This window comes from Melanerpes formicivorus, unplaced genomic scaffold, assembly GCF_026170545.1.
Source record: "Melanerpes formicivorus ecotype bairdi unplaced genomic scaffold, bMelFor1.0.p_v2 SCAF_40, whole genome shotgun sequence".
NCBI lineage: Eukaryota > Metazoa > Chordata > Aves > Piciformes > Picidae > Melanerpes > Melanerpes formicivorus.
The window spans coordinates 5,284,211-5,406,979 of record NW_027142392.1 but is presented as its reverse complement, the minus strand read 5'-3'; the positions used below and the strand labels follow the sequence as shown (position 1 = coordinate 5,406,979).

The following is a 122,769-nucleotide window of genomic DNA, read 5'->3' as shown; positions in this document are numbered from 1 at the left end:
AGAAGGACTACTTCTGCAGCAGAGGAAAGCACTTGCTTTCTGACCCAGCCTAATGATGTTCATTGTAGCCATTTACCTGCTAGAGCAGAAAGAGTTGGATTCTGACTTGTAAGCAGCAAGTGGAACTAGCAGCTCTCCTAAAGAGCAAAACTCAGGAAACACCACTACGCTTCCCTGAACAGTCAGATCAGCTTTATTTGATTTCTTTTTGCTTGTTTGTTTTTAACAAATACCTGAAATGGCATTTTTCCACTGACATCTTTGTTCCAAGATGTGTCCAGGTCTCTCTAAAGGTGAAGCTGCTTTACAGCCTTTCTGATCAGACAGGAGAATTCACAGTGAGTATTTTGGGAGAAGAGTGAAACTCCAAACACCCCTTTTTAGGATTACCATGAGGAAAACATGCCATACCTTGGATAGTTAACTTAGTAGCCAGCACAGAATAGCTAAGAATTAAACAGAAGGAAATAAAACCATCTGGTTTTCCATAACTGTTTGTAAGACCCAAGCAAGGCACATGCTGGCCTCACGCCTTGAATGCAGAAACTTGACCCAAAACTTCTCTTCTTTTTTTTTTTTTTTTAGGTGGCTTTTGCAACTGCTCAGCCAAAAATAAACAGAGAAAGCATTGTAACTTGAGCAGGTGGGTCCAAAGGACCTGCCCCAGGACAGCAGTGTGCCCAGGTGGCCAAGAAGGCCAATGGCATCCTGGCCTACATTATGAATATTGTGGCCAGCAGGAGCAGGGAGATCATTGTGCCCCTGCACTCTGCATGTTAGGCTGCACCTTGAGTACTGTGTCCAGTTCTGGGCCCCTCAGTTTAAGAAGGACATTGAGTTGCTTGAACATGTCCTGAGAAAGGCAACAAGGCTGGTGAGAGGCCTTGAGCACAAGCCCTATGAGGAGAGGCTGAGGGAGCTGAGATTGTTTAGCGTGGAGAAGAGGAGGCTCAGGGGTGACCTCATTGCCAGGAAGGGGTTGGTCTCTTCTCCCAGGCAACCAGCACCAGAACAAGAGGACGCAGTCTCAAGCTGCACCAGGGGAAGTTTAGGCTCGAGGTGTGGAGAAAGTTCCTCACAGAGAGAGTCATTCATCATTGGAATGTGCTGCCTGGGGAGGTGGTGGAGTCACCATCCCTCAAGGTATTCAAGAGGGGACTGGACGTGGCACTTGGTGCCATAGTCTAGTCATGGGTCTGTGTTTATAGACTGGACTTGATGATCCTTGAGGTCTCTTCCAACCTTGGTGATACTGTGACACTGTGGCCTTTCAGTAAATGCCAGCAGCAGCAATGCTGCATACTTCAACACTTTCAGCCTGTCATCACCAGTGCCCCTCCCACACGAACATGGAGCTTACTTGCTGGAAGCACCATTACACACTGCATTAACACCTTTATTTGAAGCCTTGATGTCATTCTGAGGCATTGTTCTCTCATGTCTCTCATTCTTAACAGAATGTCTGAGGTTTAAATGGTCTTTTCCCCCACCCCAAACCCCGAGAGCAGCTTTCCAAACAGCTCGTTTGGGTACCAAGTAAGCTCACCTCACCCAAAATCCAATAAATGACTTTATTAAATATATTCTTTTTCCTCTAAAATATAAATATTCACTATACTCTTACAAAGGTGGAGTAGGGCTATATTTCATTTCTCTATCCCTTCCAAATATGAATCAGTCCAAAATCTCAAAATGAAGAAATAACATCTGTAATTATTGGGATTTTTTTTTCCCCTCTTTTCTATAAATATATATAATAGGCATTTTCTTTGCAAACAGTTTAGTTTGTTCAGTTATACTTCATATAGTATGGAGCACCTTAGGTTACATATTGTGTCACTGAATTGTTGGCACTAACATAGGAATTTTGTAATATATACAATGCACGCAGCTGTTAGGTGGAACATTCCAGTGATTTGTGAGTGTTACAGGAAGGAGGAAACGGTGCAGTATGGTTTTTACATATGCATTGAGCCTACCCCACAGTCTGCACGTTTTCACTTGAACCTCTGGAACTTACATAGGAGCCTGCCTCCGAATTTCTACAGTTGTACTTTGGAACAACAGTAAGAATGTCCTGGAGCGCTGCTTGGAAACTTGACCCAAGTGTTGACGGAGCGACGTGCTGCGAGTTCATCCTCAGGCACTCGGTCCCCCAGCGTACCGACTGCTCTCAGCCTCTCAGAAGAGGTGCTTCTATCAGAGGAGGTTCTTCTAGAAGCTTCCAAGCCAAGAGAGACCCAGGTAACCGCCACAGAAAGTTATGTGAACAGCAGTGGTGGCTACATGAGAAAAGTCTGTTTGGAAATTGCTAGCAGTAAGTCATGTAACATTTTCTCTCCGACCTCGTGGCTTTACAGGAGGGATTAATTTTTAAGTGCGAGTACCATGACAGTAAAAGAAAGTTCACAGCTACTTCACAGGCTTGCTTTTGACTGGTGAGAGGTGCTGGGAGTGGAGCTGCTCTTCCAAATGACGATAATCTGTTGCTCTTCAATGATTTTTTTTCTGTGTTTGTGAATTCAGCCCATCATCTTTATTTTTAATTAGTTTTGATGATTTAAGATAGCTCTAGAAACCAACACGGACTAATTGCTATGCTGTGAATAAACAGCATCACTTAGACTTAACTCTCTTAGCTTAAAAACAAGGAACCAAACTGTGGGATTAATGTTCCTCTCTGCCACTCCAAGGATGCTAAGTTGAAACTTTTAGGTGCTTTCTCAAGAAAAAGAAGTGTTGTGGTATGACAAGCAAACTTCTACCAGCTTTGGATTTATTGATTCCTGTACAGTTCCTGTCCTTCAAAGTGTGAATTTAGGGCAAAACTCTAAAAGCAAACAAAACCCCACCCCTATATGAAGCAGTTCTGTTTGCAAAGCAAGAGCAACATAAATGCCATCCCTGTTCTGCTGCTTTCTGTTGCCACCCAACTGCATTAAGCCGGTTGGGTAGTGCAGGGCAGGTGTATGGTCTCTGACAATGAAGGTCAGCGTTCCTGCCTGCTGTCCTCCTGTGCCCCATGTAACCACAAACAAGACTGAAACTCAGTGATGTGAATGTTTTGACTTAAAACAGTAAACTGTGGTGCAAAGTGGGACTTAGAAATGGCTATGGAGGTGAATGTCCTGCGTTTCTCCAGCAGGGAACAAAGCTGGCCCTACTAAGTCATGGTCATAGAAGCAGTTCCTTTCACAGTAAGGCTTTTCTGGCAGTGCAGCTCATGCTCCTGCCCCAGCACATTTCCTCACTCTTGTGAAGGTCCTTGAATAACTTTTCTGATCTCATCTAGAAAAAGGGGAAGAATAAAAAATTAAACAAAACAACCCCAACAAGTCTTCCCTATATCTGCTCTAGGAAGAGCATGCAGCCAGCCTGGGCAGAGCTGAAGGGGTGGCACATTAGGGGTAGGAGTACAGGGAGCTCGGAATGGTTTCCTGTTGGAAAACTGCCGTGAAAATGTGCTGGCAGAAGCTTACTCATACTTCAGCCTGGATTTGGGTAACTTCTACCTGAGCTGGGGATCCCAGGTAGCTGAGACTCATTAAGCTAGTCCAGGAAGTCCCTATAAAAAACCCCCTCCATTAAAAAGGACACTCCTACCTCTGTCCCACTGACAGCTGGCTCTCAATAAATGACTGTGGCTTGTCTTGCTTTGGGTCCATTGCTAGGAATGTACAGAGGGTGTCTTTATCATTTAATCTGAAAGTGCCCCTTGGCAACAACCCTCCAGCTGGTTCCTGGCCACAGCTGCATTGCTTTAGAACATCCAAGTCAAAGGTGCATGTTTGCACACCCTTCTGGCTATCCAAGCAACAGACTCTGACAGCACTCAGATGAAAGGTCTTCCTGGAAGTGGTGCACACGTTAGACCAGCAAAAATATGGGTGGCAGGGCAGTTTTGTTTGGAGAACTTGTACTCAACCAACCTTGAGCTGGCATCACAACCAACACCCACTCCTGTCTGCTTAGCCCTTATTCTATATAAACAAGTACGCTGCAATAGGCACAATGTATGTTTCTGGAACATTTACATGGATGGTACTACAGGCTTTTACAGTCTTACATGGGATTAAAAAACCCCATTATTTACAGTGAAATCCACCATCTTTCTTGTCATGCCCCTTCTTTAGCTGACCAAAATGCAACCTGAGCCTTGGAAGACTGCAGAAATGACCAAGGCCCAGTACTGAACGCCCAGGATGGTGTGTGCTGCTAGCTGGTCTGGGTTGCTGCTGTTGACTGTACTTCAGATGAGCAAGGTCGCTCCATCTTGCTTTGAAAAACAGAGGTACCCTACTTATGCCACCAAGCCAAGTCTTGTAATCTTTGCTGAGAGGAAGGAATGAATGATGAACACAATTGGTTTTGGACAGGAATGAAGGTCCAGTTGCTGAAAGAAATCAAGAATTATTAGATTAGAATCAGCTCAAATAAGCAATCATTGATGTGGTACTTGTTTTGCCCAGGCTTCTATCAATATCTACCCTTTATTACAATACAGTCTTTCTTCTGCTCAGAGCTACAAATACAAATAAGCATCTTGAGAGCAGATGAGATCCTGGTACTTCTGGGCTTGCATCCACCTGGGTAAGGAGCAGCAAACTGAGTCATATGCTGTAAGCAGTTTAAGAGGTTCAACTCTTCCACCTTTTCAGGCTGTTTCTGACCAGCAGTGGTGGTAAGAATGCTGTGACCAATATTCAATGCTTCTGCTGTTGGTCATAGCCAAAGCCAGGATACTGCACCTTCAAATGATGCTGCACAGTTGCTCCTCTGTTCAGTGTGACTGAACTGAGACACTTTTTTCTATAGTCACAGTCATAGTCACAGTTCAGATGATCTCACTACATGCTTGATAAGCGTGACAGACTTGTCATTGTGGACAGCAGGTTGAACAGTAGGTTCACATCAAAACAAACCAGATTTGCCTTTCCACCAGTCATGTATCAACTTTATTAAGAGCTAGTAACAAATTCCCTTCTGAAAGCCTGCCAATAAGCAGTTCATGGAGCATATGTTATCAAAGGTGGTGTGAAGAATTAAGCACCCAACATGTTTGGGAACTGCTGGAAAAAATTGTCAGGAACAATCATCTTTAGGTACATAATTCATGGTATCTAAACTGCTCACAGGAATAGCACCTTATTTTTAGGCATTATGAGAGCTAACTTAGAGGTCTAAGCAGACAGTTTGCAGTACATCTCTAGTCTTCTATTTTTTTTTCATCAACTACATGTTCAAAATGTCTAAACCATAAGTTATTGTCATAACATAAAGTCCCTATGTGAATAGTGGAATTAATAATATCTCCTCCTTAAGCTGTTCCACATGCAGTCATTTTATAAAGTGAAATGGGTATATACCACATTCTAACATCTGGCTCTTTAGAGATACAATTTATTCTTAAATATAAGAAATCTTTCATCTCTTTGCATGGACTTAAAATTGTATCTCTCTTTTGCACTTTATGTCCTCCTACAGTCAGGTTGCCATGCTGCACTAGAAAGCACGGTGTCCAAAGAGTGGTACTGCTGCTAGACCAGCTGTTACTAGAACAGAAAAGAGTATTTCAGTTGGAAGGGACCTACAATGATCACCTAGGCCAACTCCCACTAGTGCTTCTCCATCCCCACAGCCTGAAAGACCACCGCAGAGATTAGTAATATGCATCCCTTTGCTAAAACACAGTACTTACAATTTCTCCATCCTTTCCTCCAAAGTCTAAATAAAGCATCCTGATCCCATCATCAGAGGACATTTTGAGTTTTTCATAGGGGTATTGTGCAATTGTCTTGGAGAAGGCACCATCTTTCGCTTCAGTGGTAAGAGAGAATCCATGCTCGTAGTGGATGGTCAAACGGCACTCCTGGCTTTTGTATGTGCAAGCTGAGGGAGGAGACAAAATCTGCTCTGTAACCTTCTTAAAAGCAACAAATTCCATTTGGCCACTGCCATCTGCATTTTACATTTCATCTCAACACTAGCTGTCAGAAACTACCCTTCCCTACAACAGGGCTAACCATGCTGAGTAGAGTAGAATAGATCAGGTTGGAAGAGACCTTTGAGATCATCGAGTCAAACCTATCATCCAACACCATCTAATCAACTAAACCATGGCACCAAGCACCCCATCCAGTCTTCCTAAACACCTCCAGTGATGGTGACTCCACCACCTCCCTGGGCAGCACATTCCAATGGCCAATCACTCCTTCTGTGAAGAACTTCTTCCTAACATCCAGCCTAAACCTCCCCTGGTACAGCTTGAGACTGCGTCTTCTTGTTCTGGTGCTGGTTGCCTGGGAGAGGAGACCAACCTGCATCTGGCTACAACCTCCCTTCAGGTAGTTGTAGAGAGCAGTAAGGTCTCTGAGCATCCTCCAAGCTGAGCAACCCCAGCTCCCTCAGCCTCTCCTCACAGGGCTTGTGCTCCAAACCTGCAGATTTGGACAAACAACAGAAAGCTCTCTGTTGTGCAAGGCCCAAGCCAGGTTGGTTTGTTAGGTATGGTGTAAACACACAGGCTAAAATTGTTCTCAGCAGCAGCAGCACTGATGTCAGTCCTTTCACTTGTTTGCTGCATTCTACATCTGACACAAAAAAAGTCTTCTGAGGTTTAAGAAAGCTCAGGCTGGCATTTCCTCCTTCCACAGCTTGACAGCAAAGGCCCAGCTACTCTTCTTCTTATGTCTGGCAGACATAGCCAAAAGTCAGTAAACACAGAGCTCAATGCACAAGAAAATGAGAAGCTGCAGAGGGTTTCCCTGAAGTACTTTGACAAAGATGAAGACACTCCCGAGTCCTCATTAGTGTCATGGTAAATTGAAAAGGGGCCCATGTAATTGTATCTAATAGCTACTGCAGCAGAAGTCTCCATCTTCCACTCAGCTCAGAAACATAGGCCATGATCCAAATTAAACAATGAACACTTTACTTCCCTATGACCAACTCTGCTGAGAGAGTCTGTGGCACTGGGATGAAAACACTGCATAGAAGGGGCTGAAGTCCTCCTCTTGCTTTTGGAAACAAAGCCATCCATGTCACTGGATTGAGAAGATGGACAGGCCCTGGAGGTGGTTCCTATAGAACACTCTGGTTTGTTTCCATGTCAGAGGCCTTCACAAAGCAGCCTGAGCTCTTTGCAAGGGATGGGGTCTGGCAGCCTATGAGCAGGCATCCCTATGTTCAGCAGCACGTTGCTGTACCTGGTGGCTTTGTGAACTCAGCGTCCCCCCTTTTTCAAGGAGGATAATTTGTGCTTTGCTTCCTGCTCTCACATTTTTAGGCAACAAGTGGACATTATGTCCAATTTTAACAGCCCTTTCAACTGTGGGGCTAATGGGGGAAGGACTCCTATATTCTAGGGACATTCAAGAGAAAGGCACAGCCTTGAAGCCCCACAGCCAGTACAGGCTGGCTGAACAGGGCATCACTCTGGAGCAATTCCAGTCGATAGTGCACATACAGAAGTGCTGAGAAGTGACAACCTAATGTTCAGGGAGGCAAATGACTAGCCATTAAAATGTAGACTAGTTTGTATTTTTTAACTCCTCTCAAGTGTGCAGGACTGGGTGAATAAATGACTGTTTCATGCAGTTGAATGTGCCAGTCCTCCTCTGCCTCCCCTCCTCTGCAGGAGAAGGTCCTGCCAGGCTCTCGGGAGTCTCCCAAATCTCAGACAAATGCCCTTTTCTGTGAGTTACTGGAAAAAGCTCTGCCAATTGCTCCTTCATGACACATGTGCTGTATTGCTGACTGCAGACTTGTAGACACAATGTTTTGTCTGCAAAAAAAATAAATTACAATAAATTCACTCACGTTCCAAAACCAAGACCAAAAGTCAGGAGAATAACAGTGACGGTCACTGGGCATAAGTATCACACCAGCTGGGTCAGGCTCAGAAACCAAGGGGGCATTATTTTAAGCACACAGAACCCTAGCTATGTGTGCTTTTTCAAACGAATCACCACTAGGAGGAGGAGCTTGAGCTACCCATGAGTGTCACAAAGAGGTGTGGAGCCGGTGCCGCGGATGTTACTCACATGTGGTGATTTCTGTGATGAGCTCCGCAGAATTGTGGCAGCCCTGCACTATGCTCCTCGTCCACAGTGAGAGGTCTCGGCTGGTCTCTGTCCTGAAGAGATGGGTTTCAATCCCTTGCCGTGTGCCAGTACGGGTGGCAAAAGACAAATCCATCCCCGACTGCGGTGAGCCTTTTCCTGGGCCAGAATGGACCAGCCTGCAATTGGATTTCAGAAGGGGTCAGTGGATTACAATGCTGACACAGCACACTGCGCCAAAATCCCTTCCCGATCACTGCTCTGTTCCATACACGCCTCAACACGTGGTTGGGAGCGCAAGAACTCATATATCCTCTGTAGCTGAGCCTACGGCGGCACTCAGAAAAGTGAGGGTCTGAGGCGGTGAGTACAGAAAAAACTGACCATGCAGGTGATGATGAAGACAATTGCACAAAACACCTATTTGAATGAGGACCTAATTGTGGCCTTCCAGTATCTGAAGGGGGCTACAAGAAGGCTGGGGAGGGACTTCTCAGAATCTCAGGTAGTGATAGGACTAGGGGGAATGGAATGAAGCTGGAGGTGGGGAGATTCAGGCTGGATGTGAGGAGGAAGTTCTTCCCCATGAGAGTGGTGAAGCCCTGGAATGGGTTGTCCAGGGAGGTGGTTGGGGTGCTGTCCCTGGAGGTGTTTAAGACCAGGCTGGATGAGGCTCTGGCCAGCCTGATCTAGTGTGGGGTGTCCCTGCCCATGGCAGGGGGGTTGGAACTGGATGATCCTTGTGGTCCCTTCCAACCCTGACTGACACTATGATACTATGAAATCGCTGACTGGACTCTGATGATGGGGTTTGGTCCGTACATACAAGTGATCACTGAGTTGAGGCAGCTGAATCCAGCTTTCGCTGTCAAGTGGCATTTGCCATAAAGCCTAAACATCTGCAGACAAGCTCAACAATCAGAGCTGTTGGAGAAAAGTTCTCTAAAAGACACAGATGCTAAAGTACTGCCTTGTGCATACTTTTTCCCATAAAGAACCAATAAAATGCAAGATGTTGCACCTATTATTTGTAATCTCAAGTTCTCTCACATTTTGCTGCAATTAAGTTGTTTGGGGCTTTTTTTTTTTTGCCTGGCACCAACAGCTGATCTCCTGTGATCACAAAAGCTTTGTTCATCTGGGCAAACTGTAATTGCAGGGAATATTTTTGAGTGACAAAATCAGCACCTTGTAATACTTAATTCTTCTTTAAAATTGCCCTTTTGGGTTCTTAGGGTTTGTTTTTTTTCCCCCTGCAGAAGTGTGGACAGTGAATACAGAATTCATTCAGAGATATGACACTAATTCAGCTGAAAAAGAATAATCCACAGGAGCTCAACACTCTTTGAGATCCAGAGATTAGCCCTCAGAGAGAGTCACAGATTGACATTCTTCTGAAAAGCTTATTTCTGTCTTCTGTCTCCTGTTTCCCTTTCCATAAGTCTTCATATAAGACTACAAAGTATGTAGCGTGGTAGCAGAATACTTGTGCTGAAGGATAAAACTTTAGATGATACTAATCATCTACTGATCATCCACCCTGAAATTATTATTGTACCTCTGGAAGAATAGTTGCCTGTTAGCTGATGCTGCAAGAAGTACACCATCCAAGAGAGAGGTTTTAACAGGAAAAAGAAAGCAGAAAGGAAAGAAAAAGCAAAGCTTGAGCTTTTCAGTTACTGAAATACTAACCATAGAGCATCTGAAATTTTCCCCAATTCCCTGGCAGTCAACGCTGACATTTGGGATGCAAACTGTGCTGAACAGAGGTGTCCCTCTTTCCTACCTGCTAGAACTTTTGTAAGATTTGTTCAGGCTCAGCTTCATGGTAACTTTCTTTGGATTTGATCACCTGTCTTAATTTCCTGGTCCCAGGAAGAGAGATGCAGAGGATCCAGACTGGACCTGCCATGTACCTGGGGAGGGAATTCTCATCCAAAGATACACCTCTACCCTCCCCACATGTTTTTGTCTCTAGAAGGGCTGTGCTAACACCCTGCTCAGTTTTGATACTCAAGGCCTTCTAACAGCACCCCAGGCAGACTTTGCAGTGGGAGAGTCAGCAGCAAAAAAACAGCTCAAAAAACTTTAGTTCACTTTCATCTGACATCAGGAACTGCAAACTTTGAGGCAAAGCTACATCTTGATAATTAAGGTAGAAGACCAGGAACTGAAATCTCTGGTGCCTTTTGTTGTTCTCTGTCCCCAGCCAGTCACACCAGGTGCAGGCACAGCCACAGCTCCCATGCTGCTTCTGCCAGCAAGGGCGACTGTGGGAATGCAGCCTGGAAAGCCGCATCAAGTTTGTCATTTAAAATCAAACTATTCCAGTTTTTCCCTGGATCATCCCTGTTCCTCTGCACAGCACTTGCCAGCTGTGCTGAAAATTGTTCTCCAATAGTTGTGCTACTGTATGTGTGATAGACAATCCCAATCTTTTATTTCCTTTCAAATCCACTCCCTCGCTCCCCTACATCTTCGTGCTTTATCCATTGCAGGTTTTTCAGCATATGGATGGAATGAAGATGTATTTGACAAATGAAAGTATGTGGACACATCCATCATCGATACTGTTCCTTGCCTGCCTCCTCATTCATATTATCCCCTCATCATTAAAAACTCAGTCTCACTATTGAAAAATCCTTTTCTACAACTGCTGATCATGCTTTGGAAAACCATGCAGTTAAACGTGAGCTAGACAAATAGCAGGGAAACGTTTGATGGTACTTCTGCACCTGCTGTCAGCACTGATGGATTTAGGTACAGGTCAAAGAATTCCCACATTTTAACAAAGTGAGCTGTTTCATTTCAATATAACATATTTTATCCTAAAGACCATAACAATACCTTACAAGGCAAAAGAAATAGTCTTGGAAACTTGGTAGAAAGCTTCCTCTCACCCCCATATCCCATCTCTCCAGTCACAGCAGAGGCTGTGTGCATGGTGCATGCTGCACCACAGAGTCAAAAAGACATCCTAGGGCCAGCTCTGGTAATGTCCATCTGCAGACCCTGAAGGTTACTGGGGTACATAGAGGCTTCTGAGATGTCTGAGTGCACAGAGCCCAAGCACCTTCCCCAGAGCAGCCAGAGCCACAAGAGGGCAGGAGAAGGTCGGTCACTTTCAGGTCTGTTTGCACAATGCACAGGTAGCAGGCAATGGCTGTAAAATGCAACTTTTTGCTTGCTCCCGAGAGCCAGAGAGATACTTCTTACCTTCTCTAATTTCTTTCTTGTCTCTCTATGTCTTGGAGACCTTTTTAGCATTATGCTTTTCAAGTGTGTGTTAAGGAGATAGGTATGGTCCACCAGGAAGTGCTAGGTGGGGCGCACCAGGACATGCTTCTCATCATAATGCTATGAAAAGTGTTTCAATCATTTACTGAAACAGCAAAATCTAATGGCCTCTCCAAACACAACAGTGTAAAGAGTGCTGACACTCAAAGCAAGCATTCAACTGCTCATTTTTTATCTAAGAGGCCATGATACAAATGCCATCAACAGTCCTGCAGTTCTGCCCAGTAGAAAGCCACTATCCTCTGACCTTCCTTATGTTTAAATTTCTACTTAGCCTGACTTAGCATCTGAAACCTGCTCTGGAATAGCTGTACTCTTTTGAAACCTATGCACAGGCCCTCATTCATCTGAGCTCTGCATGGACCACCATCACTCTCCTGGGCAGATGAGTGGAGAACTTGCACAGCTTGCATAGCACCTTCCTTGGGGTGCTCGGGGACCCGATGCTCTCTGCCTGCCCCTCTGCCCACTTGCACAGACGACTAATTGCTGCCCAAACTCCTCTCCCAGTTTGCCATGGCATTAACTACCAAACTGCTCGAATACTTTCTGATTGCAGACCTCAGCTTTACAAAAAAGCTGCTTACCTGGTCTTTAATCAGTGTCCAACACGGGCTGCTGTTGTGCTTTTTTTCCTTTCATTTCATATCTGGCTACGATAGATAACGCAATTTGATTGCAAACATTTAAGATGTAATTACTGAAGCCCCATTCCCATGCTGGAGGGAGGCACTGTTATTCAGGCATAAGGAAACACTGAAACAGAGATTATGACAAAAAGGTCCTTGGAGTCAGGGCTACGAGCCAGCTGCTGTGTCTCCTGGTGCAAAGATTTAAAGGAGCAACTTAAATCTCCAGATCTCTGTTTTATTTGGGCTATTACTTATATTCCATGCAATGCTGCAGAAAGCTGGGAAAGGCAGCCTGGAAAATATTTTTAGGTTTTAATAACATCATAGGTTGAAGGCAAACTTATCAACAAACAGAAAGGACATGTTGAAATCCTGCTGTTGAAATTCTGTAAGAAGACTGTAACCCTTCTGCCATTTTCCCGTTTTCTCTGCTCATGATGTCTTGGGTAGATTAAGCATGACTCTGTACAGTATCTGGCACTGAAGTTTTCCAGTTTCAGCAGCTTTTCAAATATGCATTAGCTAAGCAAAAATGTTTTTCCAAGGACTCATAAAAATCTGAAAGATGGGAGCAGCCAAGATTATAACATGTGGTCTGCAAACTTTCCAGGTGAAAAGTTCTAAATTGCACTGATCAATGCACAGGAGGGATTAAAAAATCTGTCACGAGGAGAGCAAGCACTGACTGAGCAAGAACACAGCAGTCAATACCAACAGCCAGCCCTGTGTATTCTTTTGGTCTCACTGTACACACTGTGACAGATCATAAAAGCAGGCTCCTGCAAGGTTTTAATCAAAACAATCCAAAGCAGTAGGTGTAACAATTTGGGGAATCTGTCGATTTGTGTAACCTGCTCACCTTGGGGATTCATGTACTTAGGTTCTGACTCCATTCTGAATGCCAGGTTCTGTCTACCTGCTGTCTTTTCCCCTGAGTCTTAAATTCACACCAATACTAAGTAAGAAATCACAGACATAGGGTTGGAATGGTTCTCTGTAGGACAGCCAGTGAACCCCCTTTCCCACAGCAGGGCTAGCCGTGCTGATGCACTCCGGAGAGTCACAGTGTCACTGTTCATTCAAAGTCCCCAGTGCCAAGGACTGTACACCTTTCCTAGAGAATCTACTCCAGGACCTCACCCATACACCAGGTTCTTCCCCAGATCTACCCTTAGCCTTTCCTGCTACACATGCTGCCAACTATATCCTGTTACACCCGGGGGGGGATCTGAAGAGCATGCCTCTGCCCCTCCTTGTGTGTCTCATTTTCATACCTAAAGACTATTAACGTGTTTTCCATGGACTTGCCTGGATTACACAGCTATGGTTTGTGGAGTATTCCCCTGCACAGAGTGTTTTGTTAGTTCTTACATTTGCATTGCTTTTTTCTTGACCTTCCACATTTAGCTGGTATCTGTTTGGAAGTGCAATGCCTCACGTGATAGTGGTGTATCACCTGAGGCTTTTTCCTCCCTCTCAAAAACATAACCTGTAGCTTTAAGCAATGCCCAGATGCCACACTGCCCAGATGGTTCTTGGCACTGTGACTATTTTGTCAGCCATTTTCCAGCACTGCTGTTTATTGCCCAGCACTGAACTTTGCACTTACCCTTTCTGAGCTGCATTCTGTCTTTCTCACAGACTGCTTTCCCAGTTTGTAAAAACCCTTCAGCAGCCTGCTACCTATGCTGAGCACCTTCTCATTCCCCTCTAGGCTCAAGGCTGATGCTCCTTCACTCACATGGCAATCCCATCAGAGAGATGAATATCACCTCCCAAGATGAGCCACTCTGCTGTCAAATCTGAACTTCTGAGAGACAGTAATGAAGTATCACGGAATTAATGAAAAATTAATTAAGTGATTGAAGTATCCTCCAAGACAAGGACTTAAAATTGTTTGATCTGGTTAACTGGTGGTCACTGGTGACAGAGGCTGGTGACACCCACCTGAGGGCTGTCTTGGCACATGATGATGTGTGTGGCAAGGGGCAGGGCACACCACGGAATCTGTGCTCACTTTAAGGATGACTTGGGTTCATGTACAAATGACACCCCTAACACTTTCCAGCTCCAACAGGTTACGGAGGCTGGGGTCAGAGTGGCTGGAGAGTGGCCAGGCAGAAAGGGACCTGGGGGTACTGGTTGATAGTAGGCTGAACATGAGGTAGCTGTGTGCCCAGGTGGCCAAGAGGGCCAATGGCATCCTTGTCAGGAGCAGTGTGGCCAGCAGGAGCAGGGAAGTCATTGTGCCCCTGTTCTCAGCACTGGTTAGGCCGCACCTTGAGTACTGTGTCCAGTTCTGGGCCCCTCAGTTTAGGAAAGATGTTGAGTTGCTGGAACGTGTCCAGAGAAGGGCAACAAAGTTGGTGAGGGGTTTGGAGCACAAGCCCTATGAGAAAAGGCTGAGGGAGCTGGGGTTGCTTAGCCTGGAGAAGAGGAGGCTCAGGGGAGACCTTATTGCTCTCTACAACTACCTGAAGGGAGGTTGTAGACAGATACGAGCTGGTCTCTTCTCCCAGCAACCAGCACCAGAACAAGAGGACACAGTATCAAGCTGTGCCAGGGGAGGTTTAGGCTGGATGTTAGGAAGAAGTTCTTCACCAAAAGAGTTATTGGCCATTGGAATGGGCTGCCCAGGGAGGTGGTGGAGTCACCATCACTGGAGGCATTTAAGAGGAGACTGGATGAGGCGCTTGGTGCCATGGTTTAGGTGATAAGAAGGTGTTAGGTGATAGATTGGACTTGATGATCTCAAAGATCTTTTCCAACCTGGTTAATTCTATTCTATTCTATTCTATTCTATTCTATTCTATTCTATTCTATTCTATTCTATTCTATTCTATTCTATTCATTGGGAATTGTCACCTGGAATTGCCAGCATTCAGTGACTCACCAGGCAGCAGGCTGCAAGCTGCAGGGCTCAGGGCTTTCCGCTCCCAGTAAGGTATCAAAGGTTGTGTCAGAAGCTGGCTTCCCAGGAGTCTGAAAGCTCCATCCTGGGTAAGCAGACTGGGACAAACCAACCATCAGTGTAATTTGCTGAGTTTGATTTTAATTTATTATTTTTTTAAATATAATGATTTAGCAGCAAAACCTCAGTTCATCTGAGGAGAGAACTAAGAGACCGAGAACAAAAATTAACTAATGAGACTGCAGTAAGAGCCTCACTGCTCTTGGCCATGTGCAACCAGCCTTTCTGCACAAGAACTCATTGAAAATGGCATAATAGAGGCCTGTAGCAAGACCAAAACAATGGAACAGCAGCTCTTTCTCAAGCCCTTTGACCATACTGGCAGAGAAACGTGATTAAGATTCACATCAAGAAGCACAGACACTTTCCACTGTATAAAGACAACCACAGGAAAGCTCTCTTTTAATTAGTATTGATGGATACCTTCAAAATAATGTAGATGATTATTTCCAAACTAGATTCAAGAATGTGTCTTCCAAGCTCACCACTCTAAGCTAAAAAAAAAGCTAGGAATTCATTTGCTGGAGCTGGAATAATAGAAGCCATGCTGAAATTGCCTACACGATGCATGATTGTTCAAAAGCCCCAAACTGGTGGTGCAGAACTAGAAAATCCAACTCAAGGCAACAATTTCACTTTCTCCTGCCTAGAAGAGCAGTCAAAAAGCTGAGTTTCTGCCAATCCCCCAGGTCATGCATACTGAGATAGAAATCTCAGGAGACTGAGCTCTTGGCTTTTTCAGCACTCCTGTCTCTGGATCTGGACCAAATGGCCACATCCATAATCCTTCTGGTATGCTTCTGGTCATCAGCCTCAGCCAGAACTTGAAATGGAGAGAAGAGAGGAGATAAGCTAAGCACATCAGCTCACTGAAGAAGAATCTGCTTCTCAATTCAAACCATGATGTTTCAAGTATGACAGATAGCTATGCACCAGCTACACCTGCTCCCAGCTGCCTTAGCCATTTCTACCATCTTGAAATGACCATAATAAAAAATCACAGGTACCTGGTGGCTAGTAGGGGGTAGGTATGCAGAGGGCTGAACCAAGCTTCCTTCATCCGCGGCATGCTCTCGTATATTAGAAGGTCTTTCTCCGTCAAGACCACTAGCACTGGCTTCCAGTGCTTCTCATTGTCTCCTGGCACCTGAAAAAGAGCAGTTTTAGTGAACCAAGTGACAAAGCTACCATTGTGCAATGATGATAAGAACAAGTAAAAGCCTGGACAAGATAATAGCCTTCCCCTCCATAAATGCAGTAGTGGAAGACCACTGAGACGGAGCTGGCTGTTATTTAGCTGTGGTGTACAAGAAAGGACCTTAAATATGTATTTATAATGTGCACCATTCATGTGGAGCTGGCACATTTACCTGAGTGCTGGACACTGCTGCTGCAGTTTCTGTTTTCACAGATTAAAAAAGCTGCAGCATGGTCACTACTAAAGAAGAGTGTCAAGTAATAAAAAAATAGTAGGTTTTTCCTTAGCAGTTCAGAGAAGGGCAAAGAGGCCGGTGAGAGGCCTCAAACACAAGCCCTATGAGAGGAGGCTGAGGGAGCTGGGGTTGTTTAACCTGGAGAAGAGGAGGCTCAGGGGTGACCTCATTGCCCTCTACAACTACCTGAAAGGTGGTTGTAGCCAGGAAGGGGTTGGTCTCTTCTCCTAGGCAACCAGCACCAGAACAAGGGGACACAGTCTCAAGCTGCGCCAGGGGAGGTTTAGACTCAAGGTGAGGAGAAAGTTCTTCACTGAGCGAGTTGTTTGTCATTGGAATGTGCTGCCCAGGGAGGTGGTTGAGTCATCGTCCCTGGAGGTGTTCAAGAGGAGATTGGATGTGGCACTTGGTGCCACGGTCTAGTCATGAGGTCTGTGTTGATAGGTTGGACTCAATGATTCTCGAGGTCTCTTCCAACCTTAGTTATACTGTAATACTGTGATACATTTTCATTGCTTCTTTCTCCTTCACACTGTTCTTCCAGTTTTACAAGTCCATTGGTATACAGAGATCAAACCCTAAACAAGGAATAGATATGAAGCACTAACTCACTGACGGATCTGCATCCACATTTCAAACCCATTTGCAGAAGATGTCTAAAGGCTGAGGCATCAGAGCCCTTGAATGGCTGCAGAATCCAGATTTGGAAATACATTTTGCAGGTTAGATGTGTCACTCCACACAACTAAACAATTACTGTTATGGAAACCAAGTATGCATCCTGGCTTTCATTTATTTGACTCTGGTAGTATAGAAGTGTCTTAAAAGAGATGGGAATAGGAAAGGCTCTTGGATTCAAGTGAAAATGAAGCTCTTCTCTTTCACAGACATATTCCTAATTTTTCTTTTGGTGCACATAAAGAAAAAGAAATCCCATGATGCTGTAACACTCACAGCCATGCTTTCAAGCCCAAGCATTTTGGCTCTGTACTAAAGGGAATGAAATAGATTCTGAGATTCACTAGAGAATGTGGCTGTCTAGATGACTCCCCCCCCTTAAAACCTTCTCTGCAAAAGAGAAACAGTTGTCTACACTATTTTCTTGGTTGATGCCAACCTATCTGCCATGGCCATCTGTACCATTTAAAAAGCATCAAAGACTGACCAGGTTAGGAGGGAGGGGAACAGCTGAAAGAGCGATTCAGATCCTAAAGTATGTTGTGCCTGATGGATTCAGATTTGAGAACTACATTGGAAACATTCATATTTGATATGAAGACAGAGTCCCATGGATTTCTAGACTTTTAAGGACTGTAAAGCTTGTTTTAAGACAGCTTTGCACCAGAACAATGCTCAAAGCAGATTTTAAACTAAGGTTTTTGGCTGGCATAAGTTTAAAGAGGCATTTTTCCTTCTGAATTACACTTTTCCAATAATACTGATATTCTTGTGTGCAGCATTATCTGCTCATCAGTTGTTCATGGGTGTTAATCAACTTAAATTCATCTTCTGACTTTCTTCAGCAGTTTCAGTACTTATTTACCATTTTCTTGTGACGACAGCCTCCAGAAATGCAACCTTTCATTTTCAAGAGAAGCCACATAATTAACACACTATTCAGTCACTTCAGAAAGCAGAATCCAGATTTCTCATGGGCCCAGGTACCACAGAAATATGCAGATGGGCAAAAAGCATCCTCAGCTTCTTAATATCACTCATTAACTACAGGTAACACCTCAGTTCCTACTGTGGGAATATAGACATCAATGTTACAGTTAATGCTACCATTTCCTTTTGGAGCACCTGCCTGTGTTCTCTAACTAGAAATATTTGTTAACATACTTTTTGAAGAAAAAGGCAACTAAACATAACATCTGTCATCAGATGAAGAAGCAAGATGTTGAGATCCATAATCTAGAGGAGTAAGCAGGGAGTTTACTGGGCTATTACTTCTTACTTTCCTAAACTGTGACCACATGCAAGATTATGGGAGGCTTCTCACAGCTCTTCTGCACAACCATCCTGCCTGGGCAGCGTTTTCAGCACAAGCTTTGTTGTTAGGTAGTTGGTCAGTCAGCTGCAACTCCAGAAAGTCTGGGAAGCGCTGTTCTCTGTAAAGTAACCACAAGTAAAGGGTATGACATTTATTTTGCCAGCTGGTCCCACAACTGTTTACTAGAGAGCCATAAACATGGGGAGGCAGAATATCCACTGTGGATTCTGCAGTTGCCACTGGCAGAGTGAAGCCCACAGCTTTGTCTCAGTCCTTCCCAATGACAGGATGACTACAGAGAAGATGTGGGCCAGTCATAAGGTATTGAAGACTTCTTCTGAAGACTGTCTCTTCTTGTGGGATACTATCTCTTCTTGTAGGGGGTATAGTGGGAAGAGGAGAGGGGAGAATGACGTTTGCCTGCATTCTTCTAGGAAGCCCTCCCAAGAGGAGAGGCTGGGCAAATACACCCACTTTAAACTGTGTTTTTTAAACCTTGCCTGGACCATGGCTGTCTCATCGCTATGGAATGCTGGTGTAAGCAACGTTGCTGCTATTTCAGACCTGGAGAAGGATTTGTGTGCCTGAAAGCTTCTCTGTTTGTCATTGGGTTTTTCTTCCCCAACTCTAACAACTGATGTAATAAAAGATACTGCCTTTCCTTAAGAACCTTGAACTGCATTACTGTTTCCTGATTTTGTTGAGTTTTGACTCAGGCTGTAACAGCTGATGCTGTGCTGTTCAGCAGTCAGTTGGCACTTCTGGAAGGTGTCACAGAGAACACACTGTCCCATAAATGTTAATAGCAAATTCTACAAAGAAAGAAGAGAGGCTGTGATACACCATTAGCCTCCAGGGCACATTCAAGAACAAAGCAGCATGGGAAATTAATCCAGATCAAGCAAGTGTCATACCAAGTACAACAGCAAATTACAAAGCAAAAGCAAGAAAAAATAAAAGCTGCTTATGGACAATTAAGTGAAGGAATTGCTCAAGTTTTAAAGGCTTTAAGGTCTGACATATCCTAAAATTAGCATGAAATACTTCTGTAAGAGTAAATATAAGTATCATCTGCAATACATTCGAGAGGCACCATTGTAGAGGATGGTTAGGGCCAGATTCTTAGCCAGAATTCTGCCACCTGCTCTACAGTTTCTTCACTCCATTCCCACTTGCACCCCTACAATTCAAAGTGCATTGATGTGTGTTGCAGACAGATAGGAAATATATCCACGCTAAAAACATTTTCAAGCCTAATGCTTTTTCATAATCTAAAATGTTAGGTCAAAACTAGATGAACTAGAAAAACAAATCAGTATTCCACAAGCCTCCCACCACAAATAAAATGAATCAGCAAATGTTTTGCTTGTCTTCTGGGCACTGGGTAGGTAACTCTAAGCAACAGGTACCAGTGCCCCCACTCCATGCTCTGCTAATCTCAGCTGAGGTCACTGCTTATATTCCCTGGTGAAATTCCACTTCAAATCAATGAAGCTGTAAATGCTTACACCAGAAGCGCACTTGTTGGTTTCTTTCATTCCTGAACTCCCTGTGCCATTAAATAAAAGCCTTCAAGTATAAATCTGATATGGGAGAACATACTCTAACAGAAATTCAGAAGGCAGTGAAGCATCCTTTTTGCTACTCACAAACCTCTTTGCTCCTCACATACCTCATGAAGCGCAAACCCCTTTTTCCCAGACACACCTCCCTGCTTTACCTTTCTAAGTTCAGAAGTTATTTCATGTATGGCAGAGATAGAACCTAATTTTTTGTGTATAACCATGTGATGGCTGGGCGTGGAATGACACCAGAGGAAGCCTGTGTTCCTGTCCGGCTCAGCCACAGGCTTCTTCTGCAAAGTCAGTCTAAATGGTCTGTGTTTCTGTTTGGACACTGTGGTCTATGATAAGGTGGCAACTACTGCTGTAACACAGCATGAGCAGATGTAAAAGTGAAGGTGGACAAAAAGTATGGAAGGATGGCTGCAGTATTTCAGCATCTACATGGAGGCTTTATCCAACAGCCTTTGGCTGACCCAAGAACAAAAGCGTGTCAGTGCAGAAAGCAGAGAGCTCACACAGCATTAGGACACACCGGACCACATAGCACAAAGGGCGCACATGAGCTCTGGCTGCTTCTGGGTGCCTTTGCAGTAGTGGAACTGCATTGCTCTGGGTTTTGCTTTAGGGCCAGATTTGCAGTCTGAAAGACTCTGCAACTATCACTGTAGCAAGTTCAACCACTACCTGCAGGACTGCTCCTGCTGCTTTTCTGGAAACAGCTCCTGCACTTAAGGCCACTGCTTGCAACTTACCCTTAAAGAGTAACTCCTGATACACAGCAAACAATATTTCAAAGAGGAGACAGTTTGCTTTTCATGCAGGCAATGGGGACCCTTGGCCACATTAATGAGCATCACAGCTTCCAAATCTTTAATAGTTTTCACACATAGTTGTCATGAAGACAATGGGCACCTCAGTGGAGACAAATCTTTACAAACAGTTTGGCCCTTTGGTCTTTCATCAGCCAGGTCTCCTTTTCGTACATTTTTGCCTTTGAATTTCAGTTACTTATCTACTTCAGGCTGCCAGGAATGGATGAAAGACTACCTTTAATCCATGAGGCTCACAGATAATTAAATTAGAGGCTTTGGTCTACTCTGGAAAGCTGTTTTATATTTTCATTAACTCAAAAGGGACACTTCAATTACATTCCCTGTTTAGTAAACAAAATACATCTTGCCAGTGCACTCCACTGCAGCAAGTAACCAAAATGTGGCCTTTCACTGTGAAGGTAGCAAGTTCAAAAATACAATAAGTGGTTTAACTCTCTCTTCCATCACCCTCTCCTAAATCCCAGAGGCACAGTGTCCATTCACAGAGAGCACAGAAGAAACCAGGAAAGTTTTCAGGAACTTCTTCTTGTCACTTTCCCTTCTCCCTCAATTAAAATCTCTCCACAGTGACAAGAGCCAGTTTTGACACGGGCCAGAATATGTTCTGCTACATACTCCTTGCCTTTTCATTGTCTTTTGATGAAGAGCTATGTCCATGTTCGGAATAAATTGGATTCATTTACAGAAATCTACTTGTCAGCTCCTGAAAATAACAGCTGGGACTGAAAAGGATTTTTGCAAGACGAACATCAGTGATGCAGAAATACATCATGCAAACCCCAGCAGATGCAACAATGCTGGTATTTCTGTGAGCTCATTTGACAGGAGGCAATTTGCAATGCAGGAGTGGGTGTAAGTGACAGCTGTAGGCAGGGGATATCAACACCTCCCAAGCCACACACCAATGAGATGTGTTTTGCTGCTAAACTTTGCAGTTCTAAAACAGGAAATAATGTACACATTGTTTATGGGGGAAAGAAAAAGATAATGAAAACATGTCTGGTTTTGTTCTTCTCTCTTTCACCTCAGAGATGGCTCAAAGGTGGCTTGTGCCATTATCAGATCTGGATTACGGACAGGCACAAAAAGATTCCCCAAAGGGCACAACATTGCCTCCTTTGAGCAATGAGCAAGCAGTGCACACTCTTGGTGGTGGTGGTGGTGCTGCTGCTGAGCCACCAGAGACATGCAGGTCAGGTAGGAACCACAGCAAGGACCTGGACCATGCTGATCCAATTCTTGCGCTATCCCAAGCAGAGCCCAGGCAGATGTAGTTAGAGGGGCAGTGCTGAGTATGGACAGGACACAAATTCTCAAGACAGGTCTGTTCAAGTCTGAATTCCTTCTAAACATCCTTTAAGATAGCAAGACACCTGACAACTTTTGTCAAAAGTCACAGAGTTGATCACATCAGCTTGGCAGTATGCTCACATCGATGTCCTGACTCTGGACTAGTGGTATCTTCAGCTCTGGCTAATATCCAAATACCTCCAAATGTCAAGACAAGCACTTCAGTCCTCTGTGCTAATCCCCACATGAACAGCAGGTGACCTCAGTCCTTTCTACAGCCAAACAAGAATGCTCAACCCCAGCTTTATAACAGAGCTTTGCTCCAGAGCTCAATGATGTCAACTGGAACTTTTCTAGAAACTCTCTAGCTTTTGGAAGAGGCCCTTGGGAAACAAGGCTGAAGAGCTGCATGTCTCCCATGCTACAGAGAAGGTAAGAGTCAAGTTCTTCTCAGAGGTGCACAGTGAGAAGATGGGATTCAATATGCACGATTGAAATAAGGGAATTTCTTATTTGATACTCAGAGAAATTTTCTCACCATGTCATGATGGTCAAGTGCCAGAGCAGGCTCTGAAATGTCTACCCATTGAGATACTCACAACATAACTATGCAAGGCCCTAAGCAAGCTGGTCTAGTTGGCTCTGCTTACAGCAAGGATATTGAACTACAGGAACTCACTTCCAGCCTGTATTAGTCTGTGAGCCTAAGAAACACTGTAAAGAATTAAAAACTAATTCCAGATTTGGATTAGAAAGTCATTCTTTAGGTTGCCCCTGGGCTGAAGTTTGGTCCATGAGCTATTTTGCACATTGTGGACTGCCACAGAAGAGAAGGGATTACACCTGTGAGTTGTTTTGAGTTAGAAGGAAGGCAGTAGACAGGGAGCTTTGAAAGCTCTACCAGGTCTCCTGTGCAACTGCTCAAGAACAGATGGTGTTAATCAGTGGAGGAGAAAACCAGTTTCCCCCAGGTATGAATGTTCCAGGACATCAAAAGCAACCACTGTCCTCTGCTATGCCCTGCAGAATGCTACGTACTGGAGTTTTGCTGTGAGCTGAGCTTTCTGTTCAAGCCAAAGTGAAGTATTTTATGAGAGAGTTCATCATTATCAGTGGGGCATAATGGTAACTGTAGAGGAGCACAATCAATATAAACACACCATAGTTTCAACTCACTGTCCTAAAGAGACTATAAATTACAAATGAATCTGACTTCAGCTGACAAAGTGGGTACCACATTAGGATAAATGAGCTACAATACCCATAACCTCAAAAGATACACACATCTCATCTTTCATTCAGTGGAAGTGATTCCCAATCATCAGCTTAAGAATGCTTGTCAACAGTGCCCAATCAAACATGAATGCTGGAGGTGGAGTTTTGATCTGAAAGCAGCTTGCAGTTTTTAATGATGGCTTAAACATGTAAAATGCCATTTGAAATTATTATGGTGTCTGTTTGGTGAAGGACAGGTAATCATCATCAATGTCTACAATAGAACTAGAGTGACTAAAATGTGTCCCAGAAGATATTCTGTGCCTTTCTCTATGGTATTGTCTTTCCTAACATTCAGCCTCAGAAATAATAGTCCATCATGACTGGTGCCTTTTGAAGACTGACAGATTTGACTACTTTACTCAAGGGTCATTACAAATCACAAGGGCTGTAAAAAAAAATAGTAGGACAGCAACACAGAGAGAACAAGATGTTTCTTTGTCATTGCTAGTCTTTATGTTGTCCTAAGGACAGCCTTTGCATCTTTTCAGTTTATTGTGTCACTGATCAATATGCAGTAATACTGATGGACTGCAATGCAACTAATTGGAACTAATCATGAAGTTGGTGAGGGGTTTGAAACACAAGCCCTATGAGGAGAGACTGAGGGAGCTGGGGTTGCTTAGCCTGGAGAAGAGGAGACTCAGGGGTGACCTTATTGCTCTCTACAACTACCTGAAGGGAGGTTGTAGACAGGCGGAGGTTGGTCTCTTCTCCCAGGCAGCCAGCACAAGAACAAGAGGACACAGTCTCAGGCTGCACCAGGAAGGTTTAAGCTGGATGTTAAGAAGAAGTTCTATACAGAGAGAGTGATTGCCCATTGGAATGGGCTGCCTGGGGAGGTGGTGGAGTCACCATCACTGGAGGTGTTCAGGAGGAGACTTGATGGGGTGCTTGGTGCCATGATTTAGTTGATTAGGTGGGTTGGATTGGTTGATGGGTTGGACACGATGATCTTGAAGGTCTCTTCCAACCTGGTTTATTCTATGTATTCTAATCACCTCAAATAATGAGTGAACTCACTACCTGCCTGGCACAGAAATGTCTTGCCTTCAAAGCACAGATAAAACCTATACATTATGCTTCATCAACTGGCATTTTGAACGTGTTGAGAAATACTTGTGAGCCTTCTTCACCCCTGGCCCTGGCAGGGAGGTTGGAGTAGATGATCTTTAAGGTCCCTTCCCACCTGAGCCGTTCTAGGATTGTATGATTCTTGAAAAAGCAAAAATACAAGTAGAATCCTTAGTAATTTTGCTTAATGTGGGGGGAAAAATAGAAGGCAGAGTAGCCACAGGTTTCTGAAAAGTTTGGCAATAATTAGAATAAACCAAACCAGGTTGGAAGAGACCTTCCAGATCATCGTGTCCAACCCATCAACCAATCCAACCCACCTAAACAACTAACCTATGGGGGCGACGGAGATTAGAATCAATACGGCTGACCAATATGATTGAGTGTTGTTCCTTTATTGTTCCAGTGTTGCAGGCCTGTGGGGCAGGCCTGTAGTGCAGGTATAGCACAGTAAAGTGTAGAAGAAGAAAAGACAGGAAAGGCAGAAGTGTGTAGCAAGGGAACTTCTACAACTTATATAAACTGGGAGTGCGTTGTTGGCATGGTTTCATTGGTTCCCATCGCACTATTACAGATTATTGGTCCAACTACTAACGACATGCAAGGTTTGTTGATGCAGGTGCACGTCCTGTTGTCCCAAGATAACTTTCCATGTTTATAGCTACCAGTGCCTTGTTTTAGTTACATGCTGCAGGCACAGCACTGTGTTGCTACACTGCTAGCTGGCTCTGCATTTATGCTGAGCATGGCCTACCACCATGTCAGGCTCTAGGCCTGCACTGCCAGATTGCTCACACTGCTTGTCGCTGGCATTGCCACACTAACCCATGGCACCAAGCACCCCATCAAGTCTCCTCCTGAACACCTCCAATGACGGCGACTCCACCACCTCCCCGGGCAGCCCATTCCAATGGGCAATCACTCTTTCTGTATAGAACTTCTTCCTAACATCCAATTAATTACAGTTTGGAATCCAAGCCTACTTACTTAGATGCCTAAGTAAAGATTTAGGCCAAAAAGTTCCTGTCTTTTTTGATTATTATTATTTATTTCTTACTTGGTTATCATTTTCAAAGACATTAAATTGTTTGAGACCACATCTTTACTGAAATGGATAGAAACAGAAAGACTGGAGGTCCACCAACACAATGAGAGACCTCCAGAAGCTAGCTAAGATACTCAAGGAATATACCTGTTATCTTGCCCTAGAAACTCAGCTTAACTCCAAGAGACCTCTGCCCATGAAACAGATTTCCAGTTTGCTACACTTTTGACAGTGGTATGGAGAGTTGGAAGAAGACCATCCAGCAGCTTTTCATGGAGGATCTCAGTATTAGTGAACTAGGGTGCCAGTAAAGCTATTCTGTTTAATATCCAACTAATTTTCTTTCCATCCTTAATCAGGACAAAGTTGAATTTTAAAATCTTTGCCCTTTCAGAAAGCTCTGTTTGATTTGGGATTTATTATTTTTCTAAGGAATGACTACAGAAGACAAATCAGATCTAACGAGAAAGTGCTACCTGGCTCACTGAAAAGCTGAAAATACCCTTCTTCTGTCTTCCAAGAAGGCTTAAACCAGCCACTGGTTCAGAAATGTGAATGCTTAGACTCATAGAAAGAGAGGTGAAGATGAGTGGAAAAATCAACTCATTTGGCCTCTGCTCAAGAAAGGATGGGCTTTGCTTCCAAGATTTGTCTAGTCTGCTCTGTAAAAACTTCCCTGACAGAAATCCTCAGGTACTCTACTGTAGTCCTTGGCCAATGTCACCATTAGGCAATCGTTCCCCATGCTGGTGCATGTGCCACTGTGATCCTGAGAATAATATGTGGGCAGGTACCATTACACACTTCAGTATTCAGTTGGAATACTAAGGTTGGAAGGGACCTCAAAGATCATCAAGTCCAACCTGTCACCACAGACCTCCTGACTAGAGTGGGGAGGACACCACTGCCCACTGCAGGCTTGAACTCACAACCTTCCCATTAAAGGTCTTGTGTGCTACCAACTGAGCCACCTGAGCGGCAACTTGGGAGACTCATAGGAAAGCCAAATTTGGTCTTTCAGTTAATTGTCTTTTTAACATGGTATTACTCTAACCCTGCCTAAGTAATTTCAGGAGAGTGATATTGTGGTAGTTTCAGACTGTGCCTGGAAGATTTTCCACAGATTTTGAGCAGAAAGTAAAATGAGGGAATGAGTAAGCAGGAAGAATGCAGGAGACAAAGCTGAGAGATAGAAGAGCACTGCAGTTTGGTCCTGTGATTTGCTGGATAGCTGTCACCATGACCTAACTGGTACGTGAAGAAATGCACACACCTCCCTAACATTACAAAAATAACCGACAAGGCAGCTTTAATTTGAAATCAGTACTATCAACTCTAGCTGCCCAAAGCGCCTTTGAGGACTTCAAGTAGGGCTTGAAAATCAGTCTGACATTTGTTTGATATTTAAAATACATTTTTAATTCTTGCTAATCCATCAAGCCTTTGTGCTTCGCTTAAACTCCACAGTTTCTACCTTTTATCTACGGCTAGGAACCTACAATAGAAAATGAGAGTTAAGCTTTCATAAACCCTCTTTATTTCAGAAGATGGTAGTAGAAGAAATATCCCTAAAGTAAAACTATTCAAGCTATGAGATTTGCACCTATGGCAAGGATGTGAGCTGCCACTGATGATGACAGTCTGGGGGAGGTGGGGTTGTTCCGCCTGGAGAAGAGAAATCTCCAGGGAGACCTAATAGTGGCCTTCCAGTACCTGAAGAGAGCCTACAAGAAGGATGGAGAGAGACTGTTTACAATGGTCTGTAGTGATAGGATGAGGGGCAAGGGCTTCAAGCTAGAGAAGAGTAGATTTAGATTGGATGTTAGGAACAAATTTTTTACCATGAGGGTAGTGGAACACTGGAACAGGTTGCTCAGGGAGGTGGTTGAGGCCCCACGCCTGGAGATATTCAAGATGAGGCTTGACAAGGCTCTGGGTAGCCTGATCTAGTTGAGGATGCCCCTGCTGACTGCAGGGGAGGTTAGACTATATGACCCTTGGCAGACCCTTCCAACCCAGACCATTCTATAATTCTCAAGAGGCACTACTTTCCCAGACATGATACTGCTTATATTACAAGATAGGATAAGATCACAGTCCAAGGATTTATGGGAACAACTTAATTAATCTGCTATCTACAACAAAAATATAGCAAACATTGAAGGGCATGTGTTAATAGAAACTATGAATATTCAACAGAGCCAGATGAGGAAGACAAATGCAAAGAACCCTTGGCTGTTATCTGTGCTGAGCTTTAAATTAAGCCACACAGGAGAAGAGGATTTAGTGCTGTGCCATGTTATTTCATCTAGATTACTTAAAGTTACACAATAAGGGTCATCAATCTACAGCTCCAAATCCTACAAATATCAGCAAATTACATGATATAAGCTATGCAATTTTGAAAGCTAATGCTTTTTATCTGGTTTTAATTCTCAGTGTCTCATAGTTTGGTCATAATCACATTTAAGAATTCATGGGACAATTCTACCAGGAAATGAACATTCCTCTAGAAAAGAAAATTTGGAGGAATAATTTTCAAAGCTGGTATAAACAGATTGCCTGCTACAGGTTATATCACTGACTCAATGATGGGAAATTAAGGTTTCAGGTTTACGAATTATCCATTAAGCACATAGTTTAATGAATTTAATGAATCCCTGGTGATGGCATTATACTTTTACATCTGTTAACAAACACAGCACATCCAAAGAGAAATTATTTTTGGTGCAAGACATACATGATCTCATGAACCATCTCATTTCATCAATAGAGGACTCTCTCCTGGTGTGGTTCATAAATCATCCAGCCAACAAGTACTAGCCACTCACAGTAAATGGCTGAGGGCAATATGGACATCATAGAGCTGCTATTGCTTCTGAAGCTACAAGAAAGTAAAAACCCCAAGAGCACAAACATATATTTTACCCAAGTGACTACATCTAATTCTACCCTTGGTATTAGGAATTTAGTTGCACTGAAGTCACTGGGAAGTTGTACAAATTATTTCTTGCAGTTTTATTCTGACTGTGAAGATAAATACTTGTCTTCTTGTTTAGATGTCTTTTGCAGTTGTACTGATCTAAACCTTTTACTAGTAAAAATTGTGAAGTAATTCACTTCACAGTATCACAGAATCACAGTATCACCAAGGTTGGAAGAGACCTCAAAGGTCATCAAGTCCAACCTGTCACCACAGACCTCATGACTAGACCATGGCACCAAGTGCCACGCCCAATCCCCTGTTGAGCCCCTCCAGGGACGATGACTCCACCACCTCCCTGGGCAGCACATTCCAATGACGAACAACTCGCTCGGTGAAGAACTTTCTCCTCACCTCGAGCCTAAACTTCCCCTGGTGCAGCTTGAGACTGTGTTCTCTTGTTCTAGTGCTGGTTGCCTGAGAGAAGAGACCAACCCCTTCCTGGCTACAACCACCTTTCAGGTAGTTGTAGAGGGCAATGAGCCTGAGCCTCCTCTTCTCCAGGCTAAACAATCCCAGCTCCCTCAGCCTCTCCTCATAGGGCTTGTGCTCAAGGCCTCTCCCCAGCCTTGTTGCCCTTCTCTGGACACATTCAAGTGTCTCAACGTCCTTCTTAAACTGAGGGGCCCAGAACTGGACACTTGAGTAACACCAACACTGAACTGCAAAAAAGAAAATTGGAAACCCTGTACTTCAGTAGGCAGTAGGCAAATATTCATATAACCATTTGAAAAGTATAGGAAGTGGGACAGGATTTCATAGCAGTGATTTCACACTTTGACACCCAAATTTCTAAATTTTGTTAATAGCACGTCCTCATTGGCTTGTTCATTTCCTTAGCTGTATGGAAAACAGTCAAGCACAATTAACTGTTTGTCAGAAAACAATCTATTCATTAACACCATTCTGTGCGAATGAGCTGAACGGCATGTTCTCTGCTTGCCAAAAAGCTTCCATTTCTGCTCGTACTTCTGCTCTGAACTAAACATAGCTACAGATACACTGCTTGACATAACTGACCGAGGCGACAGAAAACCAAACCACTGCTGCTGTGTCTTCAGAACCAGCAGCCAGGAAGGCTTTTTCTAAATCGAGGTAGAGGATCAGCAGGGCTTCACCTCTGCGTCTTGTAAATTTCTTTACAGAAAGACAATTGATTAAACTGGGCAGAAATAGATTAAATCCCAAATAAGATGTTTATATCTGTGGCAGGACTTTAAAGAGAACAGACAGTGAGAATGGAGAGTAAGCTATTGTGTTTTCATAGGACCTGACTTCCAATTGTATTCATATCCATTCAGTTCTACTGACGTCAATGGATTTGCTCCTAAATTATGCCAGATGGAAATGGGGGCAGCTATTAGCACACTTTCATGCATATAAGCAGCACCCCTTTAAAAACACTATTTATTCAAAAGCATGTCCTCAGACCACATGGATCCTCAGGTTACCCAGATAACATCAGAGGAAGGGACAATCAGTGGTGAAGAATGCCAGGGTCAAACTACAGAGTGATAGAAGATGAAGGAAAAGAGGAGACCTGGAGCAAGCTTCCTTCGCTGCTATCTACACCCCCTTCAGTGCCACTGCCTCCTGGGCACTAAACTGATAACCTCTGGGGCTGACATATGACAACATGGGGGCTAATCACTTTCCTAGTAGAAGAGCAGTCTGTGATCTGTGTTACCCCCAAGACAGGTATTCTTATATTTCACTTTTTAGTAAAGCAGCTTGAAATGCTACTGCTGCTTCCTAAACTTTGAAGAACCCCTTTGCAGGTCCATGCTGAGCTCTAGGTGCATAACCATTACCTGTTAGTGGCTGGCTCTGCATAACTGTTTTACTGAGTTGTTCACTTGCTTGGATGTAATCCTATAACCACAACTCATTCCTTCTACTTGTGCTTGCAAACATACAGGCAGATGTTTCAAGTTATTTGAAGGGGTTAAAGACTGAGTTTGTATTTGACAGTGTCCAGGCTAATGGAAACTGACGATGTGCGTGACCTTCATGAGTGCAAACAGCTCCTCTGTCAAATCTGAAGTGAAAGAACACAGAGAAGCTAAAATTCCTCTCTTTGGGGTCTCCTTGCAGCTGTGAAGACAATCCTAGAGCGTTATGAAAGACTTAAGAGAAGGCTAGACTTACTGTTTTCAATAAGGGAATTTTTCAACACCATCCAGCCCACTCAATGATTTGTACACCTGTCTGTGCACAACAGCATCTGCAGCTCATCGGTGACTGCTCTTTCCACTGTCATCTTCCCACAAGCTCTCATAGCTCAGCTTCATCTCCTAGTCTCTTCCAGTGCTGTCTCACTCCTTCCTTCTCCCAGGCTCTGTCTGTCTTTCTGCACTTATCCCTTAGGCTTATGTACTACAAGAACAAAAATTCCAGCAGAGACACAACATTGGATGTGTGGTTCCACGTTCCCCTTTCTTCTACCTTACCTATTTGCAGGGTCTGTTCCTATTGGTACTGTTTACGCTGTGATCCCTCTCACACTGTGGCATTTCAGGTTCGGCTACTCCCTAGGCCCTATTACACTAACATAATAATTACTATGTTATTAAACCACCAGAGTCAGTGCTATCGGTGCTGCTCTCTTCCCTCATTGCAAATGCTTGCAACAACAAAGCAAGAACACAACAGTAAGTCAGCTTACCCTCTCCAGTCAGCTTTCCCAGAAAACCCACAAAGCCTCAAGACAAAATATCACATTAAAGGCTCCCTCACTAACTTGTGCAGCTGTGTAACACCCCTCCGTGCTGCTTCTCTTTGCAATACCTCCAGCTTCATCCATCTCTTCCAGTTGCCTTTGCTTGCAGTTTTGGGCATGCAGATTTAAACCTCTGTTTTGAAATTTTAGGACTGCAAATGTTAATGCATCCTTTAACCCTGTGATTCAGGGATCCAAAGAACACATCAATAATAAGCGTTTTAAAATGGAATGAACACATGTGTGGGTTTAAACCTGAAGTTTTAATGTACTGCCCTCCTGAAGGGCCCTGCAGAAAGCCTCGTGGGATGCGATGAGGCCAGAGTCAACACCATAAACCAGTTCTTTTCACAATTATGTACAAGCTTTTTATTGCATAAACAAGTCAGTAAGATTCTATTTCCATAGCAGGCTTCCCCTCAAAGGGAGCTTTTCAAGCCATTTCTACAGACATCACTGACATTTCCAGGCTGAAGCACACAAAATCAGCTATATCCAAACAATGCACTGGCAGCCTGCTCTGGCCAATGTCTGCAACTCTCTTCAGCACAAGATCAACAGGTGACTATTTGCACAGCAGCATGTTCTCAGCAGAATGTAGAATTAAAAATAATAAAAATAAAACCCCAACCCACAATAACCCAGTATGTTCACACTGTTTCAGGAATCTTCACTGTGGTTAACAGTCGGTGTCTAATAATTAAAACCCAGGTGCATCCTTCCACGAGGTCTACAGTTATCCTATGAGCACCTGAATCTCAGGGAATCCAAATAACATTTTAGAACTTAAGTAAATCTATTTGTCTTCAACAGACTCCTCCAGAGTCTCCTTCTGAAGTACACTCAAAGAAACAGCCACTTTGGCTCCAGAGCCCCTTTGGTACCCTGACTATTGAACAGGTGCACTGCACAAGCCAATACATCCTTCCAAAGCAGGGGCTGGAAATCCCTGAACTTAAAATACTCCAAACATTCCAAGGTATCCATCTAGATCTCTGAGATGATCCTCAACAGCTTTGCAGCTGGAGCTGTTAAGAATGGGTGTGCTTTTTGCTGAAGTTGCTGGCAAGATGGTTTAGCTTTTGTAACAGCATGCCATCTAAGTACTACCACTGTTTTAGCAACTTCTGACTCTTCTGATCCCTATCTCCAGTAAGTTTAACTTCTCTCATTTGTTATACTTCTGACTCTACTGCTACTGTCTGATTTTCCTGGTGGGGGGGGAAAGAAAGACTAATCTGTTAAAAGAGAAAAACACTTAACATCGCTACTAGTCCAGAAGAAAATATGACTTCATAGCAGATTTCAGCAAGAACAGCTCTAAAACGGACTGCAGAGTTTTCCATGGATCTTATTGTGTGATTATTACTACAGATGGAAGGTGTACCACTTCCCTGTGAAACTGCTTGTTGTTTCTGAGTGCTGGACTAGTGATGAAAAAAAATCCAATGTCATTCCAACAGGTTCTGCCATGAGGTCAGGTGCGATACAACAGTGTCTAATTTCTCTACCTCTGTGGTTTGTCTGACAGGATAAGACTCCAATGCCTCATGCAAACATGAGGCCACTTCACACACACCCTCTCCAGGCCTTGGTAACACTGTGTCCCAGTTTGAGGCAGATCCTCCCTTGCCTCCCACTGAGGCAGAAAAATTATGAGACTCACACAAACAGATTGCAGAAGTGATGGAAAGTTTAAATGGAAAAGCATTTGAGTGTTTTACAGAAAGGTACAACCACAGTGACAAAAGAGATCCCAAAGCATAGAGAGTCCCTCACAGAATACCTGGAAACCTCCCAGCATTTCCCTTCTCCCTATCTGAAGGTACACCCAAAACCTTCAAGGCTCTTTCTTCCCCCCCCTCCACTGTTAGGCTAATCTCAGCTGGCCAGATCTGAGATTGCCTTTCACCCTTCCTCTTCTGGCATCTTAGGCCTAGCCCTAAGAGGCCCTGAGGTATCTCCCCTTCCATTACCAGATAGGGAGCATCTCCCATGGTAGCAGCGAGGGAAGAAAGAGGAAGTGTGAGACCTCACAGATGGATTTATAGGGAGCAGGACATTATGGGCATGAAATACACAGCTTCCTGTGTCCACCCACTGGGTTGGACATCTGGGGCACCAGAGGTGCACCCTGTATGGCAGCAGCAGGAGGCACCCAGCCCAAACTGCCACACACTGCATGTATGGTGAACTCAATCAGGAACAATGCAAGAGTGGGGCAGTTTCTCATGCATCTAGAGAAATTTGCTGTTCAATTCTGTTGTGAATTCTTCTACTCACTGACACCCTTCTCATCCTGTCCCTTTCAGGATCTTTTTCCTATCTTGCATCCAATGTTTAACATGAACAGCAAGGACTGCACCTCTATGAACACCATTTTCCCATTTGTTTCACTGTTTGTAGCAGTAAGTCCTTCAGCCTTATTGTTCAGTGTTCATTGCACAAAGAGGAGGACGTAAAACTGTGTGACCTGTAGAAGGCACTTTTATTCTATCTCCGTTTCTCTGTCCCCTGCAGCTGGATGTTTAGGGCTTACGATAAAAATGGAAATGTTGCTTTCTTATGGAGTCATTGTGTAACTCTTCCTTCCTTTCCTATAATCCTTCAAGTGAGGAAAACTGCCAGGAGAAGCATATTGTGCACGTTAGGATTTTTGTGCCTCTCTCCGCGGGGATGATGAGCAAAATACTGTCTCTCTCTAGAATTACAGTTGTAAAATGAGATCAAAATTTGGCCCTTTGAGGGAAGTGTTACTTTTGGAAATGATCAGAAACAGCTGCTTTCAAAACCAGTGATGCTGGCTCTTTGTGGCAATTCAACAGCTGGCCTTCAGAATTTTACTTGTGAGGACAAGAGAACTTTTCTGAAGTTTTGCTAAATAAGGTATCTGCTAATCAAACAAAAAAATACAGCAATGCTCAAAATTTGTTGCAAGGCCATGCTAATCATTAAGAGAGAATCTCTGACAAGGTTAAATCTAGCGTTATTCAACGCTTGTTCCCCAAAGTAAGTTCCCTTTTGGTAGTAAAATCATTATCTTACTGTTCAAACATTCAGGCTTTCCTCTCTATTTCACAGTCCATAAAGCACCTTCATAGTGTTGAGATTTTTTTCTTTTCTTCTGACAGAAGATGGTTTGTTTTTCCTTCTTTGATTAAATCCTACATCCCACAAGCAGCAGACCTGTGACACTGCTCTACTGTTTCTCATTGTCTCCTTCTATTAAGATGCCAGCACTGTACATCTTCCCTGCAGCCTCGGCGTGGTTTCGCTACGTGCCTGGCATTAGCGCTGTCAGGTCTGAGGTTAATGTGTACACCGTACAACTCATTAGCTGCACATTACTTCTGGAGCCAAAAATCAACATGATTGATCCAACAATATGTTTGGGCTTGGGACCGAGACTCAGATGAGGCCTCACCAAAAGCAAAGGTCAGGATCTTGGCACAAATGTTGCTGCGCACGGAGAAAGCTTTTCTCCCAAACTATTCATCAGGGAAGGTACAAATGACAAGTAATATGGGCCTCATTAAAAACGAGAAGAGGAAACCCCTTGGAGAGGACAGAGAGGCTCCCTCACTACAAATTTTTTTCCCAGTCCTTTCCTAAAGCTTGTATTTGTGGTACAGTAAAGGCAATCAGTAGTTGTAGGGCTTAGGGGTTTAAGAAACCCATTAGACTAATTATCATGATGCGCCCTATCCATTACCATCCGGATAAGCAGAGCAGATAACTTTACAAGCAGAAATAAATCTTCAGAACTAAAGGATCTGGGGGAAGGGAATAAAAGGAATTTATTATTTTTTTTAAAATCAGCACCATTCTTTCTTTTAGTTATAACTCCAGTGTCAGAACATTTCCTGTCTTAAAGTAACTAAAACAGACACTAGTTTAAGAGTGGGAGAGAGCAGAGGAACAATACAAGAAAACTTTTAAATCATGGATTTGTTTCAAGTACAGTTCTTATGAGGATTTCACTTGTAACTCACACCCAGGCGCTGAAATCAATACTTCAAATGTGCTATTTTACATATGGTATCACAACATTCTTTCTTCCTCAGTAACCAAGGGTGTCGAAAACGCTATTGATACAACAATTAGGACTTACAAGAAATACTCCCCTGCAGTCTCCAGAGTTGCTGTGTTGCAATATAATTGTCTAATGGTATGTTTTTGGAATGGCTGTCACGGTACTATGGGTATAATGTTATTGTTATAGTATATGATAATAAGGTAAAAGGCTGGCATTAATGGCCTTAGGCCCTATCACACAAAAAGAGGTTGAAGATTAAAATTGGACTCAATTTGTGGAGTCTGCATTTAGTAACTGTCTTGCCACACTGAAAATTCTAACACACAGAACTTTTCCCTCTCTACTGCTTTTCTGGGTTTTTAAAAGAAATTCTACTCTTCTTCTTCTTCTTTCCACCACAGAACAGAGTTTCTTCTCAAGGTATTTACAGAAAGCCTGTTTATTTTGCTCTGTTAACAGTTGTTTGACAAAACAGGATATAAGGCCTATATTGCTTCTGCTTGTACCAGCAGCAATAATCTGCTCTTCCACAACACCCTTCAAACGTTAGCCAGCTCATCAGTCCTAAAAACTACTTGTGGGTAGAAAGAAATGCACCTGACTGCAAGCTGAGTGGGTGAGCAGGAAGGGGTAACTCTATGTGAAAAGACAAAAACCCAAATGTTGTCTAATTTAGAATTAGTGCATTTTTTACTAGGAATGTCTCTACTTTTGCCAGCAGCAGTTTTCTGTGGGGATCAGCTGAAGATCCAGGAGGAAGAAGGGCTACAAGGTAGAAAGAAGAGAGATTTTTATGAACTGTTCTGCTGTTTTCTAATCTATTTATTCATGCCATTAATCAAAAAGCTGAAATAGGAGTATTATGCTAGGGGAAAAAAACAAACCAGTGACTGGGGTGAGAGGAATTCCTAGTGGGCAGAGCCTGAAGGTCAATGTGCCCCTAATGGGCCCCTCTACTCTCCTGAAGGTGGTTTCTAATTCCACTAGACAAAATCAGCAAAAGAAAACAAGATAACAGAGCAGAGAAAATGCAGTTTGACAAGAACTTAATGTTTGGAAAAACTGGAATTTTCTAAGACAGACAAAATCTTCCTTTTGAAACTTCTTACATGTAGACAGTAAGCAGAAAAACGCAAACAAACAAGCAGCCACAGGGCAAGGGTTCAGCTCTTGCAAAACATTGTCTTTTTCAGTGCCCATCATGCTGTAGCAATGTGTAATCAGGGTAGATCAGCTCAGGATTATGGGGATAAATCTATTTGTCCCATGCAGCTAAAGCGATATCTAGGAGCTGGAGGACAAGATGGGTGTCCCCAATGCTGCTCAAGTCAGTGTAGTTGATGGGGGAGATGCTCAGACTTTCCAACTGCCCACTTTGCTGGGTTTGCCCCATAGTATTGCCTTAATACCAGCTTCCCCAGCCTGGGTAGCACATGCATCTCTCCACAGTGTCTCCAAATGCCCAAGATAAGCTCCACAACTTCCCCAACCAACATGCTGGTCTGCTTTCTCACATCCTTCATTCCACATTCAGGTAAGCATAGGCAGTCCCCTTTCTCACACTGTGAATGCTGATGTCCCATTTGGATCAGCAGAGTGAGGAAGAAACACAAGTGGGTAACAGGAGACCAGTTGTGTGGTGACTAAGTGCTTAAAATAATTAGGAAGGGCATGCTTTGTTCCCCACTGATGGCAGGGCTGGATATGGGTTCAAGAGAAGTCTCTGCTGCCCTATGTGACACATGTTGTACTAAAGAGAGGCTCTCAGTATACTTAAAACACATTTGAAAACCAAGAAGCAGCACTGTCTCAAATTCTTTTCCTGTCTTTCTTGCAATATTTGATGTCAAAGGATGAGAGAAAAAGGCCTTTAACCTGCTTCTGAAGGAAGAGGATCAAAGCCTTCCTTCACATCATACCTGGATCTTTCCTGCTTTTTTTCCACAACTGAACTTGACAGCAAGTATGTTCAAACACGAGCTTTCAAACCTGTGAAGTCCCAAAAAGTGAGCTGACACAGGATGTGAGTGTGGAGAGGGTGACCTCATGGGCAGATCTAACTGCAGCTGCCAAAGTGAAAGACAGAGATGTCCATTATCTTGAAAATTTAGCGAGATGTAGGAATAAATCTCTCATCTACCAAAATCTGAAAAGTGCCTTGTCCAGCAAAATCCAGCCCAGCCACACAGCAGTTCAGGTTTAGGTTATGAAAGAGTTAAGCATCCATGCTGTAGCAGTGGCGCTGTGCAAAGCAGTTGGTGTTCAGGACCAGGCTGAGACGTGGTCCCATTGCCACAACACCACCACATTGTAGGAACTTAGAGAAACAGCTCCCACACACACCCCAGGGAGGCAGCAAAACTGCTCCTGTTTCCTTTCGACATCCTCTCCTCCTCCTAAGCTACATCCCATCATTTCCCCCTCTCAAATACTGCTTGTGCTTATCAGTGGGACATCTGCAGGGGTGCCTCTCGAAGCAGAGCCACAGGCCACCATGTGGATCCCACCTCAGCTCTGTATCACTCTGCTGCCCATGTAGGCACAGCTGCCAGAGCAGGAGTCACATCTCTGGGCTCACAATTCCTCCTGATGCAGGAAAGGAGCAGTTACATCAAATTTCACAGTGGATGACATTTAAAGCAAACTTTCTTCTTGTTCCTCAAGCTCACAGGAACAGCAAGAGTGGCTGTGTTTTGCGGGAAAAACCCACGTCAGTTTTCAGAACTACTAGATCAAAACCAAGGGAGAGCAGGCAGTATGTGATTACCTCTGTTGGGATCCAGCCAGAACTAATGGAACCCTTGTGGGAGGGTTGAGGGGGCATGCAGGACCCCCAGCTCAATTTCTGCAAGAATAATTTAACACCTGAAAGCTACTGCAGGCACAACAGTGCTCGCTCATTTAACTGTGCTCTGTAATTATCTGATAGAGAAGATCTTCATTACTACAACAGCCAAACTGTGCTGCAGAAGTATAGACCTTCAAGCTCAGGCTTTTCATGCCTTCCATTTACCATCATATTCCTGCCATTTTTCATGGTTTACTTAAACTTACTCTTCTTTCCAATCCCTTTGCACCCAGCACTTCTGTCTGACTTAGATTTATTGTTTGCTTGGCTCTCATTGGCATGGTAAGAAATAGCATATGTGTCACAGATAAATACTGGCAAAGTCTTTAAAACAGTATGGTGAATGAAATGGCTGTTTTCAGCCAGAGTTTTCCTTAATATATCCATTTACTGAATGCACCTAAAGCAACAAGAGAATGATGTTACCGCTGATAAAAGCAGCCTGTGGAGGAACCTTGCTGAAGCTGGGAGAGGAAATTACCCTTCATGCTATTTCAGGTTTACGTCTTTCCTAAGAACAGTCTTGATTGTTATCCCAGATCATGAAGACTGTTAATGTAATTAAAGTGCTCTGTTGTGGCGTTTCAAAAAGCAAACAAATCAGTTCCGGAACTAAAAAGATGCAAGGTTATGTGACACAGGCCATAAGCAGGATTCCCCATTTGGATCTAAGTGCTCCACAGCAAGAAATCAGCTAGGATTTAAAAGTTCCCTTTCTAATCTAGGACACAGAAGATTCCCCAGTTTAAGATATGTGCAATCTCCAAAAGGTCAGCACGATGTTAAGATTATGACCAGCTGTATCTCATCAATATGAGAAGTTGGGTTATTCTCTAACTACTCAAAACAAGCGGCCAGGATCAAATTGCCTGGCCCTTTTTCCTAGACACTACCAATGGGTAGAATTTCCAAATGTGCCTAGATAATTAGTACAGAAAACAGGCTGAAAGAAAAGAACATGAAACCCTGTAGAGACTAGAAACTGCAAAGGAGACCACACTAGAGGAATGTGATTTACTTCCAAAGAAAGTAGGCATTTGGATAATAGTTTTCTTAGCCCACGTTTCTAGCAGTTTATTTATCTGTTTATGTGCTGATTTGTGCTGGGGGTTAAGAGACAATACAACCCAAAATCTGCTGCAGTTTCAGCCTAAACATGCACAGGTACTTTCCAGGAGCAGAATAAAGATTTGGGGATTAGTACAACACAGATTTTATTCCTGAACATCCCACTGGTTTAGTCTGTGCAGCCTGACAAGGCAGCTAGCCCTGAAGAAGAATTATACATTGCCTAATGAGGCAGCCTCATTTCCCAATCCCTTTCCCCTTGTCACAGGCTCTCTCACTACTTCTCTTGCACTGGACTTTGCATTTGTCATTAAACCTGCAGAAAGCTAATGCTTTCATTGAAAGTAATGAGTTTTCTACCAGCATAACTATCTGATCTGGCTCCGAGTCAGAAGCCCTGCCATCACTGCAAAGGCAGAGCTGGAAGAACTAAGGGGGATGGTGGCAGCCCCCATCCATGGCCATGGCCATGGCAGGGTTTTGTAAATGCTGCCTAGCAGCTTCACAGAAAGGTGGTCACAACTCAGATATTCGCAATGTTAAATAAAAGCAAAGTGCTTTAACTACATAACAGGCTGGTGGTGTTCTTGTGGGAAGACAATTTAAGAGGGAAATTATATAAAATGTTAAGACTTGAAGCTTCTCTCCTGTTCTTTGAAAATTCATTTGTCTGTGATGAGAATAACAATGTTGTTCTGTTGATGTCTAGCTGCTTTGCTAATCAGTGAACATACTTCCAAAGGAAATGGTAAGACAGAAATGTTTTAATTTCACACTGTGGAAAAAAAACAACCTCAAATACACTCTCATGCCATTTGCCTAAATCTTATTTAGACAGCTTGCACAGCTCACAATCTTGCTGTTATCACTCCCTCCTATGAATAAGACTGAGAGCAGGAAGATAAATATAATGCTGCAATATACAGGTTGATACTGAAAGAAGATCACTCTGCTGTGACACATCTTGCACTTCAGCTCTAACACAATGATACTGATATCTAAAGTTTGGGACTGAGCAGACTGCAATGTATTAACTCACTTTTCATTTTGGAGATACTGTCAGGAGCTGACAAACAACTCTAATTCACCATGTCACTTTGGTTACTTCCCCTCCAATACTGCACATTTTCTTCCCTCTGATCCCCCCACTAGATTTGTGGGAGTTGCAACACACTTGCCCTGCACAAGCAGATATATGAGCAGGTACCAAACACTGAGGCTAAGATCTGGTGAGAAAAGTCCAGAGAGGAACTTTTTCTGAAGCTTCAAATATTAATATTAGAAAAGACAACTTGCAGCAAGTCCTATTCTTAAGTTTCTCAAGGGAGCTTTGGGGTGATTTTAAGAAGCCCACTGCCTGTAAGATATTTGACATCCCGAAAAGAGAATACTCTGGCTGCAGAAGTGCTTGTCTTTCCTCCAAGCCTACATATGAAGTGTCACTGGCACAGCAAGGATAAGAAAAGATGAAGAGCTTGGGGTTTTATTTAGGGTTTGTGGTGTTTTTCTGAATGGACCCAGCTACAAGCTTGTCACCTGGTTACAGTTTCAGCTTGCCCCAAAGCCAGTCATGCTTATGCTGGTGTGGCCACCTGCTGAATTGGCAATAGCTACCTTTGCAGAACCACTTTTGTCAGAACACCTTTTGACATTTGCACTGAAGAGGTAAAAATGTAGATAAAGCTTTTGCCAATGACTTCTTGGTCTATTGGAACAGACATTACAAAATGATAAGATAAAACTACCATTTCCTCAGTGTTTTAGCTCTCCAGCTCAGGAGCTGATTTCCTCCTCAAGAAGGAACTTAACACTTGGTTGAAAAGCATGAGGAGAAAAGCAGCAATGTTTCAGCAACTCTATAAGCCACAGAATGTGCAGAACAATGAAAAAGTAGGAGAAAAGAGGGTTGGAAAAGACATTTCTACAAGGATTGAAAGGATTCCTGAAAAGAAGAGGTGCAATTAACACACACACAGAAAAACTCCTCAGGATGATACTACTAGCTTCCTTTTTTGTCTTTGGTCACTGAAAGTATCTTTATAGGGAGCATTAAAAAAAAAGACAGACTTATGAAGATTAAAACTCACAGGTATCTGTTCCTTCTCAATTAGCATGCTTGTTAATCCCACAGGTCTTGCTTAAATGAAAAGACAAACAGGAGAAAGAAGAGTTGATGAGGAGAGCACACACTTCATTACAAACCGGTACTTGACATATTTCTTAGTTACAGAAAAGCTTTAGGATGCTAGCAACTAAAGCAACTCCCTACCCCTTGGCTGGCTTCAGAAACCCTTCCCACATGGTCAAGGTCAGGACAAGGTTAGTGCTTTAATAAAAGAGGGAATATGGTATCCCTAATGATTGCTTCTGGCTGTTTTTCTCCTTACCTGTAATGATTATTTGCTTGCTTAAAGTCATGCAGAGCTCTGCTTCACTTGCAGATAGACCTTTCTCTGCCCACCCTGGGGCACAGCCAAGTACCTGATGGTGGACCTGTGAGATGGATGTTGCATGCTTTAAGACTGTAAATTTAGGGCTATCTTCACAAGGAAGCTTGGTGAAGGTGGAAGAATCCTGTTATCATCCAATCACTTAGTACCTTAGATAACCTGCTGTTTATTTTAATGTTACCCACACGAGGGAGGCTCCACTAATGAATCTATTTTTGTAATAGCAATAAAGGTTGAAGTTTAGAGCTAAGTTTAGAGCACAGACACATAAAAAATGTCAAACCAGGAAGCAGCTTAATGAAAGCAGACAGTAATCACAGCAAATTACAGTGAAATATCTTTGGGATTACATTTTGCATTCCCTAAATAAGCAGAGGGATTCATCTCAGTGTCATTCCATTTTGCTCAGAATTCACTGTAAGGATATGCTAGCTAAGTAACATAATATGATGCCATAAAAGCTGTCTGAGAAGTTGCACTCCAAGATGCTTTTCAAAATGGAATTCAAACTTCTTCCCACTACAGCCTATGAAAAAAAGAGCAAGATATGCCACAAAATATCACAGAGAAAGATTTTAATGGTAAAATTAGGAAGAATACAAGTCACATGCTTTATTTTGTGGGTACCATAATGAGGTTTAGAAACTGACTAGCAGCGGATGTGGTAGGGAAGTTTACCCCAGGAGAAGATAGATGGTATTCCAAAAACCACTGTAAAATTTAATGTTTTCCCACTGGCAAGCTCTAGTTTTGCATAAGGGGCATCCAGGAAATACCCAGTATTCAGTATTCATAAGGTTGGAAGAGACCTCAAAGATCATCGAGTCCAACCTGTCACCACAGACCACATGACTAGAGTAGGGACACACTACTGCCCACTGCAGGCTTGAACTCACGACCTTCCCATTAAAGCCTATGGTCAGCATCTCACCTAGCTGCCATAAACACCTCCTCTGAGACTATATATAGTTTACATATGTACCTTCCTCTCCCACCACCAGCCCATGATCCAGCAATGAAATAAAAGCAATTTCACATCTCTTTATAATCAGTTTTAATATGTAGTGATTTTCTTTACTCTCAACAGGTCTCCAATGTGAGAAGCAGCCTGGGACTTTTGAGCTCACTATATTACTATTGCACAGCTCTAGATGGTTAGCTCAGTGAAAAAAACAGGTTGACTTCTGGCTAACAAATGTTCCTGCAAATCTCTCAAGGCTAATTCTTGATGACAGCCACTCCAAATACAGCAGAACATGCACAGAGCCACAGCCTGGCCCTATTAAAGGCAACACAAGTTTCACCGCTAAATTCAGCAGGACCTCAAACCAGTCCATAATGAGTAACATGAAATGAGATCTTGGTCCATAAGGTGAAAAAAGGAGAAGAAGGAAATGTGTAAATGGGATACTGTGCATTAACCATAGTGAGAGGAAAGTCATAAACCAGAAGTGTGCCACGTGTCCACTTAAAATGTCCTGTTAGTATTTTATAGATAAGCTCTGCATGATCTGCCATAGAGCAGTTACCCTTCTAGAGGAGAGTATTTTGCAGCAGAAAAAGCCTCTCATATTCAGCTTTTCTTGAGTTTATAGACACAGTGTTGAGAGAAGGGCAAAGAAGATTAAAACCCCACGACTGTACAGTTTAATACTCTTAAAATTTACTTGCCAGTGCTGCAGTGCTCTAACCCACAAGTTATTCCCCCAAACTTTTACATTTGCTATAGCATTATGTCACATAGTTCTGCTGTCTGCCCTATTCTGTAGCAAAACACACAGAATCTGCCTGAAAGGTTTTACAGTCTTTGCCTCACTGTAAGTCACATGGACTGACTTGCACTTTGCTAAAAATTAACAGTGTGCCTTCTTGAAGTATGCTAGACAGAAGTGTGGCACATGTGCCTGTGGCTCCCACATTTTCATCTACAAAACTGCAGACAGAGCTAAAACATAGGCTATTTTTTTTAAGGGCAAACAGTCAGCTCCCCACAGTTGTGCTGGTATCAAAGAATTAACCAGGTTGAAAAAGAACTTTGAGATCATCAAGTCCAAACTATCACCCAACACCATCTAATCAACTAAGCCATGGCACTAAGTGCCTCATCCAGTCTCTTTTTAAACACTTCCAGGGATGGTGACTCCACCAGCTCCGTGGGCAGCCCCTTTCAATGGCCAATCACTCTTTCTGTGAAGAATTTCTTCCTAACATCCAGCCTAAACTGTAAAACTGTTCTAGAATCACAGAATTGTTGGGGTTGGAGGGGACCTCAAGGATCAGCCAGTTCCAACCGCCCTGCCATGGGCAGGGACACCTCACACTAGATCAGGTTGCCCAGAGCCACATCCAGCCTGGCCTTAAACACTCCCAGGGATGGGGCTTCTACCACCACCCTGGGCAAAACCTTCCAGTGTCTCACAACCCTCAGAGTGAATAATTTCTTCATAATATCCAATCTGAATCTATCCATTTCCATTTTTTTTCCATTCCCCCTAGTCCTATCATTACCTGACAACCTAAAAGTCCCTCACCTGCCCGATTTCCCCCCTTTTTCCCCTCAAACCCAGAGCACCTGGGCTCTGTTGGAGTCTCCTCCCACCCCAGGTGTGGCCACTTGGCCCTCCCCACCCACTCCCCTATTTAATCCCCCCTAGGAAAGGCAGAAGCCCCAAGCTGAGCCCATCTGGGCTGAAGGATCCTCCTCTCATCACTGGTGAGTGCCCATGGTGCACACTGGGTGATGGTGGTGGTGACAACAAAGGCCGGGGGGCCTGGTGGCCCCCCGGCTGTTAGGACCAGGATTGATGACTACTTCAATATCATCCACAGGTGCTGGCTGGGCTTCCTTACTGGGGCTGAGCTCCTTTGTGTGGTATCTTGGCTGGTGAGGGTCTTGGCTCTAGGATGGGTGCAAAAATGGTGGTGGTGGAGCAGGAGCTTTTCAGGCATAGGACATTATGCTAACTACAGGATTTTTACCTGGAGGCCCCTTGAGTCTGCTCTCCTCATTCAATAAATCTCTGCTTCTGTGCCTCATTTACAGACTATTTCTTCCCCCTCACTGCTTCTTTTCAGAAATAAGGAGGAACAGGAGGAAAAAAAGCAATAAAGCCTATCTGGAAAATGCATTCCCTTATCAATCAGCTCTGAACAGGAAACCTTCAGGAAGAGGGCAGGTTGGAAAGTGAGAATCTCTTCTTATGAATCACAAGACAAATTTCATACAGAACAGATAGAAAAAGACTGCATCTTCTCCATTGTGGTTATGTTTCATGGTGGTAAATGTGGGGGGTCAGGGGAGAGGGGAATGTTCAAGCTGCCTTGGAAATCTCAGTCACACTTCTCTACAGAAATAATCACTGAGAAAGGAACATTGTGACAAGTGAATACCTAACCTTCATGCAGAAATACAACATTAACCAGGTAGGAAAAGTCTTTTGAGATCATCAAGTCCAACCTATCACTGAACACCATCAACTAAACCATGGCACTAAGTGCCTTATCCAGTCTCCTTCTAAACACCTCCAGTGATGGTGACTCCACCACCTCCCTGGGCAGCACATTCCAATGGCCAATCACTCTTTCAGTGAAGAATTTCTTCCTAAGGTCCTGTCTAAGTCTCTCCCCTGGAGCAGCTTGAGACTGTGTCCTCTTGTTCTGGTGCTGGTTGCCTGGGAGAAGAGACCAACCCCCACCTGGATACAACCTCTTTTCAGGTAGTTCTCTTTGTATGTTTTCTTTGTTTGGTTGGTGGTTGCTGTTTTTCAAAAGCATAAAAACTGGAAAGCATAAAAACTAAGAAAGGAAACATGTTCATGGAAAGCTAAATCAAACCCAGAATCTCCTTTAGCCCTTTCCCTTTACAGACAAGGCTGAATTCAGGAACAAAGAGCAAGTGAGAGAGAGAGCGAGCTTAGAAGTGAAAATAAGAATGTTTTCATTACCTTTTCTGCAAGCCAGCCTAGATGCCTAATCTCTCGACTTCCAGCAATCCCTGTTTTACCCAGCTGGTCTCTGACCTCTGAAATCACCCTGGGGATGAGTTCATTGACACTGGAGTGGATGGCATTGAACCAGGCCTGGGCTGTAGCTGAATCCTTACTCCTGAGCACCACGGTGTGCTTGGCATCAGGTGAATGAACTTCAATCAGTCTAGAAAAATGTGGAGGGGAAAAAACATTATGTTCACTCAGACACCAGTAAGTAGCTACATTTGTTATGTCACTTAGTGTTAGAAATGAGTAAAAAAATAAGTATGCTGATACCAAGACCTACTATTAAAACTTACCTTGCAACACCTGAATACAGTAAAGATTACCTGATACCACACCTTGCTCTCCTTGAGAAGGGAATTTGCCAGTGTTGATGCAACCCCACATCTAGCATGTCAATAGGAGTTTCAAATGTAAAGGCAAGAAGAGCACTCACCAAAACCAGGCAACCACCCAGAACTACATAGGAGGTAACTGCAGAGAAACCAGGGATAAGCTGCTACCTTATTTCACTGGGTATCATGGCACACACAGTTTCCCCACATGTTTGTTTTACATTCAGAGAGTTAAATTAAAATCCACCCCCATCCCAAATGGGACTTTTCTTAGGATTGCATTGTGGCTTCAGTGAGACCACTAAACAGCAATTTTAAGCCCACCACAACAGGCCTTAGCTTTCTTCAGGAGTTATCCATGTCCTTAATGCTCCATTTAGATCCTGCTAACAGTGACAGCAAGAAAGGGCTAACCATAACTGCATGAGTGCTGCTGGCAGGTATCTTTTACAGTTTCCAGCTCCTGTGGAGAGAGATATTTGTTCTTTTTTTTTTCCTCAAAAAAACATGCTTCCTTGACCATCCTGTGGGCTTCCACCCCACTGCTGTGGTTTGAAATGCACAAACCCACAGAGTTTTCATTAAAATTAAGCCTGTCCATCGTGGTTATGGGACCTGTGCCAACATAGAAGTTTTGAGAGGCAGCTGCAGCTATTTCAGTTCAGTTTTCAGTGAAGTTATTAGCTATAACTGGAACTCTGTGTGCTCCCTATTGCTTTGTGAGCCACTTTTACTTGAATGTTAGTTAAACAACCCACAGGGTAATAGTCTAGTTTATCTTGATGAAAAGCAATTCTAAAACCAAGCCCCTGTTGTTGCCCATCACTCAACTACATATCCTATTTGTGCTTTTTATTGTGCATGTATAGTTGACTGCCCCTGAATGTGACCCACACAAATTTGGCCTGGGATCTGAGCCTGAGCACATACTTCTCCTGTGTATTGCTGCCTGATCCTTGGGACACTCAAAGACTCCTTTCTGTAGCAGAAAATTAATTAGTTCAGTGGAATTTATTCAACTTGAGGTTTGCAACAGTAGTGCAATGCAAATATTTGTTATTCAATTACAAAAGCCTGCAATTTGGAGCTTAACTAACAATTAAGAGGTTTTAATTAATTGGTTAAACCAGACCAGAATCTAGAACAGAGCGTGATTCAATTTGCACAGCTCTCCAGGGCTCCGAGAGCGAGGACCTCTGGTCTCATGTTTGTCCATTTTGGGAGGGGGAGGTCTCCACGTAGACACTGCTCTAAAGATAGAAAAGGTCATGATTTTCCAAACTCAGCAGCTGAACTGTTCAGGGTCCTAAATCACTGTTTGGACAGCTTTAAAAGTGGGTTGGTTTTGCAGAAAGTGCTGAGCCAACACAAGAATGAGTGTTTCCTCCATTAAGCAGCTGGAGTTCTGCACTGTCTGAAAGTAAAGGCTCTTATTTACCCCCTCCAGGACGTATGAAGGCTTAATCTTCAGGTACCAACAGGGAAGTTCCTTGTCAGATGATGCAGGTCTGGTGAATAAGAAAATTATGTTTGTAGATAGAGTGTGAATGTGCCTCATTGTTTTGTTTTTTTTTTCTGAGTTCCAAGAAAAAGCTGCCTCCCTGACAGTTAGGATTTAGCCATTTCGATCCAATGATCACTACCATCACACACAGGTACCACACGCTGGTCTGTCCTTCCATGAGAAACACTGCTCTCCCACTGCCATGTGAACACTGATAGCTCGCAGGCAGCTATCAATGGGAAACAAACTATACAGGCTTAGATTTTCAAAGTACATTGTGGTAATTGCTGAAAGGTTGTTTATGACTTGCAGAGCACTTTTTGGCAGCAGATCTCGCATCGTTTACAAATCAGTTCAGGGACATCATCTCCATTTCACCAGCAAAAAAAGTGGGAAGGTATGTGAAGCCAGAAGCAGCACTCAGGATTCTCTCCACTCTACCTCCCATTTAAATGTTCCTTTTAAAGACAAACATTATTTGGACAGCACAGCAGCACTGTGCTGGTTTTGAACAATGTTAATGCACTGCCTGGATTGTGCGAAACAATGCTCTTTGCAGAGGCTGCGCTTCTATAAGGGAACTCCCACCTTGCACCTCTTCGCTGTGCATCATGTGGGAAACAAAGTGCTGAACGAGGACTAGAAACACTCAGAAGAATGTGCTGCTTTTTCAATTGCAAAGGAACAGCAAACTTGGGTAACTTCTTTTACAGTTGGAATTGTAGCAGGCTTTGGTTTAAAAATTAACTACCTAGAACTTCCAAAAAGCAACTTGCTTCCCTCCAGTTTGGGAAATGCTTAAATTCTTCATTAAAGCAGGTGGATACAGACAGGTATTTTGCTGATTTGGCCTTCAAAGTACTTCCCTTGATAGTGGCTATTTATATGTTTGAACAAGAGTTCCATCTCCTAAAATACTAAATATTTAGAATAGAATTAACCAGGTTGGAAAAGATCTTTGAGATCAAGTCCAACCCAACACCATCTAATCAACTAAACCATGGCACCAAGTGCCTCATCCAGTCACTTCTTAAACACCTCCAGTGATGGTGACTCCACCACCTCCCTGGGCAGCCCATTTAGACAGCTCTTAATGATTATGTTTAAGGGGTTCTAAATGATGTATACTCTAATACACATATCCCACTGTGATGTCAGTGTACATATGGAAACACACATACTGCACCACATACATATGTACATATGGAAACACACATACTGCAAAAATATTCTTATCAACCCACAGTCACTTCTAATGTGGCTATTTTAGAGACTCCTTGCCAGTCATCAAAGTTTGGTGGTGATGTACTAACAAGAAAATCTACCATGATAGATTGGAGAAAGTCTACCATGTCCCCTAAGCTGAGTGACAGGAAGATTGGACAACACATGCTATACTTCCCAAAAGGGAGTTTGAAACAGGTGTAAATTCTGCTTTGACAGCCCTGAAACTGAATCCTTTTATCCCCAGCACTGGCCCACCCCAGGACTACATTAGTGAACACTACTCCTGTGCAAGCTGCTACACAGGGCACCCTTTTTATTCATACCTTAAGAACAAAAGTCAAAATCCTCAACTGCCTGCACTCTGTTACTGCTTGTTGCTATAAAATCTGGGCACAATACTATCTTTAGGAAACCCAGATTGCAGATTTCCACTAGAGATCCAGGACTCCTGCCTCTACAGTCAGTTGGGATGGAGAAGAAACTTAACATCTTCCCAGAAAACCACAGGCTCTGACTTCAATCAGATACTGGAAGCACTGTGTCCCTATAAACTCTTCCCTGTTCTGCCTTTCAGCCTATGCTGCTTTGATTCGTCAGTCCATTTGGCTGATGAATTTTGTGTAACAGCTGACTGATGGCATTTCCATATTTTCTGAAAAGAAAATAATACCAGTGACCTTAGTAAACTCCAACACTACAGCACTTAAATGTTTCCAGCAGTCTATGCATTGTAGCCTTGATTTGTTGCTTGCCTAAACTGACCACCGCTTACTGACTTCTGTTTATCTGCAGTTCAGTGATAAAGTTCCCTTAATTCCCCACTGAACTGAAATATTTAGGGCAGTGCCACAGCTGTGTTTATTCTCACACTCCACCACAGTTATGTAAATACTGCATATGGAGCCGTTTCTGATAAAGCCCATACCAACCCAAAGGAATTATATGTTAGCTCTAGATGGCTGCCAAGATGCACGGCATCTCTCCAGCTTGGCAATGCATATGAATGATATCACATTTTCTCAGAGATCATTTGGCGAACCTTGTAATAAAAGAGTAATTTTCTCTCTCCTTCTCAAAGAGTCCTACTGAGCTGAGGAGTGTTTTCAGCATCGCCTTCTCCCACAGAACACGGGCATAGTCAAACCCAGTGACTCCAAATGCTGTAACCTTGCACGGGAGAAGCCAAAACTCGTTCCCTTACTGCACAATCCAGAGTTTTTTTCTTTAGAGAGGATCAGAAGTTGAAAGCAAATGTTTGATTGACCATCCAGACCTCTTTCTGTAGGAGTGTTCATTATCTAAGAAATAACAAACGCATTAAAAGCACTTCTCCCACCAGCACTCGGGACCAAATCCAGCACTGATTTACACTTTATGCCTCTTCCCAGGTCAGATTATGCATTCAGTGAGTGATTAAAGAGTGGAGTAAATCCCTTGAAGTTAATGATAAACTGAAGGCAGAGTTGTTCCAGTCCATCACACTACTCTGATTCTGCACTGGCACAGCCAGGAACAAAACATGCTGCCGCTGACTCTGCAAACTTATAGAGAGATCGAGAGCCTAATCGCTCGCTCCATCTCCTCTGTGCGTGAAACCACAGTAAGGAATTTTGTTGACTTCTGAGTGTACAAACACTGGAGCCTTTTACCAGTGTAAGACTGTCAATGTTATTTCTCAATTCTACATGCAGTATCAGAAGAGGAACCAGGAATAAAATAGATTAGAAGCAAGCAATGGAAATTTGGGTTTAGTCTGGAAGGAAAATATTGCATACCAAGACTGCCAGGCTTGCAACAAACTCCCTAGCATACATTGAAGAAGCAGTTTCATTTGATAAACCTAAATGGAGGTGAAAGCAGTTTTACCAAGCAAGTGCTATTTGATAATCAGGTAGAATTTTTCTCTGTGGAAATCCCTCCATCCCCACACTCTCACATGGCTACCCACTGTCACTTTCTTGCTGACTGTCAACTTAGAGTGGGTAAAAATAATGTAAGTTCCTGTTTCTTGGGATCTGGACAAGACTGGTGTCCAAAGGGTGTATGTATCACTAATAATCTGTTACAGTTGATTTCCTCTCTATTTGCCACCAGCTGGGCTTTAATAAAAGGGGTATCATGGGGCACCTACCATAGCAGCACATCACCAGAAGCTCACACTGTGGCTGTAATTTGCAATGTGCTGCCATACAAATGACTCGACAAGGTGCAGGAGGGAGCAGCTTTTGAGTACACCAGCTGAAAATCCTGCTCCTTGATTAACGGCAGGTCAGGCCAGATCAGAGCTGTTACACTGAAATCCAATTTGGAAACTCTCTGATTAGCAGGTGAAAGCCCAGCACTGAGCACAGGACAAAATCTGGGCAGGAAAAAGGGTCTCAAGGTTGTCACTGGCTGCAAGCCATAACAGAAACTGTGGGGAGGAGGAGCATGGCAGGATACTGTAACCCTCGACTATCAACTTTGTTTGGCAGATCTCCGAGGTGTTAAAAACACCCTCCAACATTATTTAGCAGCTGCTTGGATGTCATCACTTAGGTGCCTTTACATGCAGGCACACATAAAACATGATTAACTGTTTGTCCTCCTCTCTCCTGTCCTGCAGCGCTCACACTGCTTTTTCCTTCCCTTTAATCTGAGACACATTTCTTGCAGCAGTTTTCTTTCTCCATCTCTTTAATGCTTTGATTATTATTTTCTTTTATCACAAAAGTATTCACTAGGTAATGTCTGCAGCAGTTTTCACTCCCTTGGTTCGCCAATTCTTTTGGTTGGCTTCTTCCTCCATCACCTTTTCTTCATTTGGGCTCTTCATTTCCCTCCATGCGTTTCGCAGGGCAGTCTCTTCTCCCTTCCCTGATTAATTTTCAGTTCCTTTGTTCTTATTTCTATTCCTCAGCTAAATCCTCTGCAGCTGGAGCCGGTTGGACAAAAAAAAATCAAAGTTCCTTGACTTTTTTAAACCCCGCTTTAGCATGTCTTTGTTTTCTCTATTAGTTAATTATTTACACATCTTCATAGAAAATAAAGACTTTGGTTAAAAATAAATAAATAAATAAATAAATAAATAAATAATCAAAACTCCATCTGAAAGCATTCTACCAGCCTCAGCTACTGCCACCTCCACACCACACACATCCTTCCTTGCCACCCACTCATGGTGACACATTTTATTCCTGTCAGGTCACGTTCAGTCCTGTTCAGACACAGGCACGCGCACACATACACAAAGTTTTTCTGCTCACATATCTGCATGCAGGCACAAACACTTTTTTTTGAGCAACACATGCAGGAACTTTGCCCATTCTGATTCTAGAGTAGAATTAACCAGGTTGGAAAAGACTTTCGAGATCATCGAGTCCAACCTATAAATCATTGAGTCCAACCCATTTGACTTGTGCTGGAGATGGGAAGGATACCAGGAGCTCTCCTGTCCAGCTGAGAGAGCTGGGCAAGGGGTAAACCTCAGGTCCTTATGCCAGAATAAATTATATGAGATGTTTGTCAAGAAAACAGGCTGGCTCTGGCCAGCCTGATCTAGTGTGGGGTGTCCCTGCCCATGGCAGGGGGGTTGGAACTAGATGATCCTTGTGGTCCCTTCCAACCCTGACTGATACTATGAAAATGTGACATGACTAATCCCAGGTTCACCAGCACCCACACAGACTGCAGGTCACTCACAACATCCCACAGCTATCCAGTTCTACACTGGTATCTCAAATACCAGTGTAGAAAAGTCAGGGGCTTCCACTGTGTTCACCACAGATCTTGGCATGTTTCCACAGCAATTCACTTCTCAAACTGTTGCCTAGAGACTACAGCAGGTCCTTAGGACATTAGAAAGCTATTTTAACATGATTCAACAGAATAAAAATTAAACCTGAAGTATAAAAAGTAAATGAACAGCCAAAGTTCATCCTAGTTTGCTGATGTGTTTGTGTAAATGAATACCCTTGAGATTGCTCTGCAGAAAATGGCCTTTGGGTTGTTTGGTGGTGGGTTTTTGAGAGGTGGTTTTTTTTGGTTCATTGTTTTGTGCTGGGGTTTTGTTTTGTTTTTCTTTCCAAAAAGCTTAGCAGCTGATTTGACTCAAAAAGAGACCAAAACACCTCCTCTTTACAGATCTCAATGGCCTTCCAAGAAAGTGGAGAACAAACTGAGGCTAAGACATAATTTCCTATGACCCAGGGCAAAATGAATGACCTGTTTGGCTGGTGGGGAGTTTCACAAATGATGGAAAATAACTACTCCTTGTAAAGAGGGGGTGTGGGGGGGGAGTAGAAAAATTAAAATATCACCCTTTCTGCCTAGAGGCTTCAGAGCTCCAGCTGCTGTAGGGTTGGAAAACTGCCCCCCATCAAAACAAATAACTGCAGCTTCCAAAATGCAGCAGCTATGGCAGAGTTGCCCAAAACCCAGATGACAGCAGACTGTCAGACAGCCCGTGCTGAACCAATTATTAACTCCAGTGATTCATGATTTGCCCCAAAATTCTGTTGTGAGAGAAGAAGGGCAATCTTACCAGTCTTCCATCAGATAAGGCTCGTCCTAAACTCACTCCCAAAGAGGGTTCCACAGCCATGCAACTCTTAGAGAGGACATGTTAATGTATCAAGGAGGAGGAAGCCTTTGCCATCACCTAGCCATTCATCCATCCCCAACTCACTTAGAATAAACCTTTATTTAAAATAAACCAAACCAGGTTGGAAGAGACCTTCAAGATCATCGCATCCAAGCCATCAACCAATCCAACCCACCTAAACAACTAACCCATGGCACCAAGCACCCCATCAAGTCTCCTCCTGAACACCTCCAATGACGGCGACTCCACCACCTCCCCGGGCAGCCCATTCCAATGGGCAATCACTCTCTCTGTATAGAACTTCTTCCTAACATCCAATCTAAACCTCCCCTCGTGCAGCCTGCGACTGTGTCCTCTTGTTCTGGTACTGGCTGCCTGGGAGAAGAGACCATCATCCGCCTATCTACAACCTCCCTTCAGGTAGTTGTAGAGAGTGATAAGGTCGCCCCTGAGTCTCCTCTTCTCCAGGCTAAGCAATCCCAGCTCCCTCAGTCTTTCCTCATAGGGCTTGTGTTCCAAACCCCTCACCAACTTCGTTGCCCTTCTCTGGACTCGTTCCAGCAAGTCAACCTCCTTCCTAAACTGAGGGGCCCAGAACTGGACACAGTACTCGAGTTGTGACCTAACCAGTGCAGTGTACAGGGGCAGAATGACCTCCCTGCTCCTGCTGGCCACACTGCTCCTGATGCAGGCCAGGATGCCATTGGCCATCTTGGCTGCCTGGGCACACTGCAACTCCTCACCACCCTGCCCCACCTTCCTCCCTCTCCTAGCCTCAGGGTATTGAAGAGGCCTGTAAACACCTTTTTAGCCAAATTACCTAACTTCTCTCAGTTTGAAAAGAGAGAAGAGTAGATAAATATCAAGTGCTGCCTACTTGTTCACCCGTCCCAGTAAAGAGCAGATTTAGCTGTTACAGAGCTACAAACAAAAACATGACAAGAAACATCCAGCTTTACACATTAGGATCTGGGTCTGTAATAAGAGAAGATCTGCTGAGCTAAGGTTAAAAATCCCTGTTCAACTTGATCTTAAATTCATGCCATTTTGTGGGCAAGGATGTGATAAGCGTCACAGTGGTAGATCATCGTTCTATAACAGACCACAAACACAAAGATAGCTTTGCACACCAGTGTGGTTTAAGGATGAGGGGAGAATCAAATAGAGTTTCACCCTAATTATTATAGGTTTTGTTCTTTTCTGGATTTGGATTATATCCTTTCAAGTCGCTCTACTTTAATGTTGGATTGTTGATCTCTTTCCTAGTTTCACAGTAATCTAAAGACATAATAAACACAGCCCACCAGAAGAAAAGGAACAGTAACAAAAATTCTTGATATAAATCAGGACTTTGACTCTAGCAGGCTCAATGACTTCTTCAAAGGACTTATTGATATTCAAATAGTAAAACATGTCTGTACCAATAATGGTAATTAAAGTGCTACAAGCCTTTCATCCAAGGATCTTGAGCTGTAGCTCACAACAACATGGTGAATTAAGTAGAGTCTTTCCACTTCACAGACATTTCGTCTACAGCCAAAGAGCAGCTCAATAACACCACAAGGAGCTAGGCACAAATTCCTTGGGGAGGCATGGAGAAGAATTTTTTTATACTAGTAATGCACCCATTACAGTATCTTTACTTTTGCTTTGTCCCTTATGCATATATAAGTCTTTTCTCCTTCTTTTGCCCACACATGATAACAGAAAAAATACCCAAACCAGAAGCCAAATCTATACTGTCCATCAGGAAAGGAAGATTTCTATCTCCCCTGGAAACCCCACAGAACCACTGGTGTCCACCCATGGCTGACACACTTCCAGCATGCTGCAACAGTGCCAGCACAGTGAGGTCCATCACCTCCTTAGTCCCAGGTCCAGAGTTCAACCTTTGTAAAGCACTTCACCTCATCTGTGAATGATGTGGTGGAGCCAGTGTCATTGGCTGAGCTCAGTGTTATCAAACCATAAAAAGCAAAAAGCAAGACAAATGGGTCCTGTGCTCTACACGAGCAGCTGTAGCTCATTCTCGGTACTATGGTCATTCTCTGTGGCAGTGCCCTGCTTTCTGCAAGCCCCACATCATGTATGTGATTCAGAGACCAACAAGACATCCAGGCTTTTCTCCACTGCCTAGTATTTGCCTCCTTGTCCCTTCAGTCTCCCTTAATCTATACCAACATGATCTTGAAGAGGTGCAGGAGCTGAATGACTTTCATTTCTTCATGGAATGGAATAGAATAGGACAGGACAGGACTAGACGTACTTCAGTTGGAAGGGATCTACAACAGTCATCTAGCCCAACTCTGACGACTTCAGGGCTGTCAAAAGTTAAAGCATGTTGTCCATGTGCAGGTATTGTCCAAATGGCCTTAAACACAGACTTGGGGCATCAGCCACCTCTCTAGGAAGCCTGTTTGACCACCTTCTCAGTACTGAAATTCTTCCTAACATCCAGTCTTGTAGTTTCTTCAAAGAAAAATAGTTGTGCTTTGGATCAGTAGTACACCTCAAAGTGCTGGCAGGTCCCAAACTACATACAGTCTATCTTTATCAGAAAGTTTTACTGAAAAGTTATGGAGTTTCTACTAGTACCCCAGACATCACCTACACAAATAATCTATCTGTCTCACAGCTGAAGATCCTTCAGAAAACATTCAGGATGGAGGTTTTGGGACAATATTGTCCATACTATTGTCACAGAGCCCTTGAAGATGTTTGTCTTTACATTTCATCTTCATGGTCTCTTGACAACTTCTTGTGTTCATCAGCAGCATTCATGGTTTAAGTTTTTTTGGTGCAAGAACTAGCTTTCACTGTGTCATACTAAATCTGCTTGAAACTTCACTGAATCCAGTCTTCAAGTGGAAACAGAAATCCTATGCAGACCTACCAGCTCTAATGGGAAAACCACCTGTCTAACTTCTTCCATGCCCACTAAACCCACATTTCACATCAGCTTTTTATGAACCAGAGGTGATTCAGTGCCAACAAGCAGATATTTCCTTCTGAGTTTCTACTGGAAAACTCATGCTTTCTGTGTCCACACTCAGTCTTAGATGAAAATTACTTTAACTATAGTGAAAAGTACCCCTTTTGTGCTTTGTCAGCAATGCTCTTCTAAAGCCATCCAACAGAGTGACTCCATCAGTTATAAGATCTATGAGTGTCAGGTGACTAGGTTATGAAACAGAAGTGTCAGAACAAGTAAGGTCATGGTTTGAGCTCTGCCATGAACAAAGATCAAATCATTTTTGTGGAATCAGATCATTGTCTTGGGATATGCTCCTGTGGGAAAGGGTTTCTGCATTGTGATAGCATTTGTACAGGGAAATATCAGTTCCAGCATTCAGAATGGTTAAAACTCCCTGAAATAACTAAAGATGCAAATCACTGGGATGCTACTATTACACTGCAGCTAGCACGATGGGGAGCTACTGTGTACTGGATGGAAAAATCCATCTTAAACTGTATACCTCACTGTGTAAAAATCAGAAGTCACTCTTTCCACAGGAAATGACAGCAGCACAAAATGAAAACTGTGATACCAAGCAATATGACTCTCCCACGCATTACTTCCTAGTAACACCTAAGAACACATGCATTTGTAGCATGCTTTGAAAAAGTCAGTTCCCCCTCTCAATCAGTCCTCCTGGCCTTCAAATAAAACTGAGGACCAAGAGAGTGACCAAAGCTGAGAACTACAATATGGTCAAAAAAGAGAGGGGGAAAATGGTGAAAGAACAGAGCCAGTATGTGTAGAGCATTGCTGTGTTCTGCAGATTCAAACAATTTGAGCTGCATGGGTCTTTTTAAAATATAATCCATAGCAACCTCAATATCTTAAACTATACAGATTTATGTGGGGAAAAAAGTGGCTGATTGCAAGCAGCATCTTGATTTAAACTTGAGAGAGACTGCTGGGGTAATTGCTGTTTTACAATGTCACTCTGTAGTAGTCATTTACCATTGACTATGGTGGTAACTACTTGGTGAGATGAAAAAGCAGAAACTAAGTAAAGCATTACTAAACAACAAAGGATGGGGGGGAAAAAACTACAAACTGAAAAGAAGTTCAGACAAATATATATATATATAAAAAAATTATATGCTAAATAAAATTAGATACTGATAAAATGTTATTAATTGCAGTACAAGAGATTAATAGAGAACCCAGCCTTCCCAATTCCTCTTCTGTGCTCTCCTCCTCTTCTTCACTGAAAATGTGACTATTATTTATGCCTAAAAGCAAGTGCTAAGAATTAAAGGCATTAAACCCAGCTTCTGGGCAAAGCCAGCACACTGCAGAAGAACAAAAAGGCCATTATTTGGATGGAAGAATTAGTCTGTATTACTGACTTGACTGGTCCCTTTTTTATTAGCAGCTGTTAGAGCAGGGATCTGAGAGTGTGCTGGTACAGTGCAGCTGTTTCACATATGTTATAAATAAGGGCTGGTAAAAGCTCTTTCTATTTTTAACATCATGAAGCCACAGAAATTCCCCATTAATGTCTTGTAAGTATAACTTTTTTTCTATCCCTGACTTTAATGCCCAGAACTGAATGGACAAAACAGGCCATTTAAAAAATAAGAGCCATTTTAAAAAGAAAAGAAAATGCAACTTAGTGGAATTAGATTAAGCCAGCCTGGAAGATGTAACCAATTAGTGTGTACAGCGTCTTTTCCTTCAAAAGCAGACACTTAATCAGGATGAAAACAAGGCCCTGAGATTCCAACAAAAATGTTGTGTTACTGCATTGAGAGTTTCTCTAGCATGACCCAAAAGCTCAACCCAGCACCACGTGGCTCAGACACTACCATCCATCCCAAAACAGTGCTTGGTTACCCTTTGCCAGAGCCTAGTGCCAACTCGTTGCCAGACCCTGTTGCGCACCAACCCCAACACTAGAAAGGTCAACGACAATTCAATACAAAGGCAAAACGCCAGCCCCAGGCACCCTCCCCCCACTCACCTGTTCTCAGGGTCTGACACTGTCATGTTGCGTGTCACATAGCACATCTTCAGTGGTATTGTCTTCCTGTCTCTGTGGATGGAGAGTGAAAGCTGAGACAGAGGGTCGGCTGAGGTGCAGCCCAAGCGGGGAGATTCGGGAGGCGGCGTCTCCCACCCGATTTCTGAAACAGGAGAGCCTTTCTTCACGTAGGGTGTTGCTTCTCTCATGTACTTCACTATGGAAAAAAAAAAGAAAAGAAAACAGAAGAATTAAAATGGAAAGCAAGAAACTAATGGATATTTAGTAGTTCTTTGAACTGGTCCAAACAACCTTCAGCAATGTTCCACTCATCCAGCTTCATGGCATTGGAAGCTGTGCGAATAGAATAGAATAGAATCATAGAATCAGTCAGGGTTGGAAGGGACCACAAGGATCATCTAGTTCCACCCCCCCTGCCATGGGCAGGGACACCTCACACTAGAACAGGCTGGCTAGAATAGAATAGAATAGAATAGAATAGAATAGAATAGAATAGAATAGAATAGAATAGACCAGACCAGGTTGGAAAAGACCTTTGAGATCATTGAGTCCAACCTATCATCCAACACTATCTAATCAACTAGACCATGGCACCAAGCACCCCATCCAGTCTCTTACTAAACACCTCCAGTGATGATGACTCCACCAACTCCCTGGGCAACCCATTCCAATGGCCAATTACTCTGCAGATCCGACTGCTGCCAATCTCAGTTTGGTGTAATGAGTGAAAAAAAGGAAAAGAATGGAATAGGCAAAATGTGAACATACAGCTAATGTAAGGCCAGCAGAGCCATCCAACCTCCAGTCAACAGGCTCTAAGTTCTTATGCACATTCCTCTATACAGAAGCCATGAGCTGAGCCATCCAACCTCCAGTCAACAGGCTCTAAGCTCTCATGCACATTCCCCTATACAGAAGCCATGAGCTGGCTGAGGTATAGGGAAGTTTTTAATGAAGACATTTGACCAAGTGACAATGAATGTACTATTCTCCTATCTAAAATGTTCCAGTGACACTCCCAGTGCTGCAAATTCACTCAGGTTCTCACTTCAAGTTCCTGCTTATCAGTGTTCTGCCACTGATCTGAACAGCTATTTCCGCTTGCTGGGAAGCACTTTAGCTGATCTACTTGTACATATGGAGTAAACAAAAAACAATCAAACTCTTAGCCTTCTCTTGGGGAAAGAAAATTGAGTTTAAGCTTTTTTTGAGAGTGGAGGTATCAGATTAGATCTCTTCTCTGCCTCTTCCAATGTTTTCCCCCATTATGGATAGGAAAAGCAAACACAGGGTTCTCAAATGATCATAATGTATGGGGAAAAAAAATCAGCACTTCTTTTACACTCATACTTCATAGTCCCCTCTTTGTGCAGGCAAATTTTGCAACAGTTTCCCTGTTTTTGAATTCTTTTGGCGGCTGAAGACCGCTTTTGCTTTCCACGTGCTTGTCAAATCTGCTAGGCACAGCCACCTCCTTCATAAAGCTGACAAAGCTCAGGCACGAAAAGGCCTCACATTCAAGCACCCCAGTTAAAGGTATCTATCCAATGTACACAGCTGTGGCTGCCTAACTGGCTGTTACCACTTGATTGTACCCATGACTCAAATAGCAACGACATGAGCCAAAAGGGCAGGAGCAACGTGAACTTATTTGGGAAGTTATTAAAATGCTGTGAGAAAAGATTCCAAGGAAACGGTGCAGATTATAGTGTCAGCTCGGCTGAAGAGGCTGGGAATGATTGAATAACAAAGAGATGGGTAATTACAGAAGGGCATTGTGGTGAAGGAGGTTAAATTAGGGAAAGCAGACTGAAGCTTTAAATTCAAAGTGAAAGCAAGGGAAGTATTCAGAGTAGTGGAGAACAGCAGTGTTTCTGTTGAAGCCACAGATAATGGAATTTCAGCAACACTATTTTCAAGACATTCCATAACAGCTTTACCAAGAGAGAGATCTGTGCAAAACTGAAGTCCAGGCTCTGAGCACTTATTGCCATCTTTTCTCTAAGATACCTCTATTTACATCTTGCCATTGCTCTCTCTCCCTTTTATAGTTTCATAGTTTCATTCAGGGTTGGAAGGGACCACAAGGATCATCTAGTTCCAACCCCCCTGCCGTGGGCAGGGACACCCCACACTACATCAGGCTGGACAGAGCCTCATCCAGCCTGCTCTTAAACACCCCCAGGGACGGGGCCTCGACCACCTCCCTGGACAACGCATTCCAGGGTTTCACCACTCTCATGGTGAAGAACCTCCTCCTCACATCTAGCCTGAATCTCCCCACCTCCAGCTTCATTCCATTCCCCCTAGTCCTATCACTACCTGAGATCCTGAGAAGTCCTTCCCCAGCCTTCCTGTAGGCCCCTTTCAGATACTGGAAGGCGACAATTAGGTCACCTGGGAGCCTTCTCTTCTGCAGACTGAACAGCCCCAACTCCTTCAGTCTGTCCTCCTAGGAGAGGTGCTCCAGCCCTCTGATCATCCTTGTGGCCCTTCTCTGGACACATTCCAGCACCTCCACATCCCTCTTGTAATAGGGACTCCAGAACTGGACACAGTACTCCAGGTGGGGTCTCACCAGGGCTGAGTAGAGGGGGAGGATCACCTCCCTCGACCTGCTAGCCACACTTCTCCTGATGCAGCCCAGGATCTGATTGGCTTTGCGGGCTGCAAGTGCACACTGAGAGCTCATGTTGAGCTTTTTGTCCACCAGCACCCCCAAGTCTCTCTCTTCAGGGCTACTTTCCAGCCAGTCACTGCCCAGCCTGGATTTGTGCCTGGGATTGCCTCGACCCAGATGCAGGACCCTGCACTTGCTCTTACTGAACTTCATGAGGTTGGCCTGTGCCCACCTCTCCAGCCTGTCAAGGTCCCTCTGGATGGCCTCCCTTCCCTCCAGCGTGTCTGCTGCACCACACAGCTTGGTGTCATCAGCAAACTTGCTGAGGGTGCACTCAATGCCACTGTCCATGTCCCCCACAAAGATGTTGAATAAGACAGGTCCCAGGACTGATCCCTGAGGGACTCCGCTTGTCACTGGCCTCCACTGGGACATGGAGCCATTGACAGCCACTCTTTGGGTGCGGCCATCAAGCCAGTTCCTTATCCATCTAGTGGTCCACCCATCAAACCCATGTGTCACCAGTTTGGAGACCAGGATGTGATATAAACTTGCTCATTTCAATTATCACTGTTGTGTGTTTTATACAATATTCCTCTGTGAGAAGGATCAAATGCTGTCCTACCCAACACTGTTGGTTTGCTTTCTTTGGCCCCATACTATTCTAAGTAATTTTTTTTAATTCATTGTCCCCTGCTCTGAGAAGTGCTGGCACAAAATTTTGCCAGGCTTCCAGAAACCATTTATGGCAAAAGGTGTTGAGATGAATTTTTGTTCAGTTTTTGTAGACATCTATCTGGGGTGCATCATCTGAAAACTTGTCTCATCAAATCTCAAAGGCAATGCTCATCCTTGGGTGCTCCATAAATAACCTGATTTTCCAAGGTCCTGAAAATAAGCAGTCTCAGCCAGTGTCATACAGGTATGGGTTTTAGCAGTCAGTATCTCAGCTGGATGTGCTCAATGCTTTTGGGAAACAGAGGGACTGAACACATACAGATGTGGTGAATCTGTACAATAAACAAATACGAGTTTGTCATCAACTTAGATGGGAAAACCAGCTGAAGCTCCTAAAATCTTATTTGACTGCAAACAAAACTTTGCTGCTTTTAAAATTAGAGATTATCAATGAATCTGTTGAGGAAAGTAATCAAAGCAGCTTTTGAACTCTGCTACAGTGACATGCCAGCAATGTGATGCTAAATAAAGGTCCAGGTCTCAATAGTGTAGCTCTTTAATCTGTGCTATTTTCATCCTTTTTCAGCTGGGGCTATATTAGACCTGAGCATCTTTTAATTAAGGAAAGGAGAGAGGGGCAGGGAGGGGAAGGAAACTAAAGCGAAAAATTTGGCTGTAAACCTGAGTAGCAACAGAGAATGTGAATTTAATTCCCCAGAGACGGGTGCAGCAGGAAAGAGCTGTCCCTTCCATGCGCCAAGAAGCCAAGTTTCCATGTAATGCACCAGTGGATTCGTGGCAGGCAGCTGCACTGCTTCAGAAACTCCTGTGAAAAGGGAAGCAGAAGCAGGAGGAGAGAGCAGAAACAAAATCCTCTTTCCACAGTGTCTTAAACATGGCCAGAGCCAAAAAAATTACCTTAAGGAAAAACGTCCTATGAATACCACCTTGAGGAAAAATGTCCTATGAAAACTCCTGCCAACTTCTGAACTCCCAGACAGCTACTTTCTACTGACTCTGAAGAGGAGATGGATGCTCAGCCCCATAGACTTCCATGAATAGAGACTATTCATATAGTGGGTAAACTGCTGGCTGCCATCTTCCTACAAAATTCTATAGGTGGATTAAAAACTAAAATTAATAAAGGGGTTTCTGTCAAACGGACTTCAGTAGTTTTCTACAAATTCCTACTTCCCACTAAATACAAGCACATCCTTATAGATCCAGGCTAAGTTCTGCTGCGTTTTACAAACCAGATTTTATGGCTCTTGCATATTAAAATGTGTTTCACATTTTAAAAGACCCCAAACAGATACACAGAGATGAACAAATGGAATACAGGAGTGGATCAGGTGGCAGAACCTGATCCATTTTTATACTTTTCTGTATTATTTAAATTCCAGAGCCACTCTTTCCCTTTTGCCCCATCAACATCCATGATTTCATGCCCATATACAAAGTCCAACACATAAATTTAGTTAAGGTACAAACTGTTTATATGATTAATAACTTTTATCAGCAATTATTTCCTATCTACCTCTAAACTTTTATCAGCAATTATTTCCTATCTACCTCTAAACTCTGGATGCAAAAGCTGCAGAATGCTCTGTCTTATACCAAAAGAGCAGTAACACACACACCAATTCCTACTACACACACACCAATTTATGGTCACCACACATGTCTACATTCTGCAGTAAGTCCATTAACCAGCTCTTAATCCACCAAGCAGAAAACAAGTTTGTATCAGTATGTATTATAGGAATATTTATGGAATGGAATGGAATGGAATGGAATGGAATGGAATGGAATGGAATGGAATGGAATGGAATGGACCCTCAAGATCATTGTGTCCAACCCATCAACCAATCCAACCCACCTAAACAACTAAACCATGGCACCAAGCACCCCATCAAGTCTCCTCCTGAACACCTCCAATGATGGTGACTCCACCACCTCCCCGGGCAGCCCATTCCAATGGGCAATCACTCTCTCTGTATAGAACTTCTTCCTAACATCCAATCTAAACCTCCCCTGGTGCAGCCTAGTGCACCACTTGTTCTGGTGCTGGCTGCCTGGGAGAAGAGACCAACATCCACCTGTCTACAACCCCCCTTCAGGTAGTTGTAGAGAGCAATAAGGTCACCCCTGAGTCTCCTCCTCTCCAGGCTAAGCAACCCCAGCTCCCTCAGCCTCTCCTCATAGGGCTTGTGTTATATTTCACACTGCACTATCTGAGAATCTTGAATGCAGCAGTGTTAATGTATAACTGAAGTTATACAATCCACTTCCATCATCAGTTTTAAAACCAGAAAAAAATGTGATACAGACTGTTGGACATTACGGTAATAATGTGGATAATACTCTGTTCTCAGACCATTACACTCAAGAGCTAGATATCCTTGCAGATACAGTAATACAAATTCAGGTACTGACAGAAAATGCATTCAGAGAACAGTGGGTTCATATATTGCCAACAGAAATGCCTAATGGATTAAAATCCCCAAACATTTAGTAAAATTAAATAAGGCATGCCATTGTATAACAACTCTGAATACTGAATAACTAATCTATGGACAGGTATATAGATATTTATGCCTTCAGAATGCTCACAATAGATATATACAAACATGAAATAGATATTCCTTAAAAAATGCTACTTTAAGACCACCAGAATGCACTCTGCAAACAAGGAAGCCTACATGCAGGGACTGAAAAACAAAATATCTCATGGTTTCATGATCAGAAATCATTTTTCTGATATACTATAATTTTTGTTGCAAGTTGTTTAAACTCATCCATCTGATGCTGTATCTCAACCACAGAGATCCTTGTACTCAGTCATAATTAATGACCCATAGCCTTTTGGTGCACCTCTAATCAGAAACTGTGGTCAAGCAATTAAAATTCTGACCTCCAGAACATCCCTCCCCACAAAAATAAAGAGAAGAGGAAGGGAAGTGGCAATCAAATGAGTTAATCCATCGATCCACACTGAAATGTTTTGCCTTTATTTTTTTGATCTGCAAGACAGGCAATGTAGCTTTGAAAACAACACTTAATTTATACACACTTCTGCCAAGTCCCAACTCTCCACAATTAATCCTTTGTACTGTTCACAGATGACTTTGAGGGGGAGGAAGAAGCAGGCTTTAAATGAGAGAAATACTACAGACCAACTTGGTCAGGTTCTTGGCCAGACACAGTTCTGAGGAACTAGGACTCTTCTGACACATTCAAACTGTTTCCTAGGAGGGAAGACAAAGACCACTGAAGAGAAGCCAGTACTCTGGAGCAAAGCTCTTTTGTTACTGTAGGAATGAGGACAGGATGTGTACATTTACAGTATGAGATCAAAAGGAACAACACGCCCTAACTGCTCAAAGAAAGATGATCAAGGAATTCCCCTTTGCAGGGGAAAAGCAGAGTCTCCTCTTTATGCATGCATTCTCTCCTAAGTAAGTACTCAGAGACAGCTACCAAAGCTAAGTAAGAAAACATCACTCAGAAATCTCTTGATTCCTGTTTTCAAAGGATGAGTTAATGTTACTGATATCTATAACCAAAAAAAAAAGCTTTTCCAAAGTTCCCATAAATCCATTGTTATCTGGTCTTGTTTGTGCCATGGTGAAAAACAGCCCCAAGAAGAGGAGCTAGGTAAGTCCTCCAACATACTTAAGATGCTTTAAGACTGCTTGTAAGGATCAACCTTTGGAATCACTCATGCCCACGAAGTGAACATGATGAGATAATTGTATTTATCAGCTCATTCAGTATTAAGATGCAGTCTGACTCATCTGTGCTGAAGTGAGTACACCAGACTATCTCCAAGAGTACTGCAGGTGGCATGGCATACAAAAACTTCTCTTGCAAAAATGATTATTGGTTAGTTTGAGAAAAGCTGATAATGGAGACGCCCCAACAGCAGGTACACAGCTCCCATCTGGAAAGGAGGAAACAAATTAAGACAAACACTTCTGAGGCTGTAGTTAGTACCACTGCAAGTCCAAGTTATCAGCTCGGAGCAACCTAACAGCTGCTGAAATGATACTCTCCCAAGGAGAGGAGGGAAAAAAACCAACCAAACAAAATAAAGCAAGTCATCATTGTTGTGTCATTTTGCTTGGTGAAATGTTAAAAGACAGGATCTGCAGTCTAGCAGTTTTGGTAAAACACAAAGCCTAATGCCCCAAATGACTTCAAAGCTAGATGTAACCAAAAGAAGCTAGCCACAAAATTTATGAACTGTGCCCAAGCAATGCCAATATAAATGCCAAGTCTTGTACACTGAAGTCAATGGAACTGAGGTTAACAGAGCTGGAGAAAGATCTACCATATTAAAGTTAATTCAGTATCATAATACTAGAATTCGCCTGATAGGTTTTATGTAGGAGATCAAATTTCCACTGAACTGAAGCAAACTTCATGCACTACAGTGAAGACACAGGTATGAAAATGAGATGAGAATCTGCAGGTGCCATCATTGGAACTAAGACCCAAATACTTGAGGAAAAGAGTTGATGAATTAGATCATTTATGAAGACCTGTTATTGCATGACTTTAAATGTGGCCATACACCAAACCCCAGACAACAGTCCTGCTTGTGAGTGTTTCCACTCCATTTCCTACAGAAACATCTGTTACTACGTTCAGACAAGTAACATCCATTAGCATCACCTGCTTTCCCTCATGCTGAAAGGTATTTGAAATAGTAAACATCTTGATCTGCCAAGAGCATCAGATCTTCACCTCTGGGAGATAATATAAATTAGTTAAAATAAACATCTTGTGAGAATACAAATCCCCTACATGTTTTGGCCATTTCTCACACTGTAGCGAGACTAAGCTGAATTTACCTTTCCCAGTTTTAAAATTAATTCACCTGAATTCAGTGTTTGCTTCTTCTAGAGCAACGTTTAAAGACACAAGCTTGGATCTAAATTATAAGGGACTATTTGCATAGACATTCAATGTATGCATTTTTTTTATGTGGAAGATGTAAATGAATGTTTTAAAAGAATAACTTCAGAAAGATCCAGGAGACAAACACACCTTTAAGACAACATTTGCCTGAAGGGAAGGCATTAGGAATCGGTGTCAAAAGGCTGCTGATAAGCAACCAAGCTTCAAGTTCAAGCTTTCAGTGGGCTACAAACGGTCTGGGTGGAGAAAAAGAGAAACAACTGCATTTAAAAAATACAAGGATCACCTCACAGTGTTCCTTTACATTAGCAGCTGCTTTTATAAAACATGTGGAACAATGTTAAGCACTGCTATAAGCACCATCCAAGCTTGCACTCAAAAAATGAAAGCACCTTGCAATCAGCAATTTTCCTTGCTTAAGAGAATTTCTGTCAATGAGTTAAGAATTGCATTCCAGACAGGAGACTGAGGGATGTGGTTGTCCAGGCCCCCATTAAATGGGAGAAAATGGGCTGCTCTCAGGAAGCCATGCAGGGTTACGGTCTGTGAAAGGTGATGGTTTTGATAACCCAAACAGGGCCCGGTGACCAGCTACACTGTGCTGTCCACAGCAGGTCTCAGTAACAATCTTCTAGAAGTCAAGAAAATGTTGGAGGAAGTTCAGCAGTGAGACTTGGCAGGAGCCACTATGATTTCAGCATTTGTGGAGCTGGAGGTAACATTCCAGGGCCATCTTATGTTTCTGTGTACCACCAAAAATTTTTCACAGTGTTATTTTTTCCTCAGTTTACCTTCCCTGAGACCTTGCCTATGGTGTGGGCTGATTCAGCTACTGATTCCCTAGGCCTGATGTTCCCCTTTGAGTAAACACTTCTTCAACCCTTTCTCAGTTTCCTCAGTGTGAAGGTTTCCAGGGACTGAATATCTTCTGATCTTATGCAACATAACAATTTTGTCAACTGCAAAACCTAGTAAGTATTAATCTATTTCCATTCCTCCACAAAGCCACAGTTCTACACTCTACATAGAGAAAGCATGAACGAAGCACACAGCTTAGTCCATCCAGTCTATATTAGGCAGGCTGAAAGCTTCCCTTGCAATCAGCATTTCCCACCCAAGCTGGTTATCACTGACCAACCCTTCAGCTCCTTTGTCAGTTATGTTACTGAGCTCTAATAATAAAGGCTATGTTTGAGGCTACCAGCATGCACGTTCAAGGAAACAGAACTAGTTTCAATGCTGGGGTGAGATTTTTGTGTTTCTGTTCAAAATAGATGAATGGAAACTAAACAGACACAAAACTGTGTCACACAGAATCACCTGAGGCTGGATGACTGGTCTGGTTCAAGGTGTGACATTTACTAGCACTTGAGCTGACAGAATGATCAAAAGCAGTTACATGTTGTCAGCAACACAGGACATAATAATCTCTAACTGTCAACTTATTAATAAAGACAGACTCTTTACACTTGCCATTGAGCAAGACTTTCCATTATAATCCCCGTTACTCATACCTATGACAACGAATGTGGTACAGTTTCCTTCAAGTGATTTAATTTATTTTAAATTTCATAGTTTGTGTTTCAGTTAATGGACTGTGTTCAGTTTCAGCTTTCAGTATGTTGCTAAAGATAAATGTAGGAATTCTAGTGGTAAGGTCCCATAAACTAACAGTCTTCCAAAAAGTTAACATACTTCCCCAAAATAAATGCAGACATCTCTCTCTCTTCTTCTGCCCCTGTACTCAGAACTGGTTAGGCCACACCTTGAGTACTGAGTCCAGTTCTGGGCCCCTCAGTTTAGGAAGGAGGTTGACTTGCTGGACTGAGTCCAGAAAAGGGCAACGAAGTTGGTGAGGGATTTGGAACCTAAGCTCTATGAGGAGAGACTGAGGGAGCTGGGGTTGCTTAGCCTGGAGAGGAGGAGGCTCAGGGGTGACCTTATTGCTCTCTACAACTACCTGAAGGGAAATTGTAGACAGGCAGATGATGGTCTCTTCTCCCAGGCAGCCAGTACCAGAACAAGAGGACACGGTCTCAGGCTGCGCCAGGGGAGGTTTAGATTGGATGTTAGGAAGAAGTTCTATACAGAGAGAGTGACTGCCCATTGGAATGGGCTGCCTGGGGAGGTGGTGGAGTCGCCGTCATTGGAGGTGTTCAGCAGGAGACTGGATGGGGTGCTTGGTGCCATGGTTTAGTTGTTTAGGTGGGTTGGATTGGTTGATGGGTTGGACGCGATGATCTTGAAGGTCTCTTCCAACCTGATTTATTATTCTATTATTCTATTCTTAACATGAAACCCAATTTTACCTTGTAAATAGTCTGTCAATCCCACAAGTACAATGTTTGGTTAAAAAGGAGATGCTTACAGCTTTATCTAGGAGACACCGATGCTATCTTAAGGAGCCTGTACACAAAAGAAACACTAATCAGTGGAGGAGGAGCAACTACATTGCAGAACTGTCACTTAACCTAATAAACTCAAAATTGAAACCTGCAAGCAGTAGCTATATAACTTACATTTTCATGTACAAAATGTGAAACAGCTCATTTGCCACATTGTTTTGTGACACTACGAACTCTGCAATTAGAAGTACACAAATCTCTCATAATGCCAGTGGAAAACATCTGAAACGGGCAATTTGGGAGCTGAACATGGAAATTAGCAGTCACAGTTTGAGAAAAAGCATTGTGGACCTGTGAGTCACTCACTGATAATCAGGCTGGAGCTTCTCTTGACTTCAAGGCTGAATGCTTCACAGGAAAAAAAAAAATACTATAAAAGAGGTTTTAGTCACATGATACCAGGACTAGGTCATCATACTCCCTGTAACTCTACTCAAAGTACAACAGAAAAAATGTGGCTCCACAAAGCAGGAAAATGGAGCAAACCACATTTCTTCAGTGGACCTGCAGCACTCCTGTCCCTAATGACCATTTCCTACCTGATACTGACACATTGTATTTTTAAATCTTTTATCTCAGTCTCAGGAATAAACCAAATCAGAATTCCTTATGTGCTGCTTATGGTTGTTGTTCCCCCCCCGTTAGTATTTATAGATCTCTCTCCAATTACCCACATGCTCAGATGGAATTCAAGGTGTCTGGCATCACCAGCATGCTATAATTTTTCTATTTACATGAGTAATCTCAAGTGTCAGAACAAATATTTCAACCACTAGTGGTTATGTGAAAAATACATAAGGGTATTACAGTTTTAGAGCATGCTGTTATTTCAGCAGTCACACAAATCATTAAGTAGTACAGGATAGACTGAAAATGGCACTCACTGCAGGAAATTATTATGCTGTGTACATGTTTTACAGATGGATAAACTGACACAGGCAAGTTAAAATGCCTTCTTCAAAGTCATGCAGTAAGTCAGAGTTTTCAGAACTAACCTTAATTTCTATCCCTTTACACTTTTCCTTTTTAAACAACCCAAAGGGATCCCAGTGACAATGAAAACCAGATTCACAATGCCTGTGGTCTTCTCCCTATGGGAAGCCCTTGAAGATCTTCCAAGATCCCCAGAATTTATTTTGAAGAGCAGAGCTGCAATCTCTTGCAAAATGTCAAGGTCCATCGTTTTCATTCTTCACCAGACAACACCAAGAGCTTTGAAAATGAACAAACTCAGGGTACTCATTCAGCTACAAACTTGCTGTATCTCCCTTGGCTGTGCATCAGATCACCACAAAAGTTCTTCTTTTGGGGGAATCCTTTAGCGTGCACCCTTACCAACAGGAAAAGCTCAATGGTCACATCCAGAACACTCAAGTGATTAGAAATACTAAATACTGTATTCATATAGATAAGTGAAGTTCAGAGACTTGGACTGAAAAGTCCTGTGAATGCCCATGAGTGTCTCTCTTTTTCTCATTTAAAATGGGAATAACAAACTGGTAAATTTGGAGAGGCATCCAGTCAGTTCTACACTGTGAGCACATAGGAACCACTTCACTCCATCAAAAGCTACCATCTCCAGGCTGCCATGCCACTCCCATTTCAATGGGAGAAGAATAACAGCTCCTCTGACAGGACAAAAGAAAACCTGTGTAGTAGACTTAAGACTTCTATAGAACTAACAAACAAACAAACAAACCCCACCAGCTACAAAACCCAACCCCCAACCAAACCACGAATCCAAAGGGGCCCCTAAATCCATCATGGAGAACTGGGATGACTATTCCTGATCAGAGGTGGGCATAACCTTATTTTTATTTCAGAGTGGCATAATGATAACCTAAGACCAACTTTTTCTGGTTCTGAAGTCCAAGTACAATCTCAAACTGCCTCTTTTCTACCTAAAGACATTTGTGAGATGACCCAGCAGGTGAGTTGCAGACCTGAAATGACGTTTGGCTCTACACCTGTCTTCTTGATGGTCTACAGGCTAGGAGAAAATCACCTGAAGTAGACAGATTGCTTGCTGAGGCACTGGAAAGAAGATGAGACCTCACATCCACTCCCTGTATTTCAACCAGCAGAGCTGTACATCCAGTAAGGGCCATGAAAAGAGAAGGGTAATTACATAGAATTACATAGAATAAACCAGATTGGAATAGACCTTCAAGATCATCGTGTCCAACCCATCAAGCAATCCAACCCACCTAAACAACTAACCCATGGCACCAAGAACCCCATCAAGTCTCCTCCTGAAAACCTCCAATGAAACATTAAAGCCACATCCTTGTGCCACAGTACTCGGGCTTCCATATGAATGGTGGAATTTTCTCCCAGGGATTACTCTTTTTCTCAGAGTAAGCCACCAAAACCCTAACACCACAATACAACAATTAAAGAATGAGTACACTAGTCATTAGCACTGGCAACAAGGTATTCAGAAAGCAACAGCACTTTGAGCACAGAAGATTCTCAGAAATGCAGCATGCAGAGACCATGACTGCAACCCAAGAGTGCTACCATAGGACCATGGCATCATGTGCTGCTCTTTGCAGCTCAAAGCCCCCTACCAAGATGACAGCACTTCTATTCTCATCATACATCTTAAAAAATGCCAATGATCCCTGATGACTCCATCAGGTCATCCTGAAATCCAATGTATATTGCAATGTGGGGTTGAAAGGAAGAGGTTTTTGATTGATTGGGGTTTTGTTTTGCTGTTTGGGTTTTTTGATTGTTTGCTCATTTGTTGTTTTGGTTTTTTGTTTGTTTGTTTTAGGTTCATTGTTCTTATATAGCATCATTTAAAACTGTTCTGCAGAGAGGATTTCAGAAATGAATTAGTGAACACAGGGAGCAAGGGAAGCAGTGAAAATGCCCATAAAAATCCTAAATTCAGAAACTAAGGTTTTTGTGGGGTGCTCTGAAAAAGGCTCTCTCACTCAAACTAGTTTATTTCTCTACAAACAAAATAGTGCTTTGAAATGACATGCTGATTTAAAATATCTTTTTAAGATGAAACTCCTTTTCTAATAAACACTGCATGGAAGTGTCCCCTGGCATCCACTTTGTCAGATGGAAAATTCATATAGTTATGGTTCCATTAGGTTTCTTGCAGTGGACTGAGCATTTAATCAATAAGAGCAAAGAGCATCTAAATAGGGTTAGGCTTCAAATTCCTTTCAGTGAGAAGTTAAATCCCCATTAGCTTTGAGCCATAAGCCCCCGTGGGTTTAGCATGCAGCTTAAAAGATAACTCTGTGAGGGGTCACGGCTCTTTACTGTGGTACAGAAAGCCTATTTCACAGATCACCCTGCAATAATAATGTAAATATAATCCTGTTTCAGTGGACACTTTATCCTTCCAGAAAACAAGCAATGTTTTCTGTCCCAGAAAAAAAAAAAATCACATTAATCTTCGATTTAAGGGCAAAGTAATTCCCTGCTTCATTCAAGTCCTATTACAGAGTATTACTGAGACTTGCCTGGTACCATGGCAATCCCAGGGCGAGCACGGTCCCCCCATCTCCCTGTAGGACAATACAGACGCAGGTTACTCTGAGCTGCTGCTGAACAGCCAGTGCAGTTTACTTGGCATATCAAAACACGTTTGCTCACTTTGTCAAATGCCAGTTTTGACTGTTCCAGGTTAGGTCACGGCCAGGTTAAAAAAGTACAACTTATTGTTTTTCAGAGCCTGCAAACTGCCTGCCAAGTACTTTTTGGTCAACTAGTAAAGGAGGCTGATAACACAGGCTGAAAAAGAAACTGGCAATTCCCAGATGAGCTTCAAAGGGCTGCAATGAAAATGCAGCTCCAGTTCAAAACACCACAGAGAAAACCACTTGCTTAATTGATGAGAAGAACATTCATTTGTTTGCACCTCGAATTTATTTGCCATTTTTACTACTGGGGCACTTATTAACAGGATTAGTGAAGAAGCAGGGCATGATGGCTCAGATACTGTGCAAACAGACAAAAAGCTGGTCCCCTCCCAAAGAGCTTAGGAATCAAGTACAAGTTAAGAGACAATAGGGACATGACAAGGAAATAAGCAGGCAGAAGAGCATACAGTAAAAATCATGCATATAATCTCTCAGTGTTGTTACAGTTCTATTGTATTCCTCTGTAAAGGAGACAGCTGTAGCAGGTGCTGTTTGTAAAAACACTGGGGAAAAAATGAGGAAGAAAAAGAAATACAAGTAGGGTGATACAGTTGCTAGGATGCCTTTACAATTAATAGCAGCAAAAATTTTCTGTGGTGTTATCACTGCTCTTTCCCATGGAGGTATTCCATCAAGACCTTAAATTTCAGCACCACCTCAGACATAGGAGTGTTTTGCACTAGGGCTGTTGCTTGAATTCTGCTGATAGATTAGATACAGACAAAGATACAGGAGCATTTGTCTGATGCAAGGACAGCAGGTAGCCAGACAAGGCTGCTAACCAGAGCCTGTAAGGACAGGGGGACTGGATTTGAAGCACATGTAATGCAAAGAAAAGTCCTGAAAATGTGTGCAGGATAAATGGAGTTCTGCTGAACCTCACAACTTGCTAGCATGGCCTCACGTGTTCAGGTCAATTCCCACAAAAAGGAACAAAACTCCTCCCTGTATGTCCTGAAAGTCCTGTGAATAATTCTGTTGCAACAGTAAACAAGCTTGTGAGGCAAAAGCAGACTGAAAGCAAAGGATGGTGTCTGTGCATTCTTGCCAATTAACATAACTGGTTTTCTTTATGCTCCAGTGTGGGAGTACCATTGAAAAGAGGAGCTGAAAGCCTAGCTCTCCCAACCAGATCATCTACGCTTTTAGAGAGGCTTGGGGATACACAACAGGGATAACCATCTGCTTGAGGCTTGTTTGCTTTATTTAATTCAAGGACAGGTCTATCTTGCTACTTGCAGAGAGCACAATCAGATGGTATCAGTGCTGCTGCTTTTGTCTCTTGGGTTTTTGGTTTTTTTTTTTCTCTTTCTTTTTTTTCTTTCTTTTTTTTCTTAATACAGTGGCAGTGATGGGCACAGAAAACAAAAGTCCAATTTCTGCCTCAAAGAGCTTCTGAGCTTAGGTCCAGTGGTCAAAGATGGAAAGGTAAATACTATAAAGAGGGAAAGAATGGGAAGCAGGAGAAAAACTAATGCTGGCAGGCAGCTGCATGAATAGATGTTCACCAAGTTTACCAAGATATTTCCCCAGTGGAACCACGGGGAAAAAGTTTTTACTTCAACTGTACAGGGCCACGCAGAGATGACAAACACCAACCTGTCTGTGTCCCCACAGTCACAGCAACTCTCCTCTCATCTTGCACACCAAAGGCCGTCAGAATACTATTGATGTATCTCTGAAGAGATCACTCACACAAGTAAGCTAGCTGACCTTTGGGCTTATTGCCATAGTAGGTTTGTGCTCCAGTTTTCAAAGGACAACTTTGAAACTCTAGATTTCAGCAAATGTCAGAAGCTGGTAAACAATTCAATATTTATACTGTGCTCATCTCCAACCATTTAAAGACCATTTCTACAGTTGCTCCCTTGCTGGCACCATAAGAGGCTGAAATAAAGTTGGTGACAGGCAAAACACTAAACCTATCAGCCTGGTTAGTTATTGCATTTAAGAAGAGAAGATGGGGGAGCTGGGAGACAATTTTAAGCCAGCTAATGGGACAGAGGTATGCTAGTGATATTTATACCAGTCTGCCAAAGGAAGTGTCAGAAACGTATTCCTTGAGTTTGTGTATGATGGCCCACTATGCACAAGAAATTAGAAACTCAGAACACTGCTCTTTGTTTAACAAAAGGTTATTCTGTAACTCTTTGGTTAAATGCATGATAAAGAATGTACAAGCCTGTTTACTGCAAAGAGGGCAGAGCAGTTCAGAAGCATGCACAAATAAATGAGAGTGCTTCCTAGGTTACTTCAGCTTCCTCAAGGCTGTTTTTCACACATTTATTTTGCACTGCCCTGTCTCAGCCTACCAAAGGGCCAAAACATCATCTCCTTCAGTGGCAGGACTTAGAAGACTCATGAGATTCTTCCAGATTGACAGCACAATCCCTGCACTTCAGTTTTGCACATAACCACCAGACCTGACTCACACTCTGTGGCCTAGGGGGTTTGGGCTTAGTAAGCAGTGATCGTTAGATCAATGACCAGCAAGCCCTTTTCAATGAAAATGTTCACAAAATAATTTAGTAGCAACAAAGCAACTATATACACAAAATCCAATATGGCAATAGAGAGACTTTTGCAAATATATACACATTTATGCATCTCCTTGACACATGACTTGTCCTAGGATGTTGTCATACAGCTAGAGACTTCTAACACCCCATTCCTCCAGAAGCTGTTACCTGATCAAAGTGGTCCTACCCCTCAACCCCTGGGCCCAAACTTGTATTTGTACTGCTGCCAGGAGCTAATTATCAGCAGTCTACCCTTCACATCAGCATCTGCCCCAGCCCTTTCCCTGCCTCCCTCCCAGGGGCATGCTGTGCACATCCTTCTCTCACTGACACCTGCCAGTGCCAACCTCTCCTTTCCCAGTCCCAAACACCTCACCTTTCCTTTTTCCATTTCTCTCCTACAGCAGCAGCCTCCAAACTCTGCTGTGAAGAAGGGGAAGGAGGACAAAATGGAGGTGCAGAGAGAACCACGGCTGCTGGGCCTGACTGCCCTTGCCCACTCCCCCTTTGCTCCATGCACACAGGAAGCAGCAGCTGCTGTCAGGCCCCAGAACCCCTCTCATCCTGGTGACAGCACTCTGCGCTAGGGCAGGTGCTTGGCAGCTTGCAGAGCTGCCTCCATGGGAAAGCATAGCAGAAAGGGCAGAAGCAATCCTATGAGCTGCATGTTGAAATATGGTGAATGATGCCAACATGTTCATGTCAGAAATTCTAACTACCTACCATTACAGAAATATTACCTCTCTGATAAAATCTCTTTACAGAATTCAGAGCATTTGCCACACATCATTATTTTCAGACCACTTTACAGCAGCTCAGCACTCCCCACCATTGGACTGAGTTGTGGTAGAAGGTCTGGACCACTACCCAACCCCTCCATGTAAAGGGATGCCTCAGACAAAGCAGTAAGGAGGTGCAATTGCCAGACCATAGCAGGGCCCACCTCTACCACCCCTCTGTCATGCAGAGGATGGTAGAAATAAAATACAGACAAAATAAATGTAACAATATATTACATTAAATCTCAAATGATGTTTTGAGAAAGGGATTATGGATTTAGTATCATAGTATCATTCAGGGTTGGAAGGGACCACAAGGATCATCTAGTTCCAACCCCTCTGCCATGGGCAGGGACACCCCACACTAGATCAGGCTCAGAGCCTCATCCAGCCTGGGCTTAAACACCTCCAGGGACGGGGCCTCAACCACCTCCCTGGACAACCCATTCCAGGGTTTCACCACTCTCATGGTGAAGAACCTCCTCCTCACATCCAGCCTGAATCTCCCCACCTCCAGCTTCATTCCATTCCCCCTAGTCCTGTCACTACCTGAGATCCTGAGAAGTCCTTCCCCAGCCTTCCTGTAGGCCCCCTTCAGATACTGGAAGGCCACAATTAGGTCACCTCAGAGCCTTCTCTTCTGCAGACTGAACAGCCCCAACTCCTTCAGTCTGTCCTCATAGGAGAGGTGCTCCAGCCCTCTGATCATCCTTGTGGCCCTTCTCTGGACACGTTCCATTTCATGGATTTCATGGAAAAGAAAACTTTGTCTAAGGAAGGACAAAGAATCCTAACCTAAAACCTCCCAAAATCAACAACAAAACAAACCCCAAACACAGAACAGAATGGTTATTGGGGCTGTTACAGAGATGTTACCTAATAGGATGAGCAAACTCATTACAGCCTGGCTGCCTCCTTGATGTTCTCCACATTCTTATAGTCTACACTGCACTTCCAGAGCGTTAGCTGCAATATTCAATACAGGCAGTAATTAAATGGTTATAAAAATGTGAAGCTGGAATGCTGACAAGCTCTACAAGCAGCATTAGCGACAGTGACGGCCGGGGAGTCAATCTGCTGCACTTCTCCAACAGTTTAAATGATGTTTGCCAGGATCTCCCAGTTGATGCTTCCTCCCCTCGTCTCTTTGCATCATGCCGCAGTAATCGCACAGATGCCTGCTGTGCTCAGAAGATAGAAAGCTTGAGAGGCTCTTCAGGAGAAGAAAACAAAAACAACTACAAAAAAAACCACCAAACAGAAAACCTCAGGTACATAAGCTGCAGTTCACCTTCCAGCAAGACTAACCCAGTGGGCCACAAACAGCTCCTCTCTCAGCCATGCATCCCCAGCTCCTATGGCGCTCTAGTGATCTTGCTATTTCCTTCTTCAGATCAGAAACAATTGGGTTTTTAAATATGCAATAGGGAGTGTGTGGCTGACACCTGCCTATTAAGCTCAGAGATGAGCTCACCGCATTTGTGACTAGGGTATTTCTGACAGGGATGAGAGGAAAATGAGCTGTATTACCACCTCAGCCCTACACTTCTGACTAAAAGCCACTTCCAAAATCTCCTAAGATTTTCTTGCATCACCAGGGCCTCTTAGTTCCCCAGGGGAGAGGTGACGAAGGAAGGGGTAAGTACACAGGGACTGGGTGGCCCAGCTCCGCAGGCTCTGTCTCAGCTTACCCCTGTACTGTAAATAGAACTGTCTGAAGTCAAACATCTGAATCTGCATTGTGAGAAGCAGCAGCCAGCTCCTCTGGACACAGGGTAGCATGTTTAGAAAAGCTTTCCTTTTTTTTTTTCCCTCCAAACTGAACAGTTGCTCCTCAAGCAGGAAGAAAGTTTGTGCACACACACATGCCCTACTGCCTGGGTCCACTAAGGCCTCCCTGCTCACCATCCTACTCATGCACTGAGAAAAAGCCCCAGCTACTCACACAACATCCTCACTAATGCTTCATGCTTCAGTCATCTATCACATACAAAAATATCAGATCAGAAACAAATATTAATTTATTGTCTTATATATTCTACAGCATAATGCAATGTTTAATACTCTACAGGTCTTCAGCAGCCTCAAACAAGCATTTGATTTACATCATCTCTTCCTAGTGTTCTCTGCATATGATGCCCTGAAGATAGCCTTTTTAAGGACACCTCTTTGTGTAATTGGTCTGCTTCTACCACAAAATCTACAGGGCTTTCACAGCTGGTAACCCTAAGAGGGAGAAGAGCAGAGATTAGGTCTGTTTACTGATTTGTTGTCTATGATCAACCACTTAGGAAGGTCAGGGCTGCAAAATACACAAAACTAAGTCTACATAATTGCTTACTTATTGTTTTCCACTATTATTCTCACCTTCCATCCCTATTCTATTCCCATTGACAGAGACTTGTCACAGCTCATATTTAAATGCTGATCTCTTCAAGCAAAGTACTGTCTCCTCTGGCTTCCCTCTGCATTGACCAGCATTGCAGGAATATGATCCTGATTTTTTTCTAGGATGACAAAACCTCTATCTTCCTTTTGGGTTGCAAGTACTACAGCCATCCTGCTGAAAGCTGGAGAGGCAGGAGGAAGGAAAACACACCTTGAGGCTTGGACAATATACTCTACCTCCTTGGAAACAGCCATCAGGAGGCCTGATTTAACTGCAACAGTTACCGTACAGTAAACACAGCAGAGCCTCCAAACATGTTGCACAAACCTTGCTTTTCCACCACTGTAAGTGCAGTGCAGCCAGTCTGTCACCAGGCAGTGCTGACAAGGTATGACCTGTCCTCTAACACAGGTGATACTGACACCATTGCTGCTATTCCTGGCAAGTTTTCTTTGTGCACTTCCTTGAGCATTTCTGCGGGATACTAAAATCAAAGTAATTGAGAACAAGTCGTCCCTACTTAGCAGTGCCCCAGACTGGGCCAGATGGAGCCCTTGATGGAAGCTAAGTAGATAATTGAGACTTGAAGAGCCATAAAACCCCTTCTATCTGTAAGTGTCTACAGTTCAGAAGCATGGCATCACAAGCATCCAGTGCAACAGCTGGTCCTAACATGCTACAGGATTCAAGTCACCAGCATCATCGATCACCATACTTAACCAAGCATGTGATCCTGATCTTTAAGATGAAAAATACAAGGAAGTCTTCTTGTAGAACGGAAACCAGGCACTGGCTGAGCTCCCAAGACTTCAGGAGATTATTTAATCGTCTCTGCTGGTTTGGCACAGCTAGTTTTTTGGTAGGCACAAGCTGCTGCTATTCCCTTGGTGATCAAGTTGGCAAAATCAAATGACTAAAAATGAGAAGCTGGGGCATGAAGGAGGCTATTAATGTGCTCTAACACAACTTAAAATCAAAACTGAAGAGAACAGTCACTGTAGCATAAAAGGGAGGCATCCTCTGAGTTTAAATTACTACCTTAGAAACTGGCAATCTCTATAGTTCAGAGATAAACAGACCTCTCAAGAGGGCAATTCATGTTAGTGTAAAGTGGGAAGAAATCAGCTTTCAGAGCTGCCAGGTTTTCTCTCTTTCTGTTAACAACAGTGAGGAGTCAGTATCTTGTCTCAGCTAGCTGTCAAAGCACTTAGCTAAAGTTCAGAGGGATGAACTGCACCCAGAAGACCAAAAGACCCCACTTGAGCAACCTGTATTTGCTTTTCCATCAAATCCAGTATTTTAAAGCCAAGGTCGTATCAGCAAGTTGTAATTTTTAAATGTGGTGCCGAAAGACTTGGGAGACAGAAAAATAAAAGTAAATTAAATGCTCTGGAATTTCCTTAAGGTTTATTACATTACCATATCCAAATCACATGCATATACATTATTCTTTTCACTGCAAACCATAATTAGAGATGACAAGGCAGTTCATTATGTTTTGCAAGCCCCAGCTAAAGGATCTTAAAAAAAAGATAGCTCGAACCCATCCATTCCTCCTTTCCTCATCCCTCTCCAAACCCATTGCAAATCAAAGGTACAGATTGCCCTCTTTCCAACATGGAGCCTGGATAGGCAGGGATAGGACAGAAACATACAGGAATTCTTCTGTTTATTCAGTTTATCTTTATTTGTTGTTTTTATTCAGTTCTGTTTATTCAGGTTTATTTTGACGGCGTCTTGGACAAACAATGAGGGATGGGTGATTAAAGGAACAAAAGAAAAGAAGAAATGAAATAAAATAAAAAAAGACTTCTCAGCAGGTGTGAAACTGAATAACCTCTTAAAGTAACTATCTGCATGAGACAAAACTAGATTAATTCAAAAGATCATGGCCATCAAATAGTAAACTCTGTGTTCTCCTTCATACAGTTACACAACTCTATTCTATTCTATCATCAAGCAATATACTACATCACTCAACAGGCATCCAGGTGGTTCAGGAACCACCATGTCATATACATCCCCTCCAGCAGTGTCACCTTCTCCTTGGAAGTCTCACAGAAGCCTGAGTGTTTTCACATATCCTGCTTTTTATCTTCACAAATCAAAGACTCTAAATGAAGCACCGGCAATATGTTATTTACACCTGATAACTTGAAGTGAACAGGCAAAACACAATTGCCAGGCAGCCCCAACAGCACATAGGTGGGTTTCCAGCCTCTGTCTTCACTCCACTGCTCTGCTCAGTGACACTTCTCAATGAAATTACCAAGAATTAAAATTAGAGGCAGAGCTGTTGAAACACTGTGTAGGCAAACACAATTCTGTAAATTCAACTAAGCTAACTTCTCTTATTATTGCCACCAATACCCACTGCAAAGTGCTTTACTGCTGAGCTTGATGAACTTTGTCATTTGCACTGACCAGTAAGGATTCTCTTCAGGGAGAAATTAAATTCTCTTCATGAAGGAAATTAAAGAAAAAGTGTATATGAATTAGGTAATATGTTGAGTGTGTTTTAATTAGTTTCTTGTCCTGTTTATAACAACTAAAAAAATTTAGTTATACACCTAAGATCTGTACTCCAAACCCTCCTTTCTCCCTGAATCAGCTACTACCTTATTCCCTTTTTTTTATGGTAAGATGACAATAATTGGTCTTAACTAGACAGAAGAAACTGAACTGCCTTATTCCCTCTTTAAAAACATTTCAGGTATCATAAATTAACTTTCTCTACTGCAAGCAATTGTCTGGAACACAATTATTTCAAATGGTAGTCTGAATTGTTATCCAAGCGTAATGACTTGTATCCTCAAAGCAGAGTCAACTCACTCTGAAAAACTCAAGTGTCCACACGGGAACCTTGTTCTGAACAGCCATATTAGACAACTGGCACCTATGCCCAAGGTCTTCATCACATTAATTCCTCAGGCTCACATGTTTTCCAGTCTGATACGCACAATTTCAAGGTACAAGCTAGAAGTTAGGGCTATGTGTTGAGGTCTTTAAGAACTTTGTTTCTTCAGGCAAGGTACAACTATACAGATGGGGAGGGGCCTTGAGCACAAGCCCTATGAGAAGAGGCTGAGGGAGCTGAGATTGGTTAGCCTGGAGAAGAGGAGGCTCAGGGGTGACCTCATTGCCCTCTACAGCTACCTGAAAGGTTGTTGTAGCCAGGAAGGGGTTGGTCTCTTCTCCCAGGCAACCAGCACCAGAACAAGGGGACACAGTCTCAAGCTGCGCCAGGGGAAGTTTAGGCGCGAGGTGAGGAGAAAGTTCTTCACTGAGAGAGTCATTGGTCATTGGAATGTGCTGCCCGGGGAGGTGGTGGAATCACCATCCCTGGAGGTGTTCAAGAGGAGATTGGACGTGGCACTTGGTGCCATGGTCTAGTCATGAGGTCTGTGGTGACACGTTAGACTCGATGATCCTTGATGTCTCTTCCAACCTTAGCAATACTGTGACACTGTGATTGTCAACCAAGTTATTTGGGCATTTTTATTTCCAGCTGCTAAAAAGTGTAAGTAGAAAGGGAGAGCACAGAACTCCACTTATCAAATATCAGCATTACAAGGCTGTTTAACCAAAAAAAAGAGTGAAGTTATGGGGAAAATACAGAGAAAATTCACCTTAAAGCATGCAGGACATCAAAGAGAAAATCCAATATTTTCCAGCTCCATACCCAAAACCGTATAGAGATCTAGCTAATCTGACCTAATCTGATGAAGGTCATAGTTTGCATAGAAAATATTTTTTATATCCTGGCATTAAAAACAGGGCATTGACCTCGCCAACATAGTCTCGATCATAGTAAAAATAATGGTGAGAAACATAGAGCTGAAAGGAATTTATTTAGTAGCTGCAGGGGAGAAACTCAGGGGTTGAAAGCTGTTTCAACAATGAAGCAAATGCTCTCTGTACCCAGACAGCCCCTCTGTTGAGACAGTCTCTTGGTTACAATAGAAACAAGATCATAGTTAATCTCCAACAGGGAGCCACATGCCTTGGCTAAATCGAACCGTACACCCCCTTCCTGGTGCTCTCTCTGAAAGCCATGCTGGCAACACCAGAGCTGACCAAGCATTAGTTAAGAGGATGTAATAAGGATGCTGACATTGAACCAAAATTAATTAATCTTTTCTGGTTTGGTTAGCCTTTCTGCTTGCAGTTGCAGTGTAATTTTATATGGACAACTTCACTTTTGCAGCTGGTAGGAGTTGGTGATGGACAATGTGTGCTCTGCTCCTGGGTTCCCTCCCACCTTGTTCAAACTTCTACAGCCACCCAGAGGTACATAGCTAATTAAGTGTGGCCATTTGGGCCGTCACTGATTATCAGTTTGTCATTGGGGACTGTCTTTTGCTCACTCCTTAAAGGATTTAAGAGAGAGGGAAAGGCCAAATTCTGTTCCAGAATTACCAAAGCAGCACTACTAAACAGTAGAGGTAACTGCTTTTGACTCCTTCCTTAAACATTGCAGATTAAGAAAGTCATCCTGAATCTATACAAGGGCAACAACAAAAACAGAGATGTAGACAGAAGAAAACCCAAAACACTGATTCAGAAGGTCAAAATAGCCGTGTATGTTTCTAATACAAAGAACGTTGTCATAACCCCAGCTGAAAGGAGAACTCAGCTGAGCTGCCGCAAACAAACAAGTCTGCAGGGAAATGCAGCTGTTTCATGCTGGAATTCTTGGGCATGCATTTGTAAGCTACTTTTTTACAAGATTAAAGACTTTGAATATCCTCTTGATACAGGCTTTGCTAGCACATACAATGGGCAGGCTGCTGCCAGGCATGGGTTTGCTTACCAAAATCAGAGACATAAAGAACAGTCAGGACACAGAGAACCTAATTAGAGAAACACTTCCAATCCCAAGAAAAAGCTGAATAAAACCACATACAAGGTCCTAGCAAGGTAATTAGTCTTTTTCCCTGGGTTTGCACTATTTGCAGTCATATTCAGTGGTTACCAGCAAATTACTAAAAGAAAAACTTAGCTTTCTACCAATTTCTACCTCCTTATGTTTCATGCATGCTTTGTTGAAAGCATCTTCTGTGACTGGTAGCAAGATACTCAATTTTTAATAAAAGTATTATTAATCCAGATAGTCTACATTTATGTTCCTTATCCTGGACTCATTTTGACAGCCTTTAGAAGCCTGTTATTAATCACTGAAGAAAAAAAATTACAAAACTGTAGGCTGAAAGGGACCTTTGGAGGTCGCCTGGTCCAGCCCCTGCTCACAGTAGAGCCAACCTCAAAGTCAAGACCCAGCTGCTCATGGCCTTGCCCAGGCAAGTTTTGAATTCCTCTGGGGACAGCGATTACACAGACTCCCTGGGCAAGTTGTCCTAATGATATTTGACCTCACATGCTGAAGATTTTCTGCCTTATATTGATTTGGAATTTCCCTTGTTGTAACTTGCAAAATTAAAAAAAAATATTAACTACAGGCAAGCGTTGGCAAATCCCAGCTCCACAGCACAGAGCCGGGAAAGCAGAACTGCTGAGGTCTACAACAACAGGCTGCTGCGGTGAGTAGAGGAGACACACCCACGTGGTCATTCCCACTTTTCCCACGGACGATGCAGGTATTTCAGCTGAGGGTGTGGGGAGCTTCTGCCTACGGCTCCGACCTGGAGCCTGGGTCAGCGTCATAAGGGAGAATCTGCTTTGTTTGCATTTTTCAAGTCAAATTCTATCACTGATCCAACTCTTCAGGAAATTTTTTTTAAGTTTCACACACTATGGATTTTTGCAGATTAAAGGCTCAAAACATGTTGCCTGGATACCATTGGTTAGATAAGATTTCTGAAGAGAAGATTATGCAAAGAATTACCAGACGCAATGAAATAGCTCAGGAAATGCTTCGGCGCTGCTTGCGCCATTAAATTCGTCCCTGACGTTTCTCTCTTCAGCTGCAGAACTGTTTCTTTCTTTTGCTTTTCTTTTTTTTTTTTTTCCTAAAAGAAAGGCAAATTTAAAAGGAAAGCAAATAGATGCTGGTCAACAGCATGACAGACGGGGGGGGGGAAAAATAAATGTTTGAGTTTGAACGTTTTCAAAAGTTTCCTTGAATTATGCAGGCTGTGAGCCAAGTGCTTCCTGGATACCAGAAGGTATCAGGTCTATGGCTTGCTGGTAATTTCTAATGTAATAATGACTCAGGTAAAATATGCCAGGATATTTTTATCTCAAGACAATGACAGTTGATAATTCTACTTCTTTAAAATATATATGTGTACATATATCAGATTTTTGTCTTCATTGCAGAAAGGATAAAAATAAGCAAGACAACCTGAAAAGCTAATTCCCAAGGCAGGAAGACTGTCAGATATATAAACTGCATATATGGGTTTGTATAAATCAGCTGTAGAAAGTTTGTTCCTGTCCTCATTTCTATCAGCAAGGTCTTGCATCGTACACTTAGATTGGATGTAACAGGATTATTGTATGTTTCTTTCAGTTCATAGAATCAATAAGGTTGGAAAAGACCTCAAAGATCAGCAAGTCCAACCTATCACCCAACACCTCATGACTACTAAACCATGGCACCAAGTGCCAAGTCCAATCCCCTTTTGAACACCTCCAGGGATGGTGATTCCACCACCTCCCCGGGCAGCACATTCCAATGACCAATGACTCTCTCAGTGAAGAACTTTCTCCTCACCTCGAGCCTAAACTTCCCCTGGTGCAGCTTGAGACTGTGTCCTCTTGTTCTGGTGCTGGTTGCCTGGGAGAAGAGACCAACCCCTTCCTGGATACAATCACCCTTCAGGTAGTTATAGAGGGCAATGAGGTCACCCCTGAGCCTCCTCTTCTCCAGGCTAACCAATCCCAGCTCCCTCAGCCTCTCCTCATAGGGCTTGTGCTCAAGGCCTCTCCCCAGCCTCGTTGCCCTTCTCTGGACACATTCAAGAGTCTCAATGCCCTTCTTAAATTGAGGGGCCCAGAACTGGACACAGTACTTGAGGTGTGGCCTAACCAGTGCTGAGTACAGGGGCACAATGACTTCCCTGGCCCTGCTGGCCACACTATTTCTGATGCAGGCCAGGATGCCATTGACCTTCTTGGCTACCTGGGCACACTGCTGGCTCGTGTTCAGCTGGCTGTCGATCAGTCCCCCCAGGTCCCTTTCTGTTTGGCTGCTCTCCAGCCACTCTGACTGCAGCCTGTGGTGCTGCACGGGCTTTTACCTATTACAGTCGGTCAGACCAGACAAGTAATTTTTAGACTAAACTTGAAATAGATTAGTCAGCTCAGTGACACTACTGGTTTACTGAAGCAAAAATGACAACCACATTCACCTACAAGACAAAAAAATAAAATTCAAAAGCCTTCTATCCAGTACTTAACTGATTCCATCTACTCAGCTCAGTAGCAGGTCTCATTCTCTAACAGCATAATGATGTTTCCTCCCAAACAGGGAAGTCATTTGCCCATTTGTTCAAGTCCTGCCATTTGTTTTATCAGAGAACTCCAACAACAGCAGCACAACAGTACCAGTATGTCTTTGGCCTGCAAAAGTATCACTGCCTAAGTCTAGATTTCTTACACTGGTCATACAAATGTGATTTTAAATGCTGACAAGTCAAATGAGATCACCCTTAAAATGAAACTTCAGTACAAAGGGATGTGCAGAACAAACAGACATTCTGATTATCTTCCTCAAAACATCTGCAGACAAGAAAGTCTTCTAGAAAACTTCTCAGGTTTTTGATATAAGGCAATTAGGAACAGCAAAATACATTCTTTAGGATTTGAAACATGCCAAATAATGGTTTTTGGTGGTCTAATCCTTGAGAACTCTTGGGTTGTTCTTCATGATCTCAAACTTCATTACATTCACCTTGAATCTTCATCTCAAGACAGATGGACAAAATGGATCACAGGGAGGCCAACTGAATAATTTGAGGTCACAAAACACCATTTATGGAACAGGAACCATGGATCTGGGACTTGCTCTTGCTGTTCTCATTCTTATGAAAAATTCACCTTGCAATATTAGATTATTAAAGTACACCATGTACACAAAGGTTACAATAGATTGAAAGCAACCATTAGGTGGTAATATGACAAAAGCAGCAAATGTTATCAGCATTAAACTGCCAGAACACACAGTAAATCTGCTCAGATAAGGTTATCTCTGAACCTACATCTTATTAGCATGAACAGAAAAGCAGGAAAGAGGGAGAAAAAAAGCATGCCCAAGTAACACAGGCAAAACATAGCCTCCATGCAACACACAACTCCTGGATTTCTTTGTCCTTCAAACACATTAACAGCTGTATTTCAGCATTCATTAAGACCTACAAATTTTCAGGGCACAGACGTTATTTTGAAAGCCTGTGGCCACCACAGACACTATGACTGCATGGTTACTGTTCATCATGGCTGTCTGGTCTCATACTTCTGACAAAACGATGCCTGCAGTGCATCCTGCAGGAACTGGACCATTTTGAAAGACAGCTTGGTGGTGCTATTACCAGATCATAGGAAAACCCTCAGGACTCCACATGAAATAGTGGTAGAAGATCCCAAAATCCAACTCAGTTCAATTTGCAGCCAAGACATGAGTAGAATCACCTGCTACTTGACAAGGGAAGATTGTCCATAAGAAATGAATAAAACATTAAATATACAGCAGGTAATCAAACTGCTAAAACAGCTTTGAAAGTGATTTCTTGTTTTATTTGTATTATTAATTATTTTTTCCAGGTTCTACTAAAGCTGTTTCTCTGCTTCTAAACTTCTGTCTTTCATTTGAAAACACAATATGCACTTCTTGTGCCACAAGGCTGAATTAAGCTACATTTTAAATTCTATACCCAGGCAAAAAAAACTTCCTACAAAAATTTATGGGGAAAAAAAAAAACAAAAGAGAGAGAGAGAGAAGACTTAGTTCTTATTTTCATATTTTCAGTTCTGTCTCAAAAAAATGATGCAAAAATTTGACTTAGATCTGTCAAGTCATTCCAAATCTAAGTGATTCATGCCCAGTTTATCCAGCACCTGTAATAGGACCAAACTCTGGGGGTTTTACATTAAAACACTGATCAATGCCATGCAATGAACTTGGTCACTCACCTTTTGGGAAGGCTGAACATAACATTGCCAAGGCTCATACCTTTTCATATACAAAAGGCCCTGGCAAGAAAATTCAGCAAGCCTGTAATTATTACTTTTTTTTGTTCTTAAACACATGAAAGACTTCAAGTGCTAGAGGGTGTACTTTCAAAACCCTTACATAACCTGTTACGCTTCAACAACAGGGCTTCTCTGTGCTATGAATAATCCAGCCAGCAGTTTAGGAGCTGGGGCAGGCAGCAGGCAAGCTGCAAACAGGACTGGAAGAAGAAACACACATCTGGCCACATCCTGGGTTCAAAAAGACAGGAAAAAAGCTGCACAGCTGCAGTTGGCAGGAAAAAAAGGGCAAGAGAATCAAAAGTCCCCAGGGTAGTCCTGTCAAAAAAAACAACAACCAACCAACCAAAACCATCTCACACAGCCCACTAACCTCTAAGCCAGCACAGGATATTTGACTGTAACTTTAATTCCTTAGCCTGAGACCTGGGGTTTGGTACTGTCCCCCACCTGTCCTGTGCTCTGCAGGATGATAATAGCTGTCACATCTTCAACAGATCCTCCCTACTAATGTTAACAGTACTTCAGCAAGCCCTCACTATTGCTCAGGACATATAAAGAGGCTGTTCCTAAAACTGAATTTGCACAATCACTTCTCTCCAGAAGTAAAAAACAAGTACAATCTCTCAGGGAGAAGAAAGAAAACCAAAACACACTCCAGCACCCCTAGACAAATCAGAAAATTATCACAAATGAGCAGCTCATGTAACATAGGGATTTATCCACCAAGAACTACAATGAAACCAAACAAGCTATTAATTCGCAAAGGTCACTGAACAACCATCAGATAACAGGATTCAGACAGTACTGACATGGACTGAATTTCAAATACCAGTGGAAGGCTTTATTTTTGCATTCTTAGTTTCATGCCCAAACCATCAAATACTCTCAAGGTTGCTGATGCCCTGAGAACCGAACATTTTGGCTTAGGGGACACAAGGTCTGTAGTACATTAAAATGTGAAGACTGTACCATAATATAACATTTGGGGGGAGGGGGGGGATATAAGTTCTGTTCTAGAGCTGTCAAAGAGCAAGCACAGACACTCAGGATCTTTTAGTCCTAAGTTCTCTATTGAACCAGGTTTTGCATTCACCCTCACAAGTCCTCTGGGAATGAGGCTGAGGCAATGCACCATCCTCATAACACCCTAATTCTATTTTCATCAGATCCTCCCAAAACAGAAGTGGTCACCAGAAGGAAAATTAAAATTAAAAAAAATGGCAGTTATGACTAAAACCAAGATCAGGAATTTAAGTGGAACAGACCTGTGAGTTTTACCTAAGTGTCCAAGAGTGCATCTGGGAGTTTATTTATATGCTCCAATTGCAGAAAGTCCTGGGAGAAGGGATTTGAGTGCTTATTTCCAAGTTTCTGTCATTAGCATTTTTACAAGGAAAAGGGCTGGTTTGAGAAATCTCCATTTTCAAACCATTACTCTGAAATCATTACAAAGGTAAAAACAAACCAGAGGTAATTCCACCACTGACATTCAGTTTGCCCAGCAATGAAGCCTACAAGTCTTGAAAAGAAAAGGAAGGATCTGGTTCTTCTGCAACGTCCCAGGTGCAGCAAGGAGAGATATGCTGTGTGCATCAGCCAAAAGAGAGAAGGGTGACTGCCTCCTAGCTTGCAGGCACTGTACCACCTCTAGCATTATCTGTTCCCACAAAAGCTACTATGTGGGTCCTGCAGTTTGTAACTTCAAGGCTAAAGCCGTAAAACAAGGATTAAAAAAACCAAACAGTTGTGAAGCTACCACAGGGTTAGCACATACCACTTCACTTCTGCATATGCTATGCTCCTTCCCCCTCTCTCTCAGTGGTCTGGTTTATTTAGAATATGGGCACTTTGAAGATGGGACACACCTCCTCCCTATATTTGTATGCAGACACCTCAAAGCTCCACCAGGTTTCTTAGGCAGCTGCCACAACCTCAACCAGGACCACTGAAGCTGCCAAACAGGGTCATAAATTAGCACCAGATCAGCTAGCAAGTCGCTTCAAAGAGCTTAAGGGATGTTACTAAACAACAAAACAGAACTAGTCCAAGTCAGTGGGAGCTTGCAAATAAGTCAGCAGTACAGTTTGTTTACAAGCTTAAAGATTATTACACTCAACTGGTTGAGAAGAGCAAAAGAGGTTGGCATAGATGTTGGTACAAAGAAGGCTGTGGGAAGCCTTGATTTAAATGATCATCATATTTATATCCCATTATACTTTTTTTTCTTTTCAATTTCCTTAAGAAAGAAAGAAAGTTAGAAAGCTAACAGTGAACATTAAATTACCAAAATATATTGACAGGCAGCTACAGCATCACATATTGTGACATTATGAGATTTAATACATCCAAGTGCCAGGTTCTGCACATTGGCCACACCAACCCATGCAGTGCTACAGGCTGGGGTCAGAGTGGCTGGAGAGCAGCCAGGCAGAGAGGGACCTGGGGGTACTGGTTGATGGTAGGCTGAACATGAGCCTGCAGTGTGCCCAGGCAGCCAGGAAGGCCAATGGCATCCGGGCCTGTATCAGGAACAGTGTGGCCAGCAGAAGCAGGGAGGTCATTCTGCCCCTGTACACTGCACTGGTTAGGCCACACCTTGAGTCCTGTGTCCAGTTCTGGGCTCCTCAGTTCAGGAAGGATGTTGACTTGCTGGAATGTGTCCAGAGAAGGGCAACAAAGCTGGTGAGGGGTTTGGAACACAAGCCCTATGAAGAGAGACTGAGGGAGCTGGGGTTGCTTAGCCTGGAGAAGAGGAGGCTCAGGGCAGACCTTATTGCTCTCTACAACTACCTGAAGGGAGGTTGTAGACAGGCAGAGGTTGGTCTCTTCTCCCAGGCAGCCAGTACCAGAACAAGAGGACACAGTCTCAGGCTGTGCCAGGGGAGGTTCAGACTGGATGTTAGGAAGAAATTCTTCATAGAGAGAGTCATTAACCATTGGAATGGGCTGCCCGGGGAGGCGGTGGAGTCACCATCATTGGAGGTGTTTAGAAGGAGACTTAATAGGGCGCTTGGTTGCATGGTTTAGTTGATTAGGTGGTGTTGGATGATAGGTTGGATGCAATGACTTGAGGGTCTCTTCCAACTTCTTCTGTTCTATTCTATTCTATTCTATTCTATTCTATTCTATTCTATTCTATTCTATTCTATTCTATTCTATTCTATTCTACTCTATTCTATTCTACTCTATTCCGTTCCATTCCATTCCATTGCATTCCATTGATACATCTCTCCTCATAAGAGGGTACAAGCATACAGTATAAATATTCTAATTACTAAAATTCTGTATGTGTTTCACTCTTTGCTTGGATTGTAATGAGGATCCAATGACAAATAGAAAAGCAGTGCTTTATATGGTGCAGCACCCCTAAACACCACATGCTCTCAGCATCTGATTAGTGTACGGTTTCTAAGCCAGCAAGCACCACCGCTTCAGCAGTTTTGAGTTTCCTTAAAACTCCTGCAGAAAGCACAGAATGCCAGTTTGGGGAGTCCTACTTTAATTCCACATTTTCAAAATAAGTTCAATTAAAAATTAAAAAAAAAAAAAAAAACCAACCCTGTTCCAATTACACAAAGAGCAAATTTAAACAAGCAGCCTCCACACATACCAGGGCCTCCACAGAGACTGTCCTGCTCCACCCCTTCAACTCCCAACCCTGTAATGCCTCCTCCTTGCTCCAGTTAGATTAAGAGATTAATTTAAAAACCTAAGTTACAGGAGGCTTGAAGTAAATAGCCTTAAAGTCATCGAAATTGGGCTTGCATTTGGAAATTAGATAGAAGGTTAAAGCAGACAGCAACCCTCAAAACCTACTCAATTTGGAGACTTTCCACTTGTCTGCTGAAGGACCTCGGCTCATCTCAGATCCCTCTTAATCCATCCTTGTCCCCCATGAAATTCAGACACAGAAGGTGAAATTGTGCCATGCAACTCAATGAATCCAAAAGCAGTTTCTTCTCAGTGTAATTTAGATGCTCGAATACAGCTAAAGGACAAATGCACTGTCACATCATCAGGAAATGGGTCTGTGTCAGGGTTTAAGGATCTGATCAGAGACAGAAGGGCTGAGCTTAGGAATCACTGACAGCAGTACATCAGGGTGAAACACGGAACTACTAAAACCTCCCCATGTGTCTTACACTGTGGCCACTGAAGTTATGTCAGGGTTGAAGGGAAAAAATACATTATTTCTTGCATGTGTATCAAACAGAGCTGGCAGCAGTTCTTCACAAGATAATCAGAGTACAGTTTCACAGAAAAATAGGTGTTGGGAAGGACTTCTGGAGATCATTTAGTCCAAACCAACTCTTAATCTCCCCTAATTTCCCTCTGCCAGAGACTGACGTTTCAGCTCTCCACGGACATGCTGTGTCTCCCAGTCCTATGTCAGACAAAAAGTCTTTCAAGGTTATTTGAAACAACCTGGATGCCAATCAAGACAGTCCTGTAAGGGATTACTGATGAGACTAACATTAGCTATCTCAACTTGGTGAAGAAGCCTCAATATGGGAGTGGAAAAGGCTCAGAGAACTCCAGAATCAGGTCTGGAATACAGACAGAAATACAGTGACATTATGTTCACATTTTCAACTGCATTCACTCTTGGTCACTTAATCTCAGGAAGGATTTGGAAAACCAAGAAAAGGCACCTAGAAGTCAAAAAACGATTCCTGTATCTGTCTGACAGTTTCCAGACATATCAAGAGATGAAATATCCAAGGGCACCTTGAAAGAATGACTCTGATGACGGAAATGACAGAGAAAACATTGAGTATTCATCATTTTTCCTAGGGGCTAGGGGCTTGAAAGAGAAGCATTTTGTTCATGTAATACATTTTCTTGCTGCAAGATATTGCAGGCATAGTTTTGGGTATTACACAGGTTAAGAAAAAAACAAAGAGTCCAAACAAATCCATGGGGGTGAGGCTGGTGGTGGCTATGACATGCAGTGGCTAGGGTACAATGCCTGGCTCCAGAAGTCTCAAGCTGCCAACTACCCACAGGTAGAAAGGGATACAAAGGGAAGCAGCCGCTTACCCTCAGGCAGTGTTTACACTTTTCCCCACAAATATCGATTTACTGGCCAGTGGAGCAGAGGGAAACCTGGGGTGGCAGACATCCAGCCATATCCATACAGATGCTTAACGTCCATGCACAGGAACAAACCTGTAGCATCTAAGTATGATCCCAGCCTGTGGGAAGCTGCTGGATGAGAACACCTTCACCACAGGTTTGGAAAGCAGCTTCCTCTCCAGCAGCAGTGCTGCACGCTTCCTACACATTGCCAGTACAAGTCCTTCAGAGAACTGGAGGCATGCTCACCACCCCATCCTAGGCCAGGAGTAAAGCCCTCAGCACTCATGCTCTCCAGGGATCCTTGCCAACTGCTGTCCCCACAGAAAGATGTGATGCCAATAGCCAGCAAAGTCACAGATCTGCCTTCTCCCAAGGACCTACACTTTGGCAGTAGACTGACTGGCTACCATTGTCTGGATTCACTCCAGGAGAGGTCTCTCAGCCTCCATCCTCAATCTCCAGGCAGACCACACTGAGCAGCAGCAAAAGTAGCCTCCAACACAGCAGGCAAGTCCTCCTTCTTCCTGGCCAAGGTAGGAAGAAAAAGAGTTAAAGGCAGGAGGGCCTGGTGAGAGGAGGGACTCAGGAAGCCAGGCTGGAAAAAGAGCATAGACTTGCTGTGATAACTTGGGGAAACAGGATGTCGCAAGGAGGCCAAATGCCCACGCTGTTCCCACACCCCAATGCGATGCTGTCCAGACTCCCCACCCCTCTGAGATTTGTCTTTATTTTTAACAAGTACAAAAAAAATCCCCAAGGGAACACTGTACTGACAGATATAAATTACTCAGAAGGAGATAGACTGGCTAAGTAAGCCCCAAGACTAATTTTCTCTCTAGCTCTCTTCTTCTCCGAGGTAATCTCGTACCTTCACAATAATGAGATCAAGACAAAATACATCTCTGCTCTGTCTGCTGGGCTGGGTCAACAAACACTTTAAATCTCCCAGTAGCATCAAAAACTACTGCAAGGCAGGACATTTTTTCTCTTACCTCACTTACAGCCCTAAATAAAACTTTGTTATTTCAGGTAATGAAAAAGCACTGACAAGATCAATAAACTGGTCTTGCCATTAGCATTCTTCTACCCACGATAAAGATGATTGAGATATCAAAACCCTTAGTAGCTCTCCACACAAGGATGGGCCATTTCCCAGAAAAAGCTTTTCTTGAGTAAATAGAGGAAGTTTGTGAAAGTCCAACTGTTCAAAACTTGCTTCAGTTTAAGAGCTCCACAAACACAGAAGAGTCTCATGAGGTGTTTTGATTAGAAGTTCAGAGGATTCAGCCTGCTAAGGAACTGGAGTTCCTAACAGTCCATTTGGAGGCCACACAAAAAGGTACAAAATCCTCTTCACTAACAAAAGTACCTTCCTGAAGCGGGGCACAAATCCTCACAGAGTTGAAATCTTACTTATTTGTCTCCTAACTATCCAAATGAAAACCAAAATGTTTTGAAATGTAGAGGTGTAAATCCAATTCTGTACATTATTTATGTTTGCATATTTGCAGCAGTCCCTTTTTTTTCCCCCCTGAAGACTCATCCAAAGAAATCTGGAGTCAATGAAAAGACTCCTCCTACTCATTAAATTAAGAAAGCTCTCCATTAGGCTCTAATACTTTGTTGAGACTCAAGCAAGCATATATACTCTTCTATTTTTAATTTCCTACAGTCTTAGTGCCTTCAAAGGAAAAGAATTTATCTTTTGCTAAAGATGCAACCAAAAAATCATCCTTCCAGCAAACAAAGTACACTTAAATGCACCCTAATAGTTGTTCCCTTGCAATTTAAGACTGACTCATTTAACCCTAGTTGAAGAAAGAATCATTTAACTATGAAAACCCAGTGGACACAAGGCTTTACCAGAACACCTTCTGTGGACTTTTATTTCTTGCTTCCATTTTCTACCAGAGAACCCCAATGTGCTTTACTGCAATTAAAATCAACACCTTTGAAAGCAACTACTGATTCTAAAAGGGGGCAATCAGCTTCAAATATGTTAAACTCTGCAAAGAAATGCATAAATACCTGTAGGAAAAACTCTGTCCTTCAATTAATTCAATTTAGTAATATGCTGATTTGAAGGAGATATTGTCCTCATTTTTTTCAGCACCTGAGATACCAGGGAGAAAAAGAGAGTGGAATATACCATTGCTTTGAATATGAGGACAGTTTTCTCAGCCAGCTTGCAATGGACTCAATCCTCAAACATGGAATGGGTCCTTCAATTGCATTTTTATAGGTCTGTGAAGGGCAAAGATGACCATATATTTACGGTGAAGCAAATATAGATCAGAAATAGCAAGAAAGTCCATAACATAAAGTGCAGGGCCAAAATAATAGATGTGTTAAGCAGTTCAACTTCTGAATCAAAAACTCCCAAAAGCTCCATTGCAGTTGTGCAGGCAACGTGCCCAGACTCCAGAGGCTGTTTAATCAAGTATGAGCATCAAAGATACGATGAGGGCTCACGGCGATGTGGACACTGCACCAGGACAGGGAAACAGGGGGAGGAAAAAAGTGAACAATGGTGACCCTGAAAACATAGTGAAAAGGCAAACCAGGACCATCAGGCTCTTCTTGCACATGGATGAAGGCTCACTTCATAGGGTTTCACAGATTTAGAAAGCAGCATGCTAGCCTGACTGCACTCCCTTGCCGCCAAGCTCTGGGCATCAGCCTTGCAAAGAACATGCTTTGACTTCTTTTTGTTTTCTGCACTGTTTCCTGTTCGCCCTCTCTACTGCTTTGGTTTGTGAAGCCAAAACCTCTGATCAAGCACCAGATTAAGAGAACGAACACTAGAAAAGCATTCTTTATTGCTGCATTTGAACAAGGCTGACATTTCACATACACTCATAATACTGATCAGCTAAAAGTGTTTACAGGGCAGATATGCTCCCCCTAGGCTGTCCATTGCTGTAATAGATTCTTTACTAAATCTATAAGCCAGTAAAGGATGGATTGCAGATATTTAAACAGCAAAAGTAATTAACTAAACAGAACTACTTCCTTTGAAGCTTTAGCAGTTGGTAAAAATTTCCTTTTATCCATTTTTATGTGTGAACTGGAAGCATTTGTAAAACTCAGGATTCTTATGGAGATTAAATGGCATTTTCAGGCATAAACCACGAGAAATTCTGAATGGAAGCGAGGGCCACTAGCATCTCCGTTGTGCTCTGGCAGATCCCTGGGATTCAAGGGCAAATGACTCCTCATCTCTAATTTCTAGTGATTTGGGGCATTTTTTTTATTTTCTCAGAGGCTCTCTGTATAAAGAGAATATTTACCACATCTCCACCTGCACCTTCACTTAAGGAGGATATTTCTAGATTTATCAGCAGCAGTAAACCTCAATATTTACAAAGATGTTGATATTTGGTACATCTCAAGCTGCACTAGGGGAGGTTTAGGCTGGGTTTTAGGAAGAAGTTCTTTAAAGAAAGAGAGATTGGCCATTGGAATGGGCTGCCTGGGGAGGTGGTGGAGTCACCATCACTGGAGGTGTTTAAGAAGAGACTGGATGGGGCGCTGGGTGCCATGGTTTAGTTGATTAGATGGTGTTGGATGATAGGTTGGACTCGATCTCAAAGGTCTTTTCCAACCTGGTCTGGTCTATTCTATTCTATTCTATTCCATCCCATCCCATCCCATCCCATCCCATCCCATCCCATCCCATCCCATCCCATCCCATTTATTAGCGTATCTGCTAAGCTTGCTCACCCCCAACTTGAAAGATTTGAATTGGTACAGCACACAAAACCTGAGGTGCATGCTGTTCCTCTAGGAACCTTACTGGTGTCAAGAGGGCTTACATTTTTGCAGTAATAATTTAAAGCAGACTAACAGGTTGATTCCTTTCCAGATGTAGCTTGTTTAATTTCAAGACAATTTTTTTTTAATGCTTTGAGTCTCAAACTCACATTTTGCTTCTCCTGCTGCCATCCCTGTTGCAAGAAAGATGCCAAATCCTCTCATCATCTCTGTCCTGTGCAAAACAGATTGGCTCTGAAGTGCTGAACTTTCAACAGCTTTATCCTCTCCAAGGAGCTGAGAACTAAGTTTGCCCTCACAAAAGCTGAGACATGGGCTTGCCCCACCGCTAAAACTGGGTGAGGAGTTTCTGTAGCTAATGTACAAATTTCACAAGCCAAGAAAGACTTTGCCAAATGGCTGTCCCTGCTCCAGGAAAGGGCACAGACCTCAATCAGCTCAAGTCACTTTTCAGGGAGTTGCAACCTCAAGAAAGCAAAGAAACAAATATTTGTATTGAAAATTGCTGTACAGGCATCTTGTTCACTTGAAGGAAGAGAAAGAATAAAGCAAAGTTCAAGGGAGAAAGAGGGATGACAGATAAATGCTTATGAAGTCTAGATAAAATAGCATACAGAACCAAGTAGAAGAGCTGGGAAGAGCAACTACAGGAACACATGTAGAGAAATGGTGTAGATTTGATGCTTAGTACAGACAGACAGAAAGACAGAAGAAAAATCATCCTTATGGGTGTATCAAGCACAACTAAACAGTCTGGTCTTCTACATTCACACTGTGCCATGCCCTACATCCTGGTGTCAGCAGCCCCACTCCACAGCATCTCTGAAAAAAACCCCAACAGGGATTCTGGCAGATCACATCAGCCAGTAGGGACCAGGGAGAGTAGGTGAAGAGAGCGAGGAGGGGAAAGCAAGGTGATTGTACTGTGACAAGTGTTACAATAAACTGACACAGTGCCACCATTCACCTGAAGTTTTTCTGCCTTCACTTTCACATTGGCACTTGGGCTGACACTCTTTAGGGATATTTAGAAGGTAATGTGAAGGCCAGGAATTCATGTAGCCTTGCTGATCTGCAGGCTTATTGCCTTCACAGAAAACCTCAGAAAATAGCTAGTTCCTGCCTGAGGCCATCTCTGAAAAAGGCTAATGCAGCTCATTCCTCTCTCTAAGGGGAAGATTTTACACCCATTTCTCAAAAACTATGACCAAATGGCACACAAAGGGACACAAGAGGTGTCACATCTGTCTACCCACACAGTGAGTTTGGAGAGATGCCATCTGGGATACTTCAACAAGGGGTTTCCACGGTCTCCCCATTCTAGTGCTTTTTAGACCCGTCAATTCAAATAACATACACACACACACAAAATAATTCACTGTTTGAGACAATGGTTCTTATTTCTCATGCTTTCCCAGAATTTGAGTGTTTCAGGTAGTATGAAAAAAAACACCAAATCAAAACAATGTATTAGTACATGAAGAAGGCTGCTGCCACCAAAACAGCTTCAGTGGCTGCTCAGAAATGTTTTCCAGCTGCAGACTGAAACTGGTTAGCATGTAAACCTTCTTTCTCTAGCAGGTTTAAGAAGTGCCAAGCCAACTTCTGGGTCCTACCCATGAATCACTGTCTACTGAAGGCACTATGCTGGGAGAGAAACTATAGAAGAGGTCATATAAACCAGACATTCAGTAGATCTGAACATAAAGCAAGCAGGCCAGAACCAGCAAAAGGATGAGAATTAAGGAACTGGAACATCTGTTTTATGAGGAAAGGCCAAGTGTCCTGGGGCTGTTCAGTCTGGAAAACAGAAGACTGAGAGGAGATCTTATTAATGTTTACAAGCATCTGAAGGGTGGGTGTCAAGAAGAAGGAGCCATGCTCTTTTCCGTGGTGCCCTCTGATAAGATGAGGTTGTGCTGGGTTGAGGTCAACCCAATACAGAGGCGCAGCAGATGTGAACGGGAACACAGAAAGTTCCACACCAATACAAGGTAAAATATCTTTACTGTGAGGGTGATGAAGCACTGGAACAGGCTGCCCAGATAGGTTGTGGAGTCTCCTTCTCTAGAGACTTTCAAAATCTGCTTGGATGTGTTCTTGTGTGGCTTGCCCTAGGTGATCCTTCTTTGGCAGTGGGTTTAGGCTCAATGACCTCCAGAGGTCCCTTCCAACTCCTACCATTCTATGATTCTATGAAATGATGTGAGGGTAAGGAATCTCTTTCATCCTGTTGATGAAAGAACACAAAAAACACACTCCTCATGTTCAGCTGGGTGAACCAACTCCCTGACAAAAACACTAGTATTCATCTAAGGGTCAGTTCAGGGTTGCATGGCCAGAGCAACAGCTCCAGTTTAATTGCTGGTTTAATTCTGTGAACCACAGCCCTAGAAACTCAGATAAATGCTTGAGCCACAGAAAGAAGAGTCAGAAGCACACAGCTGGGGGTGGAAGCAGGTCAGAGCCACAGAAGCAACCATTTTGAAAAGAGTTAAGCGCAATGCACCCACATCCCAAGTTCCCCAGTGTGCATTAACTCCCTCAAGATCAATACATTAAAGTCTCTAGATCATGCAAAATTGCATTTCCCCAATGCAGCACTCAGTCTCCTGGAAGAGCCAGGGCAAGGACTTGGAGAGTAGCCTCATGATAAAAAATAAGTTGAATCTCCTGAACAAGAAAATATAAAGCCATCCTGCAGGCATTAGGCAATCAGCCTTACAACCAAAGCTAAGGGGCATGACCCCTTTGCACAATGAGAGTAGTGAGTCAAGTTCCCAAGATCCTTTCAGGACTTTCAGTCTGATAATCCCAATCTTTTGTGGCCTTTTTGTTTTGTTTTTTTTTTCCTTGTATCTTTTCAACACTTCACAATTTTCTAATTTAGCTAATGAAGATAAGCTTCTTATAATTCTGGGGATGCTTTTGTTATTGTTTTTTGTTTTCAATAAAACATTCATCCAAGAAAGGAAGCCTTCAAGCATCTGAGTAGCAGTGCCAGATTAATTAATATTTTGGAAGATCATGCAATGGAGCAAAATACTGGTGGAGGTGCACAGAACCAGCACGCTTAGAAACACATTGTGAGATGTTGGCAGATAGATGGTTCTAGCAGCAGCTATGGTAGTCTGGGTTAGCCAAGGTTGTGTGACATCGATGTTGCCCAGACACTCATAAACCAAACCAAACCAAACCAAACCAGGTTGGAAGAGACCTTCAAGATCATCGCGTCCAACCCATCAACCAATCCAACCCACCTAAACAACTAACCCATGGCACCAAGCACCCCATCAAGTCTCCTCCTGAACACCTCCAATGTTGGTGACTCCACCACCTTCCCAGGCAGCCCATTCCAATGGGCAATCACTCTTTCTATGAAGAACTTCTTCCTAACATCCAGCCTAAACCTCCCCTGGTGCAGCCTGAGACTGTGTCCTCTTGTTCTGGTACTGGCTGCCTGGGAGAAGAGACCAACCTCTACCTGTCTACAACCTCCCTTCAGGTAGTTGTAGAGAGTGATAAGGTCACCCCTGAGTCTCCTCTTCTCCAGGCTGAGCAACCCCAGCTCCCTCAGTCTTTCCTCATAGGGCTTGTGTTCCAAACCCCTCACCAACTTTGTTGCCCTTCTCTGGACTCGTTCCAGCAAGTCAACCTCCTTCCTAAACTGAGGGGCCCAGAACTGGACACAGGACTCAAGGTGTGGCCTAACCAGTGCAGTGTACAGGGGCAGAATGACCTCCCTGCTCCTGCTGGCCACACTGTTCCTGATGCAGGCCAGGATGCCATTGGCCCTCTTGTCTGCCTGGGCACACTGCAGGCTCATGTTCAGCCTACCATCGACCAGTACCCTCAGGTCCCTCTCTGCCTGGCTGCTCTCCAGCCACTCTGACCCCAGCCTGTAGCTCTGCATCAGCTTAGGCTGGAGTGATCAAGACTCAGAAGGAAGATGCAAACGGCAGCAGTGATAAGCAACAAGTTTAAAAAGCTAAATTGATTACTAATAGCTTGGGGACAGAATACAGAAGGAAATAGTACACTGAAAAAAAATCTTATGTAAATAAAATAGAGCATTTGGTTGCAGAGCTCAAAAAAGCAACTCAGGCATCTAAAAGCTCTGTGAAATGGGTAGGAAAGTCAGTGTAATTAAATGTCCTCAAGGCAGAGTAAATACAGTGTGGCTTGGTTTAGCGCAGAACAACTCACCAAGATACAAAACCCATGCAAGCACTTAAAAACCCAAAAATCACAAGATACCATCATTTAAACTCTCATCAACTGCAGAGTATGGGCCAAATTTAGCATGCCCAGGAACATGGTGAATTGGAAGTTTTTAAGACTTGTCTATGCATGGCTAGGTGGTGGAGTCACCATCACTGGAAGTGTTTCAGAAGAGAGTGGATGGGGCACTTAGTGCTATGGTTTAGTTGATTACATGGTGTTGGATGATAGGTTGGACTAGATGATCTCGAAGGTCTTTTCCAACCTGGTTAATGCTATTCTGTCCTACCCTACCCTACCCTATCCACAACATGAAACTAAGGGGTTATCTGTACAGAAACCCATTCAAAAATAACACACATTTACTCCCTAAGCAAAGTATATACAACTAAAGCTGTGGCACTTCAGTGCCCCTTCCTATTTTAAGCTAAAAAAACCCACTTCAACATACACACTTAAACTCTGGAGTCTCAGTTGAGTCTGTGCTTTGCTTCTAGGCACCACAAGATTCAGCTGTTCTTCACCATCAGAGGTAGTGAAGGGTGTCTAATTTTCTGGCTCTTGCTCCTCACTTCAACTCTAAGATCATCACTCTTGCTATCAAATCAACCCAGCCTTTGTTCAGGACAGGTGCTTTTTTACTTCTGCAGAATTTCCCACTCCCACACACAATCCAGGAGACAGCCTGTATGAAAGATTTATATCAATCCTTTATGCAGCAACAGAAGGTTATATAAAAGCAGGACATGCAGAATACAAAGCAGGTTTGAAGCATTTTAACTTGTAGGTGATACAGTTAACACTGAAAATTCAGGGTTGTCACACAGAAGTCTTGTGCTTTCCAAAACAAAGGGCTTTCTTCTTTCCTCTCAACTGTAGCACAATTTGCAACATTAAGAGAGATGTTGGCCCTGTTCCACCACTGAGTGTTTGAAGTTGGTTCAACTGGGGCCGGATTTCATCCACTGCATGTTGACAATAACAAGACAAGCTTCAGCATGACAGGTGTAGTTGCACAACAGCTCTACACAGATCTTAAATGAGCTGTCCCCAAAAGGGGACCTGTAATGACTCATACTTCCCCTGACCTTGCTGCCACCCAGGCAGCCAACTTGGGGACCTGGAGCACAAAAGCGAATAGCAGGGAAACAGTTGTCAGAGTTTGTGTGGAAGAGGAGGAATGAGCTGTGGAGGCAGGAGGAGAGCAACAAAGTCCCACTCAGCTCAGGCTGCAGTTTCACAATACATCGCCTCCAGTGGCAAAACCACCTCACTGGGTTCCTCCATCCACCTCAGAACTTCTCCTGCCTTGTGCTGGAGTCCATGACTCCCTTTTGCTAGCACAAATACTTTCAAGTCCACTTTGTAAATTCCATCACCAGAAAAGAAGCATCAAATATTCTCTCTTTTCTGGGGGATACCTTTAGCCTATGTAACTTTGAGATAACTCTGCTTCTGGCATGGCATTGCACACAGTTAAATCAGTGCAGCCACAAAGAGATGCACTTCAGTGCAGGAATGGGCATTTCTTATGCATGTTTCTTGCCAAGGCCAACATAAAACACAATTAGACACTAATATTCTCAAACAGCATATGCTTGATAGCATATCTCACAATTACTCAAGAAGGTCAACAATTTAGGAGGTAAAAGGAATTTTTCTTCCTGCTAAGTGTTAAAACAATGCCATCCCCTTCATAGGGCCTTAAAAAAAAAATAAGCCATTAATATGATGGCTCTTGATAGTAGATTAAAGACTACCTAGAAGCCTGAGCTACAGTCTGGCTGCAGGATGCTGCCAGGGAGCCCAGCAAGGTCTGAAACTATCAAGGAGAGAGGTTTCTCTGGCAAGTGTGGTATGAGGATAGTATCAGCAGGGCATTTTCCCTGCCATCCTACAGGATATAATAAACATCAGTGGGTGATGATAGCATCCCAGCCACAATTCAGTCTCACACTCTGCTGGCTCAGTGTTCCCCTCCTCAGAGGGAAGACTATTCCAGAACCACACACACCAAGGCATCACAATTACATTTCCCCTCTGTTGTTACCTCTACAGTATGAACATAAAAAATATTACCCAGAAGTGAACATACCAGCTAACCAAGCCTGAAAAGACATGTTTCCCTTGGCCTTATTTGCTGAAACCCAAGCCAGAACACCACCACAGAAAAGCAGGCAAGTATCAGTCTCTAACAGGGGAGCTAGAGGAGCAAAGAATGGACATCAGCCCCAGCATGATATTTTGTCAGGACTTGATTTCTAATCAGTGTTACTACACATTAATAATACCACCTACCCTGACAGCCAGCTGCTGGGCCCACCTCTCACAGTCCATCACCCCTGCTGCAAATAAAATGACAGAACATTTGGAGGTGATGTACATGTCTCCTGGAAGCTCCAGCTTCACGCTTGCCCATATCCCAAGCCTGGCTCCGTGCCATTAACTGAGGCAGAAGAATCTAAAGCACAACTAGTAAACACAGAAATCAGACCCTGTCCCTGCATGGCAGGCAAGGTGTGAAAAGCATTGGCCCTGGTGATGGAAACACTCGATGCTTTGCTACAGATAGGTCCAGCCCAGTTAACCTTGGCAGGCTGAGCATTGAGGACAGCAGGGATCCCAGCTGATGCAGGAGCTGGGCAGTGCTGTGGATAGCAACTGCTTTTAAGAGTCTTCCTCCTCCTGCTCTGATGGGTAATTGAGATAAAGCCAAAAGAGCCATACCACAACACTGGCAGAGCCTGAAATTACAGCCCCAAACATCTCACTTCTCTGCTGATGAAGGTAAGAGACACTGCAAGCTACACCATGCTTTGGGAAAATGGTGAATATCTCTTGGGCCCTGGGAAGTAACTTAAGTTGAGCACAGTCTACATAGGACTACTAATAATACCAAGCACTTTAGTAGCATCAGTGTAAGACATCACACAAATGAAAAGGGCAGAACTAGACTGCTTACATCAATGCCAGCTCTCCTCCTGTATTTCACAAAGGCACACATTCTGAAGTAATAAACAATGGCAGAGGCTTTTGTCACTGCTCACTTGTTCCCACAAGAGGTATTCCCACTGAATGCTTGAAGACTTCAGATACCAAGAAAAGAAACAACCATCAGTGGCTTTGCTGGGCACCACTGCACCTCTTCACTGCTCAGTGCTCTAGCAGCAGCAGAACAGCTCTGAGCCTCTAACTGAAGGAGAAAACCTCTCCAGTGCAACTGGGGCAGCCTTGTGACACAACTGAAATACCTTATGGCCAAAGTTAAACTTTGGCTTATAAAGATTTGAACTGTTTAACTTCCTGCTCACCAGTTCGCTCTGCAGCAGTGCTTTAGAAAGGACAGAGAAGAGGCACTTTCTCCCCTGCTGATGAACAAGCCACAAACAGCCAGTTGTGCTGGGTCAGAACCCCTTTTGCCCATTTTCTCTGAAAGAAGAGGGACATTTGTGCTGGGGACACAAAGGCCGATCTGTTCAGAGCTGGCTGCAGTCCTCCTGCCTGGCTCCCATTGCTGGGCTGACACAGGCTGGTGTCAAAGGGGGAAGGGGGAAAACACAAGCACTGTCCCATGTCCCCAAAGACTGTTTCTAGCAGATGCCATTATTTCCAAACACTGCACTTTGTGAATGCTTGTGCGAAGTGCTCATGACAATCTCAGCTGTGTGAACTGAAGTTCAATTTGTATAGTCAACATTGCTGCTCTTTAAGAAGAAGCTAAACGTGGCTACATTTTTTCCAGTGGAAAAAGCTACGATCTGCAAAACGGTTCTTCTCTCCTTGGCAATCATTGCCATTTGCTTGTTTGTTTTGTTGCAGGGTAGGTCAGGAGGGAGCAATGATAATAAAAACAAGAACACTTTTTCTCCTCACCTTGAAAGGTGACAGGCTCAACAGCAAGCAGCTTTATATAGTGCAATCAGCACTCATATGCCCACAGGAGAGGGAAAACAAAATCCTTGGTCTTAGTCTTGCACAGCCTGACCCAAACTTAGCTTCATCAAAATCAATTAAGACATGTTACATATGCAAAGGTTATCCTCATCCATGTAGTCACAGGATCAGGACACAGAGCAAGATACACACTAAATTTCAGCCTACCTACATGCTGGCTAGGGCATCCTGCCTGACTTTGCTGCCTGACCACTCTGCCTCAGTCTGCAACATAGAATACTTTCACCTATTTCTGTATATTTTTATTTTCATATATTGTTATTATACAATAATTATTTAAAGGCTGAAGAGAGGGTGACCTACTTCTGTGCATAGGAGCCATGGATCACGTGGATCCTCTACTGCAAGGCAGCTGTGAGGAAGGCTGGTCTGGGATGGGGGCCTGCCAGTGCCTCTCATAGCTCAGTCCCCCGTACCATCTCCCATACTAAACAGGGATATGGTAGGAGGCAGTTCTAGGACAGAAGCAAACCCCCTCCCCAGACCAAGATGAAACTGGTAAGCCATCTTTTCTCCAGCCTTGGCCACTGTGGCTCATACACAACATCCTTCAGGGGGACTGTTCAGAGGACTCAGGCTGCACCCACAGGGGTCCTTCAACCAGAAATGAACTCCAGAGCAGCCAAAGTGACTCCTCCTCCCCAGCTCCCAGCATTTACCAAAGAGATCATGTTCAGAAAACATGGATGACTTATTGCAGATCAGTGTCTCACTTGACTTTCCTGAACCAGTTATTATACTTTAACTGGGTACACTTCATGTGATAAACTGCAAGAGCTTTCTTTGCTGCTCTCTTCCAAAGCTATGATTACAGGTATGAAACCAGGAGTTAGTTTCAACTCACCACATTTTCTAATGATACCTATATTTAAAAGAAAGAAAACACAAGGTAGTTGAGTTGCCTTCCAGGCCTGGAGACCTCAGAGCTTCTTAGCTGACCCAAATTCTCCCAATATCTCAGACATGAAGTACTTGCAGTTCATGTACTGCCTTGTGACTATTCTAATTCCCTCACTTTTCAATCACTTTTAAACTGTGATTGCAACTTTACACCTCTTTGGAGATAAAGGAAATCATCATGTTTGGCCATTAGCCAGGTGGCCATCAGCAGCTGATGAAGCCTGGCCCAACAGAGTGTTCATCCCCAGCAGGGATTTGCCATTATTCAGATACATAAAGCAACCAGTCAGGATAAAGTCAGCAAGCCAATGTTTTGATTATGCAATTACTTTTTCAGCTACAACTGCAGGTTTTCCTGCATAATTAGGCTGACAAACATCAAACTTTTCCTGATGTTGCCTCACATCCTAAATGATGCAGCCAGAAAGGAAGCAAATGATATCCAGAAAAATCAAGAGGAGAAGAGCATTGCATTGTCAGGTCAAGGGCAAGATACACAGACACTTTGGGCTGGAGTGTACTCTGCAAACCTAGGGTATCTCTGATACCTGTCACAGTATGGCATTATACACTGCAATGGCACCAAAGCAGCAGCAAACTAATTTCTCTTGTAGAACCCCACCTACATATTGAGAGTGCTACAGAGAGAGAGCAGAAGGGCACTTATAAACCTCCCTTTCAACAGGAAAGAGGTCAGATTTCTGCTGGGTGTAGCTTTTTGAAGAAAACAGAACTCTAAAAACCTGTCTTCACCTGAAAATACATTTTTGTTGTCTCTACAAACAGTGACTGCTTTGTGCTCCAGTTAAACATTATTTTTAGTGTGTCTGTGCTGTTGCAGAGTTCAGATCTGAGCTTAGCCCTGAACATGAAAGAAATTCTGAAACATCCTTTGGAAAGCTCTTGATACAGTATCTGTCACCCTGGAATTTAAAAGTCTGGGGAGGTTTGCAGAAGCAACATTTGGATGCTTTTCTGGTTTGAGACATGGACCCACAGCTTAGGCACAGATCTGGCTGTGCCAAGTTATTTAACCTTTGTGATTAGTGCTGTACAGTAGATTAAGAAACAGCAATTGTTTAATCAATTCTTGTTGCACAAAATGACTGAACTCACAGATTGAACTGCTGCCACATTATTTCACAATGCTTTTGCTCCCCAGTCTTTGTGGGAGTGGGAAGGGAGGAGGGACAAGCCACAAGGATTGTGGAGTGGAGGGGAGCGTGGAGTCAGGTTTGCTAAGCACAGCAAAGCAGCATGTTAACAAAAAGCCTCAACTGAGGAGTTTGTGAGGTCTTTCACTCGTGCAGGAAGCCAGTGAAGTGAATCATTCAGTAAGGGCCACAGAACTGTCCATATTATTTCAAAGGATAATTAATGCAGTAGCTATCAGAGATAGGATAAAGCTGGATCAGCATCTTTTCTTTCCCATGAGTGATTGTGCCAATGTTACTTTGGAATAAAATATACCCTAATCCCACTGAAATCAAGGAGAAAATTCACATTGGCTTGAAGAGAAGGTGGGTTTTGCTCTCACACATTCCATACCACATTCACTCTTCACTTTTATTTAGCTGTCTCCAGCAGACAGCAAGTTGTCCCCTCTAGCCTGACCACCACATGCTCAGTGCTGGGGGCTTGGACACAGACAGTGGTGCCCAGGTGGAAAACACAGACCCTGAAAAAAACCCACCAAAACTGCAGGTGCAGACTCCTGTAAAACACTCCAGCAAACAAATCAACCCAGAGAGTCCTTCAGTGCCAACTATAATCAAGACTATTTACTTCCATTTTCATAGAACAATTAACTTAATCTACAAAGCACCAACAACAAATAAATTCTGTCTCAGGTATGAGCAAATGCATGTACAACACACATGCAAGCTCACAGCCTATGCTGTATGTGTCTATTCACTTGTATCTTATGCCCATGTAATGGTGTTGATAAGACATTTAGAGCTATGCCCACACCAGCTCTGGAATTAAAGAGCTACATTTGGAGGCATTATTAGCCAGTATCAGCTAACACAGTAGACGATAGAACACAAGCAAGGGGAAAATAAAGCAGCAAAATAATGCATCACACATTCCCCCATAGAAATAATTTCCCAGCCTTTATGGTTTCATGAGCACCTCTTGGTTCTACATAGTTCTATGCCAAGTCTTTAACAGAGCAGAAGCTAAAAAAGCAGTGGGTAAGTTTAATTTACAACTGCACTAAGGAGATATTAAAATTGCACCAAGAGCTATTTTAGGCATCTTTTGGAGACTCAAGAAGTTTCTTCTTCTTTTCCTTCTGCACTAAAAGATTCTACTGTCAGTTTCACAGAAACAAGGAAGTGTGCCCCCAGAACTATGACTAAACGAAAGGATCAAACATAAATGCCTTACAGGAATTCATGTAATATATCACTCATGACTTCTCCATTGGAAGGATATCTGCCTTGGCTCATACCAAATATATGTCCTTACCAACCGTGTACAACGTGTGCATCGGCAGAAAAATAACAGAATAAAGTGATTAAGGGAAGAGCACACTTAAAGCTCCCAAAGAAACTACCTGCACATACAGAAATGAACAATTTTTAACAAGATGGGGGAAAAGCTACTGCACTGAGCCGGTCAAAACTTATTTTTTGCCATGAAAATTTCCTTCTAAGAAATGTGGCATGATTGCAAAGATTTCTCCAAGGTGAGAGAGAAGGTGCATTGGGCAATTCTCTGCTCTTCAGTATCACAGCATCACAGTATAACTAAGGTTGGAAGAGACCTCGAGGATCATCGAACCCAACCTATCAACACAGACCCCATGACTAGACCATGGCACCAAGTGCCACGTCCAATCTCCTCTTGAACACCTCGAGGGATGGTGACTCCACCACCTCCCCAGGCAGCCCATTCCAATGACCAATGACTCTCTTGGTGAAGAACTTTCTCCTCACCTCGAGCCTAAACCTCCCCTGGCGCAGCTTGAGACTATGTCCCCTTGTTCTGGTGCTGGTTGCCTGGGAGAAGAGACCAACCCCTTCCTGGCTACAACCACCTTTCAGGTAGTTGTAAAGGGCAATGAGGTCACCCCTGAGCCTCCTCCAGGCTAAACAATCCCAGCTCCCTCAGCCTCTCCTCATAGGGCTTGTGCTCAAGGCCTCTCCCCAGCCTTGTTGCCCTTCTCTGGACACGTTCAAGTGTTTCAATGTCCTTCTTAAACTGAGGAGCCCAGAACTGGACACAGTACTCAAGGTGTGGCCTAACCAATGCAGAGTACAGGGGCACAATGACTTCCCTGCTCCTGCTGGCCACACTATTCCTAATGCAGGCCAGGATGCCATTGGCCTTCTTGGCCACCTGGGCACACTGCTGCCCTCAATCAGCACCCCCAGGTCCCTCTCTGTTTGGGAGCTCTCAGCCACTCTGACCCCAGCATGTAGCTCTGCATGGGGCTGCCAAGTATTCCAAGTAGATAATTCTGCTTTGAAAAGTTTTTAAAAGCAAGTTGAAATCAGCCTTTTGAAAGCAAAGTGCTTTCAAATACAACACATTGTAAACAAAAAAATCGAATTGAAATGTCACAAAAATCACCACAGAAAGCTGCATGTTTTAAAGTCGACTCTTCCTTTCCTCCCTGAAAAACCAAAAGGTATCTATCTGCTCCTCAGCATCTTATTAGCAGAATGAACCTTGAAACCTTCATAAGGCCTTAATACTATTCATCCACATAGACTAAAAGCTCTGGCAGTACTTTAATAAAAATTCAAGCATTGAATACCAACATTTCAAGGTATGCTTATCAGGAAAGTTCAATGTATCTGTATAAATCTAGAGCAACACAGAATGGTCCTTGTACAGGAGTCCTTACACAGGGAAAGCCTGGAATCAATTAAGTTTATTTTTATTGGATGATATTTTTTTAATGTGCCCAGACTCACTAGTTATTTCCTCAAGGCTTCACCAACAAAAAGTTGCTGATGTTTTGATAGTCTGTTCCACGTGTTTATTTATATATATACACATACATATATATAAAACACATTGAAAGGAAAACATATAACTGACAGAGGATCACTTTCATTTTCAGGGATCCTTTATACACCATCTCTTGCAACTTCTATTTATGGCTTTCCTTCCTTAATGGCGTCTTTCAGGGTTGATTTTAATGTGCTAAGTGGAAACTCCACTAATTCGTTACGGCAATGCATTCTTTATGACTTGCCCTCCTGCATCCCTGAAGTCTGGCTTATGTATACAGATAGCCATTCACTGAATAGACTGGGAACTTCTTAAAGCTAATTGCTTTCACTTGTATTCTTCCTGAATTAAGATTTTGTTTTCTTTTATTGCCTTTTTTTTTTTGGCCCAGGCACCTCTCTGTCATTCCACAAACATGAAGAAGACTGAAGTTACTAGGAGATATTTATGTTTGTTTTTGTTAAAGGTAGGAATACAGATTTCCTCCTCAGGGCTAGACAAGAGCCATGTGTACAAACATCCTGGTATCATCCTGCAACCCAATTGCTACACCTGCAAGGAAGAGGGCAGCAAAAGGCATGAGAAAAACAGTGGCTTCAAGCAAAACAAACTGTGACATCTGTAGCACCCTGAGGTTTGTTGGCAAGTTTAAGTGTTGCTTATGCCTCTCTCTGCCAGTGTGCTCAGGACTTCCTCAGCTGCTTGAAAAAATTGAGCTATGTTAACCCTTTGATCAGCCATTTACCTCAGCTTCCAAAATCTAGATGAATTTCATTTAGGCAAAGTACAGTACACCTGGAGGTCTTAATGAAAAATCTGCCATCATTACCCAAGTCATTCCAGCTTGAAGTTTGCTTCCCTTCTCTTGCAGGAAGCACATCTTCAGCAGAGCTCACAATAAGACACAGCCCCTGCTCTGGAAGAGGTATTCCAAGGGTGCAATGTATAAAGTCACTCCATGTAGTATTGAGCTAGGACAGCCCAGCACCCTTGCAGGGGAGAGACCTGACAGGTAACACAAATATCACACCACCCTCTCCAGACCTGGCAAATCTCCAGCAGGCTCAAGTTGGTACAACAGAGTTGGCTTCAAGCACATTTGAAGGTCAAGTCCCAAACAAGTAATGCCTGTTGATGGGGCTGTTCATTACAGGAGCATGTACATAAATACATTGTACAGTGTGTGTCCCTGTGCCTAGGTATGTATTTATACAGTAGGTAATCCTATAGGAATCCCACTGGCTCTCTGGAGGCGCCCCTCCATCCCAGCCCCACTGCTGATGGAGAAGACTGTGTACCAAGAGTCTCTCACTGCATGAAATAGGACAAGTAATTCAAAAGGGGCAGAAAGTTAGCAAGGATAATGTGTTCTTTGGGAAACAACAGCCTTTGGAAGTTTGGGGGTTGTTTCTTTTTCCTGTCAACAACAACTACAAAACCAAAAGAGTCACTCAAAACAAAAATATGAAAACAGCCAAGAAAGGAAACCACAAAAGAATTCAAACAGTGAGTACTGAAGGCAGCTCTTGTTCACCTCATTCCTGGAAAATACTCTTGAACATCCAGTAATTAAATCCCTCCTTTGGCTTCACGTCAGCAAGAGAAGAATCCTGCTGGCTCCTGCCCGGAAAGAGCAAGACCAAAGAGAAGCTGCCTGCTGTAAGGGAAGTCACATCTGTCACTGCTGTTCTGCCAGCCCCACTAACCAGTTCTGTCCTTCCAGGCTGTTTTGCAGTGATTAAGGCCCAAGCTCTCGGATAAACAGATAACCTATTACCATCTGAATTAAAACTATTGGCTTAAAGCAGCCAACAGTAGGTACATGCTTCATGCAGCTGCTGCTTGCTCCCCTTGCAGAATTAGAGCCAATGGCAGTTAAAGCACGTGTTAGGATAGTAAATCATCCTGGAAACAGGTATTATTGAAACAGCTCAGACTACAGTGGAGATATGTTATTTCCATAATATAGCTATCAATATTCTTTCATAACTATCTGATCATGTTAAAAGTCAAAATAGGTACTGCACAAGCAGTATATGGCGATGGCAAATGGAACATAAAGCTTAACTAATGTTGCCATTTCCCTGAGAGGGTACAGGAGACTGATAAATAGTCCCATGAGATCTTGTTATATGTTGGAGCAAATTGTACCTGCCTGTGTACTGTACCTCCTTTGCCAGAAGAGAATTTATATTCTGAGAGTATCCTTTAAAAAAAAGAAAAGAAAAGAAAAAGGTGGTTTACATTTTTCCTTTTGGTTATGATAGGTCTCTAACTTGCAGACACTTGGGAAAAGCATACTGTTTCTCAGATACTTGCACAGGAATTTAGCCTATTTTAGCAGGCCATTGAAATGAACAGAAGCTAGTCATACAGATGTACACTCACATTACTCACCTGTGCACTCCCTGAAGCAGATAACACTGCTCAAATGTTTTTCTTATGGGGAAAGGCTGAGGGGTCTGGGTCTCTTCAGCTTAGAGGAGACTGAGAAGTGACATCATCATCATCATCATCATCATCATCATCATCATAAACCAGGTTGGAAGAGGCCTTCAAGATCATCGTGTCCAACCCATCAACCAATCCAGCCCACCTAAACAACTAACCCATGGCACCAAGCACCCCATCAAGTCTCCTGCTGAACACCTCCAATGATGGTGACTCCACCATCTCCCCGGGCAGCCCATTCCAATGGGCAATCACTCTCTCTGTGTAGAACTTTTTCCTAACATCCAACCTAAACCTTCCCTGGCGCAGCCTGAGACTGTGTCCTCTTGGTCTAGTACTGGCTGCCTGGGAGAAGAGACCAGCATCCACCTGTCTACAACTTCCCTTCAGGTAGTTGTAGAAAGCAGTAAGGTCACCCCTGAGTCTCCTCCTCTCCAGGCTAAGCAACCCCAGCTCCCTCAGTCTCTCCTCATAGGGCTTGTGTTCCAAACACCTCACCAACTTAGTTGCCCTGTTCTGGACTCGTTCCAGCAAGTCAACCTCCTTCCTAAACTGAGGGGCCCAGAACTGGACACAGTTAATTAATGTTTATAAACATGTGAAAGGTGAGTGTTGCGAGGATGGAGTTGGGTTCTTCTCAGGGATGTCCAATGATAGGATGAGGGGCAACAGGTGCAAGCTGGAGCAGAGGTGGTTCCAAGTGAACATAAAGGAAAAACTTATTTGCTGTGAGGGTGACAGAACACAGGAACAGGTTGCCCAGAGAGGTTGTAGAGTTTCCTTCTCTGGAGACATCCAAAACCCACCTGGATGTGTTCCTGTGCGAACTACTCTGGCTGATCCTGCTTTGGCAGGGGGGTTGGACTAGATGATTTTTTGAGGTCACTTCCAATCCCTAACATTCTGTGATTCTGTGAATGTAAGTCATCTTTAGGTGGAAATGTCCCTGAGTAGTGAGAAATAAACATAGCAACAGCCTTAGTTTTGATGACTTTTAGAGCTGTGCCAACAAATGAAACTTCCAACATTTCACAAAACACTGCACAACAGCTTTAGGAAGTATGTTAATAATTTCTAATCAGAGACAGTTTCTCTACATCTACTGCTCTGGATCATTTCCTTACATTTTACCCTATAGCTACAATACAGATTGCTGCTCTGGCTGTGACCTACTATGTGCTTATGCTCATGCCCTTAGTATATGAACAGTGAAAGCCATATCCAGTTCAGCAGTTCAAATTCTAGACAGGCGAAACTAAAGCCAGACCGTAACAGAAGTGCAGCAGTCAGAAATTCAAGTCTGCTAAAGAGTTATGCAGAAATTATGTCCCTTAATTTAACTTATGTGAAGGATCAAACTTAACCTTACAGCAAGGCAGTATCTGGTGGTGAAGCAATTTGAAGGACTAGTCACAGTTGATTAAACCTTTTTGAAGCAAATTTGTTAACTTATGTTCTGGAGAAAAGGATGTTTTGATAGCTAAGTGGATGATGGACAAACCAATCAGTTTTTTTCCCCAACTTCTCCTGCAAGCAGCGTTAGGTAAAAATCTTCTGTGCCATAGTTCATTACTCAGTGTTGCTAGACTCTGAAATATTACAAGATGCTGGATGCAATAATTTCAATGAATCCTCTCTCTTCCAGAAGTCCATTAGCCACCTTTTAAAGCATGGAGACCAATTCTCCATTGGTATTGCAAAATAGCAGCTGAAAGCTGTATGTTTGAGAGCATAAAGGAGGCTCATAGCACACCTTCCAACACATAGCATGAGAGACATACTCTACACTATATACCTTGTAGTTTCTCAGAATCCTCTCTAGCCCAAATCAGCCATGCCTCACCTCAAATATCATCTAACTCCCTCTTTGCAGTGATGCTCTTTAAGGCATGTACCGAATGCTGCCACTCCCCTGATGCCCCTTCCCATCTCTACAATGAGCTTTGTACCCTGCCAAAACAGACTATTTATTCCCACTATTCAGAGTTCTAGCTCTTTTCCAATTCACTTCAACAATATGATGCTCTCCCTGACTGCTCTAAATACAGATGTCCTGGCAGAGACCCTTAGCACAAACACAGATTATGCTGACGGCAGCACTTTTCTCTGCTCAACATAGTTTAAGGTTTGGAGAAGTGATGCAGCTAAGCCAAGCGAAGCTCACTTCACACCAGCTACAGCTGCTGCAGTGAGATCAGCAGGGCACCAGAAGACCATAAGAGACATGAATTGTACTCACCTCCACTCACACATCAAGGTCAGCAAAACTGCATTATATAGGCTACTCACAAACCCTACACAGTCATCTGAGGAGTGGCTGTGAGAACTGGGGTTGTTTAGTCTGGAGAAAAGGAGGAAAAGAGGAGACCTTCTTGCTCTGTACAACTGCCTAAGAGGGGGTTGTAGCCAGGTGGGAGTTGGGCCCCTTTGCCCTGGTAACAAGCAAGAGGATGAGAAGAAATTACCTCAAATTGCACCACTGAAGGTTTAGGCTGGATACAAGATGAAACTTCTTCACCTGAAAGGGTTCTCAAACACTGGAATAGGCTTCCCAGGAAGGTGGTTGGATCACCATCCCTGGTGCTGTTTAAAAGAAGCATAGATGTGCTGCTGAAGGACGTGGTTTAGAACCAGGCGGTAGAGTTAGATAGCGGTTGGATTTAGTGATCTTAGAGGTCTTTTCCAAAAGAAATTATTCCATGATTCTATTCTACACAGTTAAGAGACTTTCTGCATGTTCTAGAAGCACAACTAGCATCCCTTTATTCACCAACTATTTTTAATTTCTTGAAGAACTTTTTCAGACTGGAAAGCCAGTCTTCAGTGTAGTACTGGGACAGCTTTGTTCCCATCATATTTTATTCATTTATGTATGCTCTTGCTCCCTTGAACTACTGCTGCTTCAGATTTCCCTTCTACTGAAGTAGCTGTACCAATTCTACCAAGTAGCCATGGCAACATAATCTTGCAGAATAAAGTGCAAAATAATCCTATGATCAGAAATCTAAATTAGAAAAATAAAATGGAAATGACATGTTCTTATAGCCTGGAAGTAAGTTACCACTGGAATAGATTACAAATAGTTATGGTAAACCCTGCAACACTTATAAACTCTGAATGCACAGAAATGGATGCTATACTAAGTCAAATTTACAGAAGGAAAAGTTCTATACCATGTATTATACACAGAATCAACCAGGTTGGAAAAGACCTCCAAGATCATCAAGTCCAACCGATCACTCAGCCCTAATTTATGAACTAAACCATGGCACTAAGTGCCTCATCCAGTCTTTTCTTAAATGCCTCCAGGGATGTTTACCCCACCACCTCCCTGGGCAGCCCATTCCAATAGGCAGTCTCTCTTTCTGTGAAGAACTTTTTTCTAAAATCAAGCCTAAACTTCCCCTTGCACAGCTTGAGATTGTGTTCTCTTGTGCTGTTGCTGTTTGCCTGGGAGAAGAGCAAATCCCCACCTGGCTACAACCACCCTTCAAGTAGCTGTTGAGAGCAATAATGTCTCCCCTGAGCTTCCTCTTTTCCAGGCTAAACAACCCCAGCTCCCTCAGCTACTCCTCATAGGGCTTGTGCTCCAAACCCCTCACTAGCTTTGTTTCCCTTCTCTGGACACGTTCAACGTCTTTCCTAAACTGAGGGGGCCAGAACTGGACACAGTACTCAAGGTGTGGCCTAACCAGCGCTGAGTACATCAGTGTTCATTAACTATAGCAAAAGCCTTCAGCTTTGAATTCTACTCTAAAGATTTTTCAAAGAGTTATACCAAGTTTTCAATTTAGTTTTCCACAAAGGAATTACTGCTGGGATTTTTTAAATGCACTTTCCCCTCCCCACCCCCCCAATCATACTTAACACGTAGATTTTCTAATCATACTTAGCATGTGCAATTGAATCCCGGATCCCTAGACATATTTAATCTTCTAAGCGCCCTTAAGGAGCTGGTACTAAGTCCTAAAGAAGAGTTGTTTCCAAGGTGGGGGAGGATGGGAGTTGAGCGGGAACCTTGGTGCAAATAAATCCAGGAATGTGTTGCCCACAAAGGCCTTATTTCCTTTACAGTAACTGAGAAAGAGAACTTGTACCCAATTTACTGCAAAGATGATGTACTGATTCTTATCTGTGAACGGTGATACAGGCTGTCTGGACTGCTAAATTGGCCTGTAATCTAATCTAATCAATGAAAGACACATCAAGTGCTTCCACTCAAGCTTCACCATCAGTCACAGGCAGCTGAAACAATCAAAACTGAGATTCTTGGGGACTGCTTAGACCTGATATTCTTGAGAATAAGTACCTGCTCCTTTCCCTTTATATTTCACTTCTGAACTGATGTGTGCTGAGGGCAGCTACACAGGCTATGAAATGCAGTATAAGCTCCAAGTACAGAGCATTTCCCTATCTGCATATTTGCTGGCACCAAAAAAAGCCCAAAGTGTGTTCTCTGCATATTTACTGGAAATGTAAAGAATAACCATGCATACAATTTGCAGTCAGTGAGATTAACAGCCCTGACTGTAGTAAGCACTTACTAAGTGCTCAGTGCCTCATTTTTTCCCCAATACTTGCAAGAGACACACTTGCTTGGATAAATATTGTATTTTGTTAACCTCCCCAGAAATCTCCTGTTGTCACTACTTTACCAAAAGAAACAGAAAAACCAAGATAAGATGGAAAATAATACAGCCTGTGCCTCTAGCCTATTTTACACTATTTCAACATACAATTCACTCAGGCAGAATTGCTCTGCTTCACCCACAGAAAATTTTAATAGGGTAGGAAGGGGAGAACCCTTGCAGTTCTTACAGAAATACCGTTTGGAAATTGTTGCTACAGCACCGAGTGCACCACGTTTATTCTTACATTGCTTTAAACCTGTAGGTTACTCCCAAGAGAGCCACAGAAGATGACTATAGTTTACTGTCCATATGCTAAAATTCACAATGCAAGGGGCTGCCTCTCACTGGGAAATTTCTGCAAACCCAGAGAGGCTGCAAGAGCCACTTCTCAAGGGAACTGTAAGCCCTCCCTTGCAATTTTGTTCGCTTAATTGGGAATCACTCAAAACCAATTAAAAACTCTAGCAACACAAAAGAAGACGCTCTTTATCCTGATACATACCTTCCACCGTCATCAGAAGCTCATCTATACACATTTAACAAGTTAGGAAGTGATGCAATGTAAGAAAATATCCTGCAGCCAGATAGCAAAATACACAGTAATGTTTGGGTTTTCTTCACATCCAAATACAGCTCCCTGCAAAGGCATCTTGTCTGACATTAGCATGGGCTACTTCACTAAACACGTAGAGAATACATGTAAAGCACAACCAGCTTGGTTACAGAGCATGCCAAGGGACTGCTCTCATGTAGGAATCTCTGATAAGAACAAACACCTTTTGTGTCTTCAGAGTCTCTTGAATGTAATAGGCTTCTCACAGCACAGGAGGGGCTGCTTGGTTTTCCAAAGTGCTTATTTAAGAAGACCCAATTTAACCACAGGGAAATTATGTGTACAAACAATAGCTGTCATGATAATTTTAGCCGCCATCCATACCTGTCAGTATGCACTGTACAAGGAAGCAATCTCATCTCTCATGTAGGGAAATTCTTTGTGCTCCTGAACACTGGTGAGAAGTTTCATCCTGATGTACTGAACACCCAAGAAACCGTGCCACTAAGTCCAAAAATCAGAGCTTCCTCTTGCTCTGCTCACTGGCTGAACCCATGCCCAAGTTCTGATGGATTCTCTGCTCCCTTCCTCCCCACACAGGAATGCAGAAGAGCCTACAGTTTGTTGCTGAGCTGGTAAATGCCTCATCTAGCTAAGCAAGCGGTTTTAGGAGGGACACTATACTACACAGCACTCTGAGGTTGGGTGTGTTGAGCCATACTGGCTATATCTTCACTGCTGATAACCTCTAGGAAATCACAACGCATTGGGCAATAGCCACAGTCCTGCTGCTCTGTGATATACGCCCCTCAGGCTTCACACCTTGCTGGGTTTTTGCAAATTCATCTTTCCTGGTCTGGAAGTCAGAAACAAGTCCCTCCCTGAAAATATAAATGTTACATTTTGACCCTGGAAACACACTCTTAATTGGAGAAAGATCCCAGAGAGGAGCTGTGCTGGGGTCTTTCCCTGCACCAGCACAGGCTGCTTTTTGCAATACATACATCAAGGTTTTCCTTCCTACGCTTTAAAGGCGAAAAAACCCAAACTCTGGGGTATTTCTTCCACTAGTAATAAAAAGGCTAATTTAGACTGTGCTACTGTCTAAAAAGAAAAAGAAAGACCTTCAAAGTGGGGAATTGGATTGCAGAGAATTGTTTTAAACTATCCGTTCAAACGAGCCATTCACACAGAGAGGTTCCCTGCTGAAGGAGTAGCATCTCCAGGGGCAGTGCTATGGCCAACTCACATTTGGGGTACTCTACTGAAATAGCAAGAGAAAGGCAAGACAGAATACCAAGTTCAGTGTCAGAATATTTTAACTCTACGTGGCGATTACTACTCAAACATGCTGTAGATTTACAAATTACAAATTCAATTGCACAAACAACCACTGGTGTGCATCTGCCTTCATGGCAGAAAATAGCTGTGGCAATGAAAGGAGTGGAGAGATGGATGCCAAGAGTCCGCGCTGAAAAGGCTTCATCTTCCCTCCTACGGGGAAGAAAACCGTTTGGTTGTGTGTTTTTTTTTTTAAGACTCGTACAGCAGCAGTGTGTTCGGGTGCTGTTACTGCAGGCGCTCCACACAGCAAGGGAGACTGTTGCAAGCACTACATTACGTCCCTCAGATTACACCAAAGGTCAGCTGTTGCCCGGTCTGCACCCCGGGACGCGCTTAAACTGCATGCGCCAGTGACAGAAATTAGATGAAACAGCCTCAATCCAGACCTCAGAGAGCTCATATTAAGATTTCACCGGTCTGGCTGCAGCAAGGGAGGAGCAGACGCAAGTTGGTCCCGCGAACAGCGCACAGCACTTAAGGAGGGGAGACACGATTGCCCTCAGCTTCTTATGCCCTCACGGGGCACAAATTGTAGTTTCCACTGTCATGTGGACAACACCAAATAGTTCCTCAGCATACACCGAGGCATTTTCTCACCTTCCTTCCCCTTAAACTTTTTTCATAACTTTATGCCCTAGTTGGTTATGCACAGGGGCTTCTCATCTGCACCTCCTAAGCAGCAGCAGTTCCTCCCTCCACTCCTCAGAAAGCACCCAAATGACTCCTGTGAAAAAGCGTGCGGCACCAAGAGGGCTACATGCACAGTGAGGCAGGAGCACAAGTGGCGTGGAGGAAGGTGATGGCACAGGTGAAGGAGGCACTGCAACATGCCTCAAATGCCATTGACCTCTGGTTAAATGAACTTCTGGGCAAATATGCAATCACTCAAACGCACGCCAAGGGCATTTCTAAAGTTGTTCATTCTCTCAGGTGGCATTTGTATATTAGTCCTTGTGAAAAGACGAGGATTAAATGCCTGTGAATGTCTCTTTCCTCATGAACTTTCTGTCCTGGGGAACCCGGCTCTGCTTCTCCTCGTGGCCTCCCCAGCATCTGCCCCATTCTGGTGGTAGTCTCCTCCACAAGGACCAACATCTGCTCAGATTCTAAGGACACTTTTTACAAAACTCTGTCAGTTACCCTTGAGAAAGGAAACGAAAGCCGCTGATTTGCAGAGGTAGCTAATGTGTCAAAGAGCCACTGACAGCTTCTCAAGCCTCGTTTTCCCCCTCTTCCCTAGTAGGGAGTTGGGTAGCAGAACGGGGCAAGGAAGAATTTGAAAGCAGGAGGTTTCGGGCATTTCGAGATGGCTCGGGTAAAGTCCCGCAAGCCCTTCACTGACGATCCGAGGGGGCTCCTTTACTCCTTTATCCTCTCCTCTCCCGGTAGCAAACTCCTCCCGCCTTTTTTGGGCTGAAATTTTGTGAAAACGTCTATCTGCAAAACCCTGAAGATCCCTGTCCCGGTAGGGGTCGACCAATTTCCCATTGTAAGCCCTCAGCCTGGGAGCCGACCAGCTGCCGAGACAAGAGGGTGCTGCAGGGAATTCCAGCGGCCGCGCACGGAGGTGCTGAGGGAGGGCTCGAGCGGCGGGCAGATGGCAAGAAAAGTTCAAACTCAGCTCCCCGGATGCCTGCTCGTCCCTTCTCGACGGGCTCATTCCTTAATGCATGCCATCGAGAGTCCCCGCGCAGTTCGGGGTGAGGGAGAAAAAACTCTCTCCACTGGAAAGACTCCAGAAAAAGTGTACGAGAAGCACGGGGGCAACCCCTTCAGCGCCCGAGTCGGCTCCGCCACCTCTCTGCCCCAAAGCTTGCTGCTGGCGGCCGACACGTCCCCCCCGTCCCTCGCCCCATTCCCGGTGCCTACCTTCCAGCAGCACCTCCTTGCCGGCCCGCTTGAGCGCCTGCACCGCCTCGTCGTGGGTAGCATCCCGCAGGTCCGTGCCATTGACAGCCAGGATGGCATCGCCCACGTAGAGAGCCTGGGTCTGATCGGCCGCCAGACCCTTGAAGATCTTGCTGATGAGGATGGGCATCTTGTTCTCCTTGCCCCCCTTGATGCTGATGCCTAGCCCGCCCATCTCCTGCTTCAGCACCTTCACGCACCGCTTCTTGTTGGAGACGACCTCAGGCACCTGCTCCGGGGGGTCGGTGAAGGCGGTGCGCACCGCCGCCGCCCCGCCGCCGCCCTCGGCCCCGCGGCACGCCGCCCCATCGCCGCTCAAGCCGTTGTGGGCCGCGCCGTCGGGGCGCTCCTCGCCGCTCAGCACCAGAGCCTCGCCGCCCAAGTTGGCCAGCACTTTGTGCCAGCGCTCCCGTACCAAAACTTCCAGCCAGCCGCTGCGCTGCGCCCGGCCGCCCCCGCCGCCACCCGCCGCCGCTACCGCCATCTTAGGAGCATGCTGGAAGCGCGGCGAGTGACGGCACCCCCGGCACGGCGCGGCTGCACCGGACTTCAGCCGGGGGGCGGCGAGCTCCCGGCGCGGCGGGGTGGGGCGAGGAGCCGCCGCCGCCCCCCCGGGGCCGCGCCGGGGCGGGCGCACCTGGCGGCACCGCCCGCTGCCGTCTGGGCGTGGGGGTGTGTAGGGGTGTGTGTGTATGCTTGTGGTGTGTGCGCTTGTGTGTGCGGCCGTGCCTGTGTGTGAGCACACGTGTGTGTCTGCACATGTGCGTGTGAGCACACGTGTCAGTGTCTGCGTGCGTGAGTGTGCGAGCACACCTCTGTGTGTATGTCTGCATGTGAGTGTTTACCTCCGTGCATGTGTGGGTGCATCTGTGTCAGTGTGCGTGACCATGTGTGTGCACATGTGTGTGACACCATGGTGTCCCGGCCCTCTCACAGACGCATCAGGGGGTCATATCCTCACTTGAATTCCCTTCTTCCTTCGAGAGCAGGCTGACATTTAGCGCTGAAGGGACCAGGGCTCTTTAATGAAGTTAATTATACTTATAGGTGGCACAAAGGCAGTTAATTTTTTACTGTATGAAAGTAGAATCCAAGTTGGTTTCTGGCTTTGTAGGATGAAGGTGGTAGCTGAATGTCACAAATACTTCTGCACATTTTGAAACTGTTTAATTTGCCTTTTGGTTAAAAAACTGTTAAGGGTCATGGAGGCCACATTGCCCATTTTGCAGATTTTTGTCATGCTCACTTTCCTCCTAGGAAGTGATTTAGTGCCTGATGAGGGACTTAAAGTTCTGACTAAGGCACCAGACAGGACAAAACTTTTACTCTGTCAGTTTGGACATGCCACCAGCAGGCCTGGAAGTGTTGACCTACAGTGATATGACTCTACAGACAGCAAACACTTATTCTATTCTTTCTAAGCTAGGCTGAAAACTCCAGCAGTTCTGGACCATTTGCTGTATATGGGAGCAACACACTAAGGAAGCTGGAGTGGCCAGTGAAGTAATTGATCTCATTCATTTAATTGATCCCATTCATTTCAGCCACACAAGTTACATGTGCCCCTGAATGCAGCATCTTGCTCCTCTCTGAAGCAACATCATTCATTTCTGGCACAGGAAGGTATTTGCTTCCATGCACACACAAGTGCTCCAGTGGTCTGGGCAACTTGGAACTCACCTCCTCAGCATGGATGGTATCCTACATACTGGATCATCTCTGGTGAGGGTTTCTCAGACCATGCCCCTCACAGTGGACTACACAAAACACATCCCCTTTCCTTCCAAATGCCAGCAAAGGAGGTCTCAACTCTCCTTCATCTGCAGCCTCACACAGGCTTTGTGTGGGTCCCTCCTCCCTGGAAGGAATGCACCCTTGCCTAGGGAGAGTGGAACCCACAGGCAATGGGTTATTCAAGGATAATGGATGGGTGGAGAAAAAGCAGAGTGAAGAAAGGTCTTTTCATTTCTCATGTTAATTAATGCAAGGTGAAAAGCTATAATTAATTTTTCAGGACTGTGAATCCAGAGTGAGAAGAAGCATTTCCCACTAAACCTGAACAAAACACCTAAGCCCAAGACAGAATGAATCTGTAACACACCCTTTTCTCCAGCATTTCTCACTAGCTAATTTAGGTACCTTGTGTACAACACCCTGGGTGTTTTGGTTGATTTTTTTTCAAATCTCACTCCCAGGTGCCAGGCAGAGTGAATGAGTGTGCTTGTTCTCTTCCAGCAGCTTCAGGCAGCCGAGAGAAGGATGGGGAGGAAAGGTCAGGCATGCAAAAATCAGGTGTTGCAATGCTGACTGTTGTAGCACTCACCTTCCCACGTAGATGTGAGCCCGAGTGACCAGGCCAAGTTATAAAACAGTATCTCTGTTTCCCAAGGGATCAGATCCTACCAATTACTTCATATTTTTTTCTTCATGAATTAGTAAAGAATCAGTGCTGCTCTTAATGGAAATGTGTCTCTACACTTTAAAGTAATTTCAGAAAATTTACAAGGAAAAAGTATTCAGATGGTTTCTGAAAAGGTGGTAGAGAAAGGAAAGGAAATGTTTCATACCTCACCTGTGTTCTCTGTGTCTGATTCTCCAGTGGGCTTCCTGTGGAACTGCCTTTTATAGGCAAGTGCATAGCATGTATC

General features: G+C 43.4%; 1 protein-coding gene across 1 annotated transcript; it reads right to left on the bottom strand.

The window, feature by feature from the left end:
* Positions 1 to 1,557: 1,557 nt before the first annotated feature.
* SNTB1 (syntrophin beta 1) lies at positions 1,558 to 120,673 on the bottom strand. The gene is made up of 7 exons (XM_068158625.1): positions 120,083 to 120,673; positions 58,186 to 58,402; positions 45,517 to 45,724; positions 15,968 to 16,107; positions 8,043 to 8,239; positions 5,699 to 5,889; positions 1,558 to 4,393 (listed from the first exon to the last, which is right to left on the bottom strand). Exons 1-7 carry the CDS (start codon positions 120,603 to 120,605, stop codon positions 4,301 to 4,303), a joined length of 1,569 nt encoding a protein of 522 aa, XP_068014726.1. The 5' UTR covers positions 120,606 to 120,673; the 3' UTR covers positions 1,558 to 4,300.
* Between the last annotated feature and the right edge of the window lie 2,096 nt (positions 120,674 to 122,769).

What these genes read in the sequence shown, in the direction of transcription:
- SNTB1 (XM_068158625.1), bottom strand. Translation starts at nt 120,605, where the DNA reads ATGGCGGTAGCGGCGGCGGGTGGCGGCGGGGGCGGCCGGGCGCAGCGC. An exon ending in CAAGGAGGTGCTGCTGGAAG is followed by an intron (nt 58,403 to 120,082) that starts GTAGGCACCGGG and finishes TTTTTTCCATAG; the next exon opens with TGAAGTACATGAGAGAAGCA. An exon ending in TAGGCTGGCTTGCAGAAAAG is followed by an intron (nt 16,108 to 45,516) that starts GTAATGAAAACA and finishes GCTCTTTTTCAG; the next exon opens with GTGCCAGGAGACAATGAGAA.